General features: G+C 39.5%; 2 protein-coding genes and 1 long non-coding RNA gene across 9 annotated transcripts; 1 reads left to right on the top strand and 2 right to left on the bottom strand.

Moving 5' to 3' along the window:
• Positions 1–8,009: 8,009 nt before the first annotated feature.
• LOC128812888 (uncharacterized) lies at positions 8,010–8,842 on the bottom strand. Its single transcript, XR_008438869.1, has 2 exons — positions 8,594–8,842; positions 8,010–8,502 (listed from the first exon to the last, which is right to left on the bottom strand). It is a non-coding gene; the product is annotated as an uncharacterized LOC128812888 (long non-coding RNA).
• Positions 8,843–8,917: 75 nt separating this feature from the next.
• GSDME (gasdermin E) lies at positions 8,918–34,748 on the top strand. 4 transcript variants are annotated; one of them, XM_053976343.1, is made up of 12 exons: positions 8,918–9,067; positions 10,644–10,756; positions 10,997–11,039; positions 13,053–13,283; positions 14,422–14,614; positions 22,120–22,291; positions 23,269–23,389; positions 28,213–28,401; positions 29,996–30,123; positions 30,240–30,426; positions 31,801–31,874; positions 33,104–34,748. In XM_053976343.1, exons 4-12 carry the CDS (start codon positions 13,073–13,075, stop codon positions 33,332–33,334), a joined length of 1,506 nt encoding a protein of 501 aa, XP_053832318.1. In that variant the 5' UTR covers positions 8,918–9,067; positions 10,644–10,756; positions 10,997–11,039; positions 13,053–13,072; the 3' UTR covers positions 33,335–34,748. The 4 variants fall into 4 exon arrangements, with proteins under 4 accessions (XP_053832318.1, XP_053832304.1, XP_053832311.1 ...); XM_053976329.1 differs by lacking the exon at positions 10,997–11,039; XM_053976336.1 differs by lacking the exons at positions 8,918–9,067; positions 10,997–11,039 and adding an exon at positions 9,620–9,704.
• Positions 34,749–35,453: 705 nt separating this feature from the next.
• On the bottom strand, positions 35,454–95,627 carry PALS2 (protein associated with LIN7 2, MAGUK p55 family member). Of its 4 annotated transcripts, none has more exons than XM_053976309.1 (12): positions 95,506–95,627; positions 67,002–67,123; positions 62,025–62,177; positions 53,663–53,815; positions 52,926–53,153; positions 51,616–51,747; positions 49,576–49,675; positions 49,033–49,101; positions 47,866–48,027; positions 45,155–45,357; positions 44,618–44,746; positions 35,454–42,298 (listed from the first exon to the last, which is right to left on the bottom strand). In XM_053976309.1, exons 2-12 carry the CDS (start codon positions 67,116–67,118, stop codon positions 42,122–42,124), a joined length of 1,623 nt encoding a protein of 540 aa, XP_053832284.1. In that variant the 5' UTR covers positions 67,119–67,123; positions 95,506–95,627; the 3' UTR covers positions 35,454–42,121. The 4 variants fall into 4 exon arrangements, with proteins under 4 accessions (XP_053832284.1, XP_053832274.1, XP_053832256.1 ...); XM_053976299.1 differs by having other exon boundaries at positions 67,002–67,120; XM_053976281.1 differs by lacking the exon at positions 95,506–95,627 and adding an exon at positions 95,286–95,462.
• Between the last annotated feature and the right edge of the window lie 29,152 nt (positions 95,628–124,779).

Genomic DNA, 124,779 nt, shown 5'->3' with positions numbered 1-124,779 from the left:
GAACCTCTCATGACCGCCCCTCAAGCTAATACCATGCCAAGTGCCCACAGTGTGGTCAGTGCCGCCCAGACAAAACAGGCTGTTCTTTTCTACAGAAGTGCAAGATAAACTTGGCTTGAGTGGAACTTGCATCCAATTTGTGTTTAAGCTCAGTTGTCTTTTCATTTACAGTAATCTCTATTTTAAAGTAATTTTGCTTACTGCAAAATGATTCAAACCTTTATAGGGTGAGGAAAAACACTGACAGCTGAGCAAAGCTTACTTTACATAGTAACCAACACATCTTGGCTTTTTTGTTGTTGTTTTTTTTATGTCTCTATAAATTATATATTATATATATAATTATATGTTTCTTATATTTCTTTTATGTTGCAAATGTTGCTCTCTGTGCCTGGTTTATTGATTTTTAATTTAGACCTCTCTGTTTTATGCATAAGAATTTGTAAGGTCACTGTCTGTTTTTAAATGGGGTTAAAAGCTGGCCAGAATCCAAATTCTGATGTATACTTATGAATTTTTATCTTTGCTTACTCTGTACCAAGGGAAATATTTGAAATTATTTTGTGCAAACTCTCATTTGAGGTAAATCAACATTGCTCTACTGAGCTGAATGTAACCAAGGCTTGAGTTAACTGAGATTTTTGTCTCTGTGGGCTCACTAATGTAAGTTTTTACAGGCTCTTGAAACAGTAATAAATTCCTGGAACACAAAATGTTGTGTATGAACATCCGCTGATGTTTCTGACTGTAATTTCAGACTCCAGGAATTATTGTCTTCCTCTAAATATTAGGGTACTGCTTATCCTTGAGGATTTTGTGTGCTGATGTTTCACATGCTATTCTAGTAAAAACAGCTGTTACAATTCAAAAGTACTTTTCTTTTTGCTTGCTTAACATTGCTTGTCTTTATTAAAACTTATTGATAAAAATTTATTTCCAAAATTACAAATTCCTTACTTTTCAGCTTGTGTTAAAAAAAAAATAAATAAATAAAGGTTGCAGTAAGGCAACTTTGAATTACTGCAGTACATGCCTTGAAAAATCCTCTCCTTAGGTTTTTATGAGGATATGTCTGCAATGCCTAGATTGCTGCCTAAGGCAAGGAAGATTATGTAGATTTATCAGTAGATGAGACCCTGTCTAATAGCTGAAAGAGATTTACAGTTTTGTTTACTGCAAGGTTTGTTATAATTTTGGCAATTGACAGACTGAAGATGGAGTGAAGTCAAGAGGTCATCCTACTTGTATTCACTGTTTGCTACTCGCACTTCAGTCAGTGAAGCAACTAGAGCTATATAGGTTTTTTGGACAGAAAAATCAATTTTTCTTATAAGGTTTAAAAATAGTGCACCAAATTGCAAAGTTCTTTGGTGGGGAAAGTCTTTTACTAAGGACTTTGCCTAAGAGAGGCACTGCAAATAGGTCAGTTAGGGCAAGCTTGACTTTTTCTGAATTCTCTAGTTACTAAAGGATGGTGAGCCTAGCCCTTCCTTAACATGTCTTCTTTCATTTTGGAGACAGAGTAAAGCTTCAATTAAAGTTGATGCAGGGTAGAGAAGGCCAGGATATTATATTCTCACTATTTGTGAATATCATGAACTGAAAAAGAGCATGTGCCACATCACAGGGGGAGGGAAAAAAAGCCGTAGTAAGAGCTCCATTGTACTTTATCTAGGTGCAAAGCTTCCTAAAGCTGATGCTCATGTGAATGCTTTGGTCTTGATACCAACATGAATTGGTTGTTTGACATGATGGGAGAAAGGAATGAGAAGAAAGAGTATATGTTGAAATATGATTCTCAGTGTTGAAGTGTGCAGTCACGAAGGTTCTAGGAAAAATGAGTAACTGCAGTTCATGCTTCCCCAGTACCGGTTGCTCATTGTTTCCTTTCTTGATAATGCTTCCTCTCAGGACACAGCTGGTCTTCCTTTTCTTTTAGAAACTGTATTGCTCACACTGTGGTTCATTTGCCTTGGTAAGGCTGGACAGTAACTGGAGAGAACCAAATAAGCCCCATCTCAAGCTGACAGCAACCAGTTCTGCAGGAGTAGTACAATCCCATTTCCCAGTTGCAAAGAGTTGTCTCTGGCAATAAGAAAGTCATCCACCCAAGGGTACTTGCATCACCTGTTACAGATGCCATTCACCCAAATAAGTGCACCATTCAGATAAACAAGGGCAGTACAAGCAGCAAGGACACCAGTTTTAGTCCTGTGATGAAGCAAATAAACTACATTTTTAATTGTCAGAGAAGAGGCCAGCACCTTATTTCATACATGAGGTTGTTTTCCAGCATAGTGAAGACCTGGTCTGGATGTGGAACTGCACTATAACAAATAGTGTCAACAACCTGGAGTTGTGTGACTCTGTCCCGGGCAACCACCAGTATAAATCTGCAGGTCAATGACTGCTTTAGTGGTTCCCACTCTGTTCAGAAGGACAGCAGCAGCCTTTTCACAGAATCAGTCAGGCTGGAAGGGACCACATTTGATCATGTGGTCCAACCTCCCTGCTCAAGCAGGGTCATTCTAGACCACATGGCACAGGATTGCACCCAAACAGTTCTTGAATATCTCCAGTGAGAAACACTCCACATCCCCTCTGGGCAACTTGTTCCAGTGTGGGGTCACTCACACAGTAACGAAATTCTTCCTTGTGTTTAGGTGGAATTTCCTGTGCAGCAGTTTCTGCTCAGCACCTCTAAGAACAGCCTGGCTCCATCCTCTTGGCTCCCTCCCTTCAGACACTGACAGACATTGGTGAGGTTCCCTCTCAATCATCTCTTCTCGAGGCTGAACAGGCCCAGCTCCCACAGCCTTTCCTCATAACAGAGATGCTCCAGTCTCTTAAAGATCTTTGAAGCCCTCTGCTGGACCTGCTCCAGGAGCTCCATGTGTCTCTTTTACTGAGAAGCCCAGACTGGGACACACTGCTTTTATATCTACCAATCTGTTTTGACCCAAAGCCTCCTCTTTATGGTACCTGTTGTCCTTTTGGGCAACGCTGTTGCATAATATAAGAAGAGCTCTCATGCAATTACCAACCCACACACTTTGTAGCTGCTTGCCAGCCCTTGGTCCTTGTTTCAAAAAGAACTGCATTCCTTTTTCATCCTGTTCCCTTTCGTGGGAAAAACCCAGGTATGTTCTTACCCCACTGCCTGTAGGACATTGAAAAGTAAACACTTCACATGCTGAAATTAGGAGGAGCAATAGCAAGCTGAAAAAATGAAGTGACTTTAAGAAGAAATATGAAGCCTTCCTCTTGGCACCCAACGGGGCTGAACTGTCACCCCTGTGGGAAATGGGATGGGGTTTTAACTTCTGTCCCCCTCTGCAGTGTGTGTTTCTACAGCAGCAGCTCCTGGCAGCTCCTGCTGCAGAGCCCCTGGGAAGCTGCAGGAATCCTGATTCACTTGTAGGAGCAATGCAGCCTCACCACTCCTCAGGACCCTCTGTAGCCACTGACTTCTTTGCTGTTTGTGGTCTTCTCCTCAATGCATCTGCCACTTTTATGGGCAATGGCTTGCTTCAAAGATTGCTAAACAAAATTCTCCACTTCTTTGTGGGCACTTAAAACTACTTTTTAATTTTTTTTTTCTTTTTTGTTCTGGAGAAACCCCTTTCAGATTGTCCTGGAACAGGAATTTCTGCTGTTGTTCCTGCAAGAGAGACTGAGCTGACAACAGATAATGAGAAGGGGGATTATGGAGCTGCAAAACAACTAGAAAAGAAAACAAAGGAGGCACAAAAACAAAAAGGGAAAGAGAAAATTTGTTTTAAATCACAATAAAGCTATTGCTACAAATGTAGTACATGACAGTATACATCTGGTGTTACGCAGTGAAATATTAATGTTAGCTTCTGAACTTTTTGCAAGGTTTGACTGTGGCTATACTGCAGTTCTGCAGCAGCACAATACAAACACCATCCGGCTGGCTGCCCCATGAGGGACTGCAATCACACACTGCCCATTCTTCAGAAAATTCTGCCCAAATCATTTGCTCTCACAGGTGGAGTGAGGTTTTTTGAGGATGCTTGTGCATACACATTCAGAGGACGCAAAAGGAATTGCATTAAACATAATAAATCTGGAGAGCTGATCAAAGAAAACTTACAGCCAGCTTTTCTCTCTACAGGCAGCTTGAGCCATAGGCTCTTTCTCAGGGACCTTCTACCTCCTGTTGCTTTGCCAATTTTGTGCTTAATCTCCTATGTGTTCTTTAGATATGCTTTCCTTAGTTCTTCCATTCACAGTAAGGTTGGCTATAAATAGCAAAACCACTAGGAACTGCCCTAATTTTAGGGTGACGTTTTTACTGATCTGAAAATGTAACAGTAAAATAATTATGAGTGGAAGTACTATTTCTTAAAACAGTGTATATCATGTAAGCATTTACAATCAGTTACGTAGCTGTCCATAGTAGTAGGTACTGTACAAGTCTGAATGGTGCCTTGTGCTGCTGCACAGTTAGGTTTCAGAGCAGTGCCAGAAACCCTGACAGAGCGCTTACAGTCTGAAATACTGTACAGAGATACGTGCAGAGATACAAAGATGAAGGGATTCATTTTTTGGAGTCATGGTGACAGGTATTCTCTACTTGCAATGTTTTATTGAAAAACAAAATTCTAGTAATTTTTATTTAAATACAGATTGTCATTTTGACTTTATGACTCCTGTTTCAACTGGCCAAGAATTAAACATGTAGAAAAGAGAAAAAAAAAATAAGAAGCATGAGGAATAAGCTAAATTTCAGATTTTATTACTGATACATTTTCTTGACTTTTGAAGTTTATTGTTGAAGTTTAGTGTAGTCTAATACTTTTAAAATAATTGTTTATATAGGACCTACATGAAAGTTGTTTGGAGCTCCTACACAATAGTTTGATAGCCATTCCTTTTGGCTAATTTATGAGCAAGTTTTACTACTAAATAGCTTGAACAATACAGCAGCCAGATGGTTTTTGATAAAACATTAATGAAACCAGATGGGTTCTAATAAACTATTATGGAAGGCTTTTGAGACATGCAAGAAATGTTATCTATTCCTAAGTCTTCATTTATCACTGCTGTAAAATAAATAAAGTTCTGTGGCTGCCATCTAATTTAAAATTTAAAGTTAGAAGCACCAAGTTTATGCAAATTCATGCAAATTATTCTCCATATTATTATTGGAGACATCATAGAATCATTGCATGGTTGGATAGAATGACGGAGGGGAGCCCTGTGCCACAACCTGTGCACTACAGAAAGGCAGAGGTGGCACTACTTCCACCCATGCCAACATCAGTGCAGAAGGCAGAGCTCTGAGTTACAGCAAACAGGTTGTACTGAACACATCTGTCTCCTTCTGCATCTCACCATGGCACTCTCCAGTGGTCCTTCCAAGGGACTAGAAGGTCCAGAAGTGAACTCTGGTTTCCTCATATTGGTCTGTACTTTAAGGTAGCAGAGTTGAACCTGGCAATACAAGATAGCCTCTCAAGAGTGGCCAAACTCATCTTACAGCAAAATCTTCAGATGGTTAAAGATGTCACCTTCCCATCATCAAGAGCAGAATGGACAGAAGCTCATGTGAATGGGTAGGGAAGCACAGCAGAACAGTTTTTTTGGATGTTTTGAACTCACACAGTCCCTCCTGACTCACTGCACCCTCCTACTCATCTCCCCCTCTCAGGACACAGTCCCTTGCTAAGTAACACTGTCACTTGCTGCTGGCACGGTGGCAGGGCTGTGACAGCTGTAGCAGCAGGAGAGCAAGAAAGCTGTTGTGTTCAACAGGAAATGCTTCAGAGGACAGAATGGTAGAGGCAAAAAGTACAGAGAATCCCAGCAAAACAGGACATGAATTTCAATGGGAAAGAAAAATGAGGCTGGTTAGTTGATTTGAAAGAAATGCAGAAACAAACATAAACTGTTGCTCAGATCTTTTATTCTTACAAAAGGAAGTGGAGAAAAAAAAAGAAATTAATTCTTTTGCTGGTGATTTGGCTTATGTTGCTGGACACCTTTTAAAAGATTTGCTACCCCAAATATCAGTCTCTTCTAAATAGAAGCCCAAAATAGCTTCACACTTTCTTCCCACTTCCTCCACAGAACTAAGGGCAGCAGAGCCTTTTCCAGCCAACATGAGGGTTTTATAAAGGCCCAGCATGCAGCAGCAGAGACCTTTGGATGACCTCTGGACACCTCAATATATTTTATTGAGCACTTTCTAGCTAGGCTGGATGCAACCTGAAGCAACACATTGATGGCTACAAGGTATTATTTGGCATAAGTACTGCCATTCATGCTGTGAAAGCATTTTTAAAAGTTTTTAAGACAGAGTTAATTTTAAAAAGTCGTTTAAGAAATTCTCCCTTGCAACTAAATTTGGACTGACATCATAATGTCAATGGTTGAAAAAAATAAGGGCAGATTATGCCATCATACAATTAAATCTAATACCAAATGCATATAGGATGTAAAAACTTTTTCTGTTTCTGGCAGGAATAACCATTCTGCAATGCTGACATCTTGTGGTGGCATGCTCAGTGATTTTTTTAAAATGTCATACCTGAGGAATTTCACACAGCCTTACTCAGAAAGCATAGAACTATTTTGCTAGGGTCTTTTTACCCTTTCAGATCTTTTGTGTTGTTACTCACTTATTATGTGCATTTCTCATTTTTTAAGTTGTGGCTGTGAAGTCACTTGCCTCACTTCACTTATTTAAGAGGTAGCCAGAACTTGTCCCATACCAAGAGCAATTTGTTCCAGAGGCAAAAGTTTCTGGTTTTCTCCCTCTGCTCCTTCTGCAAGACAATCTTCTCACGCAGGAGCAATGCAGAAGGATCTTTTAACACAGCAGTGATGCACTTCATGCTTCAGCTCAGGAGATGGAGTCTGTGGCTGACAGACCACGCTGAGATTGTGTATTTCTTGGATTCAACATTCTCCCTGCTGCCATCCCAGCTGGTCATGGAGTAACCACGGGCTGGGAATTTTGACTGTGCAGTGCACCTGAAGAGCATTTTCATGAAGACTGAATGCTCAAGGTGGGTGTTCAGTCCTAAATGTCTCTCATTTGCAGGCAGTTTCTGTGACAGACTTTGAAGCCTCAAAGTTAACTGCTGCATAGCCCCAAAACTGTTTGCTAACAACCTGAGTTTCTTCTGTCTCTTCTAGTCAATGAGATGCATCTGAAAATTACCCTATGTTAGGTGGTGCCATTCAGATGGATAGAAGATTTCTGTTTAAGACTTTTTCTTAAAAACATTCAAATACTCTTGGTGTGGATACCCTCTATTTGGTGTGCATGCAACTGCTGGTAGTGTCCTTAAAATTACCAGCAAGTTTCACTTGTTTTATTTAAGTCCTACCTCCCCAGTGGATATTTCCATAGCAATATGGTTCAGTGCAAATTCCTCCCTTGATTTCTCAAAATATGCTTTAGCAGACTCTTGCATTTGAAATGGATAACATATTGCCACTCCCTGAAGAACACATGATAGATTATGAAACGTGTGCTATTACTGGCCAGATTATTACTAGAGCTAGAAATTCTGCAGCTCAGTGCTGATCCTAAAAAGAGATCTCCCAAGGACATTTTCTCAGGCAGGGGCTCTAAGAACGGAGCTTTATAAATTTCATTAGTTCATAAAATTTAAACCATCACAAATACAGGTACTTAGTTCCATTCTGGCTATTTGTTCAAATTTCTATAAGCAGGTGCAACCCCAGAATGGAGATCTGTTTTGTCACTGTTATTGAATCAATAAGGATGTCACCTGGGGAAATCAGAAAGGGGTGATGGATTAAAATCAGCTGAAATTCATTGGAAAGTTTGGATACTAGCACGTAGCTAAATGGAAGAAATGGATCTACTTCAGCTATGTGCATTTACCTTTCACCCCAAGACTGTTCATTTAAAGACATTAGCTTTCACCTTCCCTTTGTTTGGAAGTCAAGGTGTTAGCCCATTAAGGTCTGGTGATGTTCAGACCACAAGGGAAGTACACAGCCTGTGGCATGGTTCACTTGAAAAAGATTTATTTGGTATTTATTATCATGAAAAAACTACTCTTTGAGTTTTTGCAGACTCATCTGTTTCTTACTGGATCACTCCTTAGGTATCATATACAACCAAGTTTTTTCATTGTGGTGTTTTCAGACGGCTGAGATACTGTGACAGCGCTCACTATTTCACACTGCGGTTCACCAAGCTGCCCCAGGCTCCACTGACCACACTTCTCCTTTTCCTCAGTGCTGCTGTTCAAGGTCACTGGACTGGGGACCTTGACTTGGGAGCTCCCGTTTGGTCCACGGCGGCTTCACAAGCCCCGCAGTGCCAACCCAGAGCTGCAAACTCGCAGCCAAAATCGTGGCAGGGCTGTCGCTTCCAGCGGACTTCGCACTGGACCCGTGCACTTCTGAGCACGGGCGACCCGAGCCGGGCTTGAGAGGCTGTCACAAAGATGTCCTTATCACTCGTGTCATAGAACATCGCTGTCACGCAATTACCTGGAGGGAAAGACAGCTGTTATCTGCCAGGGTGCGGCCATACAAAACCGTCTGTCCCATCCCAGTGGAAATTCTCCAGCGCCACACTCACAGGACTGCCCCACCCCGAGACCTGCCGCGGGGGGGTCTCCGCAGGCCACCGCCCCACGCAGAAGGACACTTGCAGCCCTTCGTTCCAACCCTCACGGCAGGACGGTCAGCGCCCCAGGGAGCTCGGGCAGATGGGCGGGATAGCGAGGGAGGCAGAAACAGCCCCGAGGGTTCGCAGGGCCCGGGCAGCGCCCCGGCCCCCGCCCGCTGCCCTGTGCTGGGCGGCGGCTCCGCGCCTCAACATGGCGGAGGCGCCCCGGGCGCGGCTCCCGCTCGCACGGCCCGGGCACCCGGGCGGGGCCTGCGCTCCCCCCGCCGCGCCGCTCCCGGCACGGAGCCCCCGCTGCCTCGGGAGCTGCTCGCTGAGCTTCACCCGCGGCCGCTCGTCTGGGGCGCGGCGAGCTCGTCACGTCACGCCCCGCGGGCGGAGTGCGCCCCATCCCCGGTAGCGGCGGCGGGGAGCACCGGGAATGCCGTGAGTACGGGAGCGGGCCTGGGGCGGCGGTGCGGCCCGGCCGTGCCCGCCTCTCCCGGCCGCTGCCACTCCGCCCTTCGGCGGCGCACGAGCAGCGGCTGCGGCCTCCGGGCCGCGCCCCGCTGTCCTTGCCGCCCCGCGGGCAGCGGAATGGCCGCGGTGCCCGTGCGGTGCTCTGAGCGGTGGCACGGCGGGGCGATGCTCCCCTGCCCGAGCCGCTCCCGGAGAGGCGAGCGGGACCGCGCACCCAGCGCCGGGGCAGCGCGGGGCCTTCCCTCAGCCCTCGCAGCCCGCAGGACGGCGCCCACGGCCAGGGAAAGGCGCCGCATCTCTCCGGGGTGCCCGAGGCTGCGGCACCGGTCTGTGAAGGCACGTGCTGCGGACTCCACGAGGAACAAACAGAGGGCTTCAGCCAGGGCTAAAATCTTCTGGAGGTGTTTTTGGGGACCACGTGTGATGAAAACCATTGAGTGGGCAGCCTTGCTAGGTTTTGTGTATTAGCTCTATGGGTGCACTTTTTTTTTTTTTTTTTTTTAATCTAGAAAAGAGGTGAATGCAGTGTTCTTTAATAAAACATGTAACGTGCGTGTCGTCACTTCCATGCTCCAGTTCCCTTCCGGTACAGACTCATACTCCGGTAGGATTCCAAGGCCAATTACTACTCCTACCCTGTGGTTAATGCCTAACAGCTCTTTCAGCACTAAGGCTTTAGTCTTAAGAAAGCTTCCTCTTTGGCCTTCAGGCGTTGTGTTTCCTTTCAGCTGGGATTGTAGGAAGGGATGTGCTGGCATTTGGCAATCCAGTTGTCCCTGTGCTACCAAATTCCCTGCATTCTGTGCCCAGTGTGCTGTGTAATCTTAAGTTAAATGCAAAAAAAAAAGAAAATTTTAAAAAATTCTATTTTATGTGAAAGATACAGAATGTAGGAAATATCAGGCAACTCTTTGGTTTCTTTTGTACTGACAGAGGCAAACACTGATTGCTCATAGAACGTCACTTTGGATTTAATGTCCCGCTATACTGAGTTAGGGAGCTATAAAGCAGAGAAGTGGGGATGAGGTTTATTTGTTTAGATAAATGGTGAAATTGGTTTCATTGTCTTCATTTGTTCTCGTCCTTGCCATTAAATAATCCTCCTGTAGTCCAAGTTCAGGCTAATTTTAGATCTTTTGGTAGGCAAGGAAGATACTCCTCCTTCCTTTTCTTTTTCATGCCTAACTGTCAATCTGCAAGACTGAATTCTATCTGGCAGGCATTTCCTACCAGCTTGATACCTTGCCTTTTATTTCTGTCAAACCAAGCAGAGCTCTATTCAAATTTCCAGAGGAAGAAGCTCCCAAGGCAGAGTTTTCTTAAAGCTGGGTCTGTAACTACTCCCTGTCCATTCGGTCAGGATGCTGTTGAGCCTTGTGGCTGTATTAACTCCCTGATGTTGGCTAGGGGCATGATTGCTCTGTGTCTTTGTTCTAGGAGGTAGTGAAGCAAGGTATTTGGGAGCGTTGTCAAATTTGTGTTAAAGGTGCTATATTGAAAGACAAACAAGCAGGAATTTGGATAGAATGTTCTTGATTTGCAGGTACCTCTTACACCAACAAAATATGCTCCCTGCGAAGACATGAGCAGCACAGCAAACTGTGGGAGACATTCCCATCATTTTGAGGCTGAAAACTCCCCCATCTCCCCTGCCTGGTGAGTCTTGCTAGTCCTCAAAAGTACTCTGTCCTCTTCCCTGGATGTTGCTTTTGCTTGTCAAGAATGGTGATGGAGAATGAAAGCAAAACACTGTGAACTGGAAGTTTTACAGACCGATGCAGTGGTTCATCTCATGAGATTTAGTGAGTTTGTAAGAATGCCAAATATTAGGACCTGGTTTTGCAATTTGTTTTATGGTAAACTCAGAAATTGGTGACCCTTTTATTTTTTCCCCAGAGACTATGCCTATGTGAGCTGGCTGTGTAACAAGGGCATCAGGGTGAGTGAGCTGTGATGTAAAGTACAAAAATGTTTGTAGAAGGTTATGTTGGGCAAAGGCAGCTAATGCAGGCAGTGAGAATTTTCTTGGTGGTCCCCTTTGTTATCTTCCTGATAACAAAAAAGTCATCTGACTGTTAGCAAAATATAGACTCCTGCGAAAGAAGTCCTGTGGATAAAGGAAACTAGTTTTGGTTTGAAGTTTTATTTGGGGTTGTTTTTTTCACTTTTCTGCTGCAGTGGATCTGCACTGCTTTATTCTGTTAAAAGTGTTCTCACTGAGATTAAAACCAGGGAGATTAAGGAGGAGACACATAAGAATGCAAAAAGTCAGCCTGAGTTCAGTTTAAGAAAAGGTCAGAGAACAAGAAGTCACTGGAAATATTTCCAGTGCCCACAGCTGAGGTTGTGCTGCAGGGTTTGCTGCAGCTGCAGTTACAGTGAAAGCCCCAGAAGACTCTTCAGTAGAATGTTATGCGACTTAGATATTGCTCAAATCCTCTTGATGCAGGTGTTGTTGGGAAACACCCTTTATTTGTTACACAGGCTAATCCATAGAGGATTGATGAGGAAGTAGATACCTCATCATGAATTGCTAAATACTGTCTGGAATATCTGAAATGGAATTTAGGAAAAACTAATGAAAAGGTCAGTTTGCTTCTGCAAAAAGGTGGTTATTTTGCTCATAATAAAATACGAAGCCTGTGGTTCAAGCACTAATAATCTGTATTTAAGTTTCCATTTTCTGTCAATAATCCTGAGTGCTCGCTGCAATATCAGGTTTTGTTTGAAGTCTGTCCTGTCTTACTCTGGTCTGTGATTGTAAATGACAAATCTAAGATCTGTGTGGAGCAAGACAGGTAATTAATTGTGGAAGTGTGAATACCCAGCTGAGATGTCTTATGATCTTAGTTGAACTTTCCAGTCAGTGTCAGCTGGGGGACTTAAAGGAATGCTGCTGGATTAAAAAAAAAAAAACCCAAAAAATGATTTAATTCTGGAGATATCATTTATTCAATTCTGGAGATATCATTTATTCAGATAACACAGAGTTGAAAAATTAGAAAGATTCTTTAAAAAGATCAAATATTAATTTATTACAATTGTTTGTTTAGTACCTGTGAATGTTTGTTTTTATCATTTCTTCTCTGTCTTTAGCCAGTCTCCCTTACTAGAAATAGTTCCTTGTAAATACAGTAAAATATGTTCCTGGGGATAAGAAAACCTTACATTATAAGAGATGCTGGTAATTTTTAATTAAAATCATTGCAAAGCAACAGTAAGATAATGTATGTAGTTGTGTAGGGGATATGAATAACAGTTGTGAATAACAGTTGCAAATAATGTATGTTCAATTCAGCTATAGTTATGCAAATGAAAAATAGAAAATTGGAAAACATTGAAGGTAAAAAAGAGTTCATAAATAAAAAAATTAATTGGAACTTTCCAGGGGTGTAGTTCAGAAAAAATATAGTAACAAAGATGCCAGCTCACATATTTGGTGCTTTTTATAGAACAGTTGTTATTATCTATCCATGTGTTTACTCCCTATTAAAAAGATCAAGATAATTTGTGTGAGTAATACGTAATTGCCTTATGTGGAGTAAGTTTTATGTTAGGTAATAAAAGAAGGATCCTGTGGGGAGGCAGAAATCCTCTGCCATTGCCCCAGTGCTCTCCTCATCACAGCTGGTCTCTATGGGGTGCTCATTAGTAGATGCTTTTTCATGGAATTTCAGGTAGGCTGTGTAAATTTTTCCTCCCAAATAGATTAGTAACCTGCCAATGTTCCTCCTAACTAGAATTTTTTTATTAGTTACTGAGAAAACTTATACTGGGACAAGTGATTTAAACTCCTTCCCAGCTCCGAGTGGAGAAGATAGGGTGAAAACACTGTGGCGTTCCTTTGTTAATACCAATCTAATACCAGTCCTCTGAAGGACTTCTTAAAAGGACAGTGTAAATATTTATACTTTCCAACTGTAGTTGTTTGAAAACAGATGTATTCTTTCAGGCTTTAATTCATTTCCCACGATGTTCGGAAAAGCAACGAAGAATTTTGTGAGAGAAACTGACAGTGGAGGTGACTTGATCCCTGTCTCCCACTTGAACGCCTCAGACAAGCTGCAGCTTTTGAGCTTAGTTACCAAGAGGAAGAAATTCTGGTGCTGGCAGAAGCCCAAGTATCATTTCTTGACAGTCACCCTGAGTGATGTGCTTACTGAAGACAAACCAATAAAACCAGGTAAAGCCATCTCGGGCAGCACTATTAGTGCAGATAAAAACAGTACAATCCCTAATCTGTTTTGTGATTATTATCAATTATGTTATTAGAGGGCTTGTTTCAGAGGAATGCTCTGAAGGAATCCTCCATCCATGGGAATGAGATGAATTGATCTTTTCTCACTTGGCCATTTATGTAACTAAAACTGATAGTAATAAATGTTGGTTAAAAAAAAAAGAAATTTTTGCCTGGGTAAAGTATTAAATTTAGTGCTGAATGTTGTCAGGCTGTATAGTCCTACTGTTTAATAACAGTAGCTGTCTTGCAGCTACAGGAATATCCCTAGAATATTATAGGGGGTTGTATGTGACAGTAGTGTGAAACTGTACTGTGCTTCAGGTCAAAAGAAGTGAATAAACAGTGTCTTGTTTGGGTTAGTAGCCCAGGGAATGCTTCCAGGCCAGGCCAAGTGAGTTTTACCACCCATTCTGTTTGTCTTGCACAGACTGTTAAAAAGGTTGACCCTTGTACTTTTTTCTTCATCCAACTATAGCAGTCCCACCCATGTTTTAAGATTAATGAGATGGAATCCCATATTGCTGGACATGTCATAATTCCATACAGGAAAATAGATAACTCCCTAACCTGAGATGTTAATTGTAGCTGGCTTGGAAATATAGCTGATTCTGAGTCAGCTCTCTGGTTTTTAGGTATATAAAATTCAGAGTTGTTTTAAACCAGTTAGATTTTTTTCCATTGGTTTTCAGTGAGCTTTAGGACAGCCCTATGATGAGATGTGTCAAAATAATGCCAAAATACTAGCACTATTGTACAAGCAGGTCTGCTTTGTAGTTTTCTTTGTAGCTGAAATAACTTTCAATCATTCTTTATAAATATTTCATAGTGTCTGAGTTCAGCACTTCAGTCACCTTATGTTTTCCTAAAATGGCAAACTACTAAAGATAGTAGAGCAAAGATGATGAAAACATGAAGAGAGGAGATGCAAGAATTGCAGAGATGTAAATTTAATTATTTTCCTGTTCCTACTGTTCCTTGCCTTCGCTAACGTGTCATATTTTTTGTAAGTATCTTTCCTCCAATCACTTAAGGATGGTTTCAGCACTTCTCTTCACAGAAATTACTGTTATTGCTTTCTTAGTGATTGTGGAGTCTGACTTTGCAAAATATATGGGGAAGTTCGAAGATTTTGTTCAAGGAAGTATTGAAACATCATTTGTGAAGTTCAGCCTGGGAGCTGGAGGAAAAGGTTATGTGGAAAACCAGTCCTCATTTGGAAACCTGAGGAAGCAGGAGGTTGACTTGCAGCAGCTTATGAAAGATGTCAAGGACAGGTATGTTTCTAATGTGGGTATTGTAGTGGCCAGGAGAGATTACTGAGCTAAAAAGACTTAGGCCAGCTGTGGTCACTGACCAATTGATTTTGTAGTGTTGCCAAAGTTTGAAAATTATTTTTATTGTAAGCTTTCATATTCATGACAAATCATATATACAAAAATGAAATTCTCCATATTTTGAAATTTTGTTAGTCAGACTTTTCACTTTCTTGTTTTAAAAGCATCTCTCTGTTATTTCATTTTACATTTTTGCATGAATTCCACCTGGGACAAGAGCCAAATCCTCCTTTCTTTGGGGGACTGTAATGAGGTAACAATCTGGAAAAAAAAAAAACATAGTTCTCAGTGTTACTGGGGCATTGAATATGGAAATTGAACTCAGAACTGCTAATGTTCTTGTAAGCAGGCTTTGTAATTTCATGTGTGTGAGTGACCATGCTAGAAAATGGGATTATTTGAAGTTAAAGGAATAGCAAAGGTAAGGAAGCATAGTCAATGCATATTCTACTAGCTGAACAAAATATAGATCTGTTGCTTCCTGTTATACACTGTATTAACTGAGGGGAACCATATTCTTTATTTGACATCATATGCAACACTTCCTCGCCTCCTGTTGTACTCTGAAATCAGATCTATTTAATGTTGCAATGGGAGTGTCATGGACCAAGGCCTATTTGGCAACCAGCTGACAAGTCAGGGGTCTACTCTCTATTGCAGGTTGAGACTCAATGGGAGATGAGGGTGCTTCATTTGTGACAGCATTGTACTCTAGATCTGTAGCAGGGGCTGTAATGAATTTAAGTAGCCTTTGCTGATGCTCTGAAGATAAAGATGATAGGTTTTTGCTATCAGTGCAGAAGCTGTCAGAAGCAATGTAAATTTGCTTTAGATACGCTGATGTTCTAGAAATAATCAATTCTCCATTTTCATGGGAACAAATGGCTGGTGTTCCTTTTATTTGAGCATTCACAAGTCAACAAATTCATTCTAATACGGCACCTTGTTCTCTTTGTACTAAATGCCTTATTAAAAGCAGAAAATGCTGGGCTAAATGTGTGTACCAGGCACTTGTAAAATTAAGCTGCATCTAGTATCAAGAAAATAGTGTCAGTCAAGATTTAGAGTCCTATGGAGAAACAAACTACAGTAACTTTGATTTAGGATCAGTAAGCTTTTACTTGTAGTTACCTACTCTGTTCACAAAAATAATCCTCCCACACCAAATCAGCACATCTTGGAGTTACAATCCTTTATGTAACTAAATACTCAGAAATATGTTACCCTCTTTTGAGTGCTTAAAATCAGTAGCTCTGCACTGATCTATGTGTGACTTTTAACTGAAGTTGATGAGTGTGCCACTTTATGCAAAGCACTAGGTCTTAGTTCATAAAAAAGATGCTCATAGCTTATTAAAGCTTATGATGCACAGTGTATAATTGAAACTGAGTCAGTCTGCCTTCTGCCAGGTCACTGAAAATGATGAGCATAGCAGAATTTTTATTTTTTTCTCCAGTGTAATGCAGAGGCTCACTGGAAATTGTTGGCAATGCCTTATAGATGAAACTCTACTTACTAATTCATAAATATTCTATGATTTATGATTGATTGTGTCCGAACTTCAAGCTTTCATCTTGTTCGTGAGTATTGTGTGGAATTCAGGAGTGCTGATGCCTACAAGTTAGTGATTTTTGGATGCAAAACATTACAGTACTTATAAGAGCATGTTTACCTGTCAGGCCTTGTAAAATGTGAGGCAGCAAACTGTTCGCAGTGTCATTTAACAACATGTGGTGCTTCTGCTAGTTTGATCAATCATTGCTTCATTTATTATTTCTACTTATATAACCTAATTAAGTTGCATTTTTAAAATGTTCTTGTATTAGGCTGATTAAGTAAAAGTTGCAGATTAGTAACAATAAACTCTAAAAGTCAAAGCTGATGAGCCTTTTAAAATAAGTTACGTGAATCTTCAGAGTTGAGCAAGCTGAAAGTGCTCAGTGGCAGGAAATCAGTTTCCTGTCATTTTGTAGGTGAACCTTCTGAAGGAGAGTCTTACTGATTTTTTAATTAGATTCAAGATGCTGCCTTGGCTCATTTTTCTGAAAAAGGGTGACAGCTGAAGAAATTGGGATGAGATGCTTCCTGGTTTGCAGAAGCAGTGACATTGTAAATGCAGAACACAATAATTAACATAATATGCAATACCTAAAATAAAGTTTAACGATAGTTTTAGGTACATAAACTTGGCATATTTGCCTTTACATTATTTTTGATTTTGTATTACATAGTACTTGCTAGTTCACAGGGCACTGTAACATACTGATACCTGTGTGACTGGGGGCAGAGTCCTGTGCCTTTAGCTCACTTGGTTTGCTATGGATTTCAGATATTATATTCCATCTTCTATTTTAAGGCTTTCAGTACTATCTGCCATAAGGTCCTCTTAGAGAAGTTGATGAAGCATAGGCTGGATGAGCCACTTTTCAGAGGTGCCCAGAGACAGAGCAGAAAGCAGTAGGCACAATCTGAGACACAGGAGGCTCTCTCTGAACATCAGGAAACTATTTTTCACTGTGAGGGTGACTGAGCACAGGTTGCCTGAGGAGACTGTGGAGTTCCCCACCTTGGAGACATGATCTTAGGCAGACTGCTCTAGGTGGCCCTGCTAAAGCAGGGAGGTTAGACCAGATGACTGTCCAACCTCAACTGTTCTGTCTTCTTCCCTCCAGTAAAAAGGATTATGAAGATATTATAATCTCTGTACTTCTCATATATTAACAAATTTGCTTGTTTGTTTTTTACCATTTCACTAAAAGTCATGGAAAGTAATTGAATGAGAAGTTCTGAGAGGACAGTAATAGCAGTCAGTCAGTTCACATCAGCTGCAGAAAAAAATTGCCTGTCACACTTCCATCATTTTGTGAGAATGATTCCTAACTCTGTGATTAGCATATTAGGAAAAGAGTTGTGTTTTTAGCAGCATGCTCTGGCATGGTTGAAAGATACTTTCATACTGTTGCATATTGAACTTTAGTTGAATTAATAAAACTGCATAGTATCATCCGTACTGAGACAAAAATAAATGTCTATTCTTAACCTGAGTACAGTGGAAATTCAGACAATTTTGTGATTTATTGTTTAAAACTCCTTGAGAATTTATGAGCACGATGAGAAAACCATTCCATTTTCTACCTAAGCTGCTACATGAGTTAATATGAAATCACAAAGTGTTGTGAGACAGGATTGAATAAAAGCAATTGTGTGTGCCTGTGATGTAAAAAATAAGGAGCGCGTCAAATAGAAAATAGAGAAACTACCTGTCCCTTGCAGTCTGAGAAGTCTCTGTTATTCTTAGGGAAGATGTTCTATGAAGTATGTGTCGGGTTATTCTGCAGGGAAAATAGTGAAATGCTATCAATAAGCTGACTATTGCAGATGCTGTGTTCTGTAAGAAGTAGGTCAGAGAGGTTATATTTGAAGTGGATTAACAAAAGAAATATGCATCTGTGCCTGGTGGAAAATGGCAGAGTGAGATTTTACTCTCTGATAGTCATCTCTATTAGAGCAGGAACAAAGCTGGGTGAAGGCTCTCACTTGCAGCAAGCAGTATTTGTATGGAAGACATCAGACTATTGCACATTATAAATGAAGTGGAGAAGAGGCTGTGAGCATGAGCTGTCTGTGTCTCTGCAGCTGGGAGAGGAGGTGTGTTGAGGTGACGTTGCCCAGTACAGGACTGAAAAGGTTTTTTACTTGCAAGTAGTTTGGACCAGTGAAAATTTGTGCAGACAAGCAGCAGTGCTGATTTCAATGTGAGGATGGAGAATACTCACAACAATACCCATTCTTCTTGGTATTTGTAGGAAATTGACAAGTACCTTGCTTTGATGATTTGTGGATGGATTACTGAGACGGTTAGACAGGATTTGATGGAAGAATGGTCCTATGGCCTCTCCTTTGTGGGAAATTAGGTCAAATTCTGTGCCTAAAGGAAAGACCCTCAGTCTCAGCAGTGGGGTTTAGAGCATGCTCGTGCTCTCTACTTTAACTGTGAGAGCCTGCTATGTTGCCAGGTGTTGTCTGTTTTTTCTTCTCTTCATTTGGTTTCTACCTTTCTCTTTTCTTTTCTGACTCCAGTCTGCACCAAATTGCCTTTGTGCCTCTATTGTCTACTGCTTTCCTAATGCAAGAAGAAAAATACTGAATGAAAGTGAAAAAGTCTTTGCATTAGAGGAGAATAGAAGTGTTTAATCTAGTTAAATGTGGAGTGAGACCAAAACTCAAAAGAAATTATTTTATTTACATGTTTGACCTGTAAAGCTTCCAGCATAGTAAATCATTGACCTCAGGAAGGTTGTTAGGCAGAACAAACAATCAAGCAAAACCCCAAATTTGTGTTTTTAAAATATTTTTTTATTTATACAGGCTTGTACTCTGTGTGTTGATAATGGGACTTGGCAAACCAGCATCTTATTATATTTTCTAAAGTGTTACTTTTGAGTGCTTCAGCTCAGCTCCCTGGGGTGGGACAGGTAATGGTGATGTAGTTAATACAAATGGCACAGGGTTGGTGGGGGCTCTTGTACAGTACAGAGTGAAAGAGATGGTAAGAGCCATGGTTGTAGAACAGAAGTAAAAGCTCTGAAACATGACCTATAAAATAAAAAAATTCAATGCAATTTATGTGCCTTGCATGCATGTATTCTCAGAGATTTAACTTGGCCATCTTGTGTTACTCAGATATTTTTTTATATTCAGTGTTATGCTGGCAAGTAAGTTCAGTTCTTGCAAAAATAGAGTCATAGACTCAGCAGCCATTGCCCTGCAATACTTGAAGCCCTGCTCTGATTATCAAACTTTAACCTTGTTGTGGTTTGCTCTTGATGACTGTTTCCAGTGATAATTTAGATAAGATGGGTACTTGCTTACCTCGTGTCATCTCCTGTTTGAGTTGCTGAGGAGAGCAGAATATTTTCCCTTCAACAGGCTGTGCCCCAGTAATAACTCATGATGTGCCCACATGCAACCCCAGAGTTCTGTTTTATGATAGAAAGTTCAGTGCCAGAAGTTTAGAGGAGAGCATTTAACTGTGCTATCCTCAAAGAAAAGGTTTCTGTAGCTGTGGGCAAGGCTATGTGTTTGAAAGCTCTGAATTTGGAGCTCACTAAACATACTGGGCAGAGGAGAACATTTCTGACAGCTTCACAATGGGACACATCCCACTGAAGTCATTTGAACCTTGGGGCTGTGACAGTGGCTGTCTCTGGCACACATTCAGCTCTGTGCAGGGGATCTCAGGTCACCTCTGGGCACTGCCTAGGGAGTGCTGCAGCAGCAGGTCACTCCATAGCCCTCAGTGCTGCAGCAGCTCCTCCAGCATTGTCTCCAGGATTTGTTCACTGCCCCTCTCTGCAAGGTAATATCTTCTGACTCTTGCGCTCTGCCGCTCTGCTGCTACTTCTGCATCTGGACCTCAAAGCGAGGTGTGTGACAGGGTCTGAGCCAGTTCTGCCTCAGGCAGAAAACTGTAGAAGCAAACATCTCTTGAATTTTTTTGGTAATTCATTTCCATAGGGTTAGGTCATATTCTGTAGGCTTTTTCAATTAACACTTACTCAGAAATAGCAAATCTTTATTTAATAGGTGCTTTTCTACTTTGTTTGAGGGGTTTCTTTCCTGTAAATTTTGGAGATATTCAGCAAATTTGTCATCGTCTTAAACAGTCAAAAAATACACGTGAAAGCAAATGACAAATTGCTTTTGTGCTTCTTCATTGTAATTTTTCCCCTATGGCTCCCTAGGTCAAATGTTAAACTGCAAGTTCTTAGTGCATTAATTTGTATTTTCAGGATGCTTAGCACACCACTTTAGAAACATTAATAATTATTGTGAAGTATATGATAGGCTTGATAGACTGTAACTAATGGCTCTGGTTTGGAAGACACTTCTGAGAATGGTGAGGTTTGTGGTTGCTTGATATTTCTTGAATTTTTGCTTAATCCAAAGGTTCATTGCATTCCAAGCATAAAGCATGACTTTGCACCAAATGAAAAAAGGTTGTGTTAATAATCTCAGGAATGTTTGGGGCTGTTGCATTGCTTCAGAGGTATTTTCTTTCCCTTGTCTAAACAATCAACTTTAAGGTTTTCAGACAGTTCATTCCAACTGATTGAACTTTCATATAAGCATGTAACTCTCCAAAGATCAAAAATTGCCTGAGGATATTTTTAATTCAATAAAAACCCCAGCTGACTTCAGACTTATACAGACTGCATAAATTCAAAACTCCAGAATCTAATAAATCTAAAACTTTTTAATTAAAAGTGGAGATATCTCGATTTAAATGACTTGGAATCAGACATGTCTTTCTGTCACATTTTTGGGAAATTGCCATTTAGCTCCATGAATAGCCATTTACAATAAAAGGGAGGAGAAAGGACTGAATAATTTGAGTCAGAGATAGCAGTCCTTTAATCTTCCAACAGTTTTGCTAGATTACCTGTTCATAAAAAATATAACATCTCATCTGAGAACCTCCAGTGAATATTTTGCAAAAGTATAATATAATTGACACATTTTAATAAATTAAATACAATTAAGAAGTTGTTTTAACTGTTGCCAGAAAGTCCGTTAAGACCCCGAAAGACAAGGTAGTGGATTTTGTAACATTTTCTTAGAAAATGTTCACTTTCTTATCTTCTGCTCGTTCTAAGAAGAACCTAATGTTAGAATCATTTCCAGCAGCATTTAAACAGATGCTGGATTATGCTGTGGAGTAGGGATGGTTTATTAAGTTGGTGCCTGAGCTAGAGTTTTGAGCTCCTCCCCACTGTTAGTTTTTCTTTTGACTGTGACAGCCCTGGTCACCAATTTTAAATTTTGAGTCTATACCAATGAAAAACACAGGACTTTGAAGCAGGTGGGGTTTTTTCAGTAATCCCGAGTCTCAAAATCAATGAAATATTTCGTTTTCTCATTCAGCCTTTTGAAATACTCAGTCAGTGCTGATCCTACTCAGCCTGTTTGGGGTTTAGGTGAGCACTGAAACAGATCTGTAGCAAGCAGTGGGGGTTGGCACTGAGGCATTGCTGTCGTCGTGTCCGCCAGCCAACACCCCTGCCATGGCCATGGCAATGTCAGCGCGAGCTCACAGTAGGAGAGGATTCAGTCCAATGTCCAAGAGCCTGACTGGTTGGTTTTGTATTACCCAGGAAACTTAAAGTTGCCTTTAGTTCCCTCTTGCTTTTTTCTTCCATTTTTGCTTAGAGTAGGGAATCAAGAATTCTATATTCAATATGTATGTGAGGATTTACTGTGGAATACAGATATTTACTGCTGCCAAATAACAAAAGAGGACATCATTTTGAGGAGGCTGCTCATACAGAAACCATTGTCATTTTTACAATAAAAGCTTCTTCAAGCAATTAAGAAAATGCGGTTGGTTTTGGTTTTCTTTTTTTTTCACAATTAGAGTATTGTTAATGGTGTATTTTCTTTTTCAGAACAATAGATCTAAACAGTAGTTTACTGCAACAAGTAATAGAAAGAAAACGTGAGGTGTTGTGCATCTTGAGAGAAAAGATAATTACAACTCAGAGGTGTACAATATCCGAACATATCCAGACAGAAGAAAAAGTCAGTGGTGTGATGGGATGCACTGCAAAAACAATAAAGGTAAAAGTTACTAAAAATCTGCAAGGATTAGAACATTTACACATTATCTGAGAAGAAATTATTTCTCCAAATGGACTTCAGAGTATTTTTCATGCTTTCCTAATGTGTTGAACAAACTGCAGTGCTTGGTTGTGAAAATTCTATATGGTAAAATGTTTTTTCCATTGCCTTCCTGGCAAAAGATGCCATATTTTTGTATGAGCCTGGAATATAGTTTCCATCAATACTATCAAATTGTGATTCCGTTTCTCTGTAGATTCCTGCCTACAGCAGAACATGAAGCAAACCTAAAAGAATGCATTGTAATTGAATGGCAAAATGCATTGCTGAATCACATTTATTTGAAAAGCCAAGTAATCGTTCATCACAAATGGTTGAAGTGTCTACTGAGTGTTCATATTTATTGAGAAACTATTGGTTTTCAGTCATGGAAGTAGAGATTAACTGCATTGTGAGGCTATCTGAACAATTGCCTATGAATTGAGGAATTACCAAAGTCAAAACATGCTCATACGTTGCAAGTTTGGGGTTTTTTTAAAGCTGGAAATCACTTCTGTGTACAGTGTGTCTCTAGTTGCAGGAATCTAGGAACTGCAGTGTAACAACCCCCTTTGCAAGTGTCACCTTCCTGCTAGCAGCCTCCAGCTGGGCAAAAGAAATGTCACAGTAGAGAATTGGACAAGGCAGGACACTCAAGTGGGTGCCCATTTCCTAGTGACAGGGGGCTTCATGTGTGGCAAAAGCTGCAGCTGGAGCTCAACTTTGTGCTAGGACAGGGTAGCTAAGAGTGTGAGAGCTGCTCTTGGCACTGTGTTTTTACCTCATTCCTTTCTTAGATGCCAGATGTAAGGTGTAGCCCTTCGATGAGACATCATGAAGAATACAGCATATTCTCCCTCTGTGTCTTTCACCTTAATTACATGTTTAAGCTGTGCAGTAGCTGAATCAGATAAATGGTGAATAAATCTCTCTTGCAGGTTTCAGTAAGTGAGAATGGAAGTCTGGTGAAGGATTCTAGCGTGATCCTTGAAATTCCTCCTGCAACCACTATTGCCTATGGTGTAATTGAACTGTTTATAAAGCACAGTGGCCAGTTTGGTAAGTGAAAAACTCTTTTTTGTGGCACACAGTTCAATTGTGGACAAAGCTGTTTGTCAGACAATGATTTTTGTGTTTCCCTGTGCATGAAGGTGATTATGTTGCATGCTGTCCTTTGCCTTGATAGTTATTTTTGCTAGAAATACAGATTTAATAATTTTAAAACTTTGATATAGTAATGCTTTTTTACTTGCTTGAATACACTGTAAACTCAGAATGACTTCGGTTTCAGGGAACCACAGGAGATTGTGTAGCTCGAGCCTCGGCCCAAGGAAGGACCAACTTTTGAACTTTGATCTAACTTCATTTAGATCAGATTGCTCATATCCTTGTCTGTTATAAAGTTTTGATTTATCATCAGAGACAGAGATTCCATTGCTCCTCTGGGCAGCCTGTTGCCATATTTGACCACTATGGTGGTGAATTTCTTTTCCTTAATATCTGCTGTTTGCTAAATATCTCCAGTGTGTGAATGTGGGGCTTGTACTCAAGAGTCCAAAACTGGACACAGCACTCTGAATGCACTTTCCCAGTTGAAAATTCAGTTCCATCAATCCACCAGCTACAGTCTTGTCAGTACAGTCCAGTCTGCAGCTGTTCTGGTTTAGGGCAAATTTGGGAGCAAACTTCAATAACTGCAAGGGCAAGGTACTGATCCTCTCGGATTTATTGTCCATGTCTTTTGCTGCAATTTTGCTTCCAGCCAGCTGGCCCTTGGCCTGGGCTAGTCCCTTTTCCTGTTGCAGACAGTGACCTGAATGTAAATCAACTGTCAACTAGGAATGTTTAGACGACAGTCATGTTAAGAACAGAATCATTCATTCAGGACTGGAATTTAAACGTTTCTAGCTTACACTTTGATTTAAAGATTGCCCTCAGAGTGGTTGCAGAAATGCCCGTGTCATGTTGACTGGTCATGCTTTACTTATGTCAAGTCGAATATTTTTCAGGTTAAAAAAATGTTGAAATTGGCTTTGGGGGGAGTTGTATCTCTGCTCTGCACAATCACTTGGGTTTTTCTTTCTTGTCTATCCTCATTTAAACTCATGGACCTAAAGGAGGTTTCAGAGGATGTTATGCAAGGAGGAATAAAATCAGATAGTAGAGCTGGAAGTTGGGAAGGACTGACATGGAGAGAAACAGGAGATACATTGAAGAAATAATTGGAGTAGAGTTGAGGTTTGAATCCAGGATGTGCTTTACTTGGATGAGAAATGCAGAACATTATCTCTCCATCATACTCCTGATATTAAAGACATCTGTAGGCTCAGGAATAGAAGTAAATATTACGTAACCTGTAAAAAGTTTCTGAAAAGTGGAATTGCTCTGATGTAGACTGAACACAGATAGTAGCAGAGGATGCTGACGTCATGGTTATAATAGGACTGTAATTCAGAGTAATGAGGTGCAATTCAGGCTGTCTGACTACATAGGTATGTAACTCATAGCCTACTTAGATGATTTCTACATTAAGTTATGATGTCCTATTAGCTAAGAATGCATGGGTCTTGTTAATGATCTGTATTTCTCTGTTCTTTTTCCACTTCTGCTTCTTTTTCTGCTTTTTTTTTCTCATATTTAATATTAATATCTTTTAAGCTTCAAAACCAGTACAGTTTGTTCCATGTTTTTATCTTAAACAATCTATGTCCTGCCTCTTTATTTTTTTTTAATTTGTGCTATTTTCCCTTGCCTGAGTGTCATTGAGAAGGTAAACGGGAGAAACTGACAACAAAATTAGGGCTTTGCCAGAGAGAGTAAGTATGGTGGAGCCTAAACTTCAACTTGTAATGTCTGAGCAGCAGGGATCAGTGTCTGTTTATGGAAATAGAAACAGCCTTTGAAGTTAAATCCAAGGACTAATGTAGTCCTTTCTCGTGAGACTGAAAGTGACCAATAGCAGGTGTAACCTAATGGGATTCTCTTCACAGATAATTTTGGAGTAAGATACATGTAAGCTTTTTATTGTTTCTTTTTCTTTTCCACTGCCAGTACCTGAGTTCTTCTGTTAGGAAGAATGGTATATATTTCTTCTAAATGTTCTGACTAGTCTGACTGGACATTTTGATAAATAAATAAAATAAATTAAAAAAAAGAAGAAGCATCTAACACTTTTCTGATCCATTTACCATTGTGCTTTCCTGTAATCACTGTGTTTGATTTCTACAGGTTAATTTTTCACTCCATGTAATAGCTGTTTCTCCTTTAGGCTTTGCAGTTTTGTTTCGCTAAAGTTGCACTGAAGTGCCTCTTGTTCTTGCTTTACAAATCAGGGGATATAAAAGCACCCAGTTGATTTGTTTTGTTCTGTTCATGGCTATATTTGTGTGGTTTGCTTTTTCTTAAATGTCTGTAAATTAAGCAGTCCGAATATATCTACTTTTCTACATAAAGGAGTCTTTTTGATTGTTTTCATTGATCATCTTTGGTTTTCTTGCATTTTTGTTAACATTTCTGAGTAACTAACAAGCTCTAACTGCACTGTTGAAAGTTTGTCATTGATGAATGTAATAGAATTCAATACAGAATTTATTAACAGTCCTCTTAATACAGAATTTTGAGTCCTGTGTTTTCCTATAAATTGAGTCCTATTACAAGATTTAACAACATTATCTGAAAAGTTTGATTTCCCTTATTAACATCATTTTGCCTCAGGAGGGGAGGCAGTGTATTATCTTAGTTTTCCTCCTCAGGGTTCATGTGAAAGCCTTGTTATTTTCATTGACAGTAGCATGAGTGAATTGGCCTTGTGGTGCCTCAGCTGCTGTCCAGGGTCTTGTTGCTTTGGGAAGCTCTTAGCTTGTGTTAATCACTTTCTGCTCCTCTGTAGCTCCTTCTTCTCCGTGAAGTGCTATGCAAGCATAAAGGTCTATCATCTTTCTTTCTCTATGGCAGGGATTTCTTTGTCTGCTTTCTCTTTGAAAAAGCTTTTTGCTGATGGAGTGCTCTCCATGCTTTCTCATCTGCTTTGAATGTCGTTAATTTAGTAAGACAGACTCTTACAACTGCAGAAAGGTTATATTTAGGTTTTGTTCCTGGTACATCTGAGCACTGTGCTTGATTAGTTATGTTTTTTCCCTTTGCTGTCAGGTATTACTTTAAAATTTCTCTTGTTAGCCTGCTTGTGTTCTCCTGAGTCCCGCTGCAGAGTGCCATGGGTACAGTGCCATGGGTTCAAATCTTGCATTTGAGTCAATGAAAGATGATCAGAATCTGCATAGAACTTTGAGTGCATTCTGCATCTTCAGGGCACAGTGTTGGACACATGAGCACAGAATTTGATACTCCAGATTTCTCAGCTTAACTCTTACAAAGGCTCCCTGTACCTTCCAGGAAGCCCTTAACTTCATCCGTCTGGGAGCACTGGGATGGCAGGACAAGGACAGTCCTGTTCGGGTGAGTTTGGCCAGTGCTTGTCACAAAGATGAGGCAGAAAGGGTAATCCAGCCAGGGCATGTTATTTCCTCTGTGATGTTGCTGGAGAGACAGTTATTGCAGAGTGATTCTGTTAGGAAACATCCTGGGTGATGTCCTTTAGAGACTCTCAGAAGTCCCCTGTTGTCCACTACCTGGAGGACTTGAGAATGGACCTGAGGCTTGGCTGAGAAACTGGAGTCTTTCAGTGCCATGACCAACAGAAGCTCTACGAAGGACTCTCAAGAGTTCTTACAAATCTCAGAGAGTACTTCCATGTGTCTCCTTCATGAATGGATCCCGTTGCCTGCATTACAGCATGTCTCCTAGAGGGTAGAAAACGTACAGACTGGGGAATGAGAGGCTGGAGAGCAGTGTCATGGGAAGGGACCTGGGGGTCCTGGGCAATGGCAAGTTGAACGTGACTCGGCAGCACCCTGGCAGCCAGGAGGGCCAACCCTGTCCTGGGCAAAGTCAGGCACAGCATCACCAGCCAGGCAAGGGAGGGGATTGTCCTGCTCTGCTCTGAACTGCAATTACGTCACCTAAAGTTCTGTCTGCAGCTCTGAGTACCACAATATAAGAAAACTCTTAGAGAGTACACAAAGGAGGGCAACAAAGATGTTGAATGGCCTTAAGGGGAAGCCGTGTGAGGAACAGCTGAAGGTACTTTGTCTGTTCAGCCTGTGCAAGAGGAGACTGAGGGGAGACCCACTGCAGTTACAACTTCCTTGTGAAGGGAATTGGGGGGCAGATGCTGATCTCTTCTCTGTGGTGACCAGCAACAAGGAATGGCCCAAAGCTGTGTCAGAGGAGATTGAGGCTGGACATCAGGAAAAGGTTCTTCACCCAGAGGGTGTTTGGGCACTGGAACAGGCTCCCCAGGGAAGTGGTCACAGCACCAGCCTGACAGAGTTCAAGAAGCATTTGGACAACACTCTGAAGCACATGGTGTGATTCTTGGGGATGGTGCTCTGCCGGGCCAGGAGTTGGATGTGATGATCCTTGAGGGCTCCTTCCAGCTCAGCATATTCTGTGATTCTGTGAAAACATCAAGAATTCCTACCTGCATCTTCTGTCTGCAGCATTTTGGCTTACAGTGTCACCGGGAAGTTTTCATGTTATTTTCTGTCTACGTTAATTTAGTTCACAGGAGCTGGTGTCATGTTCTGTAGAAGGCAGCTGCACCACAGGTCTTGTCTGTACACACTGTACCAAACATCAGGGCTGCAGGAATGCTCAATAATTCACATGCACAGCAACTGCTGACATTCTCTCTGTCTGGAAGAGACAAGACAAGGAGAAATGACATGCGAGAACACTAGAAAATAAAAGCTATCATCTCATTCAGTAATTGCTTGTGTATTTTATTAATTATTGTTTTTGATTGATTGAATTTCTAATTACAGAGTTCTGTCTGCTAGATGAACAGCAAGGAGGTTTTGAAAAAGAAAGTACAGAAGGCTCAGCTTATCCCCATTCAGTTCAATTCAGAGATGCTTCGTTCCTCTATCAGCCAGATGCTGTTGATAACGAGATGTACTCTGGGGCTAAAAACCTCGTTCCCAGTGATGCTTCTATAAGTATATTGAAACAAGGTATTACCAGAAATGCTTTGCATGATTAGATTACAGTGCATTAAGTAACCTGATAGGCAGAAATAATCTGGTACAATAGTAAGTAAGAAATCTTGTTAGTTCATTTTAATAGCTCTTATCAGGAACTCTTAGGGGAATGCACTGAAAGAATATAAAAAATCAGTTTGCGATAAGTGTATGCAGTGGACTGTTTCTGTGAAAATTTTGAATCCATCTGTCATAAATATCATTTTACAAACTGCTCTTTTACATTCCAGATAACCTCTGCAAGTTTAGTGATGATACATGCTTCATTCAGAAAGGGTCACTGAAAATAGTTTCTCATTATTTGAAAAATACTCTCAGTAAAGCTTCTCAGTTACAGGTTAAGTCTCAGAAGTAGACATCTCCCTTGCCTTCACTTAGCTTCATGATTTTCTGAGAAGCTTTGTAACTGAGAAAATAAAAATGTGGTTTAAATGGAGATTTGCAAATTGGTATAATGGCCCAGGTATTGTAGGAATGTGGAAAGAAGAGGCGGGAGTGTTACTGGTGGAATGAAAAAAGGGAAAACCAGTCAAGGCCTCAAAACGCACTGCGCTTTTTCTCAGTTCTTGGTGGGGTTCTAACAGCTGGTTCTCATGATGACTGCCACCCTCTTGGCTCTAAGGTTCACTCCTGATTAATGGTTATTCAATAAACAATGTGTAAAAAACAGTTGTGAAAGAATGGTATGCCACTGTTCTATTTTTTGTTTTAGTTAGACATACCTATTTGCTTTTCTTGCTTAAATGGCTCAGAGATTTCTTTAAATAATTTAACCTCCTCTGTCTCTTGGAAACTGAAAAAGCTAAAAAAATTGTTTTTACTAAAGAATTTGGAAGTACATTTCATTTTCTGTTATTTGTGTAGACAAATTCATACCATTGCATCAGATAGAATACTTGCCTGTGGCTGGGCTTTTTTTTTTTCCCCAGTGAAGTAATTTTTTAGTTATAAAGGACATCTTTAAACAGAGCATGTTTCTTGACTGGTATGACATGAAGGAAAATTTCTTTTAAACAAATTTGAGAACACTTGTATGCCCACATTTTTGGAATGTGGAAAAAAACCAAAACATTCCAACCTTCCAGTTGGCATTATTGATTTGAAAGTTTCATTTTTTTTAGCAACATGGTAATTTTATGTCACAGAATATTTAATTTCAGTATCATAGTTGAATTGTGAGAAAATGCAGAGCACTCCCTTGTACTTAATGAGTACTCTTCATTCTGCCATTCTCTGGAGATAAACTTCGAAGTGGGAGATTTAAGATGTACTTAGTTGGTTAACATTAAAGTATTGAATTTCAAAATATTAGAAATACTGTATGCCAAAATGTTGATTCTTGGTAGCTGTTCTTCTTTCTTAATATTTGCATTAAGGTTTTATTGGCTCCTTAGGAAATACAATCAGATATGTTCAAACCTTCCATTATAACTCGTGCTGGTGGAAATCAGTATGTCAAGGTGTGGTGATAAATGAGCTTGTGAAACATAAAGCAAAATGTTATCTGTTTTTACTGGCATTTGTGTAGAAATACTTAGTTTTATTTTCCACTCCTTTCTTGGGAAAGATCTGTCACGGTTGAAGATCCAGTTCCAGCCCTTTGTGAAGCTTCCGGAAGACAAGCAAAGAGCTTTATATAAAACCCTTTGTGAACTCTTGCTGCATGAAGAAATGGTGACTGCCCTGGGGGACATGGTAAGATGAAGAACCTTTGGATTGCTTCCTAAAAGTAATTCCAGAATAGTACTAGCATTCTCTTTTGCTTGAATTTTTCTCTTTTCAATAAGTTTTGCTTATTCTTTTGCTTTCAGTTCGATGATATCTGCACAGGAGACAAGCCAGATCTGGAGGAGTTAAAACTTGAACAACAAAGAGACCTCCTTGACTTCTTGCAGCTCTTAGGGTGCAGTTTAAAGAGTGAGCTGTTGTTGCAGAAATATCAGCCTCAGGATGAAGAACTTTTCTCAGCTGCTCACCTTCTTATCAGTGCTATATCTGGTATGTTGTGAAAAGCCCTTTTAAAAATTTTATTTTCCTTTTAGAAGCTCCCTCCATGTTAAAGCTTTTATGGCTTTCTTTGAGCAGTTGGTGAGTTGCATGAACATAAATTGTTCTGTTCCCTTTTTATGAGTTTGGTATACTATGCTTAGCATTTCTGGCTGTGAATTAAATTCAGCCCTCAATCACTGACAGATTTTGTGTGTAAATTACACATTCCCCCAAGACTGCTCAACTTTGCTTCTGCTGAGTGTGAGCATTTGCAGTTTGGCAAGCTAATTTCTGTACTTATTGCATGCCAGACTCCTTCTTGCCTAAATGCCGAGAATTACAAATTAGGTGTTGTCTCCTGTGTAACAGTGTATATTGTTCAAGTGCAAACTAAATTTAGCAAAAATGAGTTTAACACAGAGACACTGCAATTAGAGGGTTGTGTTGCTGCTGCTGAAACAGGAGATTAAACATAAATGTCAAACAAATGCCATCCTCACAATCTAGTTGGCACCACAGTGTTAATTAAAAGTTACCTGCAAAGTCCAAGACAGACTTCCCTGAATTTTTCTCTTCTCTCTTGTATATAAAGAATTCCCTGACATTACGATAATGAAGGGAAGTCCAGTGTAAATTGGTGTGTAAATCACTGTGCAGCAGAATGTCAGTGTGCATCCATATATACACAGGACCCAGATGGGAGAGCTTAACTCATTTGTGGAGAGAGAAAAGAAATAGCAAACAGAAACCTGCTGATGTGGTATCAATTGTCAGATGCCATTAACAGCAGGGCACAGTTAATTGAGTGTGTTGCATTATTACCTGACTTTGGACATAGTGTCTGCTGCTAAAGTCCAGATATAAGTGTAGCTGGATCTAGTTTCAAAAGCTGTTTTATGCTTGTTGCTTGTGGTAGGATTTACAACCGTTTTGTTATAAGAGTCGAAGAGCACCACAGGGATCAGTTAGTCCATCTCCCAGCATCGAGGCAGTCTCAGCTATGCCATTCCTCTCAAATTGTGCTTTGCAGAAGTTAGCGTCACATATGGATTTTGGGACCATAGGTTCTTGGTTTATTCAAGGCCTGAGTCATTCATCCAGCCTGCAGACTCAGAGTTAAACACTGAGGAGATACTTAGGGAGGAGGCAAGGTGACAGGGACGAAACCCCCTTTTCTACAAATGCCTTTTCTCAAGGACAGAGATAGTCAGACCCTCCACCCATCCCATTCTGTTGCGCCAGCAGGAAGGGGCTGGATCAGCCTCTTCCAAACATCCAGCTGAGGAGGACCTGTTAGCTCCCTGATAAAGCTCCTGTTCCAGCAGCCAGCCTGGTGCAGGGTTCACTGGAAATGACCTTTGCCTGTGAATGTGTCCTCCACAGAGCTGCCTGATGACACCCTTGTCCTGCTGCGTGCCTGCTGTGATCTTCAGGTTGTTCCAGCCTTGTGTTGTTTGGTGAGTAATGAAGATGAGATGTGCTCGTGGGCACAGCAGCAAAAGTGCCTGTGTCCTCAGCCATATTTCTCCACAATAAAGGAGGAGATGGCAAGCTGCAGTGGGAATTTCAGCTGTAGGCAGTGCTTAGCCAAGGTCAGAATCTGACATGGCAAATGCAGCATGTAATTTACTGCATGTGGATATCTAACTTATGAACATTGCTGTATTTGGGAGTTTTCACAGCTTGGGAACAAAAGAAAATTGTGACTTAAGCTCCGGTTTTATATTTCTAATAGTCTCACTGTTTTAAAGTCTCAGTAACAGTAATCACTTCTCCTTGGGAAACAGAAATTTCGCTTTGATAGCAACAGTGCTTGAGTCTTGGCAAACCCTGAAGTCCCAAAACTCTGAGGCCATTTGTTGTAACTGCTGAAGGAATGGTGCAGGGCATTAGAGTAATGGAGCACCTCTCCTGTGAGGAAAGAATAAGAGAATTGGATTTGTTTAGCCTGGAGAAGAGAATGCTTTGGGGTGACCTAATTGTAGCCTCCCAGTACCTGAAGGAAACTTAGAAAAAGGTGAAGAGAGACTTTTTACAAGAGCATGTAGTGACAGGACAAGAAGGACTGGATTCAGACTGAAGGAGGGTAGGTTTAGATGGGAAGAAACTCTTTACTATGAAAGTGGTGAGGCACTGGAACCTCTGGTGAGGTTGCCAAGAGAAGTTGTGGTTGCCCCAGCCCTGGAAGTGTTCAAGGCCAGGTTGGATGGGGCTTTGAATATCCTGGTCTAGTGAAAAGTGTCCTTGCCTATGGCAAGAGGATTGGAACTGAATGATCTTTTAAGGTCTCTTCCAACCCAAAACATTCTATGATACTCTGATTTTTCTAAGCTTTTTAAAGTCACTTAGAAAAACAATAGTAAAATCCTTTAAATATGTAGCAGCAAAGGGAGTTGTTCTGTTTGTTCAGAGTGATAAGTGAGTGTGAAGTGCAGTGAGAGAAGTTGAACTCAGGGAATGACACAGTAGGAGGGATATTTCCCCTTAAAGCATGCCATAGAGCTTTGGTTCTGGATCAGTACTTCCTACTTGTCAGGGCTAATAGCAAAGGGAATCCTGACCTTTTGCTGCTGCCTTGTCAGCTCTCCAGTGGTTTTATATGAAACTGAGCTGTGCAATGGCAGGAACAGCAGTGCCTGGAAAATGTTTTAATGTCTCTGTCTTTTGCTCTCTCTCATGAATACAGCCTAACGTCGCTTCAGCTGATGGCACTGTGGCGCTGAGCAGTCCTTTAGTGGCCACTCTCGCTGACAGAGGAAGATTTGAGGTCATACAAAGGCTGTTTGCTTCATCAAACATTAATCTGGAAATGACAGAGTCTTCTGTAAAAGCTGTAACTATGAAAGAACCAAGATTCTTCCCACTTGTTCTTTATGTTGCACTGTATGGATTTCATGCTTTAGGTGGGAATGTATAGGGGCTGTACTGAGTATCCAGTTTTTGCTGTAGCCTGTTGCTTCTTTTGTAGCTCTGTAATTTTGGTGTGTTTGGGATCAGCAGTAGAGTTATTCCATTGGTACTTAGGGCAGCACAGCCAGGAATTAGGGTGACATGGGGACTCTGCAGTTTCAGTGGAAAATACATAAATAAGGGATGAAGGGGAGAAATTAAAAAAGAGAACCATGGGAGAGAAACTGAACATAGCTGCTCTGGTAGGTGTCAGATCTGCAGGGCAGTGAAAGCCAGATTGCTTGCATTAATATGCATGGGAGAAAACTGCAAAGTACAAACTGCATTTTGTAAGCAAGAAAGCAGGCAGGCCCTGGAAACCCAGGGTTCTGCAATGCAGCAACTGTTTTTCTCCTTAAGCCTGGGTGTGCAGAATGTCTTCACTCTGGAGCAAGTGCAATGAAGGGCTCTTAAAAAGGTACTTGATTAGATACTCTTATTAATTATTGTTTGACTTTTACGGATATGAACTGCACACTGCAGGAAATAACAAAGCCTCTTTTTCAACCACCAAGACCCACTTTAGGGATTTATACCTCTGTACAGCATTTGTTTTCTGCTATGTTTTACTCATGTTAGCAAGTTTCAGCTGTTCAAACTGCATTCTGAACTTTGGCATGGCAAAGTCTTCTGGTGTGTACATATGAAGGGTCCCTGCTACACACCACAGAAATGATCATTTTACCCGTATGACATTTTCAGTGCAGATATTTTGCTTGTTTCTTTGACTAACAGAAAAGTATTAGTAAAGCACTGTGTGCTTGAACTATTTTGCCTGTTTTTTCATCATAATTTTTTATAATCGTGGATGGAACAGAAATGCATCAGAGATCACTGTAAATGTGGGCTTGGGAAGATGTTCCAAGTAGGTGGAGTATCAGTGCTTACAGATGAGATCGTGAGATGGCTGAGAGACAAACAAGCAGGCACCTGTGTGGGGGTGATCAGTAAACAGGCCCTGCAGCATAGCTGGTGGGTAGGAGTTCTGCTCAGTTTCCTGCTCTATTCCCACATGGCCTTGAGCAGATTGTCTAAGAAGCCTTTAAAAAGTCACATCAGTTCAGCTTTCCTTGAGGACATGGACTTTGCAGAAAAGCACCATGGTGCCTTTCCACTCCCTGAGACCTCAGGATAGCTCTGCACACTGGGATGTGGGCGTTTCTGCATCTCATCTGTTCAGTGAAGCTGATGATGTTGCCTGAACTTTGTGCTGGTGTAGAATGAAAGATCCTTTAGGAGCTGGAAGCATGGAACTCTGCTTCTGGGAGCAGTGTGTAAGTGGGACAGTTGTCTTTTGCCTATCACTACTAAAAGTTGCCTCTGTAAAGAATTTACAAAAACCTTCTATTAAATGCTATGTCAAAACAATAGAGTAACTTATACATGTAATTTCCATTGTTTTTCTTTTGGGGACTACATCTCTGAAAAACAAGTGACTCCAGGCTGACCTCACATGGAAAATGCTTTTTCAAGATGTGGTCTTCCCTAGCAAAGGATTTGATGAAAGACCCATAGGGTGCTTCAGAGGAGGCTGAAGCTTGTCTCATGAAAGGTTTGATGTCACACCCTGTCTTAACCTCCTCAAAGTACTGCTTTCCCTTTGCCTTCCCCAGGAGGAAGGTTGGAGAATCCATACCTTTGTAATGCAGGAGGAGATCAGCAGCCTTTCAAGGAGCACGTGCTACCTGCAGAGGCCAGCAGGCTCTGCCTTGCTGCCAGTCCCCAGCACTTACCTCCTTCCAGCTGCTCAGTCCCAGTCCCCTGGGCTTTGTCCGCTGGCCCATTCCAGTGTGGGCCCAGGAGATTGATTCCCTTTGTGCTGCAGTGCTCAGAAAATCAGGTGCCCAGATTCAGCAATGGCAACATTCCCAGAATGGCTGAAGAGTCCCCAAGGTCTCCCTGTGTGTGGAATGGGGATTTGGCACGTTCATGAACATGGGGATAAACAAGACTAACTGAAAAGCTGCTTTTATGTAGGTGGAGCACCAAAATCCAAATATAAAAGGCAGATTCAAAAACTGGTTTCTGATACATTATGTGGCTCAAATGCAGACTATGACCTAAAAAAACATCAGAGAAAAAGCCAATTACATTTTTTCAATATTAAATCTTTATTATATACAAAAATATTTTGTTGGGAATTAACAGAATTTCATCATTTGTACATTAACATTTTTATGTTTGGCTGTGTTTATTGTGAAAATATTAGCTGTGAAAAAGACAAGGCGGGGGGGGTCTTAGAAAACAAGTCACAATTTAAAAACATCCCACATAGTAGCTGACTTTATCAGCATGAAGTCACAATGCTACCAAGTCCCATATCCTAGGCCTGCTCTACAGTACTGTATTCAAACAATTAGGTACTAAATAACTTCCAGGTTTATATTAAAAAATTCAGCTAATGGTTAAGATTTTTCTTGTAGGAAGTTTTCAGCTAAAGAAACTATTTTTTACAGGAAAGCAGTTTTGAAAGTTTTACAAATTCAAATCCAGGTTAATTTAATATACTGTAGAAATAATAAAACACGAAACAGAAAACCATGAGAGCTTCCAACTGGCAAAACCAGTTGTGAGAAGAAGCAAGGTAAGGAAACACCTCGTGACTGAATTCTAATACATATTTAAACCCAAACACAACCAAGATCCTACAGTTCTTAGCCCAGTGTGGGGTCAGAGAGCAGCAAACTGTCTTGTTTTAAACCCCACTGAAGGAGTTCCCCCCCCTACACCACAGTGCACAAATGTTACACATGGGCAACATATGGGGGGGTGGGGAAGGGATGCTCAACATGCTTTTTCCTAGGGGGAAACAATTTATTTCAACAGTTACCACCACACATAATTGTGTACAAGACCTAAACCAACAAAAATCAGTCAAAACCTTTTTTTGCCTGTACGAAGCAGCACTGTTCATTTCCTTTATGCTATGGATCATGTGAGAGTTTAGGTAACAAGAGAGATTGGGTTTTTGGAAGAGGCTCTGCTGTATTCAGGTAAATGTTGGCTGCTTGTGGAGTAACCAACAGTTGGCTCGGCCATGGGAACAACCAAAATTGCATGGAAAAGCATTAGCATGGAGCTAGTGACATAAAAAGGAAAAGGCTAAATGGGAGAAAATGTTTCCAGGACTACTTTAACTCTGTTACCTGACCACTGTCCTAGCAGCAAAAGGAACTCCATACCCAATGAGCATAAGAAACAGTTCCAAATACCAAGAAAAAAATTCATTTACTTCAGGTGTTGTTTATTCTATAAAATATAAATATTGCTGAACCCCTGCTGAATAAATTCCATTTGTAGGTAAAGCTACATAAAAGCCTTCACCAAGCTGGGATTTGTTTTTAGGCCTGTAAATCCCAGCTGCAGTACCAGCAAATTAACTGAGAATTCAGCAGCTGACAACGTAACCGTGGAATAGTATCCCACTGCAGAGAATTCAGGTAATTTAGTAGACACTGCCTGAATTGTTTGCGGCATTTACCCCAAGGTTTTTTATATATATAGGTATTTGTGTGTGTGGGCACAAGCACACCTTTAATATGGTTAGAAGCTAAAGCTGCTTGTAAAAATAACCAAAACTCGTATTTTACAAACAAGTGTTTTCTATTTTTATTTTTAGGATCTGTCTTGGGCCTAAAACCAGTAAGTTATAGAATTCCTAAATACTGATGTTCTTGTTAACTACTATTTCCTCTATAAGACACAAGTTGAGAATCCCAGACAATTCCCATCAGCAAGTCTGTTAAACATATGTGAAAACTAAGAAGTACAGGCCAAAAAAGAAATCCAGGGAAAAAAAAAGAAGGGCCAGGACTTCAGCACTGTCAGTCACAACAGTCCACCAGAGAAAGTAAATTAAAGTACCCTTAAGGATACAAACCCTTTCAGTGGCCCAGGAGAGGTTTTTATTGCAGGGAGAGGAGGGTGCTGGGAGCTGAGGGGTATTTAAGGCAAGAGGCCCAGCAGACTACGAGTCTTTGATCCAGTACCCACCACACAGACACCAATAGAATGATCTCACTTCTGCAAAAGTAGCATCATGAAGTTTGGCAATAACCATGTGGTACTTGAACTCTTTGGAATCTGGGTGAGGCAGAGAACCCCACATGAAGCAAACAGCCTTTACGGATGTGCACGACATGCACCAGAGCCCCAGCTGTTGGTTATCTGAGAGCTGCACCCAGGGGCACAATGGGCAGCAGGGCAGCTGCTGCAGGAGGCACTGTCCATGCACTGGGACACGGCCTCAAGGATCAGTGTGAGCGGAGAAGCAACCTACAGGAAGCTTGGATGGGAAACCATGGGATAGGTGAAGGGAGTTTATGCTCACAATACTGGTTCACATGTAAGAACCCAGTTCCTGATCTCTGGAGTGCTCTGCTTTATCACTCTCCACTGGTCCTTGAGCATAGCAGAGGCCAACTGGGCTCAAGGGGTTACTTAGCCAGGGATTTTCGTATTTCAAAGAGAAAGAAGTTTTCTATTTCTTAACTGAATAACCCTCTTTAAAAAACAAAACCAAACCCAGGTGACTTCCTTGAGTACTGAGCTGCAGGCAATTTGTAAGCAAGTCACTTAGGTATGATTTTAGAAGATGTAGTGAGTAGAGAGGATGAGGGAAAAAATGTCACAATTTGAGCTCAGCCAAGATGTTACAGTTTATAAAAACACAAATTCAAAAGCCATGAGCTGATCTGCCATCCTGCTCCACAAAGCTTTTGTACAACTAAGTACACAGAGCTGCCCTGAGCCAAGAACATGGCACAAGTCACAGATACTGTGTTGGTAATGAACTTGATTTTCCTTGCCTACAAAGATCTGTGATTCTGCTCCATGTTCACTTTCGTTGCAAAGGTTTGCAGAACATTTTGAAAGACCTTTATAAATCTATGTAAGATGATGTATTCCATTATAATTATCCCACTAAACTTGGACTGCATCTTTTCACATGATGCAGAACTAAAGCAGACCTGCTATAACACAGAGACAGCAAGGTCATCACCTGGGTGGGTACACAATGCACCACAGTATTTACAGGAGAGTTGAGATTGGTGCGCGCTTAAGTGAATTTTTGGTGAATTCAGGGAAATAACTTACAGGTCTTGGCATACTGACTGTACTTCTATGTATAACTTTTCATTCACAGGGCAACTACAGTGTTTCTTCTATATGTCTCTATATGTACAGAATTTTACAGCACCTCATGCACTGTCCAAAACAGATAGAAATTACAGATAAATATAGATTTTTTTTTTGTAGATTGAAATATCTGTATATTTAGAAAAATATACATTAGTAAACACAATAAACCAGGTAGAGAAGTGTACCAGTTCTAAAGTCTCACATGCAGGTAACATTTCTGGATTAAGTCGTGGTAGCTTAGTAATGTGATAACCAACATGAGCAATTTTTGTTTTACCATCCACATACATATACACAGACAACTATTTGTTAATTTACTTTTCTAAACTACTTAAATATTTATCTTGTGATACATACCACACATCTTAAACATTTAGCAGCATCTTCACCTCGCTCAGACACACCTATTGTACTCTTTAGCAGTCAATGTAAAGTTTTCCTGTTAGTATCTGGAAAATGAATGTTTAGTACAGAATGAGATAACGTGAAATCCCAGTTATTTTAACTCCTCCAAAATACTCCAAACAGGAGTTTTATAAAATGTTTTCACTTGCTCAAAATGAGCCTTTCATGGTGTCTTCTCCCCTAATTGCACAATGTACAGGCCCCTGTCCAACAGCTGATGCAGCACACCCTGGCAGGTAGGGACCGTTGCTGCTGTGGATGTGACTGAAACAACACCAGCATTTCAAGAACCTCCAAGAACATTCTTTTTAAAAAATAGTAACTGTTATTCCAGACATTCTACCAGGTGGGGACAAACTAAGCAGAGTATCTGATGAAAATCTTCTGTGCCAAAACCCAAAACTACCACAAAGAAAACAAAGCAATGTCTCTCCCCCTCTCACCATTAAACAATCCAATGGGAACACTCAAGATTTAACAAACAGATGCAAGGGGTGTGGTGTTTGGGTTTGGGTTGTTTTCCCCCCTCAACCTGGCAGACAGACAACCAAATCAGACCTGCAGATACTTCCACATGATCTTTGTGCCAACCCAAGCAAGTCACCTTCTCTTACTGCTTCAGAACAGCACTGCAGAATTGCTCACTGCCATCTACACCACCACCACCACCACCACCACCCCCCAAAGCTCTGCCACAACGCTCCACCTCCTGATTTAAACCCACAGTGTGAACCTGTAGCAAACATTAAAGCTTTAGGCTTTAGCAAATACGTGACTATTCTGGAGATTGTTTCTAGGGAGACTCTCTTGACAGTATTCTCCCTGGGATGGAAACAGAATGAGCAGAGAGAACCTGACTAAATCTTGGTGGCTGTGTTTCATGAGTTTGGTTCAGTAAATTTACAGAAAAAAGATGAAAATAAGTGATGTTTGCAATATGAAGTACTGGGGTGTGTAAACTGAAGAATCTTCTCATGCCATTCATTGGGAAAGCCCACTTTTGGCATCAGAAGTAAGGGTATATTTCTAACTCATAATGAAAAGGCATCTTATCTGTCCAGACAGCACATCTTATTTACAGCATAAGGAGGTCTCCCATGACACAGTACACAAACACAGTTCAGTCATGTTCAGCACAGAGTGCCAAAAGCAAACCACTGAAACAGCCAAGCAACAGCCCAGCTATCATTTGCTGCTACACACAACACCCCATCCACATCTCAAAGCAGCCTCTGAGCAATAGGATCACAGAACGTGTCTCCTGGGAAAGACAACTACAAGTCCCGTGATGGTACCACAATTGAGAGCTCTGCCAAACTTAAACAAAACCAGAGAAAACACATCCTGGAAAGCATAACAATAAAAAAAGCAATGGTTCAAATTTTCCTTAGAGAATTTCATATTCCCTCTGAAAGACATTTTGAAATCTCAGTATTAAGAGCCAAGAAGATCTCCTGTGCTACACACAAGTTTAACTCACATTTTCCACACACACTGGGATTTCAAGTCTCCTCTGTCCCTCTTACCCCACAACAACCAACTTTACAGCCTGTGTAAAAACCATCTGTTGTATATGGGTGTTTTAAGGTTTTTTTCAAACTGTTTTCCTCTACTGCATCCACTCATTTTTTTCTTTTCCTTGTGCACATAAAAGTCTTTTGAGAGCCAGAGGAAGCAATGCTGTTTTACAGTGTTTAAGCCTGTCTTCCTCCAGAAATAGTTCTGAGGAAGATGCCTTTTGATAGCATTCCGGGTCACATTTTGGTGTTGAAAAGGAATCCAGAAGCCAGGTGCCTGTGACCAGATGGAAGAGGAATTAAACAGATGACTTCAGTTTAGACACCTAACCTGGTATGTGATGGTGAATGTGACTATATACAACAGCTGACAGGGTCATATAAAACATGGTCACAAAAAGAGCTCATCCGAGCAACAAGCTGTATTTTCCTTCTGTTCTCATTAAGCAGAAATTTACATCAGCTTAAGTTTTGATCAATGAACCTGAACCTAACCTAATACAAATTATATCAATGAGTGTACTGAGGGGAGAATTGTCACTAAAAAGGAAATACACTGTAAATGAAAAAACCTATAAACAACATTGCTTTTTAGCAGGAAGTTTCCCATTCACAAGCTAATGAAAAATGCAATTTAAAACAATGTAAGAAAAAGCACAGAAATGCCATTACACAACACTCAAAATACAGCAGTTGATCACACACAAATATTTAAAAGATAATTTAGAACCCAGCTAGACATCACAGGAAATGAAGCCACAGATCACTATACAAATAGAGAACAATGTCCTAAGAAAAGAAAATGCTTTTTTTTTCCTTTTTTAAGCAATGTGTTTTCACAAGTGTGAATAAATAGTCCTAAACATTAAGTGTCACCTACAAGGCTCCACATTATCAGGTTCTCTCTCAAGCTACTTCACCATTATTCAAATTGCACTGAATTACCTTGCGTATGACTTTCTAATGTCAGTACCTCAACTGTAATGGGCTAACAGGTTGGCTCCCAAGAAAGCATAATAAGCAGCTTGCAAGGTATTGCTCTATGTTATTTTAGGAGACAGATATAAGGGAATCTACACAAAAGTTATCCAAATCAAGAGATATCAAGAACTTCTGAAACATCAGGAATGCACCAACATTAAGCTGAAAGCAGCTGGAGCAATGGACCTGTGTTTTTGTTACTGCTTTTAATATTTAAAATTCTGCTTCCAAGAAATTATTATTTTTTAAAGAAGAAAAAAAACTCAAAGAAATTAGTGTTCTTTCCTAATAAGAGCTATAGACTTTTTATCAGTTAAACATTGACATTAACAAATTTTACAAAAATTGTTTCAAGTATCCTTTTTTTAATCACAGTGAAAATGTAAGACCAAGATGTAAATGTTGAAGTGAATGAAAGTTTCTTAGATGAAAAAGGCAAAGATACTAAATCAAAACATAGAAAAATGCTTAAACGCATTTCCTTCATGTGATATGAATAGAAAGGTTATCTGTAAAAAGTTAGAAAAATTAAAATAAATTACATATTTAAGTACACTTTCTCTTCAACATTTTTATAAAAATTCAGAACAGTGTACTTTTGAATATACACAGAGTAAAAATGCACAGGTGCTGTAGGTTATCATCAGTATCTACACATCACATTTGCTGCTGTTGACTTTATTTGTTACTTAAGCTGCTGTTGGACCAGCTCAGTAGACCCAGCTGATGGGAACCCACTGGGGCTCCAGCCTCAGTCTCTCGATGGCTGTCTGCAGCTTCTCAAAGGCTTTGTCCAGGTTGTCATTTACAATGGTCAGGTCAAAGTAGTGGTTGTAGGCTCGCTGGATTCGGGCACTCTCATCCACTGTTTTTTTCAGATCAGTATCCTGTGCAAGAGATTTTTAACGATTAGTGAATCTAAATCTTACTAAAGATTTAAAGATAAGACCTGGCAAATCCTTATAGATGCAGAAGAAGATCCCTTCAGTACATACTGCAACTGACTATTTAAAGCTATACCACATATATTTTAAAAGTATGTAAAGTTTTCATTTATAGTAAATTCACACAGAAATTGAGCTAAAATACATTGAAAGGGCTGAAAAAGTTCTGAGCGGTGTCAATAATGTTAAATATGGCAAGCAAATGTTTGCCAATCTTGCAATTTTGAAGAGAACCGATAGAAGCATGTGAACTTAAGCTGGTGTGCACAGTGAGCAGTTTAATCACGTTGTACGGGCAACTGATGATCCAACCAGAATAAAATTAATGCTTTAGGAATGACTGAGTCAATCAGTTTTGTAAATATATTTCTGGCCCTTTTATTTCCACAGAAGACACCAAAAATCCAAGATTCTATATTAGTATGAAATTAAAGAATTGCTACCAGAATGAAGTTCTAGAATACCTTATGGCCTCTTATAGACAACATTTCAGCCTAGCTCACCTGACACCACTCCCTCATTTGTAAACTACTGCTACATTACTATAGTCCTGACATGAGCTGCAAAATATGCAGGAAATTTATATTCCTACATTATGAAGCCTTTATAAAGTGCCTCTGAGCACGTTTTTGTGTTTTGCTAGTCCTACATTCTTTAAAAATTCCTCTCAATTTTTGCACAACAGCAAATTTTTGTAAGTAATTATGAGATCTGTCCCCCTTTACAGTATTTATTTCAGTATTTTCAAGTCCTGATACAGCTGTCAATATAAAAACCAAAATGAAAAACTAAGTTTGTCAGCCTTTTTTTCACAGTGAATGAAGGAGACAAGTAAATGTATGACCACGAGAGCCAGACTTTTTGTAATGGAATGGGTTAAGATGCCAGAAATAATACAGCCAGGTCCACTAACTAGCAAACTGTAATACTTTAAATGACATTTGTTTTTATTTTGTTCAGGAAGCACAAGAATATGAAATAGTAAATCATACTCCATAGACATGTGCAGGAATGGGATGCAGAATCCATAAAGACACATAGATGCGTATTTGAAATTTAATGACCCTCTTTATTATTCATAAGAAGTAATACAGAGGAAAAGATGTCCCTTAGGGAATCAAATATTAGGAAGTGCAGGAAATTATTTTTATACTTGTCTGGACAGTTTTAACCTTGCCTTCTTGTATATGCACCAGAAAATTCAGGGTTTGTTTGGGGCAGGAAAGAGGGATGACTGAGCATCCACAGAGATACTAGAATGCATAATAACCAGAACCCATGACTAAAAATTATACACTCATTTAGTGAAAATACTAGCCCACCCCCCCGCCAATTTTATAGCTTTAAATGCCCTGTCAGCATTTATTCAAGATATTCCTATGAAGCTGCACTGCTATCATTATGAGCCATCAGCAAAACACAGCTTTTCTCTGCTGGGGAAGTTGAACTGCTCAATCTGCCTTTTTTTTCTTTGCTCCTGAAGCTGGGAAAAGTTCATGCCCACACAGAGTATTTATACTCTGCTGCATTGGAGGAATCGTCTTATTTCCCTCTGCTACACATAGTGTCTAAGAAAAGGAGGGAGGATCTAATGAACGAAACATGCCACTTCACTGATACGACAAATCCAAGGAACTTCAGGGGAAGTTGTTCAACACTTCTTATTCTGGCAGCTGTCAGCCACTCTCAGTGCAGCACATGCTGCTGAAGCAGTGAAAAGAAAGACTACCTGCATTCTTGGGGGTTTTTTGTGTTTTGTTTTGGGGTTTTTTTTCTGTTGGTTTGTGGGTTAGTGAGGTTTTTGCTTTTTCCTTTTTTGACACAAGCTGCAATATCTTTCCCAAGTATTACAGATTCCATTCTTAAAGCACACATATATTATTAAGACAACAGGAACAAAAATTTGGGTGGGGAGGGATACGGGAAAGTCAAGGAAAGACATCTGCATAAAAGAAAAATTGCCACCATGAAATACCTACCATTTGCTACAAATAATCAAAGGTGACAGTTCCCAAAGTACATATTTCAAGTAATTTTTGTAATCAACACTTCTCTGTAAGAAGTCTATTTTTAAGAAAGAGGCAATCTTCCTTATATATAGTATTTGATTAACTTCTACTACATAATCAGCAAGTCTTGCCTAACTTTTCTTAGAGACATTTGTTTCAGAACAAATTCTACCTAAAATGAATGGTAAAGAATTTTTAAAAAATCTAAGAACATCCTGTTCAAAGAAAACTAAATAAGAAATGATCTGCTTACAGTGAGAAGTTTGGTTGTAATTCCAGCATCTACCACAGCCTTGTGCATAGCTCGCAAAGTCTCCAACTCTGGAGCAGCAATAAACACCACATAGGGCATGAATTCTGAAGTCCTCAGTATTTTGAGAGCCTAGAAGCAAAACGAAAAAAAAAAAACCACCAAAGTTTGAAAATAACTCACCACATCTCCCTGTTACTTAAGGGACACCACAAAACTCATCTGTTCTGATGGGCAGCAATACATAAGTGAAGATTCTTATTTCTATTTTGGAAATTCCTACACTGCCTTTTGAAATGCTCAGCATCATTCTTTCCTTGACTAAAAAGATTATTTATTACTCTGCAAGACTCCTCTTTCATGCACAATTTATGTTGGGTTTTTTCCATCTTTCTAACCCATTCCAAGTAAGTGCCACAAACACAAGAATCCAGTTGATAATTGTAACCTTGAAACCAGATAAGAATTTGAAGGCATCTCTCTTCACCTCTTCAACATTATGATCTCACACTTGTTAGAATAGCATTATAAATCTTATACCTGTGGATTTACATCCAAGATGCAGGTCCTTCCTGTCTGAACAACTTCAAGGATGGAATCAATTTTGGTGCCATAAAGATTTCCTTCATATTCTCCATGCTCTAAGTATCTGCCAGCTTTAATATCCGTCTCCATTTCAGCCCGTGACACAAATCTGTACGCTTGCCCATCTTTTTCATCATCCCTTGGCTTTCGTGAAGTAACTAAACAAAAATTAAAAATATAAATTTAATGTTTTCATTTTATATTTGGAATATAAATATGAGACTGAACTGCCTAGTAAGTTAGGGAGACTATAATATACATTGTTATACAGTTGTATTTGCTCCAGGTACAGGTTTATTCATCATTCTAGATAAATTTTAAAACTGAGCACAGCCCCTCCTGTTCCCTTTATTTATATTGTTTCCTATATGTTGCTTACCACCCATTTGCCTGTTTGCTTTGTCTTACTCCTTCACACCATATACAATACTCATTCATGTCAACTTTTTAATTATTCACTTAATAAAATATTTATTTAAGTGACTTGGAAATCAAATGCTAAATGTACTTCTGAAAATAGCTGAGCACAAAAAGATCTGCCCCATCCCTCCCCCAAAACCTTTGCTGTCTGTATTTGCCCTGTTGTTCAGGGTAGAATTACCTGAGCTAGCTATAAAGAAAGTTAGCTTAAATATCAGAAGCAGCCCAGCCACCGTAGCAGAATCTTAGTGGAGGCCAGCTAATGCTGCTTTCCAGGACAACTTCCCTTTTAAAGCAAGGTAAATTCTCTGTAGAAAGATTAAAGCCAGTATTTGAGTATATCATTACCAACTGTCCTGGGTATTGGCTACACTGTGTAGTACAGACATTAATTAAGCAAAAAAAATAGAAACAAAATTTTAAAAAAGTAAAATAAAATATATCATCATATTATTATCGACTTTGCTGTCCTACTGCCCTACTGCTATTTATATTTAATTAGATTTGAACTCTAGAACATATTAAACCTAACAGCCAATGCATTCCTTTGGTAATACTTCTATCATCACTTGGTGCAACTTGTTGAGACAAGTGGAAAGCAATCTTTCCCTTCCAGTAATTCCTATCCACTTCAATCTTACAGAAAACACAAGTGCCAGGAAAAATGATCATCTGAAGCTGTTAAGATTAAATATATTACTAGAACATCTAGTTTTAGTCGAGATTCTATGGAAAGATTAAAACTACAGTGGTTAATACAATACATTAAAAAGAATCATATTATCATTTTGCAATTAATTTTGGAGAGTAAACTTTAACATTTTACAGCTAGGAGTTCAGTTCATGATAACTGAACATGACAGTTCAGTTATCCACACTGAAGAAACACCACAGCACCATGTGCTGGATTATAACTCAACACGAAGAACATGCTTCTCCCCATAGCGCAGCAGATCAATTCCACCCATTTCCCACCTCCCAAAACACATCATACACAAACCTGTTTATTAATAACCTAGAGAATTTTCTTCTAATCAAAGACTAAGTTTACTGATTATCCCACTTAAAATCTGAAGTAGAGAAAAGGTTCTATATACAATAAACTGGGTATTCCATATGCATGATTAGACTATCAGATTGGGAAAAGTTTACTTTTATGCCTTTGAAGAATGTTCAACAACTATGTTGCATTATTTACATATATTCAAACATCTATACAGCATTTTTGAGAACTAATTCTGATGGCTTTTTGAAATACAATAAGAATATTACAAGCAATAAAAAGCCTCTTACTATTTCACCAATATAAAATAATGGAATTGCCAAGAGAAGATTTCTTTTAAAAAGTAACACTGGGAAGTCAACCTTGTTATCAGGTCCACAAACCAATTCTAAGTGCCTTGGCAAGTCTTGATGGTAGAGATTCAACAAATGAGAGAGACTGGTTCTCTCATCTTGCACAATTCATCTTTCAGACCTGTCCCTCCTCCTATTGTTATCAGATCTATTTCTTGCCCACTGGAAACAGAAAGGAACAGACTGTTTTTGAAATTCTGAAAAGCACATGGCAGGAGAATAATAATGTAGCTAGAGTGGGCTTCTCTGGTCAACAGCCAATCAGTAAGGAGGAGTTAAAAAAACAAAGGTTAATGAGCAAAGTATCTGAAAGAAAGGCAAGAAAACATGCTCCAGGTAAAAGAAGATTTTTTTTCTGCTATTTATAGGGAAAAAAATGAAAGATCATGTGCTTAAGGCTAGATATATTAAAATATTGGACAGTTATACAAATCCTGGAGATCACAAACACTTTCTTCAGTTTTATTGAAAGTTTACTGCTTTTCTCTACATTTCTAAACTGAAGCAACAATTTATAATGCCTAGTCCACAGGTGGAAAACTAAAAGGCAGATCTGAGAAACTCCACTTCTTTACAGAAGGCTACTGGGAACTTACAGAATCACCTCAGTAATGGATGGTGACTGACACTGAGGAAATCCAGACTGAAATACTGCACAGACAAAAACTGGTTTTCTGCAGCATCAGTAACATTTAAGTGCTAGTTACAAATGTTTTCATGGTCATATGTTAGCTCAGTTTTCTGAAAACAAGAAGAGCCTTTTGTTTTCCCACTCTATACAGTTTTTATGCTCTGACAAAATCACTCCTACATTGAATCACTAGGATAAACATCACATACTTTCCAGTTAATCAAAGTATGATATTACAGTAGGAATGCTGTTAACTTACATGGCACTGTAGTTCCAAATCTAGTAGGATTCAGCACAATAAACCTGTTCTTCAAACTCCTTCGCCCCACTCCTTGTGCTCCAATCAACACCAGGGTTTTCCTCTGAAAAGGAGGCATTTTGGCTACTTCCTCATATATCTGGATTTCATGGCGATCAAATTCTACATTGAGAAATGTACAAAAAACTTTAATACACACTCAGGGCTGAAGAAAAAAAAATTAAGTAGTCCTGCTATTTTTCAAGAGACCCCATGTGAATATAAACAGAACTCAGAGGGCAGTAATAGGGCAGATATAAGACTTCTAGCTTTAAGATGGTTTGGTAATAAAATAATTACTCCTCCATGGACAGCATAAGGTCAGGTTCTCTCTTTTACTTCCAAGGAGAAAGTCTGTGTTTGATCAGAAGGGGAAAACTGTGACTAACAATTAGTGAACTTAGAATCAAGGGATGGTTGAGGTTGGAAGGTAACTCTGGAAGGCATCTGGTGCACCCCAATGCCCAGGACCACATTCAGACACTTGTTGAATATCTCCAAGGAGAACAACTCCACAACCTCTGTGGACAACCTGTGCCAGTGCTCAGTCACCCTCACAGTGGAAAAGGTGTTTTCTGATGTTCAGAGCCTGTTGGCTCTTGCCCTGTCACTGGGCTACTCTGCAAAAGGCCCACCCAGCTCCATCCTGTTTGCACCCTCCTTTCAGCTATTTGTACACATTGGTGAAACCTGCCCTGAGTCTCCTCTTCTCCAGATTGAACATTCCCAGCAGTCTCAACTTTTTCTCATGGGTGAGATGCTCCAGTCCCTTCAACACCTTTGTATGTCCACATCTCTCCTGCTCTGGGGAGGTGCCCAGTACTCTTAGGTGTGGCCTCACCAATACTGAACAGAAGCGAAAAATCATATGCCCTCAGCCCACTGACAACAAACATTTCACCTTTTTTTCCTTAACACCCAGTTTTTCTCTGATTTCCACCCACCAAATGATGTGCTCAGCACAGCCATGTCTGCACTTGTCACTATTGCTTTTAAACCATAAAAACTATCTGATCTATCAAACTTATAATCAAATATTTTACTGCAAATCTTTAGCTTTGGATACGCTACAATCTGCAAGTTTTGACGCCTAAGGAACTTTGATTTTCATGTAATATTAAGAGATACCTGCATTTCTTGTAGTGAGATACATCATCTTTTTCTTTTTTTTGCTGCTTATTGTTCCACAGAAAGGCCCTAAAAATAAAAAAACTAGATGAACTCACAATTTCTGTTAATTTCCAAAGCTTATTTACATGAATATATGAAATTTTTTATAAAGACTATTCTAGAATTGTATATATCTTAGGGCAAGAAATTATATCTATTTACAAACCCATCAAATGGTACAGGAAGAGCAGAGAGAAAAAAATTCTTTTTCTAGAAAACAAAGCATCTGAAAAATTCCTGTGTAGCTTATTAACTTTCAGTGCATACTATAAAAAAAAAAAAAATTGAAGTGCACGCTGCCTGTCCCACCTCATTCAGCTTTTCATCACCAGGTGGCAAAACTGATTCATGTATCTTTGAACACTAAACAGAGACTTCACCCTAATTTCACAATAATCTGTGTAATCTCACACAGAAGTTTTTCTATTATTTATGAAGGCAGGAAAAGCAAAACAAATGGCATCAGAGCAAAATCTACTCCTGAAATTCACTAAATCTCACCTGAGTTGTCCCAGTCCCTCCTAACAAAAGCCTTTCTCTTCTCTTCCAGGAACTGGCTAGGAATTAGACCTGCACTTCCTCCTTCTTTGACATGACTAGCCTGGGAAAAAAAAAATATTATATTTAACTTGCAAGAAGCATTTTTCTCATCAACATGGTGTTGACTGACTTCCTTACTACCAGTTTCTCAGTGGTGAGTGTTGATACATTTACTACTGAGATTTAAAAATTCAGAGTCAGATGTAAATATTAAAATTTATCTTTACAGGAATAGTGTCTTGCTACTGAATATTAAAATTCACAAAACTTAAGTACAATAGATGCAAGTTTCATTACTGGTTCCCATTACATTAGTAAGCTTCTCCAGCCATAAACTTTGGCATAAAATTACCAAGTGGAATTCTCTGGCTCCAGACACTAAAGTCTCAGGTGACAAAACTCACAATTTTCTAGTATACAGTATACTTATTTTGTATTCTTGAGCTGCTCCAAACAGGTTTCAGTGTATTTTATTAACTGTCATTTCCCAGTGAATGCCAGTAACACATCTCTAATCATGCCTTCAAGCTTTTTGCACTAAGCAACTACAGATTTAGAATCTTAGTAACTTAAGTATTCCCAGTAATGAATTGGCTAAAATTATCTATAAAATAATTTCATGGCAAGCTCAATTCTCAGCAAGCTTAACACACACAAACACAGTTATGAAGTGTTTAATTCTCTATAAATATTTTGCTTGCAATAAATCCTTCTTTTGGTAACAGGAGATGCTTGCTTTTCAACTTGTATGCTTTTATCTATGACTAACTGATTCTTTACAGTATGAAGTTTTCATTAACAGTCTAGCATTTCTAGAAAGCATGAGGAAAAACTAAACTTCTTTTTCCTGGGGCATGATCTGCATAGCAATACACTATACTGACTGAACACATTTCAATTTTGCCAGATTGAGTGTTGAAGATTTATTTCTCCTGGACTCTCACAAGTTACAACTGGAGAGTGTGAAAGGCAATAGCAAAGTCAGCATGGGAGCTAAACAACAAACTACTCCAGAGTTTTGGAGTGTCTTCTTCTGAAACTAATTAAGTTGGCAGCAATAAATTTTCAGCCTTTCCTCACACTTCTTATTGTCTTTCTGTTATTACTGTCACTGAGAAGCAACAAAATTCAGCAGCTGCTTAGGTATATTGGAATATTTCTGTTTCTTTTAAAGAAGTCATATATCTTGTTCTCAGGTAGTGTCTGGCTCTCTTCTGCTTGTTACCTTGCAGGGTGAGCAATGTGGGGGTCAAAAGGGAAGCTAATAATGTTATACTCTTTGCCAGTTTTGAGGATCTCAGTTGAGGAAAGGGTCTTAAATCTTCACTTGTCCCATTTTCAGAGGCACTGATAATATTTAATTCGGTGCATGGAGTCTTGGAAAAAATAAACATAGCATAAGCACTGGATTACATTTCTACTCAAGGATTGAATGTAGAAATACCACCTTAAACCAGGATGAACTGTTAATATTTGAAATAGTGCCAAACACTGTGACTATGAGCATGCATGATACACAGCTCACAGACACTGACCACCACTGTAGAAATAAAGCATATAGTCTCTCCAAACAGCTATTCTCACCCCCTTCAAATACACAAGATTAATTTCTCTCTCTGCACTCTGAGCACTCAGGAACAGGTCCACTTCTTCCACAGTTGCTGTCAGAGAAGGCTTACCACAATTATAGTCAGCCTAAGACATTTTTCTAGAAATTGTCCACCTTAAATTGATTTGGGAATGCCCAGGCTTATGATACAAGAACGAAGACAAATAAACACAACTAACAGTAAAATGAGTGTTACATATACAATTTAAAACATTCCTTTAGTATTTTAACTTCATATCTTTATATTAGCTTGAGATTGGATTGCAGTGTAAATATTCTTTTCATGTATCTACTGTTAAATGAAGTAGATAATAATTTAAAGAGTTTATTATTAAGGCAACTACTGATGCTTTTCAGTTTTTTATTTTACTTATTTTAATCTTTTTACCAACCTGCCACCAATTTGGATCTTCCCGGTTTACAATCTGAAGAATTTCTCCTTTAGAAAATTTCAAACCTGCTTCTTTGCATGGGATGAGGTTGTCATTATATGGATTATAATCAAAATGACACTTCACAAAAACCTGAAATGTGTAAAAAGTAACAAAGCTTAAGCATTATAAAATACATTCTGACTCATCTATCTGTCAATCTGAAGTAATGTCTTTACCTGCAGCATAAAAACCTTGACACAATCCAAGCTGCATTTGGTACGTAAAATAAAATCTCGGGGAAAAAAGTTATTCACCAACTGGGACAGAATAACCAATGGTGCAAACCTTGGCTGAAGTAGCTTCATGATAGAAATAAAAAAATCTGTTCCATTTAGACATGATATTACAAAATGCTCATTTTTGCATTTCAGTGTATACAAGTCAATTAGAATTCTGACTTTTAATTACTTAAAAATACAAAAAAAAAATCTTGGAATGTGAGCACTGTATTTAAGGCTTGTAGAATCTTAAGAATTATTTTTGCCATGAACTCAATGTTTTAAAAGTAACAGGAGATGCAGTTGATTAAGACTCAAATTTGATGCAGGGGAAGAAAGAGTAGGTTGCATGACTGAACTGAAAATATCTTTGACTTTCTTTGTACCAGGCTGGGGAGCAAAGGGAGCCCTGCACCTGCCTCAGTAGAGCACATTCCCTCCGCCTCTACTCAGTGGAAGCACAGCCTGTTATAGTCACAGGCATTAAGACACACTACCTGAAGGAGCATCTTACAGGGTGTTTCAAAGGCACTGATTTAGCTCAGGAAGTCACTTCTGCCATGGAGAAATTGACAGCCTACAGCAGCAACAAAAGGATAAGGAACAGCCACCATCCAAGTCCCCACTGAAGTCAGCGAGTTCCAGCTCGTCTGTTGAATTAAATATCTTTCTGAAATCTGTTAAACTGATTATTTTGACACTAACCATGTTATAAACAAATACACACACACACACACTTCACTGCATGAAGTGTCATTGTGGTCATCAGAGGTCACTTAAGGTCAAAGAAACGTGCTTTATATGTAGCATACAAATGCCTAACAATTTTAGACATTAATTCAAGTTTTTTAGGCAGGCATATTAGGTGAATAAACCCATTTCTAAAATGTAATTAAAGGTAAATACAGGTATCTACATTTTACTCTTCCTCCTAGCATTATTCTCTCAAAATAATCAAAATATATCTAATCCAGAATCTTAGAGAATCTTACACAATAAAGTACTAAGCAGAAGTTCTTTTGACAGAATCATCAGAAATGTGCTACTGACCTGTTGAGGAATGACAGTGTCTCTGTAGCTGGGGAGAATTTTCAAAGTGACACTTCCACTGATGTTTTTCAGCAGTTCTTGCAATTCTTTTGGATTGTTTCCAACCTCGTGGCCATTCACCTCTTTAATAATGTCACCTACATGCAGAAGACCTTGCCGATCTATCATTCCTCCATGAAGAATTCGGGCTATTACCAGGTCGTTGTTCTCCACTCTGAACGTGACTCCCTGGAAGAGATACATGACACCCAGTTTACCACTGTTTGAATTTCAGCTTCATTTTACCATTATTTCAAGCACAAATACACAGCTGTGGGATATTCCACCCACTCCAATGAAAATAGACAGTTACAGCTACTGCAGTGTTAGAGCTCCTGATACAGAAAAGCATCAGGAGACACAGAAGGGCTTTCACACAAGGTTTTCATATGACTGAAAAATTACTGTTGTTCTTGATTGCATGCAATCCTATCATCTCATATCAAGACGTTGTGTTAGTCAGTTATGCCAGCAGTCATTCAGCCCCAGTGACTGCCTAATCACTATCCCATTACTTCTCAGAGAGAATGGGATAGAGTACATGAAAGTGTCTTCCTATTTCAACCTCTCAATACTGAGCTTATCACCCATTAAATTACACAACAAAATGAAAATAATTAAAACATAATGCAAGAAATCAGGTATGTGCAAACGTTTTCACTAGTACTTTAAAGACACGCTCACCCTCAATTACTTACCAGCGGCTCTCCTGCTCTTTTGTGAATTCCAAGGATACGAATAGCATCTACTGGAACAACCTGGTTGTTCACTGAAGAATTATTGACTTCTGGGCTAGAAGGAGGGGAATCATAACATTTTGAAGCTACAATATCATGTGCTTCCAAGAGTGACTGCAAAAGAACAGAAAAAAATATTTTTTAAAGTCATGAAATAACTGTTTGTGAAAGGATTTGGTGCTGAATAACCACTGAATCTGTCCTTTTGGGACCAGGTCATAATATTCTTACTTCACATGAAATAAAGCAAAAACAGACACATAAGTGCTTACATGAACTTATCTGATAAGCCTATTGCCTTGGCAAATATGCTATCTTGTAAATAAAAATGCTGCTTCTTAAGGAAATATAAGAGAAATGTAACTAAACTGGGGAGGAATGTGTGATGCTTCAAGGGAAGAAGACATAAAAAGGAGTACCTAAAGTCTTCCACCTAATGAGACAGTATCTGAGCAAATGGTTACAGTAAATGAACAACCCACTGCAAAAAATGAAAATAACTCATCATTAGATACTTGTGTTTAATGCAATAAAATTTTCCTCCACAGTAATTTGGATAATGACAAGTATGCAAGGATTTCTAGCTATCTGCAGAATGAGTGCTTCCTGTTTGCATAAAGCCATGGCAGAATTCTAGTAACAAATGAATTCAAGCTTAGAGTTTACTTTCTGGAAGACAGGAGCTCAGATCCTAGAGTCAATGGTGTTTTCTCCAGTCCACACACATAAGTACAAGGTAGAAGGAGGAGATCCAAATGCATATAATCATGTTTGGAAGACAATGTAATTTAGGCACGATTTTTTCATAAAAGATATCTTAGGATAAAGAAAAATGTATAAGACAATACATATAGGTAAACCAAAATCAAACTTGTGCATTAAGACAGTGGAGACTTTCAGACTTTCTGTCTTTCTGTCACCTTCTAGTGTAAGGTGTCTCTGCCCGTGGTGGGGGATCTGAAACAAGACGATCTTTAAGGTCCCTTCCAACCCAAACCGTTCTGTGATTCTATGAGAGGAAAAGGGACACTCATACCCAGTAGTCCAAGGTAAAGCATCCTATAGCACAGGGAGTCACACTGACAGATACACAGAGAGAAGCAGCAAGCAGAAGAAATGCCTACTGGGCCTCCAACTACACAGCTTTGTTTCCAACAGTGACCTGTCTTAAGACAGGTTACTGACTGTGTCACAGAAGTAGCTAAAAAAAGAAGACACCATGGGACTATCACTGATACTGACATGCACATGCCAGAGGAAGACAGCAAACTACCAGAAGGCACAGCAGGCGAGCAGGTAAGAGCAATGATTTGCTATGCAGTCTGCTCCATCCTTTTGTAAGCCACCTCTAAGCTAAAGGCTGTGCAACCACATTAGGTTAATGTTAAGCTCAGCATGCAAGCCCTCAAAGTGTCACAAACCTGAACAGTCATTTTAATCTGCCCATTACACGATGAACCTGCTGATATTTCAACTTGAGCTTAGAAGGAAGTATTAATTCACCGATTTTGCCCCTTCCATTAAGACTGTAAAGACAGCTGCTTATTGTGGCTGCTCTGATACTGTGGACACAAACCAAATCAAATTAAATAGGAAAAACAATCATTTATTTAAATCAAGCAGCTGTCAGATGGTAGCAATTTCTAATTCTTCACTATCCAAGACACATCCAATCCAGAAACCAGGAGAATAGATCTCTCTGCCAATGTTTGCAAGCAACATATTTTTGGATCTTTCCACATTTCCAAAATGAAACTAATTTGCATCAGCTACACATTTTTACAGATTAGCACTCATAAAACCAGGTAGATACAGTGGTATGAAACTTCCAGTTTTCTTCTGGTCACATGCTAGAATAAATTGTCCCTGAAGTTTCTGACCATAACCCACTATACTTCTCATAAAGCCTCACACAGCTGCCTGGACAGGTCTCTGCCCTTTAATGGTAATGCAATTTATAGATTATAATCTGATCCACAGTCCAAAAAAAAAAAAGCCTACTAAAATAACAGTCTGTGTCACCCTTTTCAAATTAACATGCTCCATAAAATTCTTCAGTTCTTAAATCTGATCCCATTTCACATTCTGATCCTTTTTAACCATTCAGTTTTATGGATAAGCTTGAATTCATACAACTGCTACTTAACCATCTCTCAGTTAAAGGATCTTTTTCCTATTATTTACACAGTGCCTGAGTCACAGAAGGACTATCAGGGACTGCCCACAACTCTAAAGTGGTTTCTTTAAGGAAAGTATTTCATTGGTTTCCTGAAGGCACAGTTAACTTATTATTGTCCCACACCTAACTCTCAGTTCTGAAACTAAAGAATCTGTACCAGTTTTATGAGCCTGTTTCCAGCCAGCCAGGTCATGACCTACAATCCTGAAGAACACTTCAGCACAGGCACCTGGCAACGGGGCCTTGCGTCTTCACCACTGCCGGACTACTTGCCAACATTTGATGTCCCTAAGTTACTTTCTTATTTCGGGAAAGTGGCTGAGTGAACTGAGAAATACAGTTACATGAACTTCTCTTGTTTCTTTCTTGTGCTATCAGAAAAAGTGATATCCTGTGCTCTTGCAGCTCCAGAGCTCCACTGGAATCTGACCTTTCCATACTGGTGCTGGAACACTTATAAAAACACTGCCAAAGTCTGCAAAACAACATGGACTGATCAACAACCATAAAATGGTTCAAAGTTTCCTCCATACAAAATTTCCTCCTGCAAACAGGATCAGCTTACTATCCAAGACTGGATAGCTGTAGAAAGGTTCTCATGAAAAAATGCCAATATTGTCAGAAAAAGGCATTTAAAAGAACTGCTACAAATCACAAGAGGTAACACATGTCCTGTGGATACACAGTCCAGTAGCTGACAGTATGGTCTCTTTATGCAAGACACTGTCAAAAAACAATCCATAGACTTAGAAGATACTGATCTCTTTACAGTAGTTTTTTTGTAGCTACATATATTTGACAGGTAAAAATTATTTTAAAACATAACTGAAAATTCAGTAAACAGAGAAACGTTAAACATGTAAGGCTCTCTACAGTGCTGAAGACAAGTTCAAACTCAACATTTGTTTTTCATTAAAAAAATTCTCAACACAATCTAAACATGTTATGAAGCACTGCCCTAAATAATAGAATAACTGTTTCTCCAATTCTGATCCAAAAGAACAATTAAATTACTAACTGGGGGCTGTGGTGGGAGGGAATACACAAGAGTAGAATTACTCTATAGTCTTGAATTCAGGACTCCTTTCCTAACTTTAGGCCTAGAACTATCTAAAATATTTCCTTTCCTTTTTTATGCACTAAATGTGTGCTAGTCTTCCCTGATAATTTTGTTCAAATATTAGAACTTAATAAACAGACTAGAGACCCCTAATGTTCATGTGAAAAGAACACATTTTAAAGGCTCTTCTGGAAAAGTGAGGAAATCATTTATGACCTTAGAAAAATCAGGAAGGCTGGTAAGAACATAGGAATATGTAGGGAAAAGAACCCTATATATTAATACTTGTCTAGGAGGCAATTTAAGATCACTTTTTCTAAATGAAACATTTTAAAGGTATGATCAGCCCTTACAAACCTAACTAGTAAGACAATACTGGCTGCTTTTCAGATTAAGTATTTTATTGCCAGCAGAATCTATTTAGGATGAATGGTTTGGCTAATTCTTGAAAGTTGAAAGTAACAGAACAAGCTCTTCCAAGAGGAAGTAGAGGTGATTCTTCTGCATTTTTAATTACTCCAACAGTGTGAAAATTTTAACTGCTGTTTCTTTCCTCAAGGCAACCTCTCTTACCACTCCTGTCTTCTGCTCTCCAGCTACTGTCTGGTAAGATTTGCTACAGCCTTTTCCATGTGCTGCATGTGCCAGCTGGCTCTCCAACACATACTGACCTACTGGCCAGCCATCAATACTGTGAAACTCATTAGAACTTTCACACTTTGACCTCTGAAAAGTTCAGTTAAAACTAAAAAGAGTAAAAAGAGGAAGGGATGAAAAAAAAGGAAATGAAAGGAGAAAGAAGAAAAGAGAGGGAATAATAATACAGCCAGGCATGCACCTGTATTCCAGAGTTAGTCCTTCCCAAATGCTCTTCTACAAAAATGCGTAGAAAAAAATGAAGTTCTGTAATTTGGTATTTCTAGCACTAAATGATACATTCAAACAAACTACTTATATATCTTATGCCTTATATATCACATTTTATATTTGTATGCCAAGGCAGGTAATGCTGTGATAAAGTGGAACCATTCATTTGTAAAATACAGTCAGCCTCTAAACCAACTACACAGTAGTGTCCATGGAACTTTTTTAAAGAGTCAGCTTGGGTTGTTTGCACTTTTACTGAACTGGAAAAGGATGCAAATGACTTTTTCTATAAATGCAACTGACATTGTATTTTTCCTCTTTCCCTTCATGCCAAATTTGGAATATGCCTACTTGCACCAAATGAGGCAGAAATTATAGCACTTATTTATTGAGTATTTAGGTAATTTTCTGTTTCCTTTTTGCAGGAGACATATAGCCTTAAAAAAGGTACTATATCCACATTTTGGTCTGCAATTTGTCCTAGTTCTTCTAGAGTGTCCTTAACTACAATAAAAGTTAAATAAAAAATAGTACTTTGACCTCAGCTGATTTTGTTGCTTGCCTTCACATGGGTAATGGAAGTACAAAATCAAGGGCTGAAAATTCTCCCTAATTTTCGGCTTCAGAATTGAATCACAGAAGATATACTTTGAAGAAGTAAGTATATAGGTGCTTTTGCCCATGCGCAGCAGCCAAAACTGCTCATTGTTTCTGCAAATGAGAATGAATGCCTCACAACATTAGTGCCTCAGGCACATAGAAAATAAATTTTAAAAATACAAATTAAACTTCTTCAGACTTTTTTTTAAAATTAATTCCAATTCTGACAGAGTGATGAATAGGCCAGTTGTCCAGGGAAGCATTTAACTATCTTAACTATCTATTTTCTCTTCCTTTCACACATTTTTGTCCTTTTTGTACAATCCAGGTTTTGGAGCAAACAAAGTTGCACGGTATTTTTCTTACACACCCATGACTCACCCAACACTACAGGGAAAGAAGTAGCATATAAGCAATAATCATGACATGAATATTTAAACTAGGTTCCAAGGAAGAGTCAACAAACTGCAAAACAGTAAGTGTGATGCTGATACTAAACAAATCAGAAGTTTCCATAAAACCCAGAATGACTGGACAAAATTGATCATGGGAAAGCATCAACATGCTTAATAAAGGGAGTTATGCTTCTCAAATCTAGTCAGATTCCTTGCAAGAGTCACCAAGCATGGCAACAAGGCAGTTAGTTGTTAATATAGAACAACTTCCATAGCCCTTTGGTAGAAGTCTTTCAAAAAACAAAAAAAAAAAAAAACCCTATAACAGGATAAGCAGTAAGGCTTTCAAGTGGAAGAAAATATTGGTTAGAAGACAGAAAAATCGGTACCAGGAATATAGTATTTTTAGTTTTCAGAATTCATATCATCAGGTGATTTCCACAGGCATCTGGGCTCAGTTCTACACCTGCCAATATACTGACATGTCAGATAAATGACCTAGGAAATGGGGATGAGAAGTGAAATGACAGTTTGCTGATGTTTATGACTACTCAAGGACTGAAACAGCTGACTGTAACCTGCAGAGGCACCTCATGAGCAACAGACTGAGAACAAGGCAAATTAAATTCAACACAGACTGCAAGGAAAAACACAATCCTAGCTTAATATATTAACTGACAGACTCGGAAATGGTATCTCGAAGATGTAAATAATACAAAACCAAACTGAGCCTAACAAGCAATCCACCTCTAGTCTCCCTGAGCCTAGAGGTACCTTTTCTTTACTGACAGGGTGGTCAAACACTGGAACAGGCTCCTAAAGAGGTGGTTGATACCCCATGTCTGTCAGTGTTTAACAGGCATTTGGGCAACACCCTTAATAACAGGCTTTAATTTTCAGTCAACTCTGAACTGGTAAGGCAGCTCGAGTGGATGATCACTGTAGGTCCCTTCTAACTGAACTTTTCTGTTCTATTCATCAGCTGTTAAAGAGGTAAACCAAACACTAGGAACTTTTAGGCCATGAGTAGGAAATGCAATGGAAATTATGACACCACTTTAGAAATCCATGCTGTATACAGCTTTGCTTCCCTTCATTTTATTTATTTGACACAGAGAGACACAATGAGGTGTCTCAAACCACAAGTAACATGAAAAAGCTGATTAAGAAAAACTGTTCACTTTCTTCTTACACAAGTGAAATTGACAGGAGACAGCCTCAAAATCAAAAGAGCACAGTCTCCACTCAGATGGGGGATGCCGTGAATGACAGATTTTCACATGGGTTGAAAAAAGAACTGAATAAGCTCATGGAAGAGAACCACAGGTGGGTGACACTACCTCTCACTCAGAAGTCTGAGCAACAAATCACTAAATCTTCACAAAACATTTTGGAAGGTATCACTGACTTGTTCTAGCCTTACAGCCTTCACTAGACACCTACGGCTGGGACAGGGAAGGAAAACAGAAGAGATGTTTGCTAAATGGACCTTTAACATGCAATCAGGAAGCAATCTGAGCAATACTGTAAAGATAGCATATATGCAGTTTCACGTCTGCTCCTTATATATCAAGCAACAAAAAAGGTACAAGAAAGAGCATAAATACTGACATTCCAGTTCACCAGCTGTTCTGGAACTTTTAAGGAAACTTTTGGAACATGTTTAAGTTGCTTAAGTCTGAACTGATGAAGTATCTGACACCAACATCACGTTCTGCCTCTCTGCAGACCTGACCACCGAACAGGAATAAATGTTGGGTTTGCCTCAGTGTTGGCTATTCACCCAGTAATTCTTATTTGATTCTTAGTCACCCAAAAATTCTTATTTGATCTGTCTCCTACAGGTCATCTCCAGTTTCCACCCCAAAAATGCTTTTCCCAAGCTTGTCTCTGGCCTTTGCCATCTCTCTCCAGAGATCATTGCTACCGAGCAATGTAGCAAAGTGCAGCACTTCAATTGTTATGCCCTTTTCATCTTTTGATTCATCATCCTGTTTGACTTTCAGCTTTATTTCCTCTGTCTAACACAATGGATCATTGTCAGATCTGTCAGTGCACAGCTGGCCCTCAGTTCTAATCTTTGTGCATTTTAACTATCAATTCCTCCAAATTCATCCAGTCCTTTTCAAGAACCAAATTCTTCTACAGGACCAAAGACTGACTTGCAGGTTTATGCACCAGTAAGTCTCCAAATCATAGTTTTTCATCACTTAGCTATGATTCCTTTCTGGACAAGTAAGAGCACAAGGGAGGCCAACACAGGAGAGGCAGAGGAATTGTCAGTACTCAGAAAAGCTACCGCCCCAAAAGCTGAAGTTCTTGAAGTGATTCCTTTTCCAATAGGATACAATACAACCAAAAGAATTTCCAGTATTTATCCATGTTAAACAGTAATATATCTCACTGCTATGTTTGTATAACATGCAATGGAAAACCTGGGGGGAATGTGTGTTTAAACCCATCTATCCCAAAAATGCCTATGACTTCATAGCTGTCTGCCAAAAGAAATCCACTTATAGGATGGCAAAAAGTTGTTTATGTTCTTCTTCAGAATACCTTTAGCTTAATCGCAATCCACTGAAGTAGCAAAGTCCACTGAACCCTACCTAGAAAGGCCAGAATCTATGAAGGATTTTCAAACCTTGATCTTCAAGGCTCAGTACAGAAGCTAGTCACAGAAACGGCAAAATAGAAAAACATCTGCTTTTGACAAGCATATGTGAACACTTCACTTAAGCAGAGCAACAGTGAGAGGGATGCAGAGCCCCAGCTTCAGCTGCAGTGCAGATCGGATCAGAGAAGAATCATGTTCATTCACTCTGCAAACCAGATGTCTTACACACGAGTATGAGTGCCAACAGCTGAACTGAAATGCACAATGCTCACAATCAGGAACTGAGATCACCTGGAAATGTTACGGATGAAGCAAGCCTTCAGGGAATTTTTATGGAAACTCCAGACATACAGGAAGCAAAAGCTTGTTCAAGATTTATAACAGAAACTTCAGTAGAACTTAATAAAGTGAGTAAAGGTGTTTTTGAAATTATATCAAAGAATAAAATCATGCTTATTTTTAACATGGCTTCTGATTTATCTTTTATTTGGACTAAAATCCTACATATTACATTTTGTTATAATTCAGGTTTTGTTTCATTGTTATTCCTAGATCGGTATGTGGACAATGATACAGTAACTTGGTAACATACAGTAAAAAGGTGGCACCTGAAAATGAGGCTCCTTGAGTATTCCAACCAATTCTGCAACATTTTCATCCTTATTTACTAAGGGACTGATGTCTTCAAGAATTTCATTCACCAGCTCCAGGTTGTTGTCACTGACAGCCTCAAGTTTAGAGTCTTCCAGTCGCTCGTGAGCCTATGAGATTAAACACATGAGACTATAATGTAAGTAAATTTTGAGTGGTTCAAATCTATAAACTTTTCAAGTAATTTCTCAGTGCAATCTTCAGCAGAAAAGCCAGAAAAATTATATATAGGATAACCTGATTTAACTGCTGAAGGATTTTGCATGCTCAACTACAGGACCCAATAAACTCTATAAGCAGCACATACCAGAGAGGATTGTTAAATTCCTATCTCTTCTATGCTACACACACCAAGCACCGCTCTGTCAACACTACAGCACCTCAGGACCTTTCCTGCTTTGGAATCCTGGACAAGTACACCTTCTAGAAGAAGGGCAGAAAAGGAACTATGGGATCTTTTCAGAATCTGCAAGAAAAACATTTACCTCAGACTCCTTCCATTCAAACACCTTTTGAACAGCACATTCTACCCGCTAAAATCTGCCTAACTGAAGGAAATGCTAAAGAAAAGTTGGAGTCAAAGGCAGCTAGCAGTATCCCTGGCTGCATTAAAAGTGTTACTAGAAGACTGAGTGTTACTCAGCACTAGTGAGGCCACACCTGGAATACTCTGGACATTCTGGAAAGAGCTCACTGAAGGGCCACAAATATGATGAAGGGTCTGGAGCACCTCACATTTGAGGAAAGGCTGATCAAACTGGGACTGTTCTGCCTGGAAAAGTGAAAACTCAGGGAAATCTCATCAACGTGTATAAAAGGTACACTATGCAAAGAGGACAGGGACAGCCTGTTTCCAGTGGTGACTGGTGACAGGACAGCAGGCAGCGGGCATAAAATGAAACTCAGGAAGCTCTGTCTGAACATCAGAAACACTTTTTCCAGAGTGAGGGTGACTAAGCACTGGCACAGGTTGCCCAGAGAAGATGGGAGTTTCCCTTCTTGGAGATACTCGAAAGTTGTCTGGATGTGGACCTGGGCAACCATCTCCAGGTGGCCCTGCTTGAGTAGGGAGAGCTGGACCAAATGCCTTCCATTCGGCCTTGCAGCCTCAACCATCCTGTGATTCTTTGATAACATTTCATCTATTTCTAGAGCTATTCCTGCAGACATAATAATTTCCTGAACTCTGCAGATACTGAAATTCATTGAAAGGTAGGTGCTTTGAGGAGGAAGAGAAGCATCTTTGAATGCTTAATTTATTTATTACAGACAGTGCTCTATCAGAGAATTAGGGAATAAGTGGAGGCCAAAAATAACTCAAGATTCTCAATTATAAGTTATTTTCAACTGTAGCAACAAGAAATTTACAAAGGACCAATTACTTTGGCATATAAAAAACAAATACATAATAGGTATAATTCAGAGTCATCTATATATATTTCCCACAGATATAATTTGAAGCTATGCGAGCACTTCTGCTCTCTTATTACTGCTTTAAAACAGACAATAAAAAAAAATTTTGCTAAAAGCAGAGAACTTTGCTTTCTGAAATCATCTGTGTATTAAATTGTACTTCATATCTATAAAATGCTATTTCTGCAGGCCTGATGGCCAAACTCTGGAAAGGTTAACTTAACATGAAGGCATTTCAAACATTCTCCAACACCAACACACACAAACCAAATGACTGATTACAAAGTTATAGGAAGCTCAGCACCTACACACATTCTCCTTTATAAGGGAATGCTATTTTGTACAGAATACATACAGTAAACAATATCCTTCTTTTAAAGTTTACTTCTTTTACAGCAAGTAAAAACCAATCTAGTGATTTTTAAACACAACCCAACTGCAAAACCTTTGTAAGATTAGAGAATATGGGTTACCTTTTTTCTGAGTCACTGTTTTCAAAAATCCACCACTAACACTGAGTGATATAATCTAAATACAAATATCCTCACCCTTCACTCCAAAATCAAGGCCATGTATATACTGGGGAACATAAAGTTTTATCAGTGAACAATGTCTGATCCTGTAATACATTGAGGGGCAACAGGATATGGAATGGTATGAATAAGTTAAAAAAAAAATAGGAATACCTAACTTGGATATTGCTTTTTTTTTTTTTTTATTTCAACAGAACACTTCAGAAATATTGATACTGAATTTAGCCTTTCTGTGCATTCAGTATATATCATGCCTGTCAAATGTTCAACTAGTAAGTCTTTCACCTCCAACAATCTGACATCCTACATACTGGACTAAACACTTATAGATTGCTCCCAAGATGTTTCCTTGGCCTCGGTTGGGCATTCACCTGGTCTCATGTAGGCTGTGCTGCAATGCTAAAAGCAGTAGTGGTGACAGCAGAAAGAAGATAAAGTTTTGAGGTTTGAAAGAATAGTTAACAATCCAGGAGAAGAGAAATTTGATGCCATAGTTTAGTAGCAAAACTGAGGAGAATTCATGCTTGTTCCAAGTTCAACAGTTATTTTCCAAAAAGACTAGTTAGGATGAACACAAGCATCAGCAAAAGAAAGATAGGGAGTTGGGGTTGTTAAGTCTGGAAAAGAGAATACTCTGGGAAGACCTTATAGCAGTCTTTCAATATTTAAAGGGGGGCTTACAAGAAAGGCAGGAACAAACTTTTAGTAGGCCTTTAGCAACAGGACAGGGCATAATGATTTTAAACTAAAAGAGGGTAGATTGAGACTTGATATAAGGAAGAGAAGTTTTAGGATGGGTGTGGTAAAACACTGCAAAATAGGCTGCCCAAAAAGGTTGTAAACTCTCCATCCCTAGAAACAATCAAGGTCAGGCTGGACAGGGCCCTGAGCAACCTGATCTAGTTGAAGATATCCCTGCTCATTGCAAGGGGGTTAGACAAGGTGACATTTAAAGGCCACGGCCAACCGAAACTACTCTATGATTCTATAAACATCAGTGAAAGGAAAAAACATTTTGCAATGGTAACAGTTGGTTCCCCTTTCCTCTACCACCTAATGAAAAGTGGAAAGGTTCAGTGAAAGAACCCTATCCCCAAAAAATCTGTAATTTCTACCTTACTGCCTTTTTTCTATACAGGAAAAGTGTGAAATGAATGTAACCCAGTTTTAAAAGATCAGCCAAACTGCACTGCAAAATACTATGAACTAACTACTATACTTATTGTTTGCCTTCATTTATTTAAGGACCAAAAGGAGAAAATAAGTTTGTACAGCTTGTGGCACATGTGCCCAAGTTTCTTATTGTCCTTTTTGGCGTACTTTACATAACAATTAGTCTTAATAAGTGGCTGATAAAGGAAAATGAAAAAGTTTTTGCATTTCTGGCCTGCTTTGAAATTATCCTGCTTAAATAACATAAGCATCTCAGAGAACTGAGATGACTGAGAACTGAGAACCAGCTCCCCTAATAGAAAAGCAAGTTTATGTATTTTTAGGGACAAATATGTGAATTACATACGCTTCACCAAATGTGTTTTGATCTTATCCTTATTTAACACTGCTCGTTAAGACTGAGGATTTTTCCAAAATAATTACAAAGAAAATATGAGTGCAGTCACACCATGTGAACACAATTAAAACCTTTAAGCATTCTAGATAAAGCATGTGTACAGTTAAGAATCTGTTTCCACTACAAGCACTTTTTTTTTACATCTGCTAGTCATTAAATTCCACCTAATTGTTATTGGTCATTAAAGCACAAATTCTTTATAAGAAAAAAAGGCTTTACAGTGAACGTTTTCTTCATGATAAGTATTAAAGATGACTTATGCAGCAGATACTTAAAAGTTGTTTCCATTGCCAGTAAAAAAATGCTTTTACTCACTCTAGTAAATTTAGGACACAAATCTTTCTCTCTGCAGTCATCTCACCAGTAGATAAGACACTTCCATTACTTCTAAGTTTATTACTATGCCATGTCTTCAACTTAAAACCAATTTTTTTAACAGCTAAACAGAAGTAAATTCTTATATGAATTCTCATGAGAAACTTTCCTTTCCAGATTTTTATACTGAACAAAATCCCTGGACAACAATCCTTTAGCTTTACAGAGGATTTCATACCTGCCTAGAGGGCACTGCTTTCAGATGTCTATTCCTATTAAAGAGACAGCTCTATTTAAGTTAACTGGGTTTTCCTCATGAAAAGAGCTTATTTTTATGAAGTAAGATTAAGAACACATATAAGTGATGTACAGTATTTGACTGCATTTCCTACTGGTAAGACAAGCTAAAAATATTTATAAGGCTTTCCTGTTTCATCTTCCCCAACAACAAGCTACATTTTAATTAAAGAGTCCAAAGATTTTTTTTGCAAATATCACCTTACATATTTAAAATTGATAGTTGCCACCCATACATAAAAGATTTTCATAATCCAAGAACAAAAACTTAGGATAATCCATGTTTTAGAGACCTGACAATCAAAGATAAAATCATTCGTCTGAGATCCAGGAAAAGGCATGGAGCAAATATTTTCCTGGCATATCAGAAAGTAGTTTTGAGCTAAAGATGAAAAGAAAACATTTTTATGCCATCAGATAATGAAGGTGACTGCTCTCACTTTTCATCTCTGGCAAAACCACTAAAAGTCCGAAGGCATATGGGTTATGCATACAACAGTGGTTACAAGACTACATTAAAATCAAATGCTTCTAATTTCAAATATTATGACTTTTTCTTCATAAATAATGTAACATTGTATCTGTAGTCTCTGAATTTTTCATCTTCCTCTAGATTGTTCTATACAACTATTAACCAGCATGCACAGAAATTACACCAACTCTTCACCTTCAAGCTGGCCTTCAAGTCTTTTAATAAGATAAACCAACAACATGTTGTGGATACCTCAATCCACATTCAATGTTCACATAATAATGTAAGAGTTAAAACATTTCCAGATTCTACTCAAAGCAGCAAATTTAAATACCTTAGCAAGTGATCTTACGATAGGGTTTTCCATAATTCCTTTAAGAAAAATCAGGTCTATTTCTTCAGCGCCTGTCGATGTCGGCAGATCAGTAAGGTTGTCTAAGACCTGCTGCATGGCTGCTGACAAAACAAAAACAAAAAGTAAATACTGACCAAAACAGGCTTCCATAAGGAGCAAAAGCTCTGGGAAACACCATAACATTCATTTTAAAGATGTTAAGCAGTCAAATACATCTACTGAGAGCAAGGGGACAGAACAGAAAAAGAACTTTTTTTTGTGTGTCTTTGAAAAATGAAATAAAGGTTGCATCCAACTGAATCCAGGCCCAGCACATTCCTTCCAAGATTTGCTACTAAGGATTGAAAGAACAAACAAGTATAAACTATGTATAAGGTATGCATAATCTTCCAAATACAATAAAAGCAACTAATTCAGTACTCTTTTTATTTCATATATTTCCGAGGAAGTTTTCAGCCCTCATACATACAGCAACCCACAAGTTTTACAATGCTTGTAGAGGCAGATTCGCTATTGTAAAAATGAACATATAGTTCCAAACCAATTTTTTTAAACCAAAAATTTGCTTTCAAGGCAGCTCTTACTGTGGGAACACTTGTGTCCACCCCAGCAGTCCTTTACAGCCAGTCCTGGCCCACTGCACTCTGGCACTAAGTGCACACGGTGCAGATGCTAACACCAGCATGGTCCTGTAACACATTGCAATGGGAAGTACACCCTACAATGAGAAATGCATCGTGCCTGCTCGGTACCCTCAGACTTGCTGAGAGAACCACTTTTGGCTGAGTGTCAACAATGCTGCCCAAAGAAATGTCAGAAAATGCCACCATCCCAGCTGTCTGGTCCCCTGAAGTCATCGAGGTGAGTTAAGAGAAATTGTTCTTGCTCTTAACTTTACTCTTTTAAACTCCTGCCAAGCTATATATGCATGTTCAAATAGACACACAGAGGTGTACTAACAAAATCTCCTGTTGAGATCCTCAACAAGCTCAGAAGCCTTGGAATAACCACTGTGTTCTGCAAAGCTCTGCATGTTGCAGAGTAGTATATATCAAGAGAATTAGAAAAGCCTATATGCCCCTTCTCCCACACAGGAATTTACCCTTACATTTCCTCACTGCTTTATAATGAAAGCTATTATGAAACTGCACAGTAACAGAACAAACTGCATTTCTCAACACCTACTTTCTGATTCCAATTCTTCCTAGAAAATTCCATCTGAAGAAAAAAATTTCTGACCATTCTTTCTGTTAAGTGGAACTGACTTTTCAACAAGCAAATCAACTCATGTGCGACATTTTAACTACAGTAGTGCATGTCAAAAGACCTGTATTATGTTAAATGTTTTAACAACATTATTTGTTTCAAGAAAAGTGAATTTTCTGTGAAACCATGAGTAGGACGGAAAATAACACTTTATGTTTTCAGATTTTGAAGCAGCATTATTTCTACTTTGTAACAGACAAAATCCTGTCAGCAACCACACATTACATAGTCAAAAAATTATCTTGCAAACAGTCCACAACTTCCCCAGACTAGCTATGTCCTACATCCTGACTAGTTCAGCTGCAGACGCAACTGCCTTCCTCACATTTTCTCAATTCCCAGTTTCTGACTCGTGACTTTTAATGCAGTCACGCAAGCTGTACTGTCTGCAGAAGTGGGCAGATGTTTCTGGCCAATTTAAGTCATAGATGCTGCATAATAATGCAAGTGTTAGAATAATAAGCTTTCTTTACATTTTTAACAGTTATGTAAATTCTTTTTAAGAGATTTCAGGTTAGCACTTTTGCTCCTACAAATAATCAGAGAAAATGCAAAGCTTCCTTGAAGTCAAAGTATGCATCTCAACTACTAGCTGCAATTCCAGCACTTGATGGTGACAAAAACATCTATAATAAACACTTTCTTCATATTATCTCCATGACATTATCTTGTTTCTTACTTAAGCCTTTCAGAATTCTGCCTTAGATCAAATTAAAAAATATAGTCCGTACATAAAAACTTTACCATCAAAAAGAAAATGTTAACAGCAATGTTAAGCTTCAGAGGAATGTCTTCATGGAAGTAATCAGGGTATTTTCAAATTAATATTTTATTTAATAAAGGTTTCACAAACATCTACCATCAGAACTACTTAAGTTATTTCAGCATTCCTAGAAAACAGCAACCAGCTTTATCAACATGCAGAGTTCAAAAAATTCACAAAGGCAGACTTGCATTCCAGGTCATCAAAACCAAAACCAGCTGTTCTCAGAAACAGCTTCCTACAGTTGTGTGTTGGTTGCCTTCTCTCATGGCACAGCCATTATGGCAAGAGCTTTCTTAGCTATAAATAGTGTTGTCTCAATATTAGAAAGCAAACCAAAAAGGCAGGATAAGGCACCTTTACTCGTGCTGTATTGTTTATGTTTGAACACAATATGAGGCTCAATATTGTCTCAGTGTAGATAGTTCCCCATCTTAAAGGGAAGATCTTTGTAAGTAGTTGAATAAAAAATAATACCTTTAAGCACCCCTTTATTTTAATCAGTTACAATGTTAAGCAAAGAAATTTTAGCATGAGAGAAAGGTTAAGCTTCAACAGTCTTTGCACTTGTTACCTAGGACATGGTAGGCAGAGGAACATTTATATGCTTTACCATGTTTCACTGCTTTACACTCACCTGGCAAAAAATTCACAACATGATCAAATGTTATTTGCCAAAAAAAATCATCAAGAGCATATTCCAACAGGAATTATATCTGCTGGTTTATTTAAAAAGACCAGACCACAAATATATGGATTCTTTTTTTTGATAGACTAGACAAAACATTTTAATCTCAGTGTTTTATGTGTATTATACAAGTCATGGGCCACTTTCAAATATAGTTCCTGTTTAATGTGAAAAGCTGGTATTTGTTCACCTGTGAAAATAACTTTGAAAGTCTAAGCAATATACTGACTACATATGCCTTAGATATTCATACATGTACTTTCAAAAAATTTGATTTATCTAAAGACTAAGGGCAGAGGTAGGAGGAGGGGAAGACACTTTGGGAAATGTATTATGGAACCTCTTCTTCTGTATCTATTCAAGAGGCTTTCATTTACTCATTTCTAGGGAAGAAATATTCTATTTGACAACAAACAACAGGAGATACTTTGTTTCCAGGCTTAATTATAATGATCTTTCAGAATAATGTAGATTCACATGGAATTTCAAGTAGCACTCATTTAAACAATTTCACTTTTTTCTTTCCAGGGATAAAGCCACCTTATCACTTTTAAAAAAGCATCTTATCTTATTCCTGAGCAGCAGGAATGAAAGCTGAAGATGAAAGTACTTATGTAGGAAAGTTTTGCTTAAAAGATCAGCTCCTACCAAGCAAGAAACAGATGGAACTGAGGAGTTTTGAGACTACCAAATCTAAATATCCCATCAAGAATTGCCTTTTGAGCCGCACATCTCTTTTGTGGTGAATCTGCCCTTGAAATGTTGATAGAAGTTACTCACTGAGGGGAAGAAAGCCCTGTAGAACTTATATTCAAGTCAGGCATACTGAAGAACTAAGGACTACATGAACAAACTGCATAAAGGAGGTTGTCAGAAGTGCTTCTTATTATTGGGTACTTATTGGGTACTTTGGTATACAATAAAGAGGAAATGTGTGCTTTTCCTTCCGCGGAAAACTAACTGGGTCTCTCTTCCCTCTCTTGTCCCATCTTTTACAGGAAAATAATAAGAATATACTGACTTCGAGGGCTCTACCTTTCACCTCCCTCTCTCTGAAGACAAGCCTGTTTGTATATTCAATGACCCATCTGGGGAGAATTTTAAACTCTCATCACAACACATAAGGATTTGTTTTTGAGAGGACACCATGAGACAGGCATAGCTGACTCCAATGGTTAACAAAACCAGCTAGGAACATACACATATTACAAAAAACTCACTGACAACAGCCTCCAGACACACCAGGAGGAACCGGGTAGCAGAAGCACTCTGAGTTGAGGCGAGGTGCTGAAATACAGGGATTCTTAGGAAAGGGTGACAACAGAACTGAGTCTGAGCTGGGACTCCTAAGAGAAAATGAGATTACAACTCCAGCCCCCGGCTTTCGTGACAGGGAATACACACAGAATTAATTTCCACAGTCAATTTTCAAAGATCTTCATAACCGCAGCAAGTTTAAAGCCTCAAGCAAGACTCAGCAGAAACACACTGGTCTGCTGTGTACATGCACTGAACAATTTATTCTTACTGTACATATGACCCCACATTCAGGGAAACTAGTTTGTCATTTGAACCCCATTTCAAAAAGGGAAAAGGGGCAAAGAGATTTTAATTGATCTCTATGGCAAACAGCATGCATCCTGAGGCATGGGAATACAGAAAACCCACTTCCTAATGCAAAATTTACTAACCAGAATTAAATCCTCCTAATTCCCACAGAGTTCTTCAGACAACCAAAGGATGTTTCAAAGGTTTAATCTACACATCATACCTTACAATAGTAAGTTCAGATCAAACAGACGTAAAAGATACCCTGATAACACCTTTCTTCTTGTAATTGTAAGAAAAAGGCAGGTTTTCACCAAGACCTCAGCTGTGATTCTTCTACCAAATTTGATTTTTATTCTTTCTTTCAGTGCCTAATTCTTGTCTACATTAATTCTATGTAGAGGAAAGAGGAAGCATATATTTAAATAAATTTTCCAGATTTGCAGACAGAAGAAAAATGTGTCACTCACTGGGGAAAATTAAAGCTTTTCAGAGTGAATACCTTGCACAATTTTTTTTTAGCTCAGCTTCATTTTATTAGTCTCCAAGCTTACAAAATAACAGGAATGAAAAGAAAATTATGTATAATATATTTAAATAAACATGCATATTTATTTCCACATGGCCTACTCATCTGGATAGAAAGTTATAATAAATACCTCAAGGACTACTGGAGAGGCAGGTACTCCACACAAAATCTAGAAAGTTAGATTAAAATCTTGTCACATACATAAACTTCAGAAATAGTTTCTTGTGTGATTTAAGACCTTTTCAAGAGGGATATATTGAAATTTCACAAGACACACAATAAGCTCAGACATTAATCTTCAAAAGAAGATTAATTCTTAACTTTGCTAGCCCTTAACCAATGACAACTCTGTAACTTTTCCCCATTTGTGTTTAAGGTTTTTAAATAATGATCATTATGCTTAAATAAAATGCAAAGGAAAAAAAAAGTTATTTTGTCTTACTACTGGTAGAGTTTCAGAAGACATATTTTCAGATTAAAGTCTCTGGGGAAGCACTATGCAGTGAGCACATACAACATTATGTTTGCTATGTTTTCACAGCCAGCAGCTGCATGCACTGAGCAGGATCACTCTCAGCAAGAGCTCCAGAGCAGCGAGTGCTACAGGAGTGGTGGAGCTCTGCAGTTCCATCCTGCGCTCCCCTACAAATCAGTCACCTACACCACACACGCTGCTGACTGCAGCAGGGTGCAATGACACTCGGGCCTTCAAACGCCCTCCCACACACCTTGCACCTCCTATTTGACAGACACTGCCAAGCAGGCTGCCCTGGACAGCCACCTTAACTCAGACATTCCTGGGCAGCATTCCATTGTAACATCACTCAGGCACCTCTTCTAAACAGGATCCCTTCCTCAGGCAGCAAACACAGCAGATCTCATCTAAAAAGACAGTAAGATTGATTAATGAAGAAAGCTGTTGTCTGAAGCATGAACACTTTACTGACTACAGAATCACATATGGCAATGAATTTTTAAAGGAAGAAGGAAAAGTCTAATTGATAAGAATGAATGTTCCTCTGGATATTCAAATTCTGCCCACTGAATTTCTGTACATTGAAAAGAAATAACATAAGTGTTTAGAAAAGTTTATTAATTTTTTTTACTTCATTTTCTCCAAGTCTACTGGCAAGCCAAGATGGAGCTATTTTAACATACCTATAAATAGAAGCTCAAGCAGTCCCTACTCTTATCAAACCTGGCTCAACTATATCTTTCATGCCCATTTTTCATGACTGTGAAGGTCACAAAAGCTATAGGGAAGAGCCAACAACCCTTTCCCAGCTTGAACACTGCAGACATACTTCTTTCAGGCTGCGAAGATTGTCTAAAAAAAGACGAAGCACAAATTTTCTGATGAACAGATGGACCTCACAGCTGCATCTTTTGGAAAAAATAAAAGCACTATTTAAAAGTAATTTCAGCAAAGATAAAAAGGGAACAAAACATCAAAACACCAAAACCAGCAGAATTAAAAGCTTAAGTCTTATTTAAATACATATATCATGACCAACAACAAGATATTGAGGACAGATACACTAAAATCTAGTTTTAAGGAAATTATGTCAGACTTCTCTTTCTTAAAGGATTTCCAAGAAAAATATTTTATAAAGTACAAAGGCAATTAACTTCATGCTCACTAAGCTTGATGCTTTGAAGATAAACCTATATAAGTGTTAGGAATTACTAAGTTTTCTGACCTTTTTTAATTAGAGAAAGAATGATGCAAGCTTCAGGCACAGAAATTATTAGCTGAGGAAAGACACACATGCACACAACAGACAAGAATACAGAAAAAAAAAATCTTCAAGCACCATATAGTACAAACCAGAGCATGTACAAGCAAGTCAACTAGAAGTTTTTTAAAAGGCCGAATTTTATTTTTTTTTTCTGCTTTTACTTTTTATCTATTAGGAAAGGCTATTAGGAAAGTATAGATTGATATCATGTAAAGACTACTGTACTTTAAATTAATACTAGGACATACCCCAGGAGAAATTTCAATTTTGGTGAAGAAAAACTCTACTACCCTTAGTTCTTGAACTACCTTAGCAGTTCAGGTACTGGAGAATATATTTGAACAGATTTTTAAAAGAAGGCAAAACATTTAGTGGATAGGCAGTCTAAGATACTACTTTGTACTTAAAAGTTATAGGAGAAATTCAACAAAGTTTCAGAACGTATCCTGCAGTCCACTCAAGTTATACAACAGGCTCAGCTTATTGCACACATCCATCATTCTCCCTGGTACTTTGCAAACAGCAGCTGGATGAAGAAACTTACATTCTCTGCAGTACCTCTGGTAATTAATGCCAGTTTTTATTAAGTCTAAAATGCCAGCAAAAGAGATACAACAACCTAAGTACAGCTTTTGAAGTATTGCTTTCTCTAATGTGCACTCTTCCAAATGAATCAAAAGCTTTGTATCTGCATTTCTGCCACAGTACTCAGTATTATTTATCTGTTGAAGTAGGACAGAGCCTGAAGAAAGCAGGACTGAAAAAATGCTAACATAAGTAAAGACGACAGTTATATAGCAAGGAAGAAGTCATGTGTAACAAACAAACAAACCCAAACAAATGTACCACTTTCCTTGGTGAAACACCTGAGGGGAAGCCATGCAGAACCATCTATTGTTTTATCCCATTCACAAATTCAGCCTAAGGGTAGCTGGAAATCAATTAAGATTTCTTCCTCAATTAGATCTCTTCTTCACACAAGTAAAAAAATTAGACCTGAAGAGAAAATAATGAACACCCTTCCAAAGGGATAGCAGACTTCCACTCCAGGAACATGCTTTCATCTTGTTGCTGGTCTCCAATCAACACTGTCACAGTAGATAAGGCAAGCTGCATGTTGTGCCCCACTTCTGAGACCAGGCACCCCAGCAGCAACTGGCCCAAGCTTGGCCATCAGCATCTTTTTCCAACCATTTACACTTTGATCTAGGAACACAGGATAGGCATTTTTTCAAAGAAAGCCAAAATTCACAAGGTTTCTAACGTACTCTACTGTCAGTGTAAATGAAATGGTTCAGAACATTAGCTACAGAGCTGTTCTGTAGTGTACTTTGTGCACGTCTACAATAAAGACAAGGTACTTTAAATAAACAAAATTAGATACTCCACTGTGTAGCAAAGCAACAACACTGCACCTCCAGAGATCTGCAATGAATCTTATTACCAGAGATGATGTTGGTTTCACTGCAGTTTGCATCCCAGGGGTGTCTGCATCCTTGTGTCTGAAGGCACCTGATCACTCAACAGAGTATCAGGAGGATATAATTAAAAACAATCCGCACTTTGGATATCTGGGCATTTCCTTAATCTTGGTTAATAGAAAGTCTAGATTAAACAATTCTTTCTGCTCCCTGTTCTTAATTCAATTCAATTTTTTTTTCTTTTTTTTTTTCTTTTTCATCTAGAAAACAATGTCTCAGTTTTCATTACTGTAACTAAAAGAGGGCAATTTTCTGCCCTTCAGAAGGCTTCCCCTCTCTTATATCAACTGGGAAAGAAGCAAGCCTGCTGGAACTGCCCTGTACGTCTTCCAGTCTGCACCTTTTTTCAATATAGACAGTCAGAAGTGTGGAAAATATATCGGATGAGAGTCTCGTGAGTGCCTTGCACGACACCATTAATACTTCCCTCTCTAGTGATAGGGAGAGATAATGAGATCTATTTTGACCTTACAGTTACGTCATACTGTCAGCTCAATCTACTGGTCTGTCACAAAACAGTACAAAGGCACACTTTAAACATCACTCTCCTCCAAAATTAAAAACTGTAACTGAACAAAATGTCCTCTTTCTTCAGAGAAAATACTACATATATATTTTGTCCCACTGCTGTTACTCTAGGTTTCAAATTAGTTTTTGGCACTTTGTTTTTGGTCCACTTTTGCTTTAAGTGAAAATGCTTACAAAGGAAATGCTCCAGAAACCACATATCATTCAGATACTACTGTTGCTTTTAACACTACTTCCTTTTACAGCTTCAAGCGTAGGAGACACTGAGGAATTCTAACAAATATGAATTTTATAATGAAGAGTTTTGATATTAAGCAAAGTAACGCTGTGTCATAATACATTCTCAGAGTTATTTTATAACAACAGCAGAATGCTTTTTTAAATGAAAGCATCCAAACTCAGCACTTTCAAAATCTGATTCTCCATTATGATGCAGCCACTTAAAAAACTACATCACTGCCCTTTTACCAGTCACACCCATATGTTAACATTTCATGCATGCACTGTTTCAGGCCTCTGCTACTGTGAAGTATTGATTGAATTATCCCTTCCAAACTAATACACTGGAGTATTTAAATTAGAGCTGTACCAGTGCAGGTGTAAAAATATTTTTGAGGTTCCACTATGGATGCTACACAAGCATTTGAAAATCGCTCAATAAAATTATATGCAGAAAACAGAAAAGCAAGACAGCTTTTTGGAGCACAAAATAAGTTAAAGCACTTTATAAGATATTTAGACTATGTCAACATATTTTTTAATAAAAAAGGAAAAAGATATTTAATTACACTATTATTATATCTAGCCCATTTTTCTATCAAAAGGAGAAGATCCACCATGAAACGATTCCATAGGGAAGTGTTCACTTAATTTCACTCAATTTTCTACTGCATCCCATCCCAGCCTGAAGACAAAAAATTTAGGGCAGGAGTGAATCTGCAAACAGGAGTCAATCTGCAAAATTTATAACATTTAAATGAAATTATCTCTGTCCCAGGACCTCAGTTTTCAATTTTACATGATCACCTAGTACATTTTCCAAAACTTTCACTTGAAGTTCATCCCTGAACTCTAATGTTTCCACTTCCACTAAACTAATCTCTCTCATGCACACACCACCATTTCTGCCCAAACAAACTTATTAGGAAGCAGTAAAAGCAATTCACTAAATTAATGATGATCTAGTTCAGGGTGACTTGCAACAGAAAAATAAAAAAAAAGTTTACTTCACTACCTTTGTCATATGACACAGTTCTTGCTTATATTAAGGACAGAGCTAAAGCTCTACCCACAAAGAAAATTTCCAAAACACAGCTGAAATGTTAGTAGCGATATAGTGGATAGAAAATGGCTTTTTCAAATTTGTTTGCCAAATAACACAGCTATCTTTCTAAATAGTGAAAAATACCACATAAAACTTCTGTGTTTTAATAAAGAAATGGCAAAACATGGCACGTTAAAGGCTTACTTGACCTTCAGGAATGCTCAAAATACATCTCTGTCACTCCCCTAGTGAAGAGACTCCAATTCTAAACCTTTCTTTCAATTCAATGCGATTTACACAATTGCCTATTCATTACCCTCAGCAATTCTGTTCCTTTAGTCCTTTGAAGGCTATGTTCAAGAACCCTGGAAACGGAATAAAAAGATCAGCTTGACACTTGTATTTTGAAGGGAAATCAAAAACTTCACGGAGTAAGTCACACTGCCCTTAGTCATATGTTTTACCTCCTGGACTACTTCCCCACCTTATGCTATCAGGATTTATTCATGATTGCAAATGTTTAATGAAAAGTGGGAAACCTAATTTCAATTTAAGAATATCTAGGTACAGTAACATCAGGAAAAAATTATTTCTAGTGGTCTTGGGGCAGCTTGGATTAAGAACAACATGTTTTTAAGGAAACTGCCACTTTGAATGCTCTCTTTGAATATTTGCTGCCTTCACTTTTAAGTCAATTTCCAAGTTACTGCTGTAAACCCTGAATGACAGTGTTCTGTGTTGCATAAGGTGGGCACAGGCAGTCAAACAGTAAAGGATATCTTCAAAACTGTATGTGATGCATACTGACTGAAATTTTCTACTCCATTTCCTCAGAATACCAAGTTGGGTTTCATTAAGTTTTGCTAAAAACTTTTGAATGTTCAGTCATATAGCCCACCACTCCAACTGAAGCAAAACCAGAGAGCTTTTAACTAAATTTTGCACATTTTTCAGTTCAAATGGTTTGGGTTTTTTTGTTTGGTTTTTTTTTTGTTGTTGTTTGGTTTTTTGGTTGTTTTTTTTTTTTTTTGATGGGGGGAAGGATTGGTTGGTCGTTTTTTTCTTTTTTTCAAAAGAAGCACTGGCAAACGCAAAGACAGCTGAACTTTTCTTCTTGAACAGTTCACACCACTGCAAAACTCAGTGAAGAATAGTATCTGTCAAGGCTTTTCATCATTTTCTGAGACAGGCAAATTGCTGTAAATCTGAAAGATTTGAAACGACAACTTTTACTATATGACATCATCTCTTTTATAATGGCTTCTCTTGTAAAAATAAGACCATGATGGAACTTGGCTTTTTGACTGCATCGGAGCCTACAGAGGGGGGAAAAAAAAAAGATGTAAGATAATGTTTTTCTCATCTTCAAATTGCAATTGCTGTTTCTTAAATGCAGTTCATACACAGCCTCATACACTAACTCTCTTCAAATCTCTTTATGCTGAGACAATAAATGCCACATTATCTTAGTTTCCACTCAAGTTCTTTGTTCTGTTGTTTCCCACACTTCTTAGGGGTCTCAGAGAAAGGGGTTGGGAGAAGAGAGGAGGGTACTAGTACAGACAAGTACTAGTACAACCCTTGTTGGGTTTTGACTACAGAACCTCTCAGATCTGCGCAAATTTTAAGGCCCAGTCACCTGGGTAGCAACAGCCAGAACCACTTCTAATGCCGTCCACAGAAAAGGAGAGGATTTCCAAAATAGCCTACTGAAGTTCTCCCATGTACAATCAGAAATGGTAGGTTAAGGATCATGAGTCCCTGGCCCCAATCTTGGAATTTCACTGCAATATATAAATAATAATTCCATGTTACAGCTTTTACCCAGAAAGGTTTTATGAAGTCCCAGATCCTGACCTGGAAAAAAGTAATTGCTTTGCCACCCACCTTCAGCGTGGCAGTTGAGAGGACTGTCTCATCACACCAAATGAGTTCTCAGAACAGTCAGTCCCATCAACAGTTGTTTCTGCTTATCTTACTCCCCACTGAATTCCTCTTTCCCAGAAGAGTACTGGGGCTGAGAACAATATAAAAAGAGAGCAACGTAACATGTAACCTCCTACAGATAAATTGGTTCTTTGGACACAACTAGTTTTAAAATTGTGGAAAAATTCAACATGAAATTACCTTCAAGTTCCCAAGAAAACTTGAAAGGGCTAAGATGTCTTTTTACATAACTTTCTGGGTGTTACAAGGTCAAAACCACATTGTTGCTAGTACTTATGAATGTCATTAAAAAAAAAAACAAGTCCTATCTCAACAGACAGGTTACACATTACACAAGGTCCTAAGAAACAGATGGAGTAGTCATTGTCTCCTACAAACTTGACACTTAAGTGAAATGGCCCCATTCTTCCTCAGGATTTTGAAAGGTCTGAAACAACATAGTCTAGGAATGCATTTTCAGAAGTATAAATTACTATTTGCAGAAAGGAAATCAACCTGTTTACTTATTTTTTCGAATAATCATCTCTATTTCTTTCACTTTTCATTACACTTTTCTTGAAGATGTGCCCAACACCCAAATGGAATTTTGATTCTGTTTCAACTTCTCAGAAACCCTGTCTATTAACATAAGCCCCCAGAAGACCTGCACACATTCCACTTGTCATGTGGTAGAAGAAAAGTCCTAGACTCAGGACAGAACCTGGTTGACTGTCTCTACTCAAAGAGCAGATACTTTTAAGCAGCCCAGGCTTGCACTTCCCTAAGTCAATAGATCCTGATTCCTCAGCTACATGCATCCTATGAATCAGCTACACATGTGTACAAAGTTGTGAAGACTGCTGGACTGCAAGGACGCATGCTGGACTTTAGCTTGCTTTTTGATCCAGTTGGGAAAGGAAAACAGCTTGAAGAAACAGATCTAATAAAGTAAACCACATGCAGGTAGACTCCCAAACACCTGTCCCTGGACAGATCCAGTGGCATACTAAAAAAGGCACCAGCCCAGCAGCCTGGTAAGCACTTACTGGATTGCTGATCCAGCCTACTGGCATTAGTTTGCACATTGAGAGACCCTTTAGAAACATCAGATCATCAGTTGGAATACTGTTTGTAACAAACCTCAGCAGTACTAACACCATACTGCTTGGAAAGGGACTGTCGGAGTCCAGGACATCCCTCTGGCTGCCCTGGCTGTCTCAAGACCCTGGCAGGGGTCTTGGAGACCTTGGCAAGAAGTCAAAACCAGCTGTAGCTTCAATTTTAGCCCGTGGAAAACTGCCAACTCTGGATGAGGAATTACAAAGCCACAAGGGTTTTAGTAGTGTGATATTTTGGGATTTTTAGAATGGGGTTCAAGGACGTACAAGATGGAGGAATTTGGGCGTGTCCTAGCCGTCTTCTCCTTCATCTTGTCCTCCGTGTCTTGGTGTGATGGTGACACTTTTCTATTGGTTTATGGTAGAGATTCACAGTCTAACATAAGTGATAGGAATTGGTAATAAATTGTAAACATAGCACACGTAGTTTTGTGTATATAAGGTGGGAGCCGCCTGAGGCCCGGAGGCAAATGGCCATGGCTTCCTTGGTAGGCAGAACTCAGCAGGTCAGAGAAAGAATGTTATAGATAAGAAGAAATAAACAACCTTGAAAACGCAATCGGACGCATTCAAGGCTCCTTTGGCTGCGGCAGGCTAGGGAAGCAAAGACTCTTTACGATCTCGGGCTCACCCTGACCATCAGAGCCCCGAGAAATCTACACGGGACCTTTCTATCTTCATTAACATCCTTTCCATAAATCAAGCTTACTGATGGCACCGAGTATTGCACTACAGTAACTTGCCATAGTTATAGCAATCCCATTTGATCCAGTAAGAAGGAATTTGTGTTCAATGACTGAAGCATTTGAAACATGAAAGAAGCTTTCTCAGCTGCAGAAAATCTGGCAGAGATTCTGTTTTTTCCAAAGACAGCGTCAGGATTTAAATGCCACATCACTTCGCAGTGTAAGTTTTCAGACCGAGACAAGCCAACTTTCACACAGAAGGAATCAACACTTGTTTTTTAATACCAGAGAGACTGTTTTGAATGAGCTCCTGCCAGTAGTTCAAAAAAGAAGCCAAGTCTCCGTATTGAAAAAATCTTTTCACAAATTAATTACCATGCCTCTGTCCAGAACAATGGACATCAAGAGCTATGAAGGATAAAGATTCAATCAGGCATGCATTACGTTGGCTCAACATAGGATTAAATTATGGCTGAAAGGGTAGAGAATTAAATAGTCTCATGATAATTTTTTGATACACACTCTAAGTACTTGAAATTCACTATACAGTTACATAAATTTCACATGTGCTCAAAACTGTGATCTTCCTGTGCTTAATAAATGAATTGTTAGCATGTCAAACAAGTTGAAACAGAGGACACCAAGATGACCTGCAATTTCCTGATCTCGTGTGCCATCCAGAAACTTAAATATGAACAGAAAAACATTCTCATCCATGCTAAATACCAGCAGAATACTGCAGAACTCTTCCCCTAAAGGATTTTTTGTGAAGACTTACACTGTTCATTAGTTTTCCTAATTCTTTAAATAAATTCCATCACTCTGCAGGCAGTTCTTGTTCCAGAGAGATACCCTGAACCTGAACAGGTATCTTTTTGTGAGAAAGGAACACTTACACAGTGCTTTATGAGCACACATCAGATCTCTCATTTTAAATTATCAGGAAGACTATCTTAAGTTCAAGACTTTATAAAATGAATAAATCAGTATAGTAATTCTACCAGTCTTGCTCTTCAGTTCTGGGGCTTTCCAAGAACAGGTGGATACAGATTTTTCCGTATGACAGGTAAGAGAAAAACAATGCAAAGACTGATGAAATGAGAAGTTTATAGCACAGCACAAATCTGCTTCATGCAGCAGAGCTGCAAGACTCCACCATAAATTTGAAGCATGGAAATATCACTGCAACTGCATCCCAGTCATTCTTGCTTCACCAATCTTTTACTTGAATCTACTGTGCTAACAGCAGAGCAAAGCCATACAATTCAGAGTGTCTGACTTTCGAGATTCCATACAAGACACATACATAACACAACAGCATCCCAAACATATTCACAGACACAGCACTTCCAACACCATGTAAAAATAATCCTCTATAAAAACTCGCTGACTTTAATCCTCTGAAGACTTTTGTTGGATTATATTTCAGGAGGGATAGAAAATATATTTCAATGAGTTTAATCACCACCAAGATGCAGAAATTCAAGATCATCTTAGTGTCAGATTATCTCTCACAGGTTTTTTGCAGTCATTGTACCAGCCATCAGAACACAGGCCCGTACACATACCCCGACATCAGAGTTCAAATAATTTAGCCAAATACCCTATCATACAGAGAGAAGCTAGTCATCTCTCCAATACAGACATACAAGTAAAACTTCGTTTGAGAGCTCAAAGTCCTGAATACCTATTTAATAGTGAATTATTTGAAAATGTATCTAATAAAAGGGAAAAATGGCTGGAAAGTAGGCAACACATTAAAATGAACTTAGAAAAACTAGATACAGCAAGGAGTAGCTCAGTAGGAAAAACAAAAAAAATGTGAAATGTCTTATATATTCCAGCTAATGGCTCAGGAAACCACACCTCATCTGTCATTTTTGTACACAGTCTAGCACTACCACACGGTGCTTACACCCTGTTGGAAGGGATAGTGTTTAAATGGAACTGTCACCTGCTCCACCTGTCTTCATGTACACAGACTGGCACTTCTGCCTGGAAGATGACAAGATGCTTCTTCACTGATGTGAAAGAGAGGGAGGTTCCCAATGCTGAGTCCCTCACTGTGCTCCTCTTTCAGCCTGCTGCCTTTAAAAAAGTTTGTTAGACAATATTCCAGAGAAGTAGAATTTGCAAAAATATTACTGAAAAGGATTTAAGTGTAAGTTTAGCTGCAAACAGGTAACCAGCCCCAGTGAATTCCAAGTTAAGGCATCAGTTAAAGTTGGTTTGGGAATTATGTCAAAAAAAAAAAAAAGAATAAAAAGGAAGTGACCTACTTGAATGAAAGATTCATTCAGAGGTTTATATGTTCAGATCCCCTCAAAACAGGCTGACAAGAGGTATTTGCATATATTTCCTTAAGTACAACTGTGAAATGCCACACAGTACAATTCTTGATTAATCCATTAGGTTCATACAGACTCAAGATTTTTCCACTATCTTTCTATTCACTGCCTATTTCTGTTCACACAAAAATACTCCTTCTGTTTCCTAAGTATACCCAAATGGTCAAGAATCAGAGTAGATACTAAAACCAAAATGGCAGCTTAGCTGCAAAAAAAGATTACGTAGCTTGAATAAAAGCAGCCTGTGCTATAGAGATTCAGAGATCTTTCTAACATGTTTAAATTCCAATTTAAAATAGGATGGGCAAGATCCCAAGAGTCTTCTTATGATTCTTCACTTCTTTTGCCTTTCTTCATCCTTTTAATTCACTCAGATGCTGCCATTGAACTCTAAAAACTACATAACAGAAGCTTTAGCAGGATTCTAATTTTGGTCACAGATAACTAAGTAGAGCAATTCTAGATAATATTAGCTGAGATTTATGATGCATTCAACATCTTCAGATGCACAAGAGTATTTTTGGGCATCACTTGGAAAGACAATATTCAATGTACAGCTGGTAAATTTTACTCTTTTTCCCCTCCTATTTCTATACAAAAAGCATATTCAAGCTGCACTTTCTAAATTTTGTTTTCCAAAGGATCTATTTCTTCAGCAAGAGAAAACACAAGTCTGGTCAAGCCTCACTTTCAACGTATCAAAACAATCAAGTTATAGCTGGTTTTGAGAGTAGAAGTTAGATAAACCTTTGTCACTTCTCTGAGCAAGATGTACCAATAATTAGAGGAAGACCTGCCCTCTTGGTGGAACTTGGGATAAGAAAGTTCAGTACCTTTTTTCTGAACTCCACACATGTTGTGTTATATCTTTGCCATTTCTGTTGCATTATTACTTAACTAAATAAAAAACCTCTCACATAATTATTTGTTTTACCTACCACTATCAAAATCTCTTCTCCAAAGAAGAAAGAGCACTTATAAAAGCCTAGATCAAGTTCTTGGTAATGGAACTGTTCTTATTTTTATACGCTTCCCAATTTCTGTCAAGACTGAGAGCTTCCACATTCCAGTCAGGCCAAACTAGGAGTTTGTCAATGATTACACTTCCTATTAAAAGATAATAAGAAAGTCAGCTTGAAAAAGTATTTTTAAAAGCTTTCTAGAGAACTGTATTGGGACATTATTTCGTTATTGCCGTTTTAACCAATGAAAGGATCGAACACGTGACTTTTACCAATGAGTAAGAAGATGATAGACTGGAAAGTAAAGGGGAAAGAGCTCTTTACATCTCTCTGAATCCTTGACACATTTCCAGCAGGTCGTAGAAACTATTTCTATAACACTAAGCCTTTAGTCTGTATGGAAATCACTACTTGGATTCTAAGATCTTATATCAAGATGATTTCACTTGAAAACACATCTCCAGTTCAATGCTAATACAGGATGATCTAGAACACCTGACTCCATTCCTCTGCCTTACATCACAAGACTGAACCTAGAAGCTTTAAAGCCATTGCTTATTGCTGTAAAACTGGAAGTGTTTTCCAAGTGATACCAAATCTAAAAAAACTGCTAGCTACCTGTAGGATGACTGAAGTGAGTGAGGAAAAGATGAGCCAGCTGCTTCAGCTTGTTCCCAATTCTGCATATAGATACAGGACAATGTGAAGGGGGGACGTTAGGAAGGATGTTTTTTAATCACAGCAATTGAGACAGTGATGTTTCCTTATTATCTATGCATTTCCACAGATCAGTTGAACATGCTTCCAGGCACAGGATACCATACTGTCAGACTAACTTGAAAGAGCATTTCTATTGCTAATTGAGAAGTCTTCCCTTTAGCTTCAGACGACCACCTTTTATCAGCACACACGTGTAAGTTCAAAGGACTCAGTGACCAAACAACCCAAAATTCAAACTATTAGAATGTTCTTCCTTTAATCCCAACACATTTTATCTTTCTGTGTTTATTAAAACCCCCACTAAAGGCAGAAAATCTTTAAAGTCACACCAAGATATTTGCCAAGTCTAGGTCCACCTTATACAAGGTGCCTGTGAAGTAACATGTCACATGGCAGCAGTCAGATTTCTAGAGAGCAGAAAAATATGTAAACAGTCTTACAAGCTCCAGTGTTTGGAGGCTAAACATCTATTTCTGTTGTTTCACCTGGACACATCATTAGGCAGAATAGAGCAATGGCCCACCTAAGACCAACCTATGGGTATCCTGGTCAGTCTGACATGCTTCCCAAACTAAAAGATGGGTAATCATTAATTTGCTGCAAACTTGCCACCAGCTCTGTTACCAAAACAAGAACTAGTATTGGTTCAATCTTCACAGAAGGCTACAATGCTGCACATACCACATCTCAGTTATCAAGCACTTCAGTGAAAATACATTGTCAATTATTTAAAGAAACTAAACAGTAATCCAATCCAAGGATAAGAGTTTCTCATGTTTAATCAAAAAGATCTCCAGTGCACACTAGCAATTTATGTATGAATACTAGTCCATTAAGAAGCTGAGACCAGTTTTGAAACTGAAGCGTCTTGAATGGTAAAAGCACCCAACACGAATTACATAAACAATCCACGACCTAATTTAATTTAAAAAATCTTCAGGTTAAATGTTATCCAGATTCTGGGAGATTACCTAGAGAAAAATGTCATGTATGCTTACTTTGTTTTTATGCTTTCCTAGACAGTTTATGGATGTTGGGCTTTCTGTTTACAGACAAGTGTTCTTTTTTTTAAGATACATATGTATGCATATATATACACCCACACACATCTTAACACATACATATATAAAACACTACATTTTATTAAAAATTCCTTCTTTTCCTGTATGTTTCCATATATGTATGCAGTTGCATGCATGCATACAAACAAAATGAAATATACGTATTTTTAAAAGACAGACTGCGACTTCCAATCCATTACTGGTATCAACCCTGTCCAGTTCAAGTGGACAAACGGGCAATATCCTAACATAGAGGAAGATCACATCAAACAAGAGAAAGTTCCTGATGCAGAGAAAGTTCTTCAGTGCAGTATGAGAGAGCAGGAATCTTTTTCTTACAGGTAGCCACACCCACAGCTGCTAGCATGTGCCTGGTATTTCAGGTCATCCTCTTGCATTTATACTGGCTCCCTAATGACTTGCAGAAGAGCAGAGAAAGAAAAAGAGTGGCAAATGCATAATCTGTTCTCTACTCAGGGATGGACTTCCTGGAGACCTTCAAGTCTTACGCCTTTAGCATTATCAGTCATTCTGCTGTCTTAGTTTTCAATCCCCTCTGCAAAGCTGTAAGATCTTTTTGGAAGCTGCTAATTTGCAGGCCCAGGGCAATTACATAAGATGTTATTTTAGTCGTGAACAACGCATTAAATTTTGGAATCTGCTGCTGTTGCGCATTAGCACAATGAATTCTTCACTGGTTTTTGGATAATGATGTCTAGGCACTTGGGGACCATATTATGCTTCTTTATGCCAAACTGGAAGCTGAATTTAAGGTATCCAGACACTAATTCTTCTGGCCCCAGCTTCTTCTCACCAAGAGACATCCATGTCTTCTGTCTTCTTGAAAATCTGCTCAGAGATAACATTAATAGGAGCTCCTGACAAATTCTGTATGGTTTCAGATGCTGCCCTGCATATTAGAAAAAGGAGCCTGGAACTTCAGTCTGACCCAGTGACAGTACTTATTATTTGAAAACCTACTGTATTCAATGGCACCCAAGTACTTTCAAGTTTGCAATGGATTTACATGTTACTTAGCTAGGCTGGGACTTCATTGACAACAAAAGTAACAAGTTTTACCCTTTAACACTGCATTTTGCATTAGTGCATAATACTCCTGGACTTTGATACCATATGCCAACTACAGAACTAAAATTACTACCTCTGACAGATATCCTGGCTAGTCCTGTATTCAACACAAACAGGAAGTCATACTCTGAGACCTCAAAACACTAAAGATTTCCTTCTACTTCAAAACAGCACTGTATTATTAGGAGGTTAATTTGCAAATTAATCTCTGTAGTCTTCTCTCATCTACTGCTTAAGTACATTGCTGCTTCTTAAAGTAAGTGAAATCCAAATACAAACAGGTCATTTATATAAATGCATTTGCATCCAATCATGGTTCACAATCATCCAGAGATTTGCCCTTCCTGCTGAAGTTCATAAAAAAAATAGGAAACACATTTTCCCGACTATCTTCCCTGACTAACTCTGCTCCTCTATTTATTTTACACTGACTGGCTATTTGTCCAAAGATTTTGTAACAGAGGTAAAAGTAGTAACTTGCTTTATTCATGAAGCTTACTGCCAAACTATTGGAAAGATTTCAAACCCAGAACTCTGGAAATACAGATTTAACAAAAACATTGCTCTAGCTAGACTTGGTTAAATGTCACAGTTGAAAGATTTAGTGTGCTTACTCTCTGCTTATTAAGTAAATATTTCCAGTATTTCCAAATTAAGAAACTCTACAACTGAGACTAATTGAATACAGCATGAGCTGTATGAAGTTGAAGAGCAGAACAGATACCTACCTGAAGGAAATAAAGTTATGGGTGAAAAAAAGTTAATGTCATCCCCTCAAATGCAAATATTCTTAACTTTCCCAGTCTAGTTATAAGGAAGAATAGTAAGCATTTAAAGTGATCTAAATTTTGAAGTAATTACAGAAAAATAAAACTCAATGTATTAACTCACCCTGGAGGAAAAAACAGAGTAATCTAATTCAAACTAGTCTATGGCTGTCCAGAGAGATTACCTCCTGGAAGTACAGTAATTATATTTGTAAAGTAAAATCATTTATGCCTGGGGTAGGGAAGCCCAAGGGATTTTACTTTTTTATTATTATTTGAAATGTATAAAAGCTTTATAGTGACATCCATAGTGAGAAAAGAGCTTTGTGCACAAAAGTACACATTCTGTGTAATGGGTTCATCAGAAGAGGTAAACAGACAACTGCTACAACTGTTCATATATGACATCTGATGTGATATAGACATACAGTTGCACTTTTCCATATAGGGCCCATACATTCTAAGCTAAGTAGCAGACTGTTCTGAAACTTATTACACATGCATTTTTTGCCAAATTTGTAATTAGACTAATTCTTACAATTCTAGAGAAAGGATTCTTCTTAATGGTTTCTCCTCTGTGTAGTTTTTTTTGCTAGTACCTTACATATAAAATTATTTTGAAAAACCCAACCAAACACTACATTCTTATGAGCTCAAACTTACTTCAAGTGTCTTAGTTTAACAACTCCAGTTAACAGCAAGACCTAACAGTGTCATATAAAACACTTGTGGTTTTTGGAGAAACAAGGTGTGTAGTCAAACAAGGCCTAACTTAGGTCTTGTCTACAAAAGAGAACTCTACCAGGGGCCAGAAGTTCATAGTTTGAACAGTTAAAGAGAGACAAAGTAAAACAATATCAGAAACTTGAAATCATCTATGAAGCAGTTATCTCAGAAATTTCAAATTACAACAATGCACCTTGAGACCTTCCACTGAAGGTCCTCCTGCTAAACAGTTCACTCTTCTGTTTTCCATTTCCTATTCATTAATACCAATGAAGTTCTTCCTTCTGAAGGCCCCCACTGCATTCCTGAACAGCATGGAATCTGATGTAAAGTGAGTTTAGCACGAACTATGTGCTAAACTCGTTATGAACTACACATTTCTTTCTGCTGCTGTTTAGTTAGTCTGTGCTGTTTGCAGAGCTATTTGCCAAGATTTGACACAGTTAAATGTGCATGCTTCAATTCATAGCTAATAAATTCCATTCAGCAGTAAACCTGCCTGCTTCCAGGCGACAGCACAAGAAGTCCCAGCAGCGACTGCACCAATCTCCCCATCTAACAGACTGCTGGATGGGACAGTCTTTTTTTGACCCAACTACAAGAGCGAGAGTCCTAATTGAATCAATTTTTGGCAACAGCAGATTTTTTTTTTTTTTAACGAATTTAGCCACTTATTTGTTAAGAAGCACCAGCTTATTTATCAGTGTATTCAGCCAAGCAAGCAGCCATCCGCACGACAGGAGCTGGCTTCTGTCACCCAGCCGGCGCGGTGGCCCCGACGGCCCCGAGCCCATCCCAGCGCCGCTGCCCCGGTGTGGCCACTGGAGAGCGCGCTTGAGCCACCTTTCCGAGCCGACCCGGCGCGTTCGGGCTCCGCACTCGAACTTGGAAAACATTAAATACAAAATCCTTTTCTGCCCCTTTTTAGCAACAGCCAAAGCCTCTTACGTTCTCACCAGTGTACACACCCAGTTAACCTCCCATTCCAACAGCACGACTTCTAACAACGTCTGGATCCCTAAGACTTACTCGTTGGGAGCCAGTGGTGTGTGTGTGTGGCAGACACAAAGACGGATGGATGGATGGATCTTTTTTTCCTCTCAAGTTATGTATCAAACTCAAGAGACAATTCAACTCTTTGGTGCTCCCATACCCCTTTCTCTTTGTGTATTTATAGCCCGTCCTCAAAACTGCCCAAACGTTTCTCCCCTCCAGCAACAAGAACATGAAACAGATGTGAGGGCTCTCAACCATCCGTCGGAGCAATTCAGGCACAGTCATTACTGCTCTGTGACCAGGTAATGTTACAGAAGTGCTGATTAAAACCCAGCAACACAAGTTACCCGTTTATCTTGCTTCCCAAAGCACAATGACTTAAAGGTAGTGTGTCCATTTGATCCCTCTTGCGACAAGACACCTGTGAGATTACTGCAGACCTAATGATGGACAACTCCTCTCACACAACAGGCTTACACCAAGGTTGAATTTTATCCATGCAGCAGGTGAGCTGCCCCACATAAAGCTATGAAGGAATACAGCAAAATTCACAGAACCGAAACCAAGTGTTTCACTTGGATAAATAAGTGTCAGTTGAACACTGCTTTAAATACCACACATAGCAATGTGCACTCAGAGTTTGTCCTCAGGGAAGAACATGTAAGACAAATACCAACTGCAACAAGCTCCTGGAAGTTATTAAAATACTACAAAGATTAAATCGGTAAAAAGAAGCTTCACAGGTCAGAAGCGACCAAATCAAGCACTGCTCATCCCATTTTGCTGTTCCATACCAAACGTAGTGTAAGCAGCAGAGCCATGCCACTAGATCTGAGAAGAGAGACTGTCTGCCTGATTGGAATTCAGATGACTGAATACCCTACTGTCACACACTCCATGAACATTAAGTTTCACTTACCAACTTCTCCCTGCCTGCATGTTCTTTACCAAAGAATGCATAAACTGAACTTTCAGTTGTTAATTACAGCTCCTTCTAATGATCTGAAGAATGCGTGAGAAGCTGTAAGCAGCAGTATGACTACAGCAAAATTAATAATGTTCAAGCAATTTCTGTGCAGCAACCCTGTCCTTTGCTACAGCACAACAACTCACAATACAGCAAGCCAGAAAGCTTGGAAAGGAGAAATTAACTTTTCTCTCACTTCATTTGCTAGAATATAGTCTGTCTTCCCAGTTTGAAAACTTCTGTTGCATAAGCAGATTCATCTTGCCAAAAAGATGTAAACGTCAGCAGTGGATCAGGAAAGGAATGGGATGGAATTTTAACAAGATATGTAAAGGCTGACTTACCAATTGGCCCACTGACTTGTTAAAAAGTAAATCAACATCACATAAAAAGTTGTTGACATGTTTTACATGCAAAACCTCTGACACGATCCCTGCAGTCAGATCTCTGAACAATTAATGAATGAATGTGGAATAAAATATGTTTAAAAAATTTATCATGGAATGGAATAACACAGTCAGAATGGCTGATACATCTTTCTTTTATTCTCCTGCTGATTTACTTGAGGGCTCCCCTACCTTGTGTTACTAGTCTTAAGAAGAAACTTTACCCAATCTTTTTACCCTCAGTCTATTTACCCTCAATGTACTTTCCTCCATCCTGTGTTTGGGTATTTTAAAAGGTATCACTTAAACCTTTCATTAATGCATATATGACCAGTGGGTGAAGATAATTAGAAAATTAAACCCAAACTACGTGAGTAGCCACTCTTACTACAGAAGCAATATTTGAATGCCTCAGCTCCTTCAGTAAAAGTCAAAAGTAAACTATCTTAAAATAAAAATTTAAACTTTTCTTACATCCTAGTTTTCATTATTTCGATAGTATCTTGATAAAATGTTTGCAATCAAAATGTAAAGGCTTAAGCTTATTTCAAATCAACTGTCTCCACCTACTGGAAAAGTGAATTTAACTGAAACAGTAATTTGATCCTTTGGGATTTGTGTAAGCAGAAGCTGCAAGAGGAGCAATGTTTTTGTGTAAGATACAAAGAATTTGTCTGTGTCATGTGTCATCATGTTTTGTGTCCCTCTACCCCAAAAACAAGTTAATAGAAACCACTGTCATTCTCTGCAGTAAGCATGGATTTCACTGAGTCCCTACTCTCAAACAGTTCCTTGTCAGAAAGTAAAACTAGTCAATACTCTTAAAAAACATGTATAGGTAATTTATTAAATAATATTTGTTGCTAGTAAATCTGAAATGCCATCTGATTTCAGTATCTTTCTACTTTCCACCATGGTTTCATGAGACCTGGACACTAGAATGAGTTCTTTAAATAACTGATGTGTAAAACCCATGGAATGGTTGCTAATATGAAACACCTTTTTCTTTTAAGCCACAGACCTTGAAAATAATTAAAACATGATAATAAGAGTAGACAACATCCCATTTTTCAATTCTTATTGTTATTATTTAACAAAGGTTGTGTAATTACTGTAACTTCAAAGACTCTAATTAACCCAAAATAGGAATGTAAATGTTTACATATGGAAGAACCCCTGTCCTAACCTTTCTTTCTATCTTTTTTTGGTCTCTATTATTCTTGTAAGAGTGACATCAGCCATAACTACTACGTAATTCAGGTGTGCTTTATTCTGAAAAAAAGCAATTCTAAGCCACAGGATAGCACACTACCATCACCATGCTTTGTTGCACTACAGTATTGCTGTAGTATATCCTGAGATCCAACTGCAGGTGCTTATAATGCCCATGGAATCATACGAGCGCTCTAACAGTGACCAGCACATCTGTATTTCAGCCTGTCTCTCACATGTCACACCCAACTAAACTCACTCTTCTCCAGCACCCCCTATGAGCTTCTTCTCATGTGGGGGACAGTGAAACCACTTTTCCCTCTCACAGACTTGCTCTTAACCCTGCCATCTTATTCTATGTCATATTTCCACACAAATAAGTCCAATAGTGTCTGTACACCTCCAGTTGCAGGATGCTTCTAAAAATTCAGGTTTTTACCACAAGTGCAAGGCCAACCCTTCCAGGTTTTATCCATTTTTAGTTTAAGCACAGAACATGACGGGGCATTTTATTTTAACATGTGTGAGCTTTTCATCCTTTCAGATCTTGAGAATATTATTCCTTCCACATCTGCATGGAGACTGTCACAATCCCAAGTGCATACCTGTCTCTTGAGCAAAAAAAAATTCCTCCCACTTCTTCTTCAGCATGAGAAAAGATTCACTGATTAGTGTCCGGCACAGAGGATCAAAGGGCACTCACAAGCCTGGGACAGTCACACCCATGAGAACTTTAAATCACTCAACAGAACATATGGGTTTCAAGCAGGACACTGAACTTATAGAAAATGGCATTCAAACTACAATTTCTACAAACAAATACATTTAGAATAACACAAGAATTCAGAGACTGAGTCACTGTACAGACTCATACTAAAAAGTCTTTTGCTTGTCATTTTGGTACTATAAAGTTTTCTGCAGATCACTGACCTCTGTTTCTGCACACGGAAATACCAAGCACACCGACTTAACAGCAAGCTGGATCTTGATGCTGACCGAAGATAACCAGTGTTTGAGGATAATGCTCTGATCACATCCTTAACAACTTAAAATAAAGTCAAATTATTTGATCGATTACTTGGTTTTCCTGCTTTTACTATGGTTAAAGATCTACTAAAAATGCCGAAACTAGTAAGTCTTACGGCCAAGATTTCTGTTCCTTTCTGCTTCCCTGAGGTTTACAAAACCTTTCCTTTTCCTTTTTGTACAAAAAAAAAAGGAAAATAAAGATCAAATTAAAATTTTATGCTCTAAATAAGAAATGTCCTAAAAGTCAGGGTTCTTGCAGATATTCATCCTATTAGCGTTTCTTAAGACTCTTTTGTATTACTCAGGCACATTTTCATTACTTCCTTTATTATTTTTCTTTTATTAAAAAAAAAGAAAGAAACAAGAAACCATCACGATTTAATAGCTTCCACTATTTTTTAAAAAAAAAAAGGGCACAAGAAAGAGGTAGTTCAAAAAAGGTCCAATTGCACATATGTTGCAACAGCTTTTCAATCATTTTAGACTTAAGAGTATGCAGTTGGCCCACTAATAGAGCAGCAGAACAGATACCATTCCACTGAGCTAGTACAGTACATTTGTCAATAATTTCCATATTAATTAGTTCTCAACAAGACAAGCTGAATGAACAGTGATCCATAAGATCTAAAACAAATGCAAGCACCCTGAATTCAAGGAAGCTGAATAGACACCCTCTTGGTTAGATGTCAAAGATTCCATTTAAAAAGAAGAATAAACAAAAAACTCCAAAACCTAAACAACAAAATAAAAGCCTATCAGTGCTACCAGTGTTGTGATACTGTACCTCAGTACTGCAGATTTTTCACAGCAACATAGATCTCAGGTAATCTATCTAGTGTAATACTTGGAGAACAAATTAAGGACACAAGATCATCAATTCCAAGCATTTCAAGGGAGGGAAGAGGAAACTAAAGATTTCTCTGAAGGGCGGTCATTTAAAAATCCCATTTAAATGAGCTCAAACTAGACTCCAATTGTCAGCACTTATTTAAATGAGAATTTTCTCTATGTCCTTTTGAGGAAGAATTTTTTGGCAGATGTTGTATGGTCCGGTCAAAGTGTAAAAAGCCAACCACCTCAGCAGAAATAAAAGGAAACATTATGATGCTAGTGTCAACCCAACCAGTTTAACAGACACTATCTGTTCAGAAGCAGCATGCTAAGATTTCAAAGCCTCCTCTAGTCCGACATCTATTTATAGGTGCCCAGTCTCCGTACAATTTCTCACAGCCTCTCCTTCTCTCAAAGCCAAGTGGGAGAAGTTTAATGGATATAATCTTTGGCCTTATGCCGCAAGATGGCCAGAAGATCTGCAACTCTCCTCTAGCAAACCCATGTGCAGGGAGAGCAGGTGTTAGGAGAGGAAACTGGTCGAACCTACACAGGAGTCAAATACATGGGATAAACCTTCTCCCTCTGTTTTAGGAACACACATGTTCTTCCTCAGCCAGCAAGTTGACAGTAATGAACCACATCAGCATCAGAGCTTCAGCAAAAGATACCAGTCTGTTTCCTCCTCAACAGCAAGCAACAGCCTAAGCCAGCTGCCTTTCAAGCCAAGACAGAAGCTATCCAAGCCAGCTTTGACCCCCGGACAGCAGCAATGTCATCCAAGCACCTTCCCACCTACAATGCTACTACTGTACATTGCACCTTCCTCAAAGAAACTCAGGGGCTGCTGGCTTTTTTTCCGTGCAGCCTCTACCACCCAGCAGCCATGCACGTTTTTTTTAAAGCACTGATCCAGGTCGGCTCTCCTTCATCTCCACCAGATGTAACATCGCAGGAAGGGTGCAGATATTTTCCTGCATACGGAGCACAACGCCACAGGCTGAACTCTGGTCCAAGCTCCGCACATCCATCCCTGCTGCCTCCTCTCCTACAGCTACATCCACTTGCCTGTAGTACTCGTACAACGACCGAGGAGATGACAGCACTGCTGGAAACTCCTGCCCACCTTATCACAACCACATTTTCGCCCCTTTCCCCAGTCCGAGCCAGACGGAAGGGGAGGGCTGACTTCCTCAGGTAGAAAATAGGCAGGGAAAGGCCGGGGCAGAGATCAGGAGAGGAAGAATCACCCCAAAGGGAGAGGAGATAATCCCCGAGAGGCGAGGCTGCGGAGGAGCATAAACGCGGAGGGAGGGTCAGCGAACTGGGGGGGATAATCCGGCAGAGAAGGGGGAAGATAATCCCCTGGGAGGGGGGAAGTGGAGGATCCCGGAGAGGGAGGGGCGGGAAACCTGATAATCTCCAGGAGGAGAGAAAATACCGGGAAAGAGGGTGGAGGGAAGGGGGTGGGCGGGTGGATAATCCGGAGCGGCAGATGAAGCGCGAGTCTCCCGGGGATGCATCCGGAGGCGGGAGGAGGAGGGTTAATCCCCGCTCTAGGGGCAAAAATCCCTCTTCCCGGACTCCGGCGCTGCCATGTTCCCTCCCCTGCAGGCCCGCCCGGCCCCGCTACCTGCGGACGGCTCTTCCCGCCTCACGCCACACGCACACGCGGCGTCTCCGCTCCCACCGCCGGGTCGAGGGGCTCGGCCGGGACGGCTGCGGGACCCCGCCTCCCACCACCACATCCCCGCCGGCTGGGAGGGACAGGAGAAGCGAGCAGCCGGGCGGGCGAACCCTCCCTCCTCCCCCCGCCCCGCGCACGCGACCTCCCTGCCGGTACGGGAGCTCACCGGCCGGCACCGACTCCCGCTGCTCCCCGTCCCCTCCTCCCTCAGCGGGCGCCGCTCGGCCCCATGGACGATCCCGGGCGCGCGGGGCTGCCGGAGGGACGGCGCGAGCCAGAGGTGCCGCCGCCGCTCTGCGCCCGCCTCGGCGCGCGCCGCCGGCGTGGCTGTGGCACGCGCTCCCGCCGCCGCTCCTCTGCCCCGCCCACCCCCGGCGAGCGCGCGCGCGCGCGCGGCCTCCGCGGCAGTGGCGCGCGAGCGCCTCCCCCGCACCCGCCCGGAGGGAGCGCGCGCGCCTTTGCCTCACCCCCCCCCCCGGGAGTGCGAGTGCGTGAGAGTGTGAGTGAGTGAGAGTGTGAGTGAGTGCGAGTGTGAGTGCGAGTGTGAGGGGGCGAGAGGGGTCGGCGAGTGTGTGGGAGTGCGCGTGACTGCGCGTGTCACAGCGTGTGCAAGCGCGTGTGTGCGCGGGGCGGAGGTGGGGGGCGGCGCGGGGCCGTGTGGGGACGCGCGCGTGTTCGTGTCAGAGCACGCGTGTGTGAGGGCCGCCGTGGGTGTTGAGCGAGGGAGCAGGGAGCGAGCGTGCCCGTGTGCGAGCGTGCCCCTGGCCTCTCGCCGTGTCCCCGCCGGTGCTCCCCCCGGTTCGTGTCCGTGACCCGGTCCCGAGTCCCGGGAGGGGACACGTGGCGCTGCCTGCTCAGTCGCCGAGAAATGCTGGCAGAGAAGTCGCACGTTTCAGAGGGGAAAGGGAAAGTGGGGAGTTTCCCCTGATGCCAATAACCTGCAAGACCACTTAAATGGAAATAACAGTGGGAAAGCGATTTCCCCGCACTTCTGGTCACTGTTTAAACATTTCGTTTGTTTTGAGCAATGATTACAGAGCGGCTCTCGCTTTTTGTTTCAGGGGAGGCTCTCACCTTTGAATACTCGTGGACTTAGGGAAATTTGGGCTGCGCACGGTCAGTCCTGCATGCAGAATTCACGCTAACTAAAACTGGATTTTTTTTGGTTTTCACCTAAGGGTAAATTTTGCTCCAGAAACGAAATGCTCATATCCAAAACAATCTGTCATTCCTCAAGTTGTTTTCATTCACTTATTCCTCCTCATACACAATTTCCTGGAAATTTTTGAATCCAAGCATACACTTTAATTGCAATCTGTATAATTATGCTGTTTTAAGAATACCTGGTAGCCTGGTGTGACATAAGGTAAACCTTCATAACAAGCTGTCTGCAATTGATTCTGGCTTTTTCTTTGGGACCCATTGAGGAAAAGGGAAAGCCAGAGCTATGCGGGGGCAGAGTTCTAACAGAAAATCCACTAGTTACCCATTTTCATCTTAATGGGTTCAGATTCTGCTTTCCTACCAGAAAATGCTTAAAGTGATTTCTATGCCACCACCAACATCAAAAAAAGCAGCTGATATTTATGATGGGCATAATTGCAAAAACTGTGGAACAGCAGCCAGCAGGTGAAAAACCTCTCTCAGATTGTCCAATGAAGTTGCATCAAGTAAATGAGATCCTGTGACCCTCATCTTAGGAAAACAGTGTGTAAAATTCCTTTAGGAATTATTTTTACTTACTCTTCAAATTACAGTAGCTATCCTGTGCTGAGAGCTTCATAGGCTTGTGGAATTACACATCCCCAGGTCGAAAGAGCTTACAGCCCTCCTGCAATGTCTCAGTAAAAAGTCCAAATTGAACATATTTTTGGTAAATTGCTTCACAAACAGTTATCTTTTCCTTGTTAAACTGAAAGGAAACTTAAAATGGCATGAGGGATTCTAGGCAACATAATGACCTATACCACCCTTTCAGTGTTTGAACCCCTGCAGCTATGATGGAAAAGCTGACAGGTATAAAAAATCCTCACTCCCCCCAAAAAAATAACTTTAGGTCGTTTTCTCTCCTTTGCCTGTAATTTATTTTTTTGGTGATGTCCTAATTGAACCAGAGCCACAAAATGCATAAATGCCATCTCATCCTGTATTTCACAACTCAACAAAATGTTGACTTCTTCTCTCACAGTTTCTGCATTTGTGAAAACTGAACATTATTCTATTCAGGAGAAAGGGTTGTAGCAATTTATGCTGACATCTTTCATGATATCCTGACTTTACCTTCGTGGCCAATGAAAGAAAATTACTTCACTGCAAAACTTAGAGGTTCCTTATTACAGTTCAGCTCAGAGCTTGAATCCAAACCTGTGAAATACAAGAGCTCATTTTTGGCTGCAACAGAAATATCTAAACACAAAGTACTTTGACTGCTCCACAGTCTTTTGAGCGTCTTCCATTCTGGCCTCTGCAGCTGCTATTTGGCTATTAAAGCCCTCTAGGGAATGTGTCCCAAATGCTCACACACCATTTTTTTGCCCACTATTTAATCCATTTGATCCATTAGGGTCAAGGAAGAAATAGAGATGTATTGTTTCAGAGAAGAACTTAGAAATTGATGTTTACTCTGTGTCAGGAATTATCATATCCTTTGGGCTTTTTGCTGCTTACATTTGCATGCTTCTCATCGCAGAAATCCCCCGTACAAGGATGGTCCTTAGGACCCTGCTGGGGGTGTTCAATCTGAGAGCTTTGAACCATTCCCGCAACGCAAAAACGACCGTAAATCTCTTTTGTCCATTTAATGGGCAATTACTGCACTTCAGCCAAGCCTCACCCTGTTCCCAGTTTGTGGCAGAGAAGACAGGACCTGGCCAGGGCTGACTTATGTCCCAGCAATTTCTGGCTAGTGATCATGGTCAGCCAGGCATAGGTTAGAAGAGTGCCAAAACCGAGTTTCTTTATGCCAGGGATTATCTCAGTCTCTGTCTAGCCACAGGATTCAGACAGTGTAAGGACTGTATGGGAGGGCAGCCCCAGCCCTGACACTTTTGGGCTGATTGATTCGCATTCACTGGAAATGGAGTTTATGACACCTCAGAGCTTTGAGCTCAGCCTTTGATGATACAGATCTCACCTGAGCGCTTTTGCTATGAAATCTTCTGCTCCTTTTTGTGAAACTGCAGGGACTAGGGTGGCTAACATTCTGACTGTTCTCTGCTGATGCTACAAGCAACAATGTAGAGGTCTTCCTCCAGGGTGTTCTGGTTTTTCTAGAGCTCTTACCCTGATGTTAGAGGAGCAGACATTCCAGTATACAGAATGTGGAAAGGTGGATGTGGTTTTCACTCCCGTTATAGTTCTGTATTTACCCATGGAAAAACAAGACCTGTAATCACCACAGCACTGCCACAATAGTGGAGAGGTTATCTGCTGGTTGGTGTCAACTGTGCTGAAATTTTCTTTGTCTTATTCTCTGCAGAACTCTGGGTCTGAATTCCGAATTCTCTATCACTGTTCTGATGACTATTTTAATGACAAAATGAACAGTTGTACCCACAGAGGAGGTACCTCTTAGAGCTCATTCCCCTTTCCATACTGGTGTTGAGTGAAGGACTTTGGGGTGGTGTCTTTTTTTTAAAGGAGATTTTGAGTTCATTGCTGGCATACTCAGCAAGTCCAGTGTTCCATACACTTTCTTTAAGTGGGGTCTAATCTAATCATTTATTATGATCGGTCTTAAGACAGACCTAACTTTAGATTACTTCTTTATTTGATAACCACCAAAATACGCTGTCTTCATAATCTGAAAAAATTAAGACAATGAAGTGTCAGTTTCTTTGCTGCATTTATCACTATTTGGAGATCTTATGATGATAACTTGTTTATGTATCCATTTACATACCATCCAAAATATTTTTACTAAGTTTTTTTGTGCCAAAGAAATGAGCTAGGGAATTTCTAATTCTCATTATCATTATTATTATTTTAATTATTTTTTGTGTGTAGTTTGTTTTCATTTCTGTATGCAAAACATCATAGAACATTTTAAAAAAATATCCAGCAAATACAGCAAAATTTCTAAGAAATTACATCATTTTCCAAGCTATGAGTTGCTCCAGAGTAACTCATTAAAAGATCACATAGGTAATTACAAATATTGACAGTAAAATAAAACCAGTTTTCTTTCAGGAGCAGGTGTTCAAACCCACAATATTTAGGAGAATGTCGATTTACATGGAAAGGTGGTATGAAAGAATAAAAGAAAACAGTACCTACAGAGTTAAAAGGCTACATATGTAATTCCTGTGCTATTTTCATCACTGAGGTCTGTATGCATGTGGAATTCAACTCCATAGAAGGAGATAATGAAGACAAATAGTATGGCTTTATTTTTAAAAGGGGTGGATAATTTCATGGCAGCTTACAACATTGGTAACTGGGCAGGCTAAGATAATAAGGCTAATCAAATCTCATGCTTCACAGCACTTGTTCCCTGCGGGGTCAGGAAAAATCTTTCCACTGTATACAACACTATACAATTAGCAAGGTTATTATTGGGGAGCATAGGTACAGCCTTCTAAAGCAGCAAGCTTTTGCCATTATCAGAGAACAGAGGCTGTACTTGACCCAACAGAGAAAAGAGCATTATTTTCTTGTGCCACTTCTGCTCCTCTACACTGACAGAGTTTTAGAATTACAATTCTTGGGTTTTTAAAAAAAAAAAAAATCCCTGAAACATGATTACCTAAGTATGTTACTGTTGGAAATCTGTCAAAAACTCTTCCACCTGTGACTGCTAGCCCAATTCAAAAATAGCTGTCACTGACTGGACACAGGAATCGCATTGATTATGCTGTTGCAGGTTGCAAGTGCACATTTCCCTCTCATTAGGTCAGTAACGTTACAGAATTTGCATTTTTGCAGCAGTGTAGGCAGAAAGACATAGTCCCAAATGATGATGGGTTTTTAGCTAGGAGCTGAATTGACATATTTTTTTGAATATTTAGTTTGGGAAGTACCCTTCATTTTCTTTAATTGCCTGAACATATTGTTGTAGGTGTTCTGTGTGTATACTTGTATTTTATATCCCATCAGTGTGTGTATCCGAGAAATTATATTAGATGCAATTGAAAATATTTAGCTATTTTTTCTGCAAAACTTATTTCTCTATGTGATACTCTTTATGAGTTGGTGGGGTTTTTCCTCACAAGGTGGAGGAAGCATGACAGCAGAACAACATTCTTTAAAAACCTATATTATGAAAACAAGTCTCTTTTTATGAGCTATACCTCAAACACAAAGACAGTTATTTCAGAAGTGCTAATTATTTTCAGGTGACCTATACTTTTTCCCTGTGCAAAACTTATATGCATTCTCAACTCTCAGCCTACACACTGTTCAGAGCAGGGAAAAAATCAACCAAAACACAGCCTCATCCCCATCTTGAAATTTGGCCTAAATGACGAAAAAATCTAAAAACGTAAGAAGAGCTTACATAAAGACCATTTCAAGACTTCTTCACAGGTGCAAAAGTGCTTCTCTTTCTTATATAAAGAATATCCAACCCCTTTCTTTCACTAGAATGTATGGCCATGAGCTGTGGAAGGCTCAGCTAAATGAAATTGAATCAAAAATAATTTTGTTTCCTCCTTGAATATCAGTAACAAGTTCACTAAAGGATCTACTGTCTACAATATCCTCCTGAATATAGTTAGGCACAAATAATCCATAAAGCTGAACCATGACAGTGTTCTGTAACTGAATAACTGGGATGATTTAGTGATGGCAGACACAGCTGTTTTAGGTACTCTATGCCTTTTTTCTTTCATTCTTCACTAGCAAGGTCTCCCAGGCTTCCATGCAAGGAAAAAGAGAAGTACCAGCAGTAGATGAAAATCATGACAGGGATTACTTGCAAGAACTCAGCTCATGCAACCCAGATGATTTGAACCTGAAAGAGCTGAGTGCGCTGGCTGGTGTCTTTACAAGGCTGCTCTCTGCAATGTTTGAAAAGTAATAGAGATCAAAGAAGGTCCTTGACAAAAGAAAAACAGACAAATTTGCACCCATCTTCAGAAAAGTCCAACAGGAGGATTTGGGAAACTACTGGAAGGCCAGACTCATTTAGGTAACTGGTAAAGTCCTGGAGCTAGTCCTCTCGGAACACATTTCTAAACACATGGAGAAGGTGACCAGAAACAGCATGGATATACAAAGAGTAAATTATGTCTAACCAGCCTGAAAAATGTATATGGTAAAATGGCCGGATTTGTGGATGTCAAGATCTAAGCAAGGCAGAAAATACCTTAATAAACTACAGCAAGGTTTCTGACACTGACTCTGACAATGTCCTTTTACCTAAGTTCATGGGCTTCAGTCTGGATAAGCGGACAACTGCTTGGATTGGATGGTCAGGCCAAGAGGGCAGTGGTTAGTGGACCATGAGGACAGTAACAAGAGCAACAAGTGGAGCACCACAAGGGTCTGGTCTGGGACATGTCCTGTTTCACATCAGTAACAATGACCTGGAGGAAATGTCACAGTGATGGTTGCTCAATGGATTTACACATGAGAGCAGGTTGGGGTACAATTAAAATGCTGAGTGGGAGGGCTGCCCTCCAGGAAGACCTCTGCATGCTGAAGGAATGGGCCAACACAAACCTCATGAAATTCAGCAAGGACAAAAGCCAAGTCCTGCATCAGAGGTAGACCAACTCCTTTCACTGATTCAGGCTGGGGGAAAATTCAGGCTGCATGGTTGGGCAGCAGCTGTTGTGAAAAGGCCCAGGGGGTGTTGGTAGACAGCAAGCTGAACATGAGCCAGCGGTGTCCTCTGGCAGCAAAAAAGATCAACAGAAACCAAGGCTTTATTAATATAGGAGGAAAGTCAGTATATTATTGCCCCATTATTTTTGCTAGACTACATTTAAATACTGCACCCACTTGGGGGGCTTTGGGACCCTCACTACAGGAAAGATATTGAATGAAGTGAACCAAGTTCAGCAGAGGGCTACCAAGATGGTTGGAGGCTGGAGCACTTGGCCAGTGAGGAGAAGCTGAGGGAGCTGGGCTTGTTCAGTCTGGGGAAGGGATGGCTTTGAGGGGGACATGACACTAGTCTGGCAGTGCCTGCAAGGAGGGTTACTGGGGAGATGGAGCCAGGCTCCTCAGTGGTGCATGACTGAAAGATAAGAAAAAATAGATAAAATGAAACCAAGAGAAATCCAGTCTGTAGGCAAAGAAAACCTGTTTCACAACGGGAAGCAGTAGAAATGTTTGCCAAAATAAGTCATAAATTCTCCATCCTTGGAGGTTTTAAAGACTCACATGGATAAAACCTGGAGCAACCCAGTGTGCTCTCACAGTTGTGCTTTCTTGGACCATCAGGTTGAGCTAGAGACCCCTAGGCTTCCCTTCCTATCTGAATTACTCAATGATACAGTGACTCAATGAGTTCACAGAAACTATTTCTGCAGTGAATAAAGTTCTGGTATGTATAGGTTATTCAATACAATGATAAATCTTAAATTATACTTGCATGACCAGAATCCAAGCCACAGCTGCCCAGCTGTGCAGCAACAAGCTGGCTGTAGTTCCATACTCCCCACTGTTTCCTGTCCTCCTGGCCTCACCAACTGTGCACTTCTGGTTTCTCTGCTTTAGGAAGAAAGTTTGCATACTTGGAGTCTTTTTTGGCCACGAGAAAATGTCTTAGTTTTTTTTCCTTTCCATAGTCTCCATAGCCTTCTGGAGAAGGGGGCCCCCAAAGTGAAAAAGAAGAATGACAAGATTGTGAAAATAATGCGTATGAGATGTCTTGACAAGATACTCATATCTGAAAATAATTTCTTTAAAGAAAATATAGAAATTCTCCTATTTCACCATCTTGTCTTCAGTCCAGACACACAAAGATGAAATTCCAGAAAAACATAATACAGACATTCTCATTTTCCCAAAGGTTTCCTTTACATTGCTAAAATGATGTCATTTACACACACTTAAAAATTATTTTACACTATGTGACAGCTGTAAAGGGACTGTAGTTTAAAGAAAAATCAACTCCCAAGAAATTTTTGTCACATTCAATAAAATCGGAGTACCAATGGAGAGGATTTTAATTAAAAATTTCAAATAAACTCCAGGGAATCAAGTCATTTGTGAACCTAACCATATCAGAAAAGCCACAGCTCAGCAGCCTACACGAGTAGACTCAGCTCATTTCCTAACAGTGCTCTCCTTACAGAAAGTGTTGCCAGAGAGGCTCTGTATCCTCATTCTTCAAGGCCAAATTAATAGTTAGCTGAGTGCAGAAAGAACCATTCCTTACAACAGAAAAATTAACTTTAAATTAGCAGCGTCTATGGAAAGGTCCTCTTCCTTAAATTGATGTTGCTCTGTAGCAACAAAAGTACCTGTAGCTCTGGCTACAAAAGACACCTTTTTCCCCAGATTCTTTGGCTCCGAATCTTCTCAAGACAAAATACACTGCTATTCATGTCTCCAGCTCAATGGGATGCCAGCAAAAAATTGTGTCTCCAGTGAAAATCTAGTAGAAGATAAACAGTGTCAGTAGGAAGCAGTGCTGTCTGTTCCCTGCTATCTGCCATAGCAAATTCATTTAACGGAACCTACAGGTCAGTCTGGCAAAGATGACAGCAGCATCAGAAGACACTTTGCTGTCTGAATGAGAGAATAAAGACCAAGTACTGAAGAACAAAATATGAGGTGCTTTTAAAAGATACATGGATTGGAAAGGAGAACAAAGAGGAAAACAACTGCTGATTAGGTATTTTTCTTTTTAGAAAGGACTCATTTTACTTAGAACCATATTTATAGATCAAATTCTCATGACAAATATGATACCGTGGGAAGAGCAATTCAGGAATTGTTCTGTCAGTATTGATCTTACATAACTTCCATTTCCTCTCTAATTTTCAAATGCTTGTAAGACTATAATATGTAATTTTAAGAATTGCGCCAATCCTTTAAGTCCTAAAAGTATTTGAAAGAAATCTAATTATGGGCACTACAGCATACCAGGCTTAAAAAAAAAAAAATACTGTAGGCACATGTAACACAATATCTCCATTTAAAGACTAATTACTTGTACTGCATGGTCTAAACAGTCCCCAAACTTGTATTTTTTGTTCCTGCAGTTAATTTCTTTCACAAAATTGCTTATCAATTGAGAAAAATTGGCATGTAGGACTAATGGCATCCTTTTGTTCTGAGTTTTATGTCCAGTCAAAACACCATTGTTGCTGTGGAGTGGATTTTGGAAAGCCAAAGGAAAAAAATGGCCTCTTGAACCTCTTTGTGCAATTTACTTTGGTGAATGGGGATGGTTAGAATACAGATGTATGGAGTTGTACAATAAAAATCTGTCTGTGGGAGCTACAGAAAAAACTCTCATTTCCTTTGCATCAGACAAATTTCTGGCAGAGGAGGCAACTGAGAGCAAGCTGACTAATATGGGGCTGCACCTGCCAAAGGGGAAGTACAGGCTAGTTACTTTATGCTTCTCACAGGACAAAGGCTGTTGGCATGGTTGATTTTCTGTTCATTGTCTAGAGGGTTCTCATTTTTGTTTTGACTTTAGATTTTAGCAGACCCCCTCCTAGGTGTTCTAGAGCATTTTTATGCCTTTCAAAAGCTGTGTACACATCACAGGGCTTCTTCTCTACCTCTTCAATATGGTGTGACATTCAAGACTCTTCTTTAAAGCAAAATTTAGAAGCAGCAATGCCTGGAATACACAGCTGAGTTAGTCCTGTCAGACAAGAGTAAAAATCCCTTATTTTTTCTATTAACAGACTGCCACGGATTTTAAATAGCACTTTTCCCTATCTAGTTACTCATTAAAGAAAAAACCCCAAAGCAAACAAAAATTAAATAAGTCTTCGATCAAAATTGGAAGTTGGCAGCAGTAGTTTCCCAGGCATAAGATTACTCAAAACAAAGGTAAATAATAGTGGTAGGTGCCTGCAACCTTGTAGTGTATTGGACTTCAACCTTCTATGGTCCAGAATACTTTATAAACTTTCATACATGTTTTGCGTTGATACTATCTATTTGTCTATTAGTCAAACACTGGAATCTGGAGAGGGGAAGGGAGAAGGAAAGAGTTCATGCCATTGATATTCAACAGTGCACAGCTGTTTCAGAAAAAAAAAATTAAGAGAAGTAAAGTATTCAGCTCTTGGCTGAATTTTTTAAAGTGGTGTATGCAGAATTTGGCCAGGTCACAAGGCCATGTGATTTCTTCTAATTACAATCTGATTGTTGTTGCACGTTTCTGAATTTATATCTCATCTGGATTCTTGTCTGTGCCTGAAGAATGCAAGACAAGGCTCAAAGGCAGGACAAAAGTGACTTATAGCAAGGCCAGATACAACCATTCTACAGGTGCATCCACTCTCAAATCACCAGTACCATTGCTTACAAGAGTTCATGTTTACACACACTACTACTGGTAAAGCCATTGGTTGAGGTTGTGTGACAGCTAAAATGCCTGTTCCTCAAGCTGGAAATCAATTGCATTTAATTAAATGCAAAGCAGTCAATGTCAAAATCAGGCTTACAATGCCAAACTTCAAATGCAGGTATCAGCTCTTAAAAGAAAATTGAAATAATTTCTTAGAAGTTTGAGTCCATCCAAGGTTTGCATTCTTTCCCCAGTGGTGAAGGCTGACCTCTGCCACTTAGAACAAACACAACCCTTTTCTCTGCCCTTCAACAGTCTCAGGAGTAAGACCAATTTTAGGAAGAAAGGAGTGTCAAATCATCATAGGGAGTATGACATAAATTAGCCCTTCCAGGGTAAGAGAAGTGTTTATATCTTGAACTAAAAGCCAGCACAGAGCTGTCAGTCCCTACTGGGATCCACCCTGTTGCCACAATATGCAGCTGTCTTCTCTCTTCCACTCAGGGAAGCAGAAGGGAGCATATGGTTTTGTACATTTATCTTCTGTGGCATGACCTTTTTACCTCTGCATAAGAGAAAAGGAATGTTGAGAAATCCTACCTTTTTAGTGTTGTATTAATCACCAAGTGCAAATTTGCAATCATCTAAACTAAACACTTGAGTTTGATTTCTATTTAACAGAAATCTTAGCCCAGCAAATATGATTTCTGATTATCACTTACATTTCCAGGGTACTATTTTAAAATGACAGCTTTAAAATATCATTGTAGAGTGCACTAGAAGCCCTCTCCTTTTATAGAAATCTATTTTTTCCATAAATAGGAGTATGAACTCATTAAAATAGATTTCATTACAGTTGATGTTTATTGATAAATACTACACAACCAAATTACTATAGGAATAGCACACAATAAGGCATGTATTGCTTGACCATTAGTATAGTTTTGGGTAGCTGAAGTTTCCCAATCTGGAGCTTTTTGAAGCAGAGTAGGTGCATTTTAATAGGCCATTAAAACATGGCATCTTGTGTCTTTCTGCAGTATATTACGGAGTGAAACAAGCTGCATTTCACTGAGAACATATTGACTGCTTTTGGCCTAAAAAAATGGATGAGAACACTGTGTCCCATACATGTTGGGAGAACTGGCAAATTGTGGCATTTCTCCCTGATGACACAGAACTTCATGGAAAGTTGTGAGTCATATGAGGTAGGAATCTTGCCTAAACTAAGACATTTTTGACACTGCAGGCGGCCTGCATGGTGTCCAGCTGTCTCTCCAGAAGGTGCCAGCCTCTTCTAGATCTTCCTTCATCTTCAGTGTCATTTCTACACAGATGTCTTACATGCTTGATGTCATCTGGTGGACTTCATACGCCTCCTTGTTGGCATCTGAATTACTGCCATTGCAACCTTTAACTCCCATAATAAACCAGCTAGACTAGTACATAAATACTTCAGCCATGAGCTAGGGATAGAGAGACATATGGGTAGACAGCTGGATAGGTAAGCTCTCTCCAGACTTTCCATGGAGCTTTGCTGTTGAGGTATTCTTGTTCTTCCCAGATGATAGGAAAGAAGTAACAGAGCAGTTGAGTCAGCTGAGCCAGCTGATGCATTTCTCACCAAGAGCTTCTGCAGCCTCAAAGCTTAGTTCCTGCAAGGCCTTCCCCCTGAGCTCTTTGGCTTTTCTTCAGAAGGGGCAGGACAAAGAAGAACTGCCTACTAACACCTCACAAAGCTTCTCAAGTATCTCAAGTGTCCTCTCTGTGGATATCTAACAATGACAGCAGTTTCAACTCAATGCATTGAGGTTTCCTTATCAAGTCATGATTCAGTCAGTCTTCGCAGAGTTCAGAATTACATTGCCACAACTTCTACAGATACTGGAAAAAAACGGAAAAACTATTAAGCCAGAACAGATTAATTTAGAAATGTTCTAAGTGTGCCCGCTACTCTATTGGTCTCAATACATACTTTTTGGCTTAGTATATGAAGTTTTAGATGTTTATATTTGTGTCTAGTACTTTATCAGATCTTAATGAGCATATAACAATAAATTATCCCAAACTTGTATGCTGTGATAACTTAAAAGTATGGCAAGGCTTTTGAGTTTTCTAGTGCATTAAAAAAAGATTACATTAGTGCTTCAAAAATAGAGTGAAGTAAGTAAGTTCTGACAGTATAAAGAAACGTTGGAGAGAATAGAATCAAGTTAGTAAAAGCATCTCTGTTTATTCAGAGCAGAGTTTGATGTGCTAACTGTTAAACATTAATGTATTATCTTGATGGATTTTGTACCTACACACTATAACATCACAGATGAAAAAACTATAAAAATAGCTCACTGTAATATGTGCTTCATTTATTAAAAATGTATGGACAAAATAGATTGCATTTTTCATCATCTTCACATTCTTGTCATTGTTCTCACAGTGAAAATCACAAATTCTGTTTTGAAGCTGAAAATGAATTGCAGTTGTCATTAAATGTGGGTGTTTACAGATGTTATTAATTGACAAAATAGTACACTGTTCTCAGCAAGAGAATGCCTCATTTATACTCTAGAGAACTGAAAGCTACCCTAAGGAGAGAAGAGCACTTAGAAGCTTTTGAGACATGAAGAACACGGCACATGGACATTATCTGTTTCTTGCCTTTTTTATTGATAACCTGCAATAGTTTTTACCATGTTTCAAATGTCTTTTATCAAATTTCACCAATAACTTCGGCAGCCAAAACGTGGTTCTAATCCTTCTGTTTTTATACCTCTTATGAAACCTTGAAAACTGGCAATATTCAAGGTAGATAAGATGAACAGCATCCAAAAGCTTCTACACCCTGTGTTCCCCTTCTAATTCTGCTAGAGGCCTAATCCACGGAGTCACAGACTCACAGAGTCACAAAATTTCCATCAGCTTTCATTAAATTCAGTAGGAGATGCAAACTCCATCCATTTTTTGGGATCAGGAAATTAATTTCTACCAGAAATATTTTATGTAAAATATATCTGCTCTAAAAGAATCTTTCTTATTTAAGAAGCATTTTCTCCAAAAATTTTTAACTGCTTTGCATCAGTGGAAATCAGAATTAACAGTTTTAAATTATGATAGGAAACTGAAGGCAGGACTGACCTGTAATTATCTTGCTCCTTCCAAAATAATCTGAATCTTAATAACACACAGTTGACTGTTCTCTTTCAGGAATCAAAATACTGGTGATTAAGACAGACAATCCAATTAAACAACTATGTATGTGGATTCTGGTAGGTAATAAAAAATGGGCAAAGTACAGAATGAACAATGCCTATGTTTAATTTTCAAATTAGCCTGTTAAAATTTTTCAAAATGTTTCTGTAGTTTTAATATGAAAATGTAGAATGACTGTTGTGGTCAAAATATTAACTTTTAATTCCTTAGTATGGTATCCTAAGCCAGCATATTTGAGTAGTAATATTTCTTATTCTCTATACATTTCAGTATCACCAAATAGCATTACTGTGACAAAAACATATACCAAGTTGTTCCTCACAATTTTTTCTAATATGTGTTTTTTATTGTGTCTTACTACTTTTTGAAAGACAAATATAAAGGCAAAAAGTGTAAAATAACCAAATTAGTAAAAAAAATATGATACTGCAGCTGAGATGTATAGCTCATATCTGCACTGCTTCACACTGCAGAACCACTTTCCAGCATCATGGTGTTTTATAAATATGTGTTTGACAGCTCAGTAGCAAAGTATATTCCCACTTTGGGTGGAACATTGCAATTCTGCAGGATGTTGATTCATTGTGAGTTAGTCCAGTTGGCAAGTTAATTAATGTCAGTCAAAAAGAAGAGTTATAAATATCTCCATACACGATGCTCTTCCTTCTGCTTCTTCAGCCCTACTACATATGATGGTTTTGACCCAAGTGTGATCATTAGGTTAGCTTGAATTGTGTCTTGCTTAAGTTGATCTTTTGAACAGTTAACCCTTGCTTTAACACAGCAGCTCCTTACTGAAGGACACCTCAAAGCAGAACCCTTTGAGTCTTAGCAGGAGCTTACAAGCAGATGGTGAGCGCTTTTGTGCTGAAAAATGCTTGAAAACAATCACACAACAGACTGCTTAAACTAAGATTCCACCTTAGTCACACCATATTTCTTACAGGATTCTTCAAAAATATTTTCCAAATTGGGGTCTGCTGAACTTTGTCAGGAAATGAGTCTACTGGGTTTGCAAAACGCTGGAAAAAAATGTGATTGCACCAGAGCAGAGTATTCTTCTCGGATAAGATGCCAGCAGCACAGTGCTTGTAGGGCTGGAGAGGGAGGAGCACTGCAATCATGTCTGTGCAGCAGCACTGCAAACATCTTCTATTTGCATTTGGCAGTTTGCAGGTCCTTGGTCCACAGAAACATCTGCTTGACATGTACAGATGTTCTGTAGATGACATGTACATCGTTCTGTACCCCCAAGGGAGTAGGTACCAGCTAACAGCTCTACGACTGCACCCCTGAGCTCAGCCAGCTTGGGCTTTGATTCAGCTTTGCTGAAAGTGACCATTGAAGTCTTCCTACATCCTGTCTGAAAACTCACAGTGAGCTTTTTTAGCTGGGTTGTTTCAACTGAGACCTTCCTCTCCACAAATTGTTTTCTTCCTGGTACCTCTGTCTTGTTCTAATGGAAAATACCAGGTGCTGTTCATGTCCCTGTAAAACAGCTAGAGACACCCGGGCAAGGGATGTGAGCTTGTGGTGAGAAACACTGGTGCATGGCCAGAGCATTTCCCGTCAGGTGCCTTCTTGCTCTCTGTTTACTGCTGCAAATCCTCTCCTAGCAAGCCATCTCTGCCTCCACACTGACTTTAGGAGCTCAGGTGTTTATCACAGAGCACAGTGCTTATCACAGAGCACAGCCTCCCACTCTCTGGGCCAAGATCAGGAGAGACAGACTTTTCAATGCCTCAGCTTAATTACACACATTATTTATTGGCACCCACATCTTTCCATTGAGTGTTATGTCAGAACCTAATTTAACAGTAGTGCAGTGGCAAGGAACAGAGGGCACACATTGGGCTTAAGGCACTTGCATTGTTTTCCTAAAATATCCTGAATCATGCTGATATTTTCTCTTCTCTCTAAGCAATTGGAGAATATACATTAAAATCATAACTAAACATTTTGGCATGTGAAGTCAAGGAGAGTTTTGCCATCACCTTTATGCAGCATGATTGAACCATAGCTGGACAGCTGCTAACAGGGTAAAAAGCTGCCCATGTGTTAATACCTTTTCCTGACATCCAGATATATACATTTACAAGCCCAGGAAGGGGCAGCCTTGCTAATTTGAGTTTTAATATGTCTTTTCTAAATTGACAGAAATGTTTCTCTGTCTGCTACATTTTAATATGTGGTAGATCCAGTCACCTGCCAGGAGGATTTCTAGTCTTATACTCCACTGCTTATTTGAAATATTTATGTCTCATAATAAGTTGGGAAGAGCTTTGTCAGTAGAGAAACATAATAAGCAGGAACATGCAAGTCTAAAAATGCAAATTCTAAGGAAAAGCCTAGCTTTCTTTTGAAGTGATCAGCACATTGATCACAGCTGAAGTCAAATAGTAAGAAATTTGAATGAATGAAGAGTTTCTCTTGCTCTGGTCCTGCAACCCAGCCAGCATCTTATGGGGCATTAGATGCATGACCCTCCCACTGGAAAAAAAAATCAGATTCTTCCATGTCCTGAGGTTAAGATTCTTTCATTTGTACATAGACTGCTGTGTCATTTTTTTGGTTCCTTACAGGAAGATGAGTCATTAGGAGAAATGAACAGGGAGAATGCTTGACACTCTGGCAAGAGGAATAACAAATATGGGTGAGGACATGGGAAGAGAAGGCAGAAGAGATGACTAGAGTGTTGATATTGCCTGCAACTGACAGCCTCAGAAAAACTAATTAGGGCTGAGGAAGCTGAAGGATTCCATATGAGAAAATGGAGTTTGAATATTAATAGGCTCTTCTCTATTATTTTCCAATTTTAAATCCATTAAAATTGAAGGGGCTTAAAGTTTGGGAAAACACATTTCATTTATTCTTGTGACATGATGAATGATGCCAGGATTAGAAGATAATGGTTTTTGCAAGGGTCCAAACCCATGTGTATACTGGGTTTAGCACATAGCTAATGCAAAACTGAAGTTGCACTTACGTAATTCCCCCTTTAAGGGTTTCCATGAAATTTAATGGTAAACCAGGCTCTGTTTCTGAATAAGCTTGGCAATGTCACTCAGCATTTGCCATCAGACAAGGGAAAAGCCTTGTACACTGTATTTTTCATTTGTTTTGCTATTATGCTGTTTTAAGAATGATTTACCATTGCTTGGCTCTGTGATTCATTTGATTGCTTTCCCTCATTTCAAGATGAATCGTAGTTTTTAATCTGTTTGCTGTCATGTCTCATTTCACTGAAACACACATATTGCGCCTATTGCCATGCAAATAGGTGCTATATAAATAAAATGTATTATTATGATTACCAGAGTAAAAGAACCCATAGTCATCTGTTACAGAGCGTGCTCTTTGCCAGACTCGGTGCTCATGCTCACAGTCCCTCTCCCCGCTTCTGCTGGCAGAGCTCTGGTGAGGTGGCGTTTCTGAGCCATATCGGCTGGGAGGCACCAGGAGGACCAGAGGAAATGGGAGTAATGGGGCAGATTTATCACTGATACTTCCACAGAATTACAACTTGCTTTCCTGAGGCACAAAACCAGCGATGAGAATACAGCTGTGAGTTTTGAGCTCATCAGACCTCAGGGAATGGAGATGGCAGTTTAGCATTTGGGTGAGAAGCCTCCCAGGAGCACCTGTAGCCACAGTCTGACAACCGTATTCCCTCGTCTCTCTCCTGCACTTACCTGCTGGTTACTCTCCTGCCTCAGCTGCCTCCCTGAGGAGTAAAAGCAGCAAGTGCAGAAACATGAAAGCATCCCCCATCTGCCTTTGCCCAGCTTTTCTTCAGTCAGACAGTGCATGGAAGAGCACACGTGGCGACATGGGAAGCAATTCTGGAGTGGGTACAGCTTGACAGGACTATAGGTCCTCCCAGTCTCACTAACAACACTGCTGCAATGTAGTGAGGGTGTTTGTTTGAGTGTTTGAATTGTAAACTGAACTCCTGGAGATATGAATGTGACAGCCAGCCATCTCTTGCTTTGCTCAGAAGGATGAGGATGCCTGACATGTTCACTTCAGAATGACATCTGCTTGCAGATAAGAAACCTCAAGGAATGTATTTTGGAGTGCTGTCTGCATGGGTGTGTTAGGGGGGAGGAAGAAGAGATCTTACTTACATTCTATTAATCAAGTTGTTCTGCTATAAACCAGAATATATTTTTGTGCTAAATTAGGCCAAAAAAATTAAATGTGTTTCCTGGATGTCTGGGTGGAAAGGGCTGATTTGTATCAGTTCCAGGGGCTGATCTATATCTGCTCCAAACACACAGTGATCCATTATATTCTCTGGACTCCTGAGAGAGCCTAGTTAGCCTGCCTTGGTTACATCTTGCTGCTGCTGCCACTTTCTCTGCTGGCATGTAATGTACCTACAGGCACTAGATTTCCTAATTACTTGTGTTCTTACTGCAAGCCAAGAGTGGCCGTATTTTATAATGCTCCTGAGGGAATGAACATATTCAGCCTGTTGAAGCTGAATGCTCTCTGGATTCTTAAAGGTTTTGTTATTTTTTATCCCAGTCACCAGCTGGGGTGTCTTGCAATCTGCTTCTATTGGATTTTTGATGACTACATGCAGGGGCCACACCAGGGAGCTTGCACTTACATTACAGGGGTACCTCAGAGTGGAAAAAAAAGCCTGGCCAGGTGTAGGGCACAGGGAGAAGGAAACTGCCAGACTGCAGTAGCTCTCCATGACATGGGAATGTTATTGTAAGGTTTAGGACAGGACACATACAGGATTTTAAAGGATTTTTATTATACTGGGCAAGGGAGCATGGAAGTCAGGACAGTTGCTTAAGAAGGCAGATTTCATGTGATACAGTCTCAGGGGAATTGTTGACTCTGAAAGAGGAATTAGGAGCAGGCAGGGCAAGAGGTGGCTGAGGTATCTGGAAAAAAGCACGGCTTGAGAACATAGAGATTACAATCTATGCATGCAGTGCCCTTTAACCTTGACCTATAGAGACACACTCCACACCACAGTCTCCCCTTTCCTTGCAGGACTCTAACAGCTGCTGGTGGCACTGTCAGGCAGAGAGTAAACTATCCTGAGTCCTGGCTGTAGTATCACATGTCGTGTCAGCAGCAGTGGCAACCAGTAACATGCAACGTGTTTGCAGCGGAAATGCAATGTGGAGAACTCACTTGAGAGTACTGGCGGCTGACAAGAAGTGTATGGTGCAGATAAATCAGGAGACAAATTACCTCAAATACCTTTGTGGTAGTGCAAAGTGGCATGGGAAGCTGCACATCTGATGTGGGCCTGAAGAAAGCTGAGCCCATGAGGCACTGCAGTGTGGACACAACTGTGTGAAGCCAATTGGCGCGGTGAACGTGAGCGCCTGTGCTCACTGCTCCAAGCAACGTGGCTGAGTCACTCCGCGCTGAGCTGCTCTCCCTGCTAAGGCTGGCAGGCAGTAGAGCTGGGAATTGGGTAAGAAACAACCCAGCTTTTTCAGAATTTGGTAATGATGTCGGTACTGCCTCGGCTCTCCACCCTAACACCTCTGCAGCTCAAAGGTGGCAAATTATCAGCACTGAGATCCTCTGCTCTTTTGGTGCATTTCTGCTCTGACACCTGCTGAATCCTTAAAGAAACATCTTATGATAAGCTACAGCAGAAATATTAGTGTATTTTTAATGGCGACAGTTTTTATTACTTAGGTGGCAAGTCATCCAAAACCACCTCTGTGGTTCCTCCCATCTGAGCGGGAGGGTCAGAGAAAAAAGATGCCAGCTGACTTCTTTGACATCTCTGTTCTTGGTTAACATGTCCCAGTGTCCCCCAATGTCAGCCATGTCCCAGTTTTTACAAGTGATCCTCTTTTAAATCCAGCTTTTCATAGCTACTCTCAAGGGTTGTTATAACTCCAGTGGTTAACTTGTATCAGCTCTGCAGCACCTGCTGCACCTTCCACCTTCTCCATCTCCGTGCTGTGCCTCCCAGTGATCAGGGGACAGTGACTTTTTGCTGGCAATCTCTGCTCAGTAAGGAAGGTGCATCCCCAGGGATGCCTCCATGCTGAAGTGGTGCTTGATTCATGCCAGGAACATTCTGCAAATGTACTGAATTTCATTGATTAGCCAAAGGAGAACGGTAGAAATAGTTGTGAACACATTCTAATAAAAACTTTTCCCTCATAAGTAACAACCAGGGTTTTTTTCTGAGAAATATCACTACTTGCTTTGATGGGACCTTTAAGTACAACAAGACAACATTTGATGCGTGGCAAAACAAAAAACCAATGGTTCTGGATTTATTGCTGATCTAGACAAACTGACGCTGACTCATTGCCGGCTCATGTGGAACACAATCATAAAAAGTTACAATTTCAGTTGTTTTCTGGTTAAGTGAAAAGCCTGGAAGAGTTGTACATGTTCACTGAGGTGTACAATGTCAAGGGACAAATCAGCAGGCTCCCAGCTGCTGAGCACATGTGAGGCATTTTTGCCAGTCTGAAGTAACACTTCCTGTCTCAGGAAAAAAACCTTACATGCTACAGGAATTGTCTGGGGACTCTGTTTCTCTGATTTGACTCTTTCTAATAAAAAATTGTATTTTTAATTTTTGCCATCAAAGAATTGAAAGAAACATCAGCAAGAAATATTGAGATAGTCTCAGAAACAGGCCCTAAGTATAAAAGCTGAGTAAGGAGGATTTGTAGAAGTTGCCTGACACAGACAATGCAAATACCCCTACAAAAGGCTGTGCCGCTTCAGAGCTGAGCCTCCATAGCCAGATGCCTTGAGCCTGATGGAAGTGGATGGACTGTGAGAGCAAAGCTTGGGCTTGCTTCTGTGCTTGGGTTTCACTGCCAGGAAACCAGGATGCTTCCTCCAAGCTGGAGGCAGAGGATGAGACAAAATTGCAGACAACTGTAGGTAAGCAGGGAATGTCAGGGAGCAAAAGTGCAGCAACAATAAATGAAAATGACTGTGCAGGCGCACCTTCCAACTAGCTCAACTGCTGCAAAACATGGGATCTGTGGAAAAGATAAGGGGGTTTAGGCAAGGGAAACAGCTAGTTAGTCTTGGCCTGAAAAAAGGAGAAGGGCCTTCCTCTGTCACTTTACAGAAAATCCTGCCTCCTGATGAAAGTGGTTACTTGACAGTGTGAAGTGCCTTCCAACTATTCCATTTTATTATCTGTATGACTGAAGAGTCTTTCTTACTTACAAATGTGGAAGAAGAAAGAGAAAATTTATCTGGAGTTGTTGAACTTTTATTTGCCACTGAATCTTAAAGACAATTTTATAACTGCCATGTTCTGACTTCCATGACAACTTGCTCAAGAACTAGGATATCCATCATGAAATACATGTTCTAAAAAAAGTCTTCTACAGAATTTCAGCTACTTCAGCTGAGTAATTCAGACTATCTATATCTCAGTAACATCTGGTATATGTGTTTGTTGCTCAGCTTTAGTTTGTAAATATGTTTGCGCTTAGCAGCATTTGTTAATATAATTTTCCTTGTATGGGTGGATTATTTTTCACTGTGTGGCACTGTTAGGAATTTCCTATTTGTAACAACATATCTTAGCAGTTCTGTCAAAATACATACAATCATTAAAAGCTAATAGGTAACCAGTATTAAATTGCACTGAATGTTGGTATGTTCTAGATTTAAGTAATCCTGAGTAGAGGCTATTGATTTTACTGATCTGTGAATGTTCAGCACTTCTGAGACCTGGGTCTGTAAAGTGGTGTTGTTTTTATTACTGTCCAAACTAATAACCTTAATGCCTAAGAATTGTTCTTTCCTCTCTTGAAAATAACAATCACGTTCTTACTGCGACTCTTTACACTCCGTGCCAGAAGACCAGGGTAAATGACTGCAATTTCTTAGCATACCAAAATTTAAAAATAGCATGATAAGACTGGTCTGTACATAATCTGTCTTTATCACATCAGAGATTGAAACTTCCCGGCAATTTGAGAAAAAGCCATTAATACTCATAGCCTTTTATTAGCCAAGCCAGATTTGTTTTAATTTTCCTTTGGCAATAGCAGTAGCTCCTTGAGACAGCACAAGCAGCTACACCTGAGCAGAATCCCAAAAGGACACCTTGCTTCCACCACAGCAATGTTAACTCTTGCATCGTGGCTGTGAGAGAGCTGCCAGTGCTTTGGTGGCAGGGCAGTTCTCTGGACAGTCACGCAGGCAAAACTGACTGTCACTTGCAGTACAACCCTTATTTTACTCAACATCACTCAGTGAGGACATTCACCTCACCTGCACCACAAGCCATTCCTGAAGAGCTTCTCATGCTTTTCAGAGGCAGACACTCCTGGTTTATTTTGCTGGGAAAGGAGACACAATGCAATGTCCAAATGAGGAATTTATTTGTGCTATGAAATCAGGTATTTGTAGAGACATCTATAATATCATGAGGTAATAATTGGACTTTATATGACTGTCATGAAGCCCATTTCTAGGTGATTCATTTTTGAGGTCTGAAGTGTGTCCCCCATAGCATGATTTTCATTCTGCTTGCCGAAGCTGTGAGCTTGCAAAATCATTCAGGCCCTTCCTTCTGGAGTCAGTTCACCTGAACTGCTGGGTGATGGTGACTCCCCTGACATTTTCCTCCTGAAGGTGATGGCAGAGCTACCTTTCCAGTCTTTTTCCCCACCAACACCGACTATTTTTGTATTCTGTTCTCATCACAATTCTAGTGAGAATCGTGCTTTGCAATCTAAATAGGGGGGGAAATGCAGTACGTTTTTATTTTGTTCACAGTCCAACCACACATCTTAAAAACTTTGAGCATTTCATTTTGTTTGAAGCCAGCACATTAAGGTTCATTTATACTTACAAAAATATATATGTTGAAGTTGTTGTTGTTGAGAGCATCTGATTGTTATTCTTTGACAGAGCTGTCACTAGAGGGTCCATTTTGAGCTCATTCATTGAAAGCTGTGGCAGCAACAGCAGCCAGCCTTAGCTCAGTTCTGCCTCCAGAGATTTGCAGAGAAGCTATTTGGAGTTTATCACACAGTTTTGCAAAACACTACAGCCTCAGCAAGCTGTCATAAAGAGCCTCTTTTTCCAACTGGGCTCGTTTACAAGTAGTATTTTATTACTCTCTGCTCTGTTTTACCCTACACCTTGCAAAATATTTCTTTACCTCTTCTACTCTGCTGATAGATTGAAAAATTCTGAAATATGATGCTGAAAAATGCTTGGTATTTTTAATGCATTTATAATTCAAGAGCTATCCAGCTCCACTCCAAGCAGAGCTCTTTGATGCTAAGCTGTTCCATGTCCTGAGCCGCCTGTACAGGACCTGCAGCTGAGAGCCTTGTCTTGAGCAGAGCCACTTCCCAAAGCCACTCTGCAGGCTGTGACTAGTTCCCACCCATGACTGTACCATTTGATGACAATCAGACATTTCCATCTGCTGCTTTCATATGAGAATTTTTAACTGGAGCACCAAGAGCCACTGGTGTCTGAAAAGCAATGCATTTCCTGTCAGGAGGATAACCAAGCAAATTAAAAAATCCATGAGGCTGATTTCACTCCTGTACATTGCTCTGTGTATGTTGGCTCTGCCACAAATCTGTCTCCCAGGAGAGCTCCTCTTGGAGCCAGCCCAGCAGCTCCATACTCCCCTTTCCTCAGCATAACTTCACAAGGGAGTTCCGGGTTAGAAGTTTAAATTTGGGGTTGTATCAGACTTGTCATCTTAATTACACTAATCTGCGTCAATAGAAACCTTCTTGTGCCCAACCCACCAGCTCCTGGCACTCCAAGCAGCATTGCTGCTGAATCTCACAGTTTTATCTCAGGGCACATAAACATTTGGTGCTTTTCCCAAAGTCTCAGCTCCTTGAGTCAAGTGATTATGTGCACACACCAGCTTGTAAAGGTGAAGAGCCAAGTTCTTGCCACCACTCTGCCCTTTCCAGCAGAGCTAAAATGTCATGGGAAGAGAAGCAATACGCCCTATTTGAAAGGTAAAATGCAGTGGATGATGTGGTCTTGCTAGCCAGGTGCACACAGCAAGCACGTTTCTGGGGCTCTGAGGCACATACACCAGGAACAAGGACACAAATGATGGGGCTGGGTTTGTGCAGCTGCCCAACCCCCTAGGGATGCTACAATTTTAGTTCCATGTCTGATGCAAGCACATCCCTCAACACTGTGTTTTCTGACTGGGAGAGGGAAGCATCTGCCACCTGAAAGTTGCTATTTTGCATGACTGCCTGCTATTTTGCATGACTCCCTTCCAGCTCTTATGGTTAACTCCTGCTCTGTTTTTCTGTGTCATAATCCTCAGAGGCAGTGTGTCCTCACATACTTTTCTCGTCGAGAAGGAACTGTCTTCTTCCCATACATCAGTTTCATCAGTTATATAAATTCCATGTGAGACTTAAAAACCATTGGCCTGCATAGAATTCTTGTACCTATTTAGTGGCAGTAATTCAGGTGATTTTTCTCTTCCACTTCTTGTTCATCCGTATTAGTGGGTGACAGTCTGTAACAAATGCATTCATACCTAGTAGATTTCATTAGCATAAATTACATCTCCTTCATGAGGTAATTGATACCAGACATTTTTGTCATTTCATAAGATCATAATTCTGAGAAACATTTTTTAACCCATGAAAACAATGATTATTTACAGCTTTGAAGATAAACTACTAAACCCTTCACCTCTTCTTTTAGTAGAAGGCTCTGTTCATTGTAAAATTAAGTTTTCTCAAAATCTAACAAATAATAATCTATAATATAAAGCAGAGTCAATCAGATTAATTTGTTTTTTCCAAGACTTTCTGGTTCTTAAAATAGTAACCCTTTTTAAAAGTATGTATTTGTGTCTTTGATGTCTGTTGATATAGCAGCATTTTCACGGTTGCCAGCAGTAAGTTTTATGGGTGATCACACAAGGAGTTTCACCATTTTTTTATCAGAGCAACTCAGTTTCCTTGTCTAGCTGAGCCTGGACCTTCAAATTTTTGCATTGTCTTCCCAAGCTACCTTTTGTTTCCACACAGCCTGAAGAACCTAGCAGGTAGGTCTCCTCTTTCAAATCTCTTTCCTGACACCAGGAAAAAAAAAAAAAAAAAAAAAAAAAAAAAAAAAAAAAAAAAAACAAAAAAAAACCCCTGAGAATATTGTACCTGATTTAGAAAAATGATGCATAGCTTCTGACAACCTCATCCAAGAACCTCCTTAGTTAAGGGCTGCCAGGAGTTCAGCCATAATTCCAGTTAGTGCTAGCATTAACCAGAATGGTTTGTGTTCCCTCTCCTTCCGTTCCCTCTTTGCAATTTCTGCCTAATGAGAAGCAAAACTGATGCTGTTGCTTGCACTTGTGAGAGGAAGGACAGCCTTGTACAGCAGCTTCAGGCTGCTGCCTGAAGCCCCATCCATCTGGACGTGTGTTTCTGGATGTCTTTCCTCATGCCCTTTCCAGACTGGGCGGTGCAGTGTGGTGGTGCACACCCTGCTCTAGTACCCCTGTGCCATGAACCCTGTGCGTGCAGATCTCTTTAGCAGGGGCACACAAATCCTTAGTGGAGAGGTGGTGGGGACAGGAACCCCAGGTCCCTGGGGACCCCAAGTCTGTGTGACAAGTAAGGGCTGATGGGGATCTCAGCTGCAGAGTGTGGGTGCAGGTCGGCAGGCACGACACCCTCCGCCCGTTTCATGCAGAGGCTCATTGAAGGGCTCATCATACAGCAGCTTTTGATCACTACCCCCTTTGGATGAAAGCCAGAAGCAATGACGTAGAGATGAAAGCTTCTGTATCCCAAAAGCAATCCCCTAAGCCATCCAAGTCTCTCTAAAGCTCTGACTATTTGCTAGCTGAAGAGTTTTAGGTTGTTTATGTAGCACAGATAAGAGTAAAAACACTCCTGTAGAGAACAATAGTATTCTTTTTCTTTTGGATGCTCGGTCTGTCTTCTTTCCAAGCATTTGTTTGCCTGTTTTTGCTTGCTCTACCACTGATCTTTGAGAGATTAATGCCCACTCTGTAGTAAGGGGAATGGGGCTGGCTTAGTTTCTGACAATGTGCTACCACCTGTACATCTTCTGTTAGTTCAGATAAATAAGTCTTATTAGTATAGACTGTTCTATTCAAATTATATTTTTATGCTGCTAGAGTTTATGGACTTACATTAGTTTTAATTCTTACACTGAAATAAGCTGTAAAATAAAGCTGAAAAACATGCAGTGCAGCCAGGGTCACATTTTTCAGCTGATATGCTATGTGGCTATTAAGGATGCTTACATTTTCTTCTATAAATTGTCATTTCTCCTTCTCCCAAAGTCAACAGAGGAGTGGTATTATTCTTCTGCCTCTTCATAAAACTCATTGTGTTTCATCATCTTTGGTGTGGGGCTGAAGTCCACAAAGCACTTACACATGTAGGGAAAAAACCTCAGAACAACTCCCAAAAGTAGCTGATTAAAATCAGAATGATTTAAGAGGCAGGGAATATACTGATCTGCCTGATTTTAATCAGCCTGTTTCAGAAGATTGCTCCGACACTCGATGTTATTTTCAAATGCTTGATCCCTGTGCTAGATGAATTTGCTATTACAGCAGGGTCACTAAAGTGCTGTCTCTGGTGAGAGCAAGGGGAGTTTTGCTACTGACTTCAGTGGAATCAGGATTCACCAGTGATATAGCTGGAGATTATCTGCTTTTGATTTGACTGCTGCAGCATTTCCCCATTTCTCATACCAAACATGGATATTTGCATGCATTTGCCATCTGTGGACATCAGTGACTTTCACCAGATAACCCAATGCAAACACTAAGTTTAACCATTTAATTATTTAATCGTTACAAACAGTACATTTAAAATTATTCTACTAGTGAGGGCATAACATGCAAATATCTGTAACTTGTCCCATTTTTGAGCAGATTAATCTTTGTAAAGGAGTTCGATGATCTGTATAAGGGCTGCTAAAATCACTGTGCAGGATTTGAGTGAAACAGAAGAGCTCACAGATCTGGACTCTTATGCAATAATTTAAGTTTGCAGAACCAAAGGTACCCAGGAGACCTCTATCAAAATTTCACTTTTTTTCTAATCACAGATAGATTTAAGCAGTATCACATTCCTTAGCACTCTCAACTCCAGATCGCAACGTTTAAAAAAATGCCACTTTCAATGCATACCTAGAAACATGCCAATTCACTGCACGATTCACTAGAGAAAGGAACAATGCAGCTTGCTGCTAAATGTCTTTCTCTGATCTGCCTCTCAGTTGAATCAGACTGGTGTTGCACGCTGTATAGCTGGTAGATCTAGTCTAATTTCCTGGTGTGATAGTTCAGGGACCTTAAAAAACAATTCTATACTGAAAAGTGTATGAAGATGTAAATAATTTAATTTAGAGTTTAGATGTACAAGAATCATAAATAGAATTAAATTCATTAACAGAGTAATTTGGCTACATTCACAGCAATGTGCAAACCCATTAAGAGCCCCAAGTCAAATTCTAAATAGAAGGTTGAGGGTGGCTCTACATTTAATTTAAAAGCATTTTTAAAGTCTAACTGCATTGTGGGCGGTGTGCTTCTACTGCTGAATAATTTCTGAACGTCAGAGCCCGCAGCACTTCAAAAAAGGTGATCAGCACCTCAAAGGACATGGACCTGACTCTAACAAGCAAGATTATTTTTATCATTTATTGTTAATGGACCCAAAATTTCCAGAAAATACTAAACATGCAAATGAAATTTATTATGGTGGTAGTAAATTAATGCGCTATTTATTATTTTTATTCAAGCAATGGTAATTATCTAAAGAGAAATGGAGATTCATAAACAAGTTATTAGTTTAGCTGTTAAATAAAACCTTAAGAACTCTATAAATCTCTTTGAAATTTCCTTTAAGTTTACATTCCTATCAAGGAAAGTATTCTAATGAGGAAATGAAAGTGTAAGTATGCCAAATCTGAAGTTCTAATTGCATTTGTTGACAATAGCAGAAGCAGAGTGCAAGCAAGGATTTTGAAACAAAGACAATGAGTCAGCCAGCTGATGAATGACAGCTTATATGCAATGGAATATAGAATCATATAGAATATTTCTTCCTAGCTTCCATTAATAAGAGAGTATCTGAGTGCGTGCATATGAGTAACGTCAGCTTGAGACTCAGACTCTGGAATCTGTATCTGCAGCTGAACAAGTCTGAATGGTGGTAGGGTCCTGATTCGACTCTCACTAATATATTTTTATCAACAGTCTTAGTACACAGAGGGATTGTTTAATTCAAGCTGCACCTATGGAGATAGCAAGAAGTTGGTGAGGAGATTCCAGCTGCCTGTGCTCCAGCACCTAAAAAGCAGTTTTTCCAGACAGATACTCATGTTCCCAAACCTGCACTCACTGCACTGTACCCCAAGGTCAGAGGCTGCTTTTGACAATATTTGCTTTAACTGTTTGTTCAGGATTTTTTTTTTACATTTGCCAAATCAAATAAGCACATTAGCAAGTGACCTGATGATCAGCTAGTAGGGCATGATGCCAGTGGAGTAAGGTACACAACTGAAAGTGCTACTCAAAAGGGCACATCCAGCCATGCTTCTCTCATCACCCAGAAGAAAGAAATCTGAAAACCACAATACATTATCTCTGAATTCTGGCATTGATACTTCTCATGTACACACTGCTAGGATAAAAATAAATTACTGGAAATACCAAACCATTTACAAATATAAACACTATTAACCAATTGACTTACAGCTCAGTCAAAGAAGAATCACAGTTTGCTTTAAATTCCAAGTCTTATGTAAAATATGAGCTGCTTCTGGCTTCAGAGTAAATATGTGCTTTTGTTATCAAGCACCTGACATTTGCAGGATAAATCCTGAGTGAATTTTAAAATAGAGAATGAAAGTGAAAATCCTTTTCATTTGATGAAAGGTAAACTAACTAGTTCCTGGGAAGAATACAATCTTCTGCTCCTGAAAAGAAGCACCTGGGTATTGTCAGGGCAACTTAATTGTCTGTTTCTAGCTGATAGCAAGAAATGAACACTACAGAGCTCTGTTTGTGTCACCAATGTAGATCACAAATCTTTCCCATAGAATTGGTCATTGCTGAGATAACTCAGAAACAGATTTTACTATAGGAGGAAATAAAATTCATGAAAACTTCCATGTCTACACAACAAGATAACTGTGAGGGAATGAAAAATAGCAATTTCACAATTAATTTGATATTAAAATCAAAACTGCAATGTTTACTTCCATCTTTTTGTATTCCTGTCCTCACAGATAGAAATGTTTATTGTTAAACAGATCGAATGAGAACTTCAGAGCTTTAAAGACTGTTCTGAGCAGCTCATAAATTTTACCTCATGATCACTGTGGTTCAAAACCATTGCCCATTCTTGGCACAATAGAAGGAATGAGTGTCTGAAATTGCATTTCTGTGGTCTGGAGGAATAATGACCTTCAGAGAAAAATGTTACTAGTTTCCTCACTATATGACTCCACCAGAGTTATTCCAACAGAGAATGTGCCCACTTTGGCTGAGAAAAAAATTATTTATTTCTGTAGAGAAATTCCTACCATATACAAGACACCATATTTTCAGGACATAGGGGTGCCCCACTTTGCACTAATAAAACTAGTGTTATAAATGGTATCTTTTGTACTGTGTAAGTTCCATATCCAACCAGAAGAATAATAACTACAATGAAACAGAATCAGATTATGTTTTGCTGCCATTTATCAGTAAAATTCACAATGTATTAATGCCAGACTTGTGCATTGCAAAAACTTAAGCCCTCGTGACCTGAGGTTAATATTCATGTATTTAGATTGCTG

This window comes from Vidua macroura, chromosome 1, assembly GCF_024509145.1.
Source record: "Vidua macroura isolate BioBank_ID:100142 chromosome 1, ASM2450914v1, whole genome shotgun sequence".
Taxonomy (NCBI): Eukaryota; Metazoa; Chordata; class Aves; order Passeriformes; family Viduidae; genus Vidua; species Vidua macroura.
Note: the sequence above shows the minus strand (reverse complement) of the source record. Positions and strands in the feature narration are given on the sequence as shown.

Bases quoted from the DNA above. Each gene is read 5' to 3' on its own strand.
- GSDME (XM_053976320.1), top strand. From the start codon at position 12,756: ATGCTTTTTCATGGAATTTCAG. The intron at 12,778-13,052 runs GTAGGCTGTGTA...GTATTCTTTCAG, and splicing joins GCTTTTTCATGGAATTTCAG to GCTTTAATTCATTTCCCACG. The intron at 30,124-30,239 runs GTAAGATGAAGA...TTTTGCTTTCAG, and splicing joins TGACTGCCCTGGGGGACATG to TTCGATGATATCTGCACAGG.
- PALS2 (XM_053976281.1), bottom strand. From the start codon at position 95,400: ATGTGGTGGTGGGAGGCGGGGTCCCGCAGCCGTCCCGGCCGAGCCCCT. The intron at 44,747-45,154 runs GTATAAGATTTA...TTTTGCTTCTAG, and splicing joins TCTTGGATGTAAATCCACAG to GCTCTCAAAATACTGAGGAC. The intron at 42,299-44,617 runs GTAAGCAGATCA...TCTCTTGCACAG, and splicing joins TTACAACCAAACTTCTCACT to GATACTGATCTGAAAAAAAC.